The sequence below is a fragment of the Dermacentor variabilis genome, chromosome 8 (genome assembly GCF_050947875.1).
Source record: "Dermacentor variabilis isolate Ectoservices chromosome 8, ASM5094787v1, whole genome shotgun sequence".
Classification (NCBI taxonomy): Eukaryota; Metazoa; Arthropoda; class Arachnida; order Ixodida; family Ixodidae; genus Dermacentor; species Dermacentor variabilis.
In genome coordinates, this window is record NC_134575.1 from 116,114,334 (window position 1) to 116,258,512 (window position 144,179).

At 45.4% G+C, this 144,179-nt stretch overlaps 3 protein-coding genes and 1 pseudogene across 5 annotated transcripts; 3 read left to right on the forward strand and 1 right to left on the reverse strand.

Annotated features, from left to right (window-relative positions):
• Window positions 1-20,593: 20,593 nt before the first annotated feature.
• On the forward strand, window positions 20,594-39,165 carry LOC142590547 (monocarboxylate transporter 12-like). Of its 3 annotated transcripts, none has more exons than XM_075702747.1 (4): window positions 20,595-21,174; window positions 34,129-34,272; window positions 35,481-36,470; window positions 38,483-39,162. In XM_075702747.1, the coding sequence occupies exons 1-4, from the start codon at window positions 20,955-20,957 to the stop codon at window positions 38,635-38,637; spliced, it is 1,509 nt and encodes a 502-aa protein (XP_075558862.1). In that variant the 5' UTR covers window positions 20,595-20,954; the 3' UTR covers window positions 38,638-39,162. The 3 variants fall into 3 exon arrangements, with proteins under 3 accessions (XP_075558863.1, XP_075558862.1, XP_075558864.1); XM_075702749.1 differs by having other exon boundaries at window positions 21,040-21,174; window positions 34,129-34,196; window positions 38,483-39,165; XM_075702748.1 differs by lacking the exon at window positions 34,129-34,272 and having other exon boundaries at window positions 20,594-21,174; window positions 38,483-39,164.
• Window positions 39,166-71,779: 32,614 nt separating this feature from the next.
• On the forward strand, window positions 71,780-115,457 carry LOC142591240 (monocarboxylate transporter 12-like). The gene is made up of 4 exons (XM_075703585.1): window positions 71,780-72,170; window positions 86,272-86,415; window positions 92,084-93,064; window positions 114,222-115,457. Exons 1-4 carry the CDS (start codon window positions 71,951-71,953, stop codon window positions 114,437-114,439), a joined length of 1,563 nt encoding a protein of 520 aa, XP_075559700.1. The 5' UTR covers window positions 71,780-71,950; the 3' UTR covers window positions 114,440-115,457.
• Window positions 115,458-135,028: 19,571 nt separating this feature from the next.
• Window positions 135,029-137,244, forward strand: LOC142591241 (uncharacterized). Its single transcript, XM_075703586.1, has 3 exons — window positions 135,029-135,165; window positions 135,278-135,440; window positions 136,064-137,244. The coding sequence occupies exons 1-3, from the start codon at window positions 135,090-135,092 to the stop codon at window positions 136,242-136,244; spliced, it is 420 nt and encodes a 139-aa protein (XP_075559701.1). The 5' UTR covers window positions 135,029-135,089; the 3' UTR covers window positions 136,245-137,244.
• Window positions 137,245-138,532: 1,288 nt separating this feature from the next.
• LOC142591539 (uncharacterized) lies at window positions 138,533-140,778 on the reverse strand (annotated as a pseudogene).
• Between the last annotated feature and the right edge of the window lie 3,401 nt (window positions 140,779-144,179).

Here is a 144,179-nt window from a genome sequence, read left to right on the forward strand (position 1 = left end):
GCCTTTCGAAAGGGTCTGCGAAAACTAAACACATCGAAATATGATTCTGCGGCAAGAAATTTACCTCTGTATATCCACCTGCTTAAGAGTGAAATTTAAGGAAAGTATCGACCACCAGCAGTAGCACATGTTTTGGCGACAAAACTTGCAGGCTTAATCGGTCTCTCCTTAGCACACGTGGTGGTCGCATTTTCGCCATTGCAATTTGTTTTCCTTTCTTTAGACAGGGTCTTATTTTTTAACTCCATAGAATTGTATCTCGATGACACACATTACTACCAAACACCGGTCTTTGACCCTACATTTTCCCTTATCCGGTAGGTCAATAATATGTCCGACCTATTGCGTTCGCTCTACTTCTTAGAGAACTTTAAAATTTTATTTGTTATTGATTCGTATAATATGAAGAATAAAAAAGCATTACGAATTTTGGGTCGAGTGTATTTTTTTCAACTTGCCAGTTAAAGTTGTACTTCTGGCACGGATATCCATATTATACTTCCTTATATCAGCTGTCTTACGCTTGTTGATTAACTTCGAAAGTTCTGCCAGTTCTATTCCAGCTGTCGAGTTAGAAGCTTTCATACATTGGCGTTGTTTGATCAGATCTTTCGTCTCCTGCGATATCTTACTGGTATCTTGTCTAACGTAGTTACCACCGATTTCTATTGCACAATTTTAACTGACGATTGCGTCGCTCCTGAGTGAAAAATCCTCCCCCAAATTTTACCTTCATGGTTTATAAGGTTCCCGCATCCGTACATGAGCGTCTTATTGAATTCGACAGACTCTTCAGCTTCCCTTTAATGATGGCCACAAGATTGTCGTTCATTCCTTCAACACTAAGGTCTTCTTCCTGAGTTAAAGCCGAATACCTGTTCGGTAGCTTGATCTGGAATTCGTCTATTTTCGCTCTTACCGCTAACTCATTTATCGGCTTCTTATGTGCCAGTTTCTTCCGCTCCCTGCTCAAGTCTAGGATAATTCGAGTTCTTACCCTCCTATGGTCACTGCAGCGCACCTTGCCGAGCACGTCCAAATCTTTTATGATGCCACCGTTAGTGCAGACTATGAGCTCTATTTCATTTCTAGTTTCGCCGTTCGGGCTGTTCCACGTCCACTTTCGGCTATTGCGCTTGCGGAAGAAGGTATTCATTATCCGCATATTATTCTGTTCTGCAAAGTCTACTAATAACTATCCCCTGCTATTCCTAGTGCCTATGCCATATTCTCCGACTGACTTTTCTCTTGCCTGCTTCTTGCCTACCTTGGCATTGAAGCCGCCCATCAGTATAGTGTATTTTGTTTTGACTTTACCCATCGCCGATTCCACGTCTTCATAGAAGCTTTCGACTTCCTGGTCATCATGACTGGATGTAGGGGCGTAGGCCTGTAGAACCTTCATTTTGTACCTCTTATTGAGTTTCACAACAAGACCTGGCACCCTCTCGTTAATGCTATAGAATTCCTGTATGTTACCAGCTATATTCTTATTAATCAGGAATCCGACTCCTAGTTCTCGTCTCTCCGCTAAGCCCCGGTAGCACAGGACGTGCCCGCTTTTTAGCACTGTATATGCTTCTTTTGGCCTCCTAACTTCACTGAGCCCCATATAGGAGGTTGTGGCCAATTACGGCACCAGCGTGGCCAATCCTGCTCTGGTGAGGGAGTGTGTTACCGGTTCTGTCCACCTGGTTCAGGGCACACTGCAGGCCTGTTTATGCAATTTTATCCACACGCGGATTTTTTTTAATCCGGTGGAAAATTGCGCGGCACCGGGATTCGAACCACGGACCTCTTGCACGCGAGGCGGATGTTCTACCTCTACGCCACCGCTGCACCTTTACCTTTACGTACCCCGTTTCAACTGTTGCTGGAACTGTGCTGATGCTGAAAGCTGGTATCAGATGTTTGTTGGGTATTTCCTAGTCGTTGAATCGGATCTAATTCTCAACATCGATGACATTCTCTTGTCTCCATCCTTCCAAAACTTTGGGATCACCAAGATTCATTATGTCAACATCCAAGAATATACCTTTGGCTGTGTTCATGGTACGGTGTGCATTGACTGTTTTTGAATGTTCCCAAAACTTACAAGAATGCTTAGTTTGCTCTACAGAGCCTTTTGCAAACATGTAGAAGTATATCTCTGCTTGCCATCTTTGTAGCTTCGTAGACTACAGCAGTGGTCTCATTCTGCCATTTTGCCACAACGAATGTCAAAATTATCGGGCTTTGGTATCAGGTTTGTGTAACTCGAGGACATGGTACTTTATTACATTGTCTTGACTTTTACCTAAAAATTCCCATGTTACATCGGCGCGGCCTGTTTTCATACGCCGACATGTGGTAGGGGCATGTGCCATAGCCATAGCATTTGTTCATTATTCGGCAGAGGTGCCAACCACCGACCAACTAGCTGAACATGGGGACGCGGCAGAAGCTCCTGCAAGTGAAGTCCTGCCAACGTCAACTATACATCGCTGCTATAAGCTAATACACAATGACTAAACTTGTTATTCACACAAGGTTAACCCTTGCCGCCCGGAAATACGGAAATGAGGCGAAGTGAATATAAGACAAGAAAGAGTGAAACAGAACAAAGAGTGGGGAGGGGGGACAAGGCGACTGCTGATTTCCTCTAGGTAAGTCAGCCTGTAGGTGCATGTCTATGTGAAGCCGATGCCAAAGAAGTGTGTTGGTTCCGGCGGAGGCCCAAAGGTACGAACACCTGGCATCGACTCAACCCGCAGGATTCCCTTTTTCCCAGCCACAGTTAAGCCACGCACGGCTGAACGCGGGAGGGCCCAACCCCCATGTATGTTCGGGTCCATGGCGTCGGAACACACTAAACGCCGGCTTACGTCGACGCCCCTCCCAGGCACTCCATTATTGCATGCATCGAAAACATGGCATTGGCCACCTGTGAAAAGCATGTTAACGCGACAGCGTTAAGAGGAAGCATTAGCTCGGGTGCTCCTATGTAAATACAAGTAAAAGGAGAATTCGTATTTCTCAGTAACCACTGCACCAAATTTGACGAAGCTGGCTGCATTTATAAGAAAAACCTATTATCTAGGGACTGTTTGTTTCAAATTTTCGGTTTAGATTATCATTTCTTATTATTGGCAAAAATCGAAACTTTTCAGAAAGCGAAAATATCAAGTTCTATCAAGTTTACAACTCTGTTTTTCAGCAAGAAAACATGATATCACAATTTTATTAATTGCACGTGATACTACACCTAAATCGGACAAATGTAATGTGTTAAGCATAAATCTTAAAAAATTCGTGCATACGGAACTACAGCTTTTTCAGAACCCTCGTACACAACGTAACAACTTTTACGTAATATATAAATTGGCATATCAAATTTTTCCACTTTGAATAGTCTAATGGATGCCATTTACAGAAGCACGATATTTGTTCTTGATGCCGAGCTATTAATTTATAAAGTTGGTCCGTCTATTTTCTTCGTACTTCCAAAATTTTGACAATTCTAAGAAAATTCAGGCCCTATATCGAAATTTTGCTTCCAACAGTGACTAGAATTTAACTTTCCCTCTTAAAGCAACAAATTTGATTAAAATCGGTCCAGCGGTTATCTCAGAAAAGCGTTCTTGCGTCTTACATGGATTTGATTGGGCCGCATCGGAGTTGGGCCCCAGCTAAAGCTCGGGCCCAACTCGGGCCCAACAAAGCGATTGTGTGTCCGCCTGGTCCGCTCTTGTGTTCAGTTTTGGCGCTGCAGTTCGAAATACTTGAACTGCAGTTTACTTTACGGATCAAATAAGTGCAGTGAGAATGTTTCTGGCAATTATCTGGCTTGAGAAAAGAAAGTTGGCGGGTCATCACCTACCTCCCATAACCATGATTGTACCCGCCAGGGACACCATCCATGAAGCCTCCGCTCTGGTTACCCCGAATGTCTCGACGATTCCGTGGAAGATGTCACCTATGCGGGGCGTCGCCATGCTGAAAAGTGCACCCAAGCACAGAACAAGGCGGTAATCCATCTCCACGGAGAGTCGAATCCAAATAGGTGGTCATCCTTTAGCCGGCGCACACACCATGACACTTGGCACGGGCACGTTGGTGACGAGTATTTCCAACCCTGGGGTACTTCACCGTAGTCGCGCATTTGATGAACTTCCCAGTGAAAGAAGTATGGTCTATAAGCTCAGTGTTTGCCGTTGATTAGCAGGATTTGCATAATAATAAACGGTTATCCTCGAGCATTATCGTCGCACTATTTATGCAGGCTTACTCAACTTTGGAGGACAAAAATTTTGTTTCGTGCTCTGCGGCACAAATGCGGCCAGCATGTTGACTCCACTCACGCCTTGTGCAGATGTCCGTGGGGCACTGGTGCGTGGAGGACGTGCATATCAAGCAGTTTCCCAGCCGACAACTCGATGTCGAGCGATAAACTTGCTCAAGGGTAGATGCCACGTGCTGGCTCACCCTTATCGCTGCCGTTGGCACGCAAAACACTTTCCCAAAGGAAGAAAAGTAACCCAAGGAGTGCTACAATCAAGAGAACGACGCTGCTGCCACAAAAGAGAGTACATTCATGACGGTCCGTGCTGGGAGAAACAAAACTCACAAGGTGGTTAGGACTCTGTAACTCGAATGTATAAGAATTAGCTTTGGTGAGGGCCAGGCATTTTCGTTCCCAATCTGTAGATCGCCTAATCGCTTCGGAGTTTGAAGGTCCTGCTTCTTTCATGGTAATTCATTCTAGAGAATATTTTTGTATCATTCTCGTTCAATATACTAAGCTCCTCTCCAATGCTTGAGTGCTCAGCGGCTTTTTAAGCATGCATTCCCGCTGCTGAATACGGTATTGCGTCGACGGCATCGCGCCGGCGAGAAGACGATTCTGGAATGAGAATAGTATAATGAGGTCAGCGTGAACACGACACCATGAGGACGACAGGATGACGACGTGTGTGACAAGTGCATGACAACGATGGCTTGATGACGACTTTGTGGCAAAGTTGTGACGGCTGAATGTTCTCCTTGTTAGTTGAGAATTTGTTTTCTTGCCACCTAATGCAATACTCCAACTGGGGCCTATGAGCTATGTGCATAATAAATAAGTATATTCCTGAAGCATGTAACAAACAATGCAGCATAACATTTAAATGTTGCAAGTTTATAATGCTTCGCGAGTGCAGCGTAGCATGGAGCTTGAGGCTGATCTCTTCAGATGTAAAAAAATAGCAGGTTATGAAAATGTGGTCCTACAAACTGCCTGTTGCAACTACAAGCCTGTTGCAGTGGTCGAAAGCGAGAATGTAACCGAAAGCTGGGCGTGCTCGGCCCTTTTGCATATGACACAGGATAAAGCTTCAACTCTGCTATTGCTTCTCTTATAAGAGGAGCATCCCTCTCACCTTCCCCTCTTATTATTCTGTGAAATTGCCTATATGCATGACTAATAGAGACTTGGTTGTGAGGTTGACTGCTGAACTCGGCTTGTGTGTGCCTGAATAGATAGTGGTACCCTAGAAGCAATGCTGTACATTGTGCGCATGTTAATATGGTCAACCTAAAATGTGCAATTGTCTGTGACATTCTTAGGGAAACAACGTATTGTGCAGTGAATAATGTATAACCAGTTCCCTAAAGAAGGACCAGAAACAATATTTCCTCACCTAACAAAAGTGGTTGGGCACAGTATGCTCAAGACAAGCTTTCTTAAAAAATAATAGTATAGCGTGTTGTGTCAACCATGCTATTAAAAGTGGCAAAGGTCATAACATCCATTAATTTGACAATTAAAATGTGTATGACCACCTAACTTCTAGCCTTAGCCCCTTTTGTACTAGACACACCATTGTGGTACAAAGAGAGCTCTATGTCATTAGCTAGCTGCTGGGATAAGTACAGACTGAATAGGCACTTGTTAAGATTTGATGTAGTACCGTACTGCGCCCCATCCAAAGCTTTCTTTTCTTTTTCCGTTTAGGCCATAAAACCACTTTTCTGTTAAAGGGAAAGACAACCATTCAGAACGTAAATCGAGATAGCCTCGCTGATGGGAAAATTGCGTCTCATATTGTCAGAAACGAGCACTGTTTTCTCATTAGACAAGGGTCTGTATTTTTGATACTTGACAAGTAACGAAAAATGACCTTTGGCACCCTCATGTCGCAAAAGCATAACAAAAAATAGGACGCCCTGTCATGTGACCTTCTATAAGTGTAAGCGGCTACTCGGTTTCTTTAAAAATATTGAAATGTGGTACATTTCTTTCTAATAGAAGTTTTTTCTGTAATTTGCAAAACGCAGCTAAATCTTCAATTCCTCTGAGCAGAAAAATTCCGTCACAATTTCTGAAGCAGGGTGGTGCATGCTGTAGCCCATTCTCGGAGACCATATGGCACTGTGAGAACTTGCATGTTGCTTTTTAGCGCAAAAAACTTGAATAACAGAAGACAGATAAAACAAGCAAAGGACGTCAGTCAGCCGAAGGCTGAATGACGTCCTTTGCTTGTTTATGCATTTGCGCAGGTGCATTTTTGTGTATACTTGCATTTGTTTATGCATTTGTTTATGCGTTTGCGATCACTTGTGCCTTAGCAATTTTATGTGCTAAGCACATAAAAATTGTCATCAATTTTTATGTGCTTAGCAATGTGAATTCCGAATCATAAATCGTAACAGAAGTTTGACTCATGCAAGCTAGACTAGTGGTATGGATATGGAAGGGCTCTAACAGTTCACGTGGGGTTATGTTCTTGCTTCTGCCTAGGATCCTGACATAAAAACACCATGGTTCACAGTCGAGAGAAGACCTGCAACGTGCAGACAGGTGCACAGTCGTACCTTTCTTTAAAATACTTGCATGCTCTCTCATTAGGTCGTTGACGCAATGTAGCACTTGCCACAGCTGAGTGGAATGAAGTAAACCACTCCAGTGGAGCGTTGCACGTAACGTCCTACATGCTCTACTGCACACCCGTTCGTAGCACCACCCGTGATTTGGGGGCAGAGATGGGCCATCTTGTTCGAGCGAAGGAGAACCCAGGTACTCCATACCTGTTGGCCACTTTCTTGAGATCGTGGCTAACCCTGTGAAGGCACGGGATTACTTGTGCCTTTTTTTCGAGCGCTACACTCAGCTTCATTGCCCTCGTTAGGCTTTTTGTTGCCTTTCAGCTTCTGGAGCAACGTTCCCCCACTGACGTCAACACCTAGCGTGTGTAGCCGGCTTGTGAAAGCCAGTTGCCCTCGCAGTAGCCAGCTTTTAAGAGCTGCTCGGTCTGATTTTCAAAACTCGTCTTGATCCTATAAACACACATACTTTAAGCGCAGACCCCAGGCAGGCTGTTGCAATCCCTTGTTTTACAATTTTCGAGTGGGCGGAATCGTATGGTAACAGCTCTATTTTGAGCATGATGAGTAGTACCAACAAGCATGTTCTTTTAAAAACATCATATTTAAATCTAAAAACTGCAGCACGTTCTCCAACGGAATCTCATGGGTAAAACACAGGCCCTGGTCATGAAATTTAAAAAGCCTTAAAACTGCGCTCATTTCATCATTGTCAGTTGAAGAACACTGTTTCTGCTAAAGGACTACAAGATCGTCTACATATCTAAAGACCTTTATCACGTGCGAGTTCTTAAAACAGTTGTTGAGGGTTATATCCATTTCAAAAGAAATAGGTCATGTAGCAGAGGCGCTAGGTGAGTACAGCTGAGTGTAAGTACACTTGATTGTCAAAAAGAATAAAAGTGCTTTTGAGACAGCCTTTCAATAAGGCCAGAAAATTTTCTGGACTTATTCTGTGAAGGTATGGAATGTACTTTCACAGGGTTAGCCACAGTCTCAAGAAAGTGGCGTATAGGTATGGAGTACCTGTGGACTTCTCCATCCCGAACAAGCTGGCCCGTCTGGATGGATGGCCAACACAAGCTGGATGGCCCGTCTCTGCCCCCGAATCACAGGTGGCCCTATGAACGCGTGTACAGTACAGCTCGTGAAGCGTTACGTGCATTGCTCTATTGGAGTGGTTTACCTAATTCAGCTCAGCTGTGGCAAGTGCTAAATTGGGCAAACTGGGCTTTGCGTCAACAACAGAATGAGAGAGCACGCAAGTATTTTAAAGAAAGATACGACTGACCACCGTTTTTTTAACTTCAGGATCCTAGGCAGAAGCAAGAACAAAACTGCACGTAAACTGTTACAGGCCTTCCATATCCAAACCACTGGCTACCCGCGTGAGTCAAACTTCTGTTACGCTTTATGATTGGGAATTCAGATTGCTAAGCATATAAAAATTGGCAACAATACCTTCGGCTGACAGACGTTATTTGCTTGTTTTATGCGATTGCGCATGCGCATTTTTGTGTATATATGGTATGTTCTGTTTTTTGGAATGAACAGTTGTAAGTGTAGCGCTCGTTTTTACTTTTACCTCGCACTGTTTTCTTTTTTCGAGTTTTTAACGCTAGAAAGCAACATGTTAAGTAAGCACCAACTTATCCAAGAAGAATTTATCCTTGACAGCATGCATACATAGCCGAAATAGGGCACCACAGATGCATCAGCATATTATGGTAGCATTTTATTTTCTAAAGGGGTTTTTGCAAATGGTTAGTTAAAGTTGAACTCATTCCTGCGAAAGCCACCCATCATTCTGCTTTCACAATTAGTGAAGTAGGCTATAGGCATTGCTCTGACTGCTGTGTTGCTGGCATAGGGGCTCCTATATATGAGTGGGGCAATCCTGATCAAAAAATTCTGCTTACGAAATTTCTACGTGATATTGGGACCACTGCAAGTATAACTACTTCCGAGAATGAGAATTTAATTGTGCCACAAATGACCCGGCTCCTTAGAAATCCGTTGTCAGTCCCTTTAAAGCTCTGCTGTTGCGTCACACACGGAGCATCCCATTTGTTCCTCCCTTTACAGTGACTCCTGTTAGACTTTCATCTTGCTTAGAATACCAAGGTACGTTAAACGAGGCCAAGGATAAGTGCACGGTTTGAATGTGATAAGGATGACTAGGTCACATGACTGTAAACAAGCTTGCAAATTTCGCTTTAAAGGAATTCTAAACAGAAATACTAAATCGTTTTAGATGGATTAAGTATTCTCCGAAGATGCTTTCTCTACTAAATCTTCTAATAAGAGTTTAATTATAAAGAGAGAAAATGAAGGTCAAAATTCAATTTTTCAGATTTTGTTCCAGAATTTCACTGTTGGCATGTTAAGGGCACGCCATGCATTCCAGAGTATTTTCTTGTATTTTGGCTATTGCGGTTCAGTTCACTTGCTTAAAACTTGCCAAGTTCAGTTTCTGGCTCACTTATAATGCAATGTTATCAATATTTGCCAGAGACAAGTTAATTAGACCCCTGGCAGGCTGCGTCAAAATTCAAAGCATCACGGCAAGCTGGTGTGGGAACTTTATTGTGGTTCACCATAGATCTTTCATTCTGTCTTTTTTGGCATATGAAGCCTCCTCTCTTGGTAACTATAGTTTTTTGGTATTGTAGTAGAGTAATTTACTAACGCAGCTCAAATAATTATTTTTTGTGTAGTGCCCTTTAAAGTTTTGTATAAATCATTTGGCATGAAATGACACTGCCCGAAAGTTCAGTTGCATGTCAGCAGTTTGTAATCTATAATGAATATGAATATGAATATATCTTTATTTCCAATAGATTGGGGGAGACAGGGAAGAAAGCTGCAAGTGCAGCTTGAAAAAACACCCTGCCCCCTATGACCACAAGACATGGGCAGCGCGGAGCTGCCGCGTGTTTTTAACAAAAAAAAATATACACAGTTTTGCAAGAATGCATGAAAAGTGAGTAGTTGTGCGTAAAGAAGCTACAAAACGTTTCACATATGACAGACAAAAAAAAACATATATACACATATATATGTAATATAAATGTGAACAAAAAGCTGTAAAACTCATCTAAACTGCACTTCTGAAATAGCTGGCCATATAAACATTAATATTAGTCACACTGAATTAGTCGAGAAAATTCTGATGGGGTAAGGGCATATATATCAATGCCAGATTTGTTGTAAGCATTTAAAAGCCTTGGTAGGTTGTTTTTTAGCATTTGTGAGCTGTAATTAGTCCTAAAATGGTGCACAGTCCAGGGTTCTGTGTTCCTTGTGAAACGTGAGGGGACACGTTCTTCTAAGCATGATAATTTAACAAGGGATACATCGTTTTTCCTGTTCATGTAATAAAACTTCTGCAAAAGTTGACGCCTATAGATTTCGTGAGCTGTGATAATTTTAAACTTGTCAAATAAATGCTTGGTGTGTGAATCATACGGAACATTTGCTAGGACGCGTACTATCCTTCACCCGCACTGTCCACTAATCACCAGCACTGTCCTCAGGCACTAAGGATATAAGGGACAGGGAGGTGTGGTGTTCACAGTGCACACATATCGAGGAAATAACAATCAGACAGAGATTGAAAGAGCACAGCGCTCTTTCACTTTCATTGTGAGCATCGTCAGAATGAATTCTTGCCAATTTTCCCAAGCTTCAACTGTTGTGGTTGGTTTTCTGTCTACAAAATGCTCACATGCAATTCATAGCACTGGTGATTTTTGTATATATGGAAAAGACTCGTGCAATTGCAGAATAATTTCGCTTGTTAAAAACATGGTATGGAACTTGCCACTGTTTGTTTTAAAGGCCGAATTGGATAGGAAGCTACTGTGGTATTCTCTATGGTGCCCTGGTGCATTAAGCATGTGCAGATGCTTAAAGCTTGTACTATGTTGATGAAAATTAGGTTGAAGCGATAGAAGGATGATTATCGAAGGCTAATAATAGCCTCCGAGTACACACGCTGAGTTATGCTTCTGGGGACACTTATTAGTTAACCTTATCAGGTAATGCCATTAGCCTTATGGGTGCTATAATGTTGCAGTGCCTGCAGGATGGCCAGTATTACAATACACATTAAAATTATTGTACAAGTCATGCAATGGTATCGGGATTCGCCCACCAAGTGACAACCTTCAGTTACACTATACCTGCAATCAGCCCAGCTTGCTCAGTCAGGAAGACATCCATGCATAAGGGGAGGGGTATGGCAAAAAGAGGGCGTTAAATTAATCTTTCTCACATAGATAGCTCCCACATATTATCTTTCTTAACTTGGATGCTTTGTTGCTCAAAGTGAAGTTAGTTATGGGCATAATGTCAGCATTTCGGTCCTATTTATGCTTAACGAAATTTGCTTTGTTTAGTGTCACTTTTTATATTGTTTCGCTTGTGATTCTAAGCTCACTTGTTTTATAGCTGCTATAGGCACGACTGGACCTGGAGAAGAACTGCGAGCAGACCATGCTATGTTGCTGATCTGCGCCGATCTCCACATCCAAGTTGGTCCTGCGACAGTTGGGCACCACTGTGCCTTGCTTCATTGACAAGGTGATATAATATGGTGAGCTTGTACTTCAATATCGGTATTGAAAAATACGTTAAGGAAAAAAAAGCAAGTGTTGGCCTTTATGATATATGCACTCATGTTCTTTCTTTAAAGTGTTCTTTTGACACTGTTCTTCATGGACATATTTTTAGAGAATGCTAACAGTCCTTTACTGCAAAGTGCCATGGCGCTAGTTTATGCGTTAAACTAGCACTCTTTCACCAAAAAAAGCCTTATTTAGCACACAACTCACAAGGAAGGAAAGGAGGCAAAAGGACAGAGTGCTACTAACAGTTCAGTTTTATTACTCGCACTGTGGTATTGTACAAAAGGTGAAAGGGGGTGAATAGATCTCAATACATGGTGCTCGCACAGAAACGAAAAAGACACACTTGTTTTACAATAATATAGAAGAAGCAGTGTCACTGTCCAGTTATTCTCTGCATGGGGACCTAGTGCTAGGTTCCTCGTCATACATATAAGAAAAGCCTCAGATATCTCTCCAGCGCTTTTGTCTTTATATTTTGCCACGATCAAGCAGCTTTCAAACAAAGGTGCATGTGCGTCGCGAGCAGTGCACTACCACTGCTAACTGACCCACGCATCAAGTTTGCTTGGTCACACTGCCAGTCATTTATACATTGGCCGGTTTATCCGATGCAGCCTCTACTGCACGAAATGGTATGTGATAGACACTGCACCTGTGTACTCTACGTGCTTTGTTACATGCTTTTTTTACAGATAGTGATGCAGGCCTTTTCATTATTTAGATGCCTACACAACAAAGCAAGCATTATCTGTGCTTAGAAAGAATTGTAGGAAAATCCAGCATGAGGCAACTGTTCTCAGAGCGAAACAAACTTGATTTGCTGGTTTTCGTTCATTGGTGCGATCACACTAAGGCAGACAAGCTTGTAGGCTGTGCTTCTGCAATTTGTACAGCACACTGACAGCACTGGTGTGGGCCTCATGTGTGGGCTGACTGATGGCACCTTCTACAGCGCAGATCACTTGTGTTGGGCGAGGCACCAATGTTGACGTTTGTTCCCTTGTGCAAAACAGCAGTCCTAGGTTTAGAGTAGTAGGAAAACAAGGTAAACATAACTTCCAGGGCTTGAGTGGGCTCATTTCTCTTGGGGCATCTAGCTTTTTTACTTGCAACTGTGCAGAGGTGCTTCCCTACAGTCGGTGTGAAAATGGCACAGAATTGTGCATTCGGGAACTCCTGAACAATGATCTGCTGTAGTTAGGGCTTTGCGAAAATGTACTGTCTACCAAATGGTAGAAGGTGCATTCTTCAGCCACTGATTTCCTGTTGGCATGCTTGTACTCAGGCGGTCAGTAATTTCTTGGCTTGCCGAATTATCTTGAGGCCCCGCGCTGATGATGCTACCGATGTCTTCATGTGCAGACTTTTCAGGATGAGGTTTTTTGCTTTGCAAATGTTGTTGAAAGGTAGGTGGCGCTTACAGGTAGCTATTCTAGATATTAGTGAAATGAATTGGCCCATCTTGCTTCGTCAAAACATCGTCACGCCGACATCAGTCGCACAAACGAAAAACCTGGCCTACTCGCAGCGCCATGCACGAAGAAACAAACAAATCAGCTGCTGGATTGTCTTGACATGGCATACTATGCTGAGACCGGAACTGCTGTAGCTACAAACCACGCAGAAACGATGATGATGAGCAGGAATTTGCAGTAGCGCCACTTCGTGGGGCAACAAGGAGGCTCCGTTCAAAACAAAAATGGCGTTCAGCAAGTCGAACCATGCAACGATCAGAGTAGGTGCATGGCACTCTCAATCAAATTGGCCCATGGAGTGTCCGAAAAATCAGACGAGAGCTTGCAAGGCGTTCGAACTTTCTGAAGTTGTTATACATTGTGGTCTATGGGGAGAATGGGCGGTGCCACGAAGCACACCGATTAATCGAACATGTCCGAATTTTGGAGCCCGGAAAATCAGTCAGCGACTGTACCTATACCTATGTTCCATGTATGCCTATGTGCAACAGTGTTTGCTATGATGTGTGCAGGAATTGCTGTTGCCCGTAGATGCCCAACATGTCGGGTGTCAATTGTACAATACCTTGCTAAAGTGATCCACTGAAAAGTACTGCTTCTGCTATATTTCGCTTTTGCAAGAAATTTCGCGGCTGCTGGCACCTACATTGAAAGACTTTATATGGTCTTCGCATGGCCAGGGCCTTCTATTGTTGTGAGTTTGCTTATCTCGAAATTTACCCCAGTTTTTATAACTTCAAGTTGGCGGGATTCCTAGTCTCCTGTAACGTGTACCCAATAGATCTTACATAGGGGTTATTGCATTTCCTTGCCATCGAAATGCAGCCATTGTGGCCGGGATTCGATCCCATGCCCTCTGCCTGAGCAGCGCAATGTCAAATCCAGGACACTACGGTATTTTGCTGGCAGAAGGGTTTAGTTTCTGAATAATTTGTTATCTCAACCAGTCGGTGTTGTTTTTAAAGGTATTTCATGTTCGTATTCTGTTGCTTGAATACTAGTAATTATTGTTAATCAAACGATGTGTCCATCTTTTTCCTATAATACTTGTTTCAATAGCCTGCTAATTATGACAGCTTATTCTCCCATAGTAATACATGTTCCCTTGAAACATAGGCACATGAAACCACACATTTTTCAATAACATTTATTCATTATCTCCTATGACGGGAATGCTGAACGTTTCTTATCTGTGGGAACGTAAGCAAATTTGCCTATGTGCTAACTTGTTGCATGAGTGATGATAAATTATTGGCCTTACTTTTTCAGGTGCCCTGCTCGCTCTCACCCAACCAACACATTCCAGCGGTCTTCTCTCTGCAGGCTGGATGCATCGAAATACCATTAGAAGGTCCAATAAACAGTGCTTGTGACATTTATGACATGCTTTTACGTAAGCCGGAGGACTTCAGGCTTAATGAAAACTCAAGTGGGTGTACAGAAATGCCTACGGAAAGTATACTTGTCTTCTTCACTTACAAGTACATGCCAATACTCTGCCTGACATTTTTCACCCCAAAATTACGCTTTTCTGTGGATTTGCGAACAAACCATTACAGCAAAAAAGCACTGCAGTAAGACGAGTACAAGTAATCTAACATGTACTAAACTTGCAAGAATTACATTTGCATACTTGCAGTAAATATGAAAATGAGGCACAGCCTTCTTCAGGGTGCAATTTCTTGTAGATGATACATATCGAATGTACTCGTGGGTCATACAAAACTTGTTCATGACGTATCACATCAGTGTTGGTAGTGCTAATCAATTTATGCCGAAAATTGTGTTCATCTTCGTATCAATCCATGTACCAGGCAAACCTACTTATGAAAGTGGCATTTTTGTTGCAAACATAATGCAGACCAACTTCTCTTCAATGCTGATCGCAAATACACAAGTGTGCAAAATAGGTTTAAAGAGTAAATTATATTAAGCAACATTAATCCATTCTGAAAGGACCTGGTATGAATGTAGCAAAAGATAGGTCTGGACAGGGACAAACAGGTCTGGGTTAGATAGGACAGGGGATTAAACGGGTAAGGATTAAACAGGATTTAAACGGGTCAGGTTTAAACAGGATTAAACAGGATTTCAAAAGGTCAGGACTGAACAAGATCAAACGGGTCCCGTTCCGCAGCCCTATTTAATGAAACCTGTTTGAAAACAAATAGGATTTTCTAGTAGGGTGCTGTACCGCTTCCTTCATCGTTGCCTCCGTCAGTGCCGTTTACAGTCAGTGCAGCATCCTATTGTAGGGCCTCGGACAACGTTGTGTCCCGTAGTCCAACCACTAAACGGTCGAGGATCATCCGTACTTTCATCACGCCATAGTCACATTTATCTGCCAAAGTTTGTAGGGCCGTTCCATACTGGTCCACCGATTTGCCTGAAACTTGGTGGCGACGATGAAAGCACGCACTTTCGTAGACAAAATTGCGCGTGGCAGTGAAGTAGGCGTCGAAACGTTTTTTCACCACTTCATAGTCATTTGATTGTTCTTCCGACAGCTCAAAGGTCTTGAATACGTTGGTGCCTGCCGCCCCATTGTAAACAGCAGCGTGCGTACCTGAGCCTCTTGAGTTCGCTCATTAAGGCCGGAAGCAAATCTATAAGCATCGAATTCTTGAACCCACGCCAGCCACTGACGATTTGTCCCAGTTGAAGCACGTTGGTGGCTGCACCGGAAAGAGCTGGCACGAAATACTACTTTCCTTACGCGCCATGGCTCGAAGCTCTTGTCCCGTTATCGTGTCATAGCCGATGACGCCAAGGATGGAGGTGGGCCGTAACTGTAACTTCACACGTCTCCCGTGGTTCCAACAATTTGCGAAGACCACTTATGACACCATGTGTGACACCGTCTTCAACGCGAACGCGAATTAATCCTCCACCTTTATTGCTCCGTAGTGTATAAACATCTGTGTGCATGTCACGCATGCACAGGGCATCGCATCAGGGGTCGTGGTATGTCAAGAACTAGGGCCCTATAACGTGAAACTATTCCAACATGTTTTTATTCCAATCCACTGACGTCAAATTTCCGTAACCGGGAACGCAAGCATCGGGCGTTGACCAGCAGGGTTGTTTAAAGAGACCAATCAAGTGCTTTCCTCGTTTATAGGAGGTCCCTTCCGTTCGCTTTAAAAACGAATAACATTGCCTACATACACTGAGCGGCTTGTCTTATTTAATTGGCTGATAAGAGGCGAGGAGCACGGCTCAAGTTTAGAGGGATCCGATGGAGCCGAGCGAGTGCACTGAAAATCGAAAACACGATGAAGTAGGTGGTCCGGTGTCTGCGATTGGTGCGCTCTCCCTTACTTAGCTTGAGGTGGTTCGTCGAAAATCGAGGCGGAATTCAACGGAAGGTTAAGAAGGCCGCCACAAAGGATCATCAGCGAAGAAAAGTTGACTGAGCGAGGTCATAAACGTGCCGAAAGTGCTCTAAAACATTACACAGCCATGCAAAAAGTATTATTGTACGCAAATAAACCTATGCTCTCCGGCAGGTGCGAGTAGTCAGTGCCTGGGCGATCGGTGACCGCCACCTTTTATTCATTTCGGAACGGGAGAGCCCTGCGGCTATTCAGACGAAAATTCAGTCTCGTTCGCCATATTAAGGCATCTTTAAAATGTACACGTCACATTGACGCGATGAGTTTTCGCGGTTTTGTGATGTCGCGTGACAGGCACGTGAAGTGTCTGCAGCCTGAAAACTTTGGACCAATAGCCGAGGTCTAATGGCGAAAAGGCGTCGAATAAGAAATAACAATTTTTCTTTTGTTCTTTGCGGTCATGTGTACTCAGCGCGTTCACATCATATCATATGGGGAGTTACCGCGGTTTTATTGATGTCTGGTGAACGACAGGCGAAGTGGGAGTGGTCAAAAAACGTTGTTGGCCAATGGCGGAGGGAGGATTGCAGAATTGGAATAGAAAAGTTTGGAATAGCTTTACGTTATAGCGCCCCTGAACAGCATAACACAGGAACGATTACGTTGCACTTATCTAAATACATGTAAAAAGAGAATTCGTTTTTTGGGGGGCAACTACTGTGCCAAATTAGACGAGGTTTCTTGCATTTAAAAAATACTTAAAATCTAATGACTGTTGAGGCGCTATAACGTAAAACTATTCGAAAGATTTCTATTCCATTTCTGCAATAATCCCTCCGCCATTGGCCAACAACTTTTTTTAACCACCCCCACTTCGCCTGTCTGTCACGCGACGTCACGAAAACCGCGGTAACTCCCCATCTGATATGATGTGAACACAGTGATTATGCACGACTGCAAAGAACAAAAGAAAAATGGTTATTTCTGATTCGACGCTTTTTCGCCATTAGACCTCGGCTATTGGTCAAAAGTTTTCGGACTGCACCCACTTCACCTGCCTGTCACGTGACGTCACAAAACCGCGAAAACTTACTGCGTCAAAGTGACGTCAAAGATGCATTATGAATGACGTCAAAGATGCATTAATATGCCGAACAAAACCGAATTTTTTTTCTGAACAGCCGCAGGCTGTCCTGTTCCGAAAGGAATAAAAGATGGCTGCCGCCAATCGCTCAGGCACTGACTACTCGCGCCTGCCGGAGAGCATGGGTTTATTTGCGTGGCTGTGTAACGTATTCGAACACTTTGGGCACCTTTGCGACTTCACTCAGTCACCTTTTTTTTTGCTGATGATACTTTTCAGCGGCATTCTTAACCTTCTGTTGCATTGCGCCACGATTTTCGACCAGCCACCGCAAGCTAAGTAAGGGAAAGCGAACCAATGGTAGATGCCGCACCACCCTCTTCATCCGGTTATCGATTTTTAGTGCACTGGCTCGCCCCCCCCCCACCAATGAATCCCTCTCCACTTGAGCCGTGCTTATCGCCTCTTGTCAGCCAATTAGAAAAGACAAACCGCTCAGTGTAGGCAATGTCATTCGTTTTTAAAGCAATCAAAAGTGACCTCCTATGAACGAGCAAAGCATTTCATTGGTCTCTTTGAACAACCCGGCGGGTCACCACCAGATGCTTGCGTCGGCGGTTATGCAAGTTAGACGTCAGGAGATTGACTGACTGAATAAACTTTATTGAAACCAGCAAGAGATAGTGGCTGTGCCTTGGCCTCCCACGTGGGGACGTCGAGGTGTAGCCTCTCCGCAGCCTCGCAGGCCTGCTGGGTCGCCCAGAGTTGGTCGTCAAGGTTGGAGCTACGATTGGAGTAAAAACATATTGGAATAGTTTTACGTTATAGGGCCCTTGATTTCGAATCTCTGATGTAGGTCGTCAGTTTTTACTAAAAATTGGCAAGAATTGCAAATTTTCAGAAAACGAAACTATCAAGTTTACAACTCCGTCACTCAGCCAAGGAAACATTATATTACAATTCTGTGAATTGCTTATGATAGTACATCTAAAGCGGACAAATTTGATATGTTACACATGAATCTAAAAAATTAAGTAATATGTAAATACAGCTTTTGCAGAACCCTTGTACGCAACATAATAAATTCACGTAAAATATAAACTGACCTTTCGGATTTGTTCGCTTTGAATGATCTAATGAATACCATTTGCCAAATCACGATATCTGTTCTTGATCGAGAGCTATTAATTTGTTAACTTCGTGCTATTTGTTTAACTTACGTAATTTAAGTACTTTTATCAAAATTCAGGCCCTGAATCAAACTTCGGCTTCCAACAGTGACTAAATTTGATTTTCCATCTCGAATGCAACAAATTTCAATAAAATCGGTCCAGGGGTTATCTCGGAACAGCGTTCTTGCGTTTTATACAGATTTCAATAGGCCGGATCGGAGTTGCGGCCGAGCTAGCTCGTGCCCAACTCAAGGTGGTTCAAGGTCATTTCTCCAATGTCACCATGTGTCGCTATCTTGTAGACGCTGCTGCGTTTGTCCTTTCTTGGTAAAGCTTTTTTCTACAGCTGTCTCGAAATTTGAAACCTAATTCTCACTCCTGATTAAAGCAGCAAGGAGCTGCTTTTTGTTTCTAAATAAATGTTTCTTGATTACAGTGGTGCATCATTCGTCATGTTGACAGATATGTTATTAGAGAACTTTGTTCTTTTTAGCCTCCTTGAGTACAGCGTCAATCACTGGGTATGCTACGAATCTATTGTAAATGTTTTATCCACAGTTGCAACAAAGGCTGAATATCTTATTTTTGTGTGCCAACATCTATCGTGGGTCTCGAAAAGCAACAGCAAAGCCCTGACCTTTATCGGCCTTGGCTATTTGTCACACCTGAACACCGCAAACAATTCCTGTACAAAGAATATTCGGCACTGAAACGGTAACTTGGAAATAGAGAGATAAAGGGACCTGTATAGAACTTCGTGTAATTCTTCGTTCTAAGCCACTTTTATAGATTTCCAATATATAGATTATCATCCAGCAGCTGCATTAAGTGTTGCTCCTATAAAGACACGAACCTACGTTCCCATGTTTACGAGTGGAGCAATTGAAAGAATAAAGCATAATTAAACAACTTTATCAATGCAGACACACTGCAAGTAGGTCGTTACGTGGCAATAATTTGTTAATTTTGGCCGGTGTATTTTTCTTCGTACCTGATACATTAAACTGAGAGTTTTGACAGCGGTACACTTTATTAGCTCGTTTTTCAGTTTCGCGCTGTTGGCATCATTCGCAGGTGCAGATTTTGGCAGCGCGCCAGAATCTATGTTTCTACGGGTTGAAGAGCACGCGTTGACTCGCCAACGTTCAGGAATGAGGGAGGACAGTTTGGTCAGGACGACACAAAGCTCGGTTTTCGGGTTGCCTGTGGCCCGCCTCATTGTGTTGCCCTCTGGGTATCGCAGGTGGGATACCCGGTCATTGCACCTCTCGCCCTTCTATTTACCTGATTAGGTCTTCGTCATTCTTTTTGATCATGCTGCTGACACTTAATCGTAAGTATGGCGCTGTTGTTATACCATTGCCAACATTGCGTCGTCGTCGTACAGTCGTCGTCACTCATACTTTACGATATTGATGTCATAATCGTTCTATTGTGGTCACTCCAGCTCCGTCGTACTGTTATCGTTACGCCACCGGCGTCACAACTTTGTCACACAGTCGTCATCAAGCCATCGTTGTTATGAACTCGTTACACACGTCGTCATCCTGTTGTCCTCACGGTGTCGTGATCACACTGTCGTCATTATACTATTGTCATATCAGGATCGTCTTCTCGCCGATGCTATGCCGTCGAACCCATACCATGTTCGGCAGCGGGAGTGCATAATTAAAAAGCCGCTAAGCACTCGAGCGTCGGAGAGGAGCCTAGTAGTTTAAACGAGAATGATATAAAAACATTCTCTAGACTGAATTACCATAGATGAAGCAGGACCTTCGAACTGCCAAGCGATTAGGTGATCTAGAGATTGTAAACAGGAACGCCCCGCCCTCACCAAAGCTGACTCTCATACACTCGAGTTACAGAGTCGCAGCCACCTTGTGAGTTGTTTTTTATCCCCGAACGCAGCGTCGTAAATGTACTATCTTCTTTGGCAGCAACGTTGTTCTCTTGATTGCGGCACTCCTTGCATCATTTTTCTTCCTTTGGAAAAATGTTTTGCGTGCCAACGACAGCAATAAGGGTGAGCCAGCACGTGGCATCTAGCCTTGAGTAAGTTTATCACTCGACATAGAGTTGTCGGGTGGGAAGCTGCTTGACATGCGCGTCCTCCGCGCACCAGTGCCCCACGGACATCTGCAAATAGCGTGAGTGGAGTCAACATGCTGGCCGCATTTGTGCCGCAGAGCACGAAACAAAATTTATGTCCGCCAAAGTCGAGTAAGCCTGTATAAATAGTGCGACGATAATGCTCGAGGATAACCATTTATTTTTATGTAAATACTGCTAATCAACCAGAAACACTGAGCGTATAGGCCATTCTTCTTTTTCTGGGAAGTTCATCAAAGAGGCGACTACGCTGAAGTACCCCAAGGTTGGAAATACTCGCCATCACCGCACCCGTGCCAAGCGTGATGGTTTGTGTGCGCCGGCTGAAGGATGACCCTCTATTTGGAGTCGACTCTCGTTGGAGCTGGATTACCGCCTTGTTCTGTTCCTGGGTGCTTTTTTTCAGCATGGCGACGATCCGAATAGGTGGCATCTTCTTCTACGGAATCGTCGAGACATTCGGGGTAACCAGGGCGGAGGCTTCATGGCCGGTGTCCCTGGCGGGTACAATCATGGTTATGGGAGGTAGGTGATGACTAGCCAACTTTCTTTTCTCAAGCCAGATTATTGTCAGAAACGTTCTCGCGGCACTTATTTGATCCGTAAAGTAAACTGTAGTTTGACTATTTCGAACCGCAGCGCCAAAACTGAACACAAGAGCGAACGACGCCGACCCACAATCCCTTCCCTCATAGCTGAATTTTTATCAGCAAACCCACCCTTAAAAAAATACGAGAACTACTCACGCACTAGCCGAATATTTTTTTCTTGAAGAACTACAAAACTCAAAAGAACTGCCATTCTCACAAAATGTGGGATGTCATTAGAAGTGTAAACATCATTTGTGATTCAGATAGAAAATGTCAGCCGGCTATAGGCCTACAGAAGCCAACCGGTAATACACTCCTCTACTTGCTCCCTTGCACCAACATCGCGATATCGAAAAATCACGGCAATTTGTTGAAACGCAGTGAGCGTCAAATCTGTCTGCAATGCTGTACAAGGTTTGAACACGCCAGAGATTTTAGGTAGTAGCTGCACAATGAATCATCGGCTACTTTGTCCTAAGTAGTGCCGATCACAAGTAAATGTAGTGCCGATCACAAGTAATCGGGATGAACTAGACGGAACAAACATTTTGATGGGCTCGACTTGGCAACCACCTGTTTTGTGTCTTTCGACTTCTTTCCGCACCAGGGAACAAACCTGAATAAGCCTGTTTCTAGCTAAGAAAACCAATTCTACACAGGAATAACAGTGCAGGTGCAAGCCGCTGTTCTACGGAATCAGGCTGCTGCTTCGACATCGCGATGTTAGAAGCGAGAGAGGAAGGGCATATTTTATTGGCAACGCACTAGACGCATGTTTTAGTCTTCTGTTCACCTACAGCCGGCTGAGATTGCCTACATCGGTTGCAAATGATGCCGTTCGCACTTCTGATGATGTTCTGTTTTTTTTTTGTGTGTTTGTACGTGTGACAATTGCGATTGGTCAATGGCGTTTCGTTTTTCTTGAAAGAAAAGTTGCACGTGTAAATTCTAATATTTATTTAAGCTCTCGATTCCTAATAAAATTCAGTGGAGTGTAGAGATTGTATGTTTCCCTTGTCTTCTGTTATACTCTGTTCCCTTGCGCTACAGTTCAAGAACGTCTACTTATCCCAACTCGCCATATTTTCATTTTTGCTTTTGTTTTATAGCGATTACCATTGAAATGATTACCGTCCTATTAAGATTGGCATTTCAAGTATGAGTGAACCAGCCCAGCATCGCATTCCGGTGTGATTACCATTCTTACGAAACTTACACACTTTTCGAAGCTTTCGTCAATTAATTTGGTTACTATCGGGCCGTTGAATCGTTACAGATAACATTTAACATAAGTGATGAAGAACCACAGATTTGAAATATTCAGGCTCCGGAATAGAAACGATGCAGGCGGGCAGGTGGTTCCAGTCTGAGCTGGTATTGGGGAGGAAAGAATAAAAATACTTATTACTTCTGCAATTTGGAATGCCTGCTTTGAATCGATGAATAATGCATGATGATACGTAATTTGGAGTAGTGAAGAGACTTTGTTGCAGTGATTCATCTGCATAATATATTTTGTGGAAAGTGGAAAGCCTCAAAACATGACGCCGCATGGAAAGATCTGGAAGGCATAGGGTTCTTTTCATAATTGTGAGACTAGGTGCATGAGAGTATTTATTCAAAATGAAACTGGTAGGATGATTCTGAACAGATTCTAAATTATTCATCAATGACTTTATGCTATGGTCCCATACGGAACACGCATATTACATCTCAGTTCGAACGACAGTTTTATACAGACGTAATTTTAAAGCAACCGGAGATAGTGAAAAATTACGGGCAAGAAAATAAGCACGCAATTAGCATTCTTAGATATGTGTTCGATATGCGTTTTCCATGGGAGGTCACTACTGATGCGTTCGTCGAGGTACTAATATACAGAGACAAACATTTACGCAATATGTATAATTTTGTTCGGTACTTGCAGTGTATTAAATGTGTTGTGTGTTTTGGCTGTTCAGAATATCTGACTTTATAATGCATACGCGTACTGAACCCACGCACAAAACTTTGCGATTCATGTACTGTTGGACAGTATATTTTTTATTCATCCAGTCTTCTACTGAGTGTCATACTGTGAGTCGCTATGCTCCCTTTTTGCGCAAATTTGTTTCCTTTGTCAAGAGACAAGGAGCAGCCCTTGCCACGATAGAGGTGTCAAACCTATCCTAATATTCATTTCAATAAAAAAAACAACATACGGATGCGGGTGAGCTTTGGAAGGAACTCGAGTTACGTTCATTGCTCTGCAGTTGGATATATTTAGTTGCATGAACCAAGTGTCTCACCTTGGAGAAACGCTATTCTTGTAATTCTGAAAAACATTACTATCAGATGGGTTAGAAATTGTTTTGCATATAACACAGTCGTCAGCGAACAGCCTGATGGATGATCTTATGCAATCAGGGCCACTATCTTGTACGCGTTCAAAAAGCCGACGTTCGATTTCTCCTCACGCCATTGTCTTAGGCCACGCCTATATCGCGGCCTATGCCAATATAGGCGAATCTCGTGAAGCGAAACCGAACGTTGGCTTTTCGAACGCGTACAAGCGAGTGGCTCAAGAAGATTAATAATATAGCTTAGGAAGAGGAGAGTTCCCCGGACAGATTCGTGAGGAACGCCCGGTGTTCCTGATGAAAGATTAGAGTTATGGTCCTTAACTGTCTCGTACCAAGTGCGATCACGCACAAAAACATTCAATCCATTTTAATACAGCATCGTTTATGCTTAGTTTACGAAGTTTAAAAAGCAGCAGAGTATGAGACACAGTATGAAATGCTTTAGCGAGATCATTGAGTGTACAATCAACGGCGGAGAAACCATGCACAGCTGCAAAAATGTCATTAGTAAAAGCGATTAACTGCGTTTCACAAAAATGATTTCTTAAAAAAAAGCCATACTAAATGTCTCTAAAAAATTGCATTCAAAGTTACTCACGAGGGTAGAATAGATAACATGTTTAAGCAATTTGCGTGGAATAGATTGTAATTATATTGGACTGTACTTTAAAGGAATGCGAACATCACCAGTCTCGTGTGCTGAAACCTACTAGGCTACCTTCCAGTCATCGGGGAGCGTGCCTGTCTACAAATATTGGGTAAAACTAAGGATAGCATAAGGATAGCATTAGTATTGGTGTGTTTCAACGACTTGTTAATACCGTCGACACCTGCGTAGGATGATATTTTAGCGTTTTCGACGAGTTTAGAAGTTCCCTCCCAGTCAATGATGATATCACCCATCAATGGGAAGTCGAGGGAAGGTACGTCGGGAAGGATGACCGCAGTAGTTGTTGTGAAACATGGAGAAAATGTGTTATTTAATAGTGTGCAAGATTGGTTTGGTGGAACCAGGGCACTGGGGTTACATTTCAGTATGATGCTTTGTATAGATATAGAGATCTATCTATCTATCTATCTATCTATCTATCTATCTATCTATCTATCTATCTATCTATCTATCTATCTATCTATCTATCTATCTATCTATCTATCTATCTATCTATCTATCTATCTATATATCTATCTGTCTATCTATCTATCTATCTATTCTGCTACGCCAACCAGTCGCCCAAGTTGCCTACCAGCTTGGGCGACTGGGCTCCTATCCTAAAATACTTACGTGTGAACACGACGAGATAACTACAAACTGTATGGTTTACACCCGTGAGCAAAAGTATACGGACCACAGGGATCCCCCAAAAAACAACATTTCTTTGTAATTAAAATGCGTAAATTGAAATTGATGAGTACACTGGAAAGTTCGCAATGCCAAGCCTGGATTGCAGTCCTCAATTTCAAGTTGCATTCGCAGGCAAAGAAAAAAACGGCTTTATCGCGCATTCCCTGGTCCGTATACTTTTGCTCACGTGTGTACATAACGCCATGAATAAGCACACAGGCTCTACACGCTACGGTTGAGCAGTTGCAGTCAGAAGCGACAATCCAGAAACAGACATGGTGTCCTTAAGCAGTGATAGGCAAAATCTGGGGTCCATAACAGAAACAGTTGCGCCAGCTTGAACAACAGCGACTGCAGCGACACCTTCAACCTTACCTTAGCCGGTAAGAAACGAGGAGTTGGGTGTTTAGAAACATGCGAATTTCTTGCCACGGGAGCGGCATAGCCTAGTTTCTTTCATCGTTAGATACGGGCCGCCGACACATGAGTGAACGCCACCGGCGACGCAGGGATGGTGAGCCTCACTGGTCGAAGCGAGGACGATCAGTCCGAGTGCGAGTTGGCGGTGGGTCGAATGGAGTGTAATGTGGACTAGACTCGAACGGCTGAAGACGCACCCATAGATCACTGTCAGTTTATTGTGCCAGTGTGGTTCATTGTCGTAGATAATTGTGCACGCGGGGGCGGAACCTTGCGACGTGTCCGGCATACCTACATGAAAAGCATATGCCCCGATTGTCGTGCGTGCGCCACGGCTCGCAACTGGAAGGCCGACCCAGGCGACGGGAGGAGGAGAGCGACGCACGGGCTGCTGAAAAGATGGTATCGGCTCTTGGCTGGTCCTTGGAACGCCAAAAGCGGCTGCTGGCAAGCAACCCGCCATGCATCTGTGACTTCCCTACGAATGAGATTACATAGAGTGGATTACAAAGGACTGGCAGGTAACATGGTGAAGGGAACGAGGGCAGCTGTTGTGCGACTTTGTCGCGAAGAAAGGCATTGATCTGCATGATCAGGGACACTTGGCCGGAACCAATAGCCCGGCATGACATCGACACATCGCTTATAAAAGGAGGCCTCATGAAGGTTCGCTGCCTCCGTAGCTCGTCGTAGCTCTGACAAAGGGTAATAACGTCAACTCCGTTCGGGTTACTGGCCAGTAGCGTTGGGAAGGCGTCGTCATCAATTCCTTTCATGGAGCTCTATTCTCGACACGCACGGTGGATGCACGGCCGCCATTTTCTGCCACGTTGACTCTCTGACTAGGTGTCGAGAGGACTCGTGTATTGAAATTTGTGTCGGCAAGCGGAAGTTTGGCGAAATGCAATTTTGCGTTTTCTACAAGAAGACGAAACATGATGTGGAGCTGCAAACTGCAAATATGTGGTGGTGGTCGAAGATAGCCACCATGTCAGCTTGCTGGTTGGCTGAAGCAATATCTCTTGAGGAGCGTTACAGGAAGGGCCCTTTCATAAACGTCAACTTGACGTTGCGTGACGTTGCGCTGGTCCAGAATTGCAGAGATTTTCCGCCACAATTTCTGGTGATACAAGCATCGAACAAGGAAAAAGTTAGGAGAGAGCATTACGTCACGCAGCCAGCCTTGGCAAGCGAACGCTCCGTGAAACCTATACATTTGTTCAGTGGTGGCCCAACACGTGACATCTTGCGTCGCGATCACGGAGCAAGAATCGATATTTGCTGAAGCATTCGGTTCTCAGTGGCTATGCCCGTAGTTATTTTTCGCTGCGCGCTTCTTCTGCTGCCCCGCTGTGGCTCTGCCTTCAGAGCGGAAACACTAAAATCAACCGCACACTTTGACGTGCAATCATGTGTTGGGCCTCAAGGTTTGGCTTGAATCCCGTTGCGCAATGCCCCCTCCCAATGTTTTCCTTCCTTCATGGCCACGAACCTCGCGAATTGTGCTAATGAGCAGCTATATGCAATGATAGCTGAGAGGCATGCGTATCGGCGCGTTTTCCTTGTCATTTCGATCCATGAAAACATTTTGTTCATAAGGCGTGCTCATAGCATTTGCGTCCTGCCGGGTGGCCCTGGCATTTGTGATTGGGCCCATCATTTAAAAAAAACGGATTTACTAAAAATAATACAGGTTGAACAATGCAAACCTTCGGCGACATTTTCAACCATTCACTGCTGCGTCTTTATTGTAATCAAGGTTAATTACTCTTCGCATCATCACAAGTTATGACAATGGCCGATTTTTATTTTATAAGAAGAAATGTACGCAAGACGGTGCCTTGATGCTTCCTAACGCGGTGCGAGTAATGAGCAAAGTGAACAGGAGATGGAAGCGCAGGCATTCGCGTCGCGCAAGCGGATACCTCTGGTTCGCGCAACGCTATCAGCGATATTCGGCCGCTTGTCAGCCAGACGAGTCGGGCTAGGTCACTTGCACTTCACGAGATAGCGATAACGCGGCCAAGGACGAACGCACTTCATCCCCGGTAGGTCGCGTATGTTGTCTCATGGCAGGAAACAAGTGCGTTGGCGCCAATATACGACGGCCCATTCCGTCTCCCTGGGACACGCAACGTAGCTAATAGACGCTTTTAGTACTGCGTAGGTAGCGTACGCAGAACGCTACGTTTTGCAAAGTGCGCATGTGCAGAACGCAACACGATCGGTACGTGATGCGTGCGCGGCCGCTGCGAACGCACGCATCCGATTCTTACGTGCGTACGTAGGGAGCCTTGCGTGCTGCTCTTGTGGTTATCGTTTGTTCGGGAGAGCGCGAGACAAAAGAGTTTCCCAAAATGGCAGCGTCAAAGGCGACCAGCGGAAGGCTGTACTTTTCAATGGCCTGCGATATGGCTTTGCTCGGTGACGTGAACGCGCAGAAGCCATTCCCAGATCCTGCACGGTGGGAATGCATAGCAAAAACAGAAACTTTGTTTTTGAGAAAGTATTCAGTGTGTGCTGTTTGCGCGGAACGCTTGACCTGCTTTTGGCTCAGTTAATCGCAAACGACCGTCCCAGCCTCAGAAAGCAAGTACTCGGTTTTTATTTTGCTCGATGTCATTCGTGCATTTCATCCGCATGAAAAGTAGAGTTTGTTAAAGGCTTAAATAAAGTTCGACGAAGCGGGAACGCGCCCACTCGTTACATCACTTTAGCGAGATCAACAGCGTCTACTTCGACCGACGGTTCGACGTACTGGCAGACGCGGCCGATGCGCTCCGACGCGCCCGGCGTCTAACGGTCGCCCGTTTAAGTACTAAAAGCCATAACGTGATACGCGCTCCTACGTTCCGCAAAGTACTTGCGTACTGCGTGCGTAGCGTCATGACGCAGTACTAAAACTTTCTAATAACAGTGTTTTAGTTTAGCGTTTGTGACCAAACGTAACATCATTGCACACGTAAAGAAATAGCGTCGGCCTCACTGCGCATGCTGGAAACGTTATTGGGTTTCTGCGGTTTACGCGTGCTATGATAACGTGTGTTATTTGGCGTGTTTAACGTCTGTAATGTTTACGGACGCTAAGAAATAGCGTTGTCGAACATGGCGGCACCCACGGCTTCCGCGTGAATTCTCGTGATGGCTATAGGCTTGCACTTGCGTTGATCGCCAGCAATTATTTAATGAGCTTTCGCTTTCTCGAAACTCACCTGAAACATTAGTTAAGAGCGCATAGCGCGTCCATTTTCTGAGATCGTTCGGCGATTCTGGCGCCCGTACGCTTAACGAGACGCATCCACATAGCGACAGCACGATGGTTGCTAATCGATCGTCTTGGCTTGGATACGTTTGGCACGAGGCACCACGTGGCGCCTAGTTTTATAACGCTTTCTTTACGCTTATGTTTCCGTAAGGTAAACTAAACGTCTTGAAAGGACACGCACCGTAACGTCCCGCAAAGGTGCTTACGTTTAACGTACGTAAGGCGACAAACGCTATTCTAAAGCTGTCTAATGAAGCAGACGAGGGCTTGTACTCAGAAGACGACGGAAGCGAGGAGCGTTATCCATGGAAAAATGGTACGCTTTGAGCTAGCGGCCTTACTTTTACTGAGGAGAAGATTTTTTTTTCCTTTATCAGGAACCTTATGTTCATTGCCTAGATTACAGTTTCCTAGGCGTAACGTGAAAGTTTCATCATGTTACGAAAACAAAAGGGCGGCAACAGCGCCATATCATAGGCATCGCGCCTACTTCAAGCCTCGAAGAAAATGGCGGAGTGTCCTGAATATAGCCCATAATGTGAGCAATTCGGTAAGCTCCCGACATGGCGACGTTAACGTGCTTGCGCAGATCGACAGCGCCCTCTTTGTAACTGGTGAATGTTTCACCCGCTGCCTGTGCGGGCTTTGCGCAAACGCTGCTCAGCTCCTAGTTTGCGGACAGCGGGGCGGTTAGGTACTTCTGTGAACGCTGCCTTGAACGCGGACCACGTTCAGAAATCCGCCTCAAGGTTCTTGAACCAGATATTGGTCATACCCGCGATGTAGAAAACCACGTTCGTCAACTTTATCGAGTCGTCCCATTTGCTATGGCCGCTCACCCGCTCGTAGGACGCAAGCCAATCTTCAACGTCGTTGTCGCCTTAACCGTTTAGGATGGTAGGATCACACTGGCGAATTTAAATCCGGTGACAAGCACTCGCCCCGTAATTATTGACTCATTTTACTAACATGAGATTCTGCAAATTACTTGAACGCGTTATTGTTTCTCATACCTACGGTCACCTTGAATCGAATAACTTTTCTCGTTTAATCAGCATGGCTTCAGAAAAGGCTACTCATGTGAAACTCACTTATGTTACTTCACGACTGAGTTCCACTTTAACATGAGCACTAACCAGCAAACCGATTGCCTCTTTCTTGATTTCGCTAAGGCGTTTGACACTGTACCTCATTGCCGTTTGATTTTCAAATTGTCTGTCCTTTGTGTTGATTCCTTCACACTGTCTTGGCTACGTAACTTCTTATCTTTGCGTCAGCAATTTACAGTGCTCAACAACATTTCATCCAACGTTTGCGACGTCACGTCCCGGTGTACCCCAAGGCAGTTTCCTAGGTCCATTACTCTTTTTAATACACATCAATGGTTTGCCCACTAACCTTTTATCCTCAAGCTGTTCGCTGACAACTGCGCCATCTACCGCAATGTTAAAGGTTTCGATGATCATTAAACGCTTTATAATGACCTTTAAATAATCTAGAGATGGTGCGTAACTTGGCAGATGTCCCTTAAAGCCTCCAAATGCAAGTTAATTTCCTTTAGTCGAAAGCGCACTAACTCAGTGTTTCGCTATTCGATTAATAATAACATAGTTTCGACTGCCCCATCGCACAAATAGCTCGGCGTTTACCTTTCATCAGACTTATCCGGGACATCGCATGTGGCAGCTGTGTCATCCAAAGCTCACTCAATCGCTCGGCTACCTACGTACAAACTTGCGCAACGCGCCTTCTTATGTACGAAAATTACCATATCTTACTTATGTTCGCCCCCAGCTGAAATACACCTTATCCCCATGGTCAACATATCAATATTATCTAATCCGTATGATCGAAGCCGTTCAGAATAGGGCATCCAGATTCATCTCTGATAACAATGACTATTATCGAGCACTACCCGATCAAAACAACACCTTGCATTTCAGTCATTGGAAGATTACCGCGTCATTGGTATTTTATGTCTGTTTCACATGTACATTTATAGTAATACATTTCGCTCTTTGCCGCTTCATGCTCCTGTGCGCACATCTCGATGCATTCACAACGCACTTAGTTTCATGGGCATCCATGGTCAAAGACAGTCATTTAACTCATCACCACTACCTAGAGCAACTGCACACTGGAATGGTCTGTAATGGTGAACTATTCCGCGATAACCTGAATTCTTAGCATTGAGTTCAATGAGGCTGGTTGGTTCATCTCGAGAATAAAAACAGGAACAGCGCAACGCAGGACAAGCGAAAAAAGAGCGCAGGAAAGAGCGCTGACTAGGAACCAAATCTTTACTTGCAGGAGCAGCATATAAATACATGTGGTGTCTTTATATGCTGCTTATGCAAATGAAGCATTTGGTTGCTAGTCAGCGCTCTGTCCTGTGCTCTTTGTTCGCTTGTCCTGCGTTGCGCTGTTCCTCTTTCTATTCTCAACCTGAATTCGTTGCGTGTTAATATTGTATGACGATGTTTCCCTTTGCTATTTTTCCGTCATGTAATTACTATTTCCCCCCTTACTCAATGCCTTCAATGGGCCTTAAGGTATTGTGAATAGAAAATTAAATAACTATAGTGCCAGCGCAGTGAACTGGCGCTGGCTGGAGCGTGTGCTGGTCGGCGTCTGGCATGGTCGAAGGTAGCGCCCGATTGCAGAGTTTTGGTATGGTACAGTTTAAGAAGACCCAACACCTCCACCAATTATAAACGGTGTTTAATACGCAAAGGGCCGACGACGGGTAGAGCGCTTCACCGAGCACAGACTCTAAGCTCGAGCCTCTGCGGCACGCGATGCTGTTGGCAGTCCTGCTGCTTACTTCCAGGCGTTCTTCTTTACTACAATATACATATTTATTCGTAAATACTATGTCCTGTCTTGCACGTCAATGACAGAAGTCATTTCACAATATCCCCGGTCCGCTGCTGGCCTGACGATGTGCTGCTCGCGCTTTTCACCGTGTTGCAATTGGTTTACGTGGCCCAGTTGCAGGCTGTCTTGGGGCCATTCGCTGGATAATTGCCGAAAGGTCACACATAACGCCAAACGCGGACAAAACTGCACTTCCTGCGATTAGTGCTCATGACGGGGCCTGATTCAATTGATATCAGTTTTTTCTGCGTCATGCTGCGCCACGGTTAGCGACAGTGACCTCGTGTTTCTGCCCGAAAATCATTCAAGAGCTTCTCCCCTCGTACCGTTCTGTTGACCGCAACACTTACTGCCTACCAGCGCCAGGCCAACGGCCCAACTGAACGCTTCAACTGAACGCTGGGAGACATGCTCGGTTGCACGTACGTTGATTCTGACCGTACCGATTGGGGTGTCGCTCTTCCCTTTGTGACGCGCGCATATAACATGGCGATCCAGTCTACTATTATTTGAGTTTTTTTCCTCTATTTACTTTTTTTTTCATTTTTTATAGCGAATTGGTATATGGCTAGGGCCTTTCCGTCGTCCGTAATTCGCGAACTAGGTCGTTCGGGTCTCTCCGCGCTACGGCGCGAACGCGCTCGCGCCACAGCTTACGCTTTCGTTTTTGCCTTCTTGTTCAGCTGGCTCCGTTAGCGCTCATTATGTAAGGCGGTATGAGTCAGTCATTGGGAAGAGGAAATGTCGTCGTCATCATCATCAATAACAATTATCATTATCAACAATGGCTCGAGTATCGTCTTCTTCCACAGCTGGATCCGTTGCCACTCGTATTACAGTGTAGAATTTCATTTCTCTTCTGTCGTCGTAGTGGGGAGTCAACGGTAATTTTTTTTCATTCGCTTTCGTTTGAACCATTGTTTGACGGGCTATGAGCCATTCATTGTCGAACGTGATGGACGCATTTAATAGCAGAGGTAATACGAGAATGTGTGTGCATACCTATCGTCACGATGACCATTGATCAGGACAATACATATGTTCCCACCTTTCTTCAAAATTCTATGTCGCCTCTGCGTTGTGTGCTAAACAGTCTCTCTGTTCATCCACCATTGCAGAGTGAAATCGTTCATGATTTTTTGTACAGCCGCGAAACGTACTCCACATTTGACTTCATTTGCCCGTACCGTCCGAATGCCTTCGAGTTCAGCCCAGTTTCTGAAGTCGCACAGCATGCGGAAGAGTATCACCAGCTGGCCCCCTCATCCACGTCCACAAAGTAAGGCATCCAGAAAGATTGCCGCGACAACTGTCAGCCTGCGCAGACTCACCGCTGGCTCTCTCACCTGGAGCCGACTAATTTTCCACTCCCCTGGCCTCACTTCGAAGTTTATGGGCCCGTATCACGGCCCTTACTGCGTTGCCAAGTGCCGGTCTCCCATCACATATGTCATTGACCACACCAGACGTCCTTGGAAAAAGCGCACGCATGGCCTCGAGATGGTCGACGTCCGCCGCCTAAAGCTAGATCACGATTGTCTAATTATCTCTTCGTCTTCAGTGCTCCCTTTCGTCGCCAAGGTTATTGTAGTGAAGCAGAACCCGCCGTGGTTGTTTAGTGGCTATAGTGCCGAGCTGCTAAGCACGAGGTCACGAGATGGACTCCCGGCCAGCGCGGCGGCATTTCGATGGGGGCGAAATGCCAAAACGCCCGTCTGCTTAGATTTTGTGCATGTTAAAGAACCCCAGGTGATAGACTTTTCGGAGTCCCCCACTACGCCGTGCCTCATAATCAGAAAGTGGTTTAGGCGCGTAAAACCCCATAATATATATATAGTGAAGCAGAGACAGACGAAAGCAGCACTGGGGCCCACGAGCTGCCGGCGCTGAGACTGGTTGTTCTTCTGTAGATGCTGTGCTGGATTTTCACCTTCCGCTTCCCGTCAATAAATCCACTTATGAAAGTAAATCAGATCTAATACATTTTCCAATGTAACGAGGGAAAATGCCAACACAGGTACATCAAGAGTAGCCTCACGCGCCATGCTCCGCGATGAGTTCAACGTCTTTAAAGGCGTAGCTCAGTGGGCGGCTGCAATATTTTGACAACATCATCTTCTTAGGCAGACGCTTACTATGAATTCCAAATAATATTGTCCATTTCTACGAGACACTTGGAATCCTGACACTCATTCAGCAGCTCTTAGTAAGTCTATCACTTGCCTTTAAGTTCGTATGTGAGCATAACTGTGGGCATCGCTTTGTTGCACACTCGAATAAGCTACGGCCACATCTTGTTTCTTAGAGGCATGAAGTCGTGCCACATCAAATTATGGTGTTTTACGCTTGAAAACCTCGATTTGATTATGATTCACGCCGTAGAGGGGGACTCAGGAAGGACTTTGACCACCAGGGGTTCGTTAACGTGCACCTAAGTCTAAGTACATAAGTGTTTTCGCATTTCTCCCTCATTGAACTGGGGCCGTAGGGGCCCGTATTCGACTCAGCTACCTCATGCTTAGCAGCCCAACACCATAGGCATTAAGCAACCGCAGCAGGTATGAAATCGTGCCATAAAGTGTCTATGCGATCTTTCCATCAGCCATGCGCGCATACAGTGTTGCGTTTTCTTTTTGAATGCAGGTCCAATAGCTGGTTACCTCTGCAGGCGTTTCACTTGCCGGACCGTCTTGTTGGTGTGCTCGTCTCTGGTAGGAACTGGGGCCAGCCTGTGCTACCTGGCGAAGAGCCTGCTATTTATCACAATTTCATTTGGATTTGTTCATGGTAATAAATATTTGCATTATAAGTATGTATACCATGCAATATAACCCTTAATATTTAGAACATTGGTACCATCGTATTTCAGAACGTATTTGGTTGTTTCTTCATTCGGGTGGTTAGCGAGTAAAATAGTTCTGACTGGCAATTGCGCAGGAACTGAAGAATCTGCGATTTAAATCATTCTTCGCTTGCGGTTCAGTAGCTATCACACAGCGACCAAGCTCAGATGGTAATTTACGCTTCGCCGTGGCATGATTGCTTCGTAACAAGTCGTATAGGTCACAATATGCCGACCACGAGATGCAAGGCCAATTTTTTCCTACTTGTGGTTACCATAGCTGGGTATGGTGAAAATTAGTGTAGTTTATGAATATAACTCCTTACTTCTTAATATTTTTCTCGCGAGAGCTCTTTTTGTGCTCTCTGTTGCTATAGAACTTGTCACTTTGGACGTCCAAAAAGTAATATTCTTAAGCATATGAGTATTGCCACACCCCTACCGATAAAATCTTATATGCAGTCCATCACTATAAAGTTCGACGTACATCTCCATGATCTTCATATTGACCAGGGCTAGCGCACAAAACCCGTAACATTTGCGAGTCAAGAAAACAGAACGACTTCTTCGCATACAGACCATTGCGGTATGGCGAGATTAACGCATTTTCTATATCAACTGCGTTGTTTTGAATTTTCTAAGTCTAAAAAATATCCTCCACAAAAATAGAGTTACCACTGGTACGCAGAAACGTAGTGATACAAATGCTGTGTATCCTCTGATTTCACTAATATTACGAGAAGCTTGTCTGTCAAAGCGCGTGCCAAAGCGCGAAAAACGCATGTAAGCACTGCTATGCCTCACGCCAGATCCCCCCTTAGGGAGGACCCGGTTGGACTCCAAAAGGTCAGGTTTCTTTCTTTTTTACCACTAAATACTGGGTGGTGTTCTCGTTCTCTTTAATTAAATTGTCCCCAGCCAGCTAGATATCTGCCTAATCTTTACATTTAATATAACGGCCACAATTTTAATACAGTTTCGTTGAGTTGTTCTTCATATCGTCAGAGTAAATAGATGAGCACGTTACAATGTTTGGTGGTGCTTTATTTCGCTGCTTTAAATTAGTATTCCCTAGTAAATGCTCAGCCTGTGCTATACCTCAGCACTGAATGTTCAGCTCCAATAAGAACTGTCTCTTCTTTTTTTCACGCAGGTGGTGCGATGTGCGGCTTGTTCGTTGCTTGCAATGTTTTGGTGGCCCAACACTTTGAGAAACGAAGAGCAACAGCAACCAGCCTAATGTTTACAGTTTTCGGCCTCAACTCCGTCGCTATTTCGCCATTGCTCGAGTTCTTCCGAAAAACTTACGGTGTCCGCGGTGCTTTCCTTCTCTATGGAGCGCTTCTCCTCAATGCGATTCCAGCCATTATTGTTCTCAGAAGCCCTCCATGGTTGACGAAGCAGAAATTTAGAAGGAGAGCGGCGAAATGTGAAGTGCAGCACGAAGGAAACGCAGCTGCCGTTTCGATTGAATCAGCCAACTCGGTCGAAGATGGCAACAGGGCAACGGAAGAAGAAAATGACCACCATTGCACAAGACAACCTTCAAACTGTGATCGATCGTCACCATGTACTGCTAAACAGAAGGAAAGCGTATCACATGCTGGTCTACTTCCACACAAAAGCTGCGTTAGGCTCATGGAAGCAAAGGAGCCTGTTCGACATTTTAGCATTCCCACAACGGCAAGGCAAATCTTGACGTTATGTTTTCTTGTCCACGCACTGTCTTACGCCGCCGTATTGTTAACAGCAGGAGTCTTCGTCCTGATTCCAGCAGACCTAGCCAGCGACCGGGGCCTGAATCCTTCAGATGCAGTATATTTGCTCCAAGCTTTCTCCGCAGCGGACGTCGCCTTCAGATCGGTAGTGGGCATCGCCATTGATTCGCGTATCTTTTCATATGAATCTCTCATGCTACTTGGATTCGCATTGCAAGGACTCGCTTATGAGTGGCTCGTCTGGGCGGATACACTACCGCAAATGATTGTAGCTTCCGCATTCGTGGGCGCCACGTATGGCTCACGATCGTGCCTGCTGCCACCGGCCTTGGTCAAGGACTTTGGCATCGGCACGTTACCGGTGATTATGGGTGGTGCATTTTTTTGCGCTGGCGTATCTCTTCTTCTCCGTCCGCTACTGATCGGTGAGTATATTTGTGCTCTAAGTGTTTACAAGTTCCTGATATCATAATTCATGAAAATAACTACGGTTTACTTCTGTGGTTCGGCATGCCGAAACGGCCCCGTTGGGTAACTATGAGTGACGGCACAACAGGAGATTCCGGATTGTGACCCCACAGGGATTACCTGACCAGGGCACGAAACACGGTGCTGGAGAGTTTTCTAGTCTTGCCCTTATGGGGATCTGGCCGGCATGCGAGAGGCATTTAACCTAACACACACACACACACACACACACACACATATATATATATATATATATATATATATATATATATATATATATATATATAAGTCATATCATGAGAAGCCAACAAACACTGACACCAAGGACAACACAGAGGAAATTACTTGTGCTTAATAAATGAAATAAAGTAACGATAAATTGATGGAAATTAAGGTGGATGCAAAAACAACTTGCCGCAGGTGGGAACCGAACCCACAACCTTCGCATTTCGCGTGCGATGCTCTACCAATTGAGCTACCGCTGCCCCGTTTTCCCATCCACTTTCTTGGGTATTTATGTGTCCTAGTAGAACCCTGGGAGTGTTAGCCAGCGCTACCACTCACAGACCCTGGCGGTGGACGTGGAACGTCCTTTTTGCCGCAGGTGTCACGAGAACGTGATCTTTTTGGGTGAAGGCAACAGATCAATAAACCCACATATGCTACCCTGCAGGCATCAATGTTGCAGGAATTCGAGACCCTCGTTATGTGATAAACGAGAAGAAAGGGGTTAACCGAGGGGCCCGATTTTTGTTAGTCATATCATAAGAAGCCAACAAACGCTGACACCAAGGACAACATAGGGGAAATTACGTGTGCTTAATAAATGAAATAAAGAACGCCAAATTAATGGAAATTAAAGTGGATGACAAAACAACTTTTGTTGGCTCCTTATGACATACATATATATATATATATATATATATATATATATATATATATATATATATATATATATATATATATATATATATATATATATATATATATATATACCACCATGTTAACAGCGTATGGGTACATGGGCACATGGCCCTTTCAATTTCACTGTACTTCGACCTCACAGAGCAATTGATAACGCGATTACCGTTTCAAACCGCACTTTCTTTTTTACCGCACTTTCTGGAGGCTGACGGGCCGCCGTCTATCGCTCTAAACATGCGCCCTCCAACTTTGGCCGCAGCGCAGTTCATTATATAGTGCGCAGAACGACAGGTGGCTGTGCTGAGGGAACAGGGTATAAAATCAACGATTGGACTAACTCGTGTCACTAGTTGTCAGCCGCCTTTTAACGAACCTATCTGACGCTTACTTAGGTGAGTGTGCATGTGGCACTGGTTATGTACGGCTCTTCAAAGAAACTCTTTCGACACCGACTTGGAGCACTGGGTATGTGCAACTCAATTTGTGCTGCACTTCGACAAACCCAATACGTTATCAAGATGGGTCACTGGGCATGCGTTGATCTTCAGTGAACATCTTGGACGCAAACTTTGGCAGCTGGCTATGCGCAGCTTGATATGTTCCGCTGTACAATGAGGAAAGAAATCCTTTATATATGATATCGTATCGTCTACTTCATTTGTCTTTGCTCCGCGTTGCGCTGCCCGCCACCAGGCATATTTTCTGTTACCAACTGGCTCAGCTTGCTCTGTTAATTCAATTTAAATTTGACCTATGCTGGTGTGAATCGAAACCACGCCAACCGTGGACATTACGGTGGCCGCGCTAGGTGGCGCAGTATGTGCGGTAGGAAGTGCGAGAGAAGAGCGCGGCTTCTCACACATTCCAGCATTGGCAGTACGGTGTGTCGCCGCATTAGTTCAATGCTAATAGCATTAACGTTGACATTAATCGGGAAAGAGGTTCTGTTTGAATTCTTTTTTTATTCTGGAGAGCGATAATATTAACGTGACTTATCTGATGATCTTGGAAATGGCGATTTCCTCATTTTCTTTTTAATTCGCAGGATACTTCAGGGACACCTATGGCGGCTACACTGGACTACTACATTTGATGGCTGTTCTCAATGCATCCTTCGTGTGCACTTGGACGTTCAAGTCGGTCACCAAGAGGAGAGCAAGGACAAATGTGTCATCTCCACCTACACCGAGACAGGCTTAAAACAGAATTCTACAAGCAAAAGAGGTAGCGGATAATGATGAGTTCCTCTAGTTCATCGAAAAGCACTCGAACATGACAGCCTAAATATTGGCGCATAGAAAAGCGAGGTGGGGCAAAGAAATTTTATAGCCTTTTAGCAGGTTTATTTCTGACAGAGAAGAACATATAAGAGTAAGACAGGAGGGAGGGGGACTTGGATTTCAGCCAGGCGCAGAAGGTGCGTGTGTATGCAAGCAGGGCTGGCGTGGCTTCGGATAAGGTGTCCGTTAACGACCTTGACTCGCAGGTCTACAGATGCGTGAAAGGGGGGATAGACGGGAAACCGAAGTTTGTCTGCAATACTGCTTAGGTCTGCGTAATCGCTTTCTAGGTCCGACAGTGCAAGCAAGAACATCGAGGCAAGAAGGAACAAGAGCAAGCGCTTCGCTTATCTACTGCAATGTGAATGCGCTGTAGGAGCAGTAAAAATACCTCAGCCCAAGCGAGCTGATAACTTTTCAGCTTTTGTTCGCGTTCTCTTTTACAGCGAAGCTGTATATGCCTAGGTGAAACACTTGTGGCCCGACCACAAAAATCCAATTGCGGGGGTATGAGCCATTGTCGCGGGGGTATGACCTATTGCATTAGTCTTGACAGACGGAGGAAGTTCTCGTTAGGTAGGCATAGAAATGCTGACGCACTTAAAATGCATACATTTATCCACGTATAATTGTAGGGAAGGGACACCGAGGCTGACGGGGTTAAGACAGTTTCATGATGACATAATTACCTCGCAGCAAAGATCTGGCGCACCATTTGCTACGACGCTAGCGACGTCGTTTCTCTCTCGCAGCAAAGCGCGCACGCAGCAGTCTCTCTCCGACTTCGTAATAGGTTCAAAAATGTGTCCCTGTGTTTATTAAAAGAAAATTTCTGGCCCCGGTGTTAATGTTAACTACAGTGCACAACAGGGTCATAAACATTATGATTAATGCATTACAGAACAGAAATGCGTAACATAATACAGAAAGACTGTGATGAACCCGCTGGACTAAGATGATGAACCGCTCATTGCACCCCTCCATGATGGGGATTATGCGAAGCGCAGTGTGTGGCATTTCAAATAAACATTGTAATAGACCCAAACCAAACATGTGCGTGACCTCAGTAAGAAGCACAAAGACGTAACAAATAATTGAGAAAGAATTTATTAAAGTATCGGAATTAACCCAGCGATAAACATCGGGGCCGACCATTTCAGCTTCGCTGGTTTTCCCGCCTGTACAGGGTGCATGGGCGGTAACTTTTGGTTTTGCTTTTGCTCTGGTTGTGAGGTAAGCTGCCTTGGCACTTTATATGCCACTTAAGGGCACATTGCCTACCAAATTCTGCATGATGGTTTATGATTCAGTAATACTGCAATATCATAAAAAATCACGGTAATAACAAACATGCGTGAATTGCGACAGGCAGCGTTGCATTTCAAGCAATACTACTCATTGAAATATGCATAGAAGGCTCCAAACTTCTCACCCAGGAAGCATTACCCAATTGTTTGCGTCATGTTCGAACGGTACGATTGTTGATAATTGTAAAACGTATTACGCTATCATACACAGATGCCGTAAATACACCCGTACAACTCAATCTAATCTTGCCTAATGATGGCTTCACCTTTGAGTGCTAATACGCTTGCGCCTTATTTGCTTATAACTATCTTCCAAGCATAGACATCTAGCGGTACGCTTCGGATCTGTTTTCTACCACAAATGTTAATCTTGATTGTGAATAAGCAGATTGATTTCGCTACAATTTAGTGCAAATAAAACGTTTTAATTTCAAGGTCTAGTTTGTCATGAACCTCGGATGTAAGACGGCTTGTCCAAGAAATGAAAAATAATATAAAAATGTGCGTCTATGCTTGGTTATCTATGTTAAATGTATTAGAAATGCGAGTAAAGTACAGCCTCCCATATTAAAATGGCGTGAAACACGCTGAGAGTGGATGTCGGCAATACGGCAGTAAAAAATGAAGTCCGCGGATATATTTGCAATTGGTTTTAAAAACTTTTTACCACCCAGACATACATATTGGCTTTCAGTACAATCCTGACACGATGTTTCAGATTGGCATTCACAAGAAGCTTACGTGTGAGATGTAGTTGCTCTATGTAAATCTTTTTTTTTTGTTGGGCAGGCTTACGATATCAGACGTTACGTAATTTCTGTGAATGTTAAACAGTCAATAAGCACTCAGTGGGACGACGGCGGCACTATTATGAAGATTCAATACATACATGCATACATACATACATACATACATACATACATACATACATACATACATACATACATACATACATACATACATACATACATACATACATACAACAGAGACAAACAAACGAGGTTGTTAGGGTTGGCGTGTGACACCACGTGGCGACAGGTCATTCACCCGACCTTCCCGGAACCGGAGCCCACGTGCACCGGAGGAGTCATTCACCCGTCCTTCTCTGAACAAGAGCCCACGTGCACCGGAGTGGTCATTCGCCCGACCTTCCCTGCACCGGAGCCCACGTGTACCGGAGGGGTCGTTCACTCGACCGGATTCGTAGCTGAGAAGATCGACCTCTCCTCCCCGTGATTGGTATTGCAGGAGGAGGGGCCCTCTCACCGTGCCTGTCACGTGTCATCGATGGACGCAAGATCCCGCCCACACTTGTAGAGAGCTATTTAAGGGGCTCCGAAATGTACTTTGATAGACTTCAGACTTCATACTTCATGTTTTTCTTATTTTCTTTCAACTACCTTTGAATAAACCGTGCAAGTTTCGCACTAGCAAATCGTCTCGCCCCTGCTTGGTCGCCATGATCTACCGGACGCCTGCAGCCCGCCGACAACGCCACGCTACCCAATAAGTAATGTCGGTCGAGCTTCTTTAGGCAGGCGCCGCTACTTCTCGGCAGCAGTACGGTACGCTACCCTGGAGTACGCAACAAACTGGCTGGCAGCGATTGGGATACGGAATCCTGGAGACCCCAACTTGGACGACAACTACGAGATCGTAGCCTCTTCGTCCTGGCAACAACGTTCGGAAGGAAGGTGTCTGGATCATGACTGCATATGGTGAGTGCACGGCTTTTCTTCACTGAGATATCACTTGGCTTTTACGTATTTTTTGGAAAGTACATAGCAGTGATTTTTCATTAAACCGTTGACGGAAGTTTGAGTACGTCAAGGTTGTATTGAGTGAAGGTTTAGCAGCACTAAGGGCAGCCATGAACTTGAAGGCACTAAAGAAGCCGGAATTGTTGAGCTTGGCCAAAGAGTTGGGCCTCCAAATTGCCGAATCAAAGAGAAAGCCGGTGATCATTGAGGCGATCGAAGCGATCGGGGCAGACGACGAGGAACTGACGGAATGCCTCGAGAGTATTAAAGAAAAAGAAGAAGAGCGTAAGCGCCTAGAGGAAAAAGAAGAGCGCGAGCGCGCCGCACGTGAGGCCAAAGACGAGCGCGACCGTGTTGCACGCGACGCACTCGAAATGAAGCGCCTAGAGATTGAGCTTCTGAAAGCACAAAATAGCGAAAGACCTAGCACAGAGGCACGTGAAAGCGAGCGCAGAATGACAGACTTGATGGCACCCTACGCAGTAGGAGGGGACATAGGTCTTTTTCTGGTGCAGTTTGAGCGCACGTGTGAGAAGGCAAAATTCGCGAGAAACACGTGGCCGCAACGCTTGCTTACGTTACTGCCATGTGAGGTAGCTGATATTATCGCCCGCATGGGGAAAGAAGAAGCAGAGGACTTCGATGAAGTCAAAGCGACCCAGCTCAAGAAGTATAGATTATCAGCGGAAGCATTCAGGCGAAAGTTCAGGGAAGTCGAAAAGACCAAGAGTGAGTCATATTCAGATTTTGCATACACCTCGGAGGTAAACCTGAAGGAATGGCTGAGAGAAGAGGGTGCACTCGGCGATGCCGAAAAGACAATGCAGTGCGTTGCCTTAGAACAGTGCTACCGCCGGCTGCCAGTAAACATCAAGCATTGGGTTCAAGATAGGCCAGGCGTAGACACTGTTTCGAGAGCGGCCGATCTCGCTGAGGAGTACGTAACTCGCCGTGCGGACGAAGGCAGCGAAGCTCCTAAGGATGAGATGAATAAATGCAGACCCGACAAGCCAAAACGATGGTCAAAGTTGAGTCGGTATAAAACAAAGGAAAGATCAGATTCAGGGAAAAGTAGTGACGAGGACAGCGAAGGAGAAAAGGAGTCACCCGAACAGAGGGCAGAAAAGCAAATAGAAAAGGCTTTCGAGGCCAAGAAACCAGTAGTTTGCTACAACTGCCGGCAAACGGGGCATATCTCCGTGGGATGCAGAAATCCCAAACTAGTGTTGATGTCACTAAGTAGTAACGCAGAGAATCTGAACTTGCTCGAACCGTACATTCGAGACCTCGTGGTAAACGGCAAACCGTGTAGAGTGCTTCGCGACTCGGCAGCCACAATGGACGTAGTGCATCCGTCGTACTTAGAGGCAGGCCAGTTCACGGGGGAATGTGCTTCGATAAGGCAAGCCGTAGAGGCCTCCAGTGTTTGTCTCCCGGTGGCCAAAATTCGTATTGAAGGCCCTTTCGGAGTACTGGACACTGAAGCCGCCGTCTCGGCACATCTCCCGCCTCAGTATTCATATTTGTTTTCTAACAAATCTGAGGATTTGCTACGACGCAGGGGAATCGGGTTTAGTGAAGGGATAGTGCACGCCTTAACTCGTTCCAAGGCACGGGAGCTCGCGGCCAAGGCAGCGTACAAGTGTCCAGTAATGGAGGAAACAGGTTTGAAGGAGGATTCGTCCACCAGTACCGAACCGGACGGCCCTATAGGGGATGATGCGGAAGGTACGCCAGCTAATGAAGGAGTCAGGAAAGCAGCAGAGCCTGAAATGTCTCGCGAGGCAGAATGCAGGCAAAGGTTCTTGAATATAAGCCCTGCCACATTGATTGCTGAGCAGGAAAAAGATTCCACCCTGCGTAACCTAAGGCCTGACGTTAAAGAAGGTGTAGCCAAACAGAACGTGAGGTTCCTAAAGAGGGCAGGCGTCCTCTATAGAAAGTACACCAGTCGAAAGGGTGTGCAATTCGACCAACTCGTGGTGCCGCGTCCCTATCGTGAGCAGCTCCTGCACCTGATTCACGGGGGCTTTTGGACAGGGCATCTGGGCATTCGTAAAACAAAGGACCGCTTATTGTAGGAATTTTACTGGCCCGGCTGCTTTCGAGAAATAGAAGCATTTGTAAGAAGCTGCGACACATGTCAACGCATAGGCAAGCCCGGAGATAAGGCTAAAGCGCCAATGAAACTTGTTCCCATTATCACGGAGCCATTTCGCACGCTCATAATAGACACAGTGGGACCACTTCCTGCGACGCAGTCTGGCTATCGACATATTCTTACTGCACTATGCCCCGCAACGAAATTTCCCGAGGCAGTGCCTCTCAAGGAACTAAGCTCGGCGGAGATCGTCAACGCGCTTTTATCTATCTTCGCGCAAGTAGGGTTTCCCGCAGAAATCCAGTCAGATCAAGGATCCATCTTTACGAGCGCACTGACCTCGACGTTTCTGGAAAGGTGCGGTATTAAAATTATCCATAGCTCAGTGTACCACCCGCAGTCAAACGCGGTAGAGAAAGTCCACTCAGTCATGAAACGGCTTTTGCGAGCCCTTTGTTATGAGCACAAAGCCGATTGGGAAAGTTGCTTGACTGCAGCAATGTTCGCGCTTCGAACTGCACCGCACGAATCAACAGGTTCTTCACCTTCAGAGTTCGTTTACGGACGCTGCCTTCACTCCCCTCTCAGCATTGTTCGAGAAGCCTGGGAAGGCCGGATAGACGATCCTTCGGTTGTGGCATACGTGCTAGAGCTGTTGGACCGTCTGCACGCTTCTCAGGAATTAGCAGGGCAGGAAATGCGTAAGGCACAAAGCAAGGCTGAACGTTACTATGACAGGACGGCTCGCACGCGACGCTTTGAAGTGGGGGAAAAGGTAATGATCCTGAAACCCTCGTTGAAAAACAAACTAGAGGTTCAATGGGAAGGACCGGTTGACATAATTCAGAAATTATCTGAAACAAACTACGTAATCATGGTACCCGGAAAACGAAGGACACCACAAGTGTACCATAGCAATCTACTTAAACCCTACAGGCAGAGGGAAGCCATTGTGAACATGTCCCTTAACCAACCTGAGGAAATGCCTGTCGACGTTCCAGATTTAACAGCAGTGACGGAGACGAAAGGCATTCACGAGACCATTGATAAGTTAGTGGAACAGGCGGAGTTGAATCCCATTCAGAGGGCCGAACTGAGGAAACTCGTGTTTGAATTTAAAGACGTATTTTCAGACACACCGGGCAGGACGACTGCGATCGTTCAAGATATCGAGTTAACCTCGTCGGACCCTGTTCGTTCGAAAGCTTATCGCGTTTCGCCTCGTCAACGTGAAGTCATGACCGCTGAAATAAACAAGATGTTAGAGCTAGGTGTAATCGAACCAGGAGAGAGTGATTATACCTCGCCTCTTATCTTGGTTGAGGTCCCAGGGAAAGAGCCGCGGCCATGTATCGACTACCGCAGGCTCAATTTAATCACGAAGGACCAGACTTATCCAATACCGCATATCGAGGAAAGGCTTGAGAAAGTGAGGAGTGCTAATTTCATTTCTACGCTCGATATAGTCAGAGGGTATTGGCAGGTTCCACTGACCGAGAGGGCAAGCAGGCTTGCAGCGTTTATTTCCCCGATGGGAACCTTTCGTCCGAAAGTCCTGAGTTTTGGACTGAAGAATGCGCCATATTGCTTCTCTAGCCTTATGGACCAGGTGCTACGAGGAATGGAGGACTTTGCACTTCCCTATCTCGATGACATAACTATCTTTTCTTCATCATGGGCGGACCATATGCAACACCTGCGAACCGTGTTGTGTCGGCTACGAGAGGCCAACTTAACTGTTAAGGCTCCCAAATGCCAATTAGGGCGCGCGGAGGTAGCTTATCTAGGTCATGTAATAGGGCAAGGCCATCGTCGGCCTTCCGAGGTTAAACTGACCGCGATAGACAACTTCCCGCAACCACGCACCAAGCGGGACATCAGATCATTCCTTGGCTTGGCTGGTTATTACCAAAGATATATTCCGCGGTATTCCGAGATTGCGAGTCCTTTAACGGATGCTCTCAGAAAAACAGAACCAGAAACGGTAAATTGGGATGAGTAATACTTGTTGGGGGGCTAGTTGGTGCATGTTTCCAGAAGAGGGTTATAGCGCCGAAAAAACACAACACACAGCAAGCGAGACGGGACAGGCGCAACCGAGACGGGATGCGCCTGTCCCGTCTCGCTTGCTGTGTGTTGTGTTTTTTCGGCGCTATAACCCTCTTCTGCAAATTGGGATGACGCGGAAAAAAAGTATGCTGAAGAACGCACTAACGAGTCAGCCAGTGTTGAACGTGCCCGACTACTCTAAGCCATTCATTCTTCAGTGTGATGCCAGTGACAGGGGTATGGAGGTGGTGCTCTGTCAAAAGAAAGATGACGAGAACGAACATCCTGTACTGTACGCCAGTAGAAAGCTTTCCGTTCGTGAGGAAGCATACAGTGCATCAGAAAAGGAACGCGCCTGCGTAGTTTGGGCGGTACAGAAGCTAGCTTGCTATATCGCTGGCTCAAGATTCACCATAGAGACTGACCACTGTCCCCTCACACGGCTGCAGTCCATGTCTACGAAAAACGGTCGTATCTTGCGCTGGAGCTTGGCTCTTCAACAGTACACCTTCTATATTCGCTACAAGAAGGGTAAGCTTAACGGCAATGCCGACGGTTTAAGTCGTTGCCCCTAGAGTATCGAAAGCCTCATGCTCATCCGGGTTTCCGTGGCATATTTTTCGTGCATTCATATGTTTTTCCGAAGTGAAGCCGATTGTTAGCTGATTTTAATAACCACGTCTTAACGCTTTCAAGAAATGGCTGTTTTTAGTGTTAAGGGGGGAAGGACGCGCGTAGGAAATGGGAAAGGTGTAGCGGGTTTTCTTTTTTTTTAAAGCCGGGTGTGTCTTGGGGGAGAGTGGCCGTGTGCTCGCTGCTTTGTGGTTGTGGGTCCGGCACTGTTCTGGGGTGATTGCTTGCCCTCGCAGGAGACGCAAAGTTACGAGACCTGCTGGCAAAGACCAATTTCACCGGACCGGACCAAGGAGAAAAGTCAAGAGCGCCACCAAGGACGGAAGACCACTCCCCGGAATCTACCTGCTACGAACGAAGGGTTCGTGACCTCCACGGGGAATCCTGATACCGAAACGCCGATCCCTCGTACAGCGGCTGCTGGCCCCTACACGTCGGGATCTTCCTCCCCCGCCGGAGATGCTGTTAGGGTTGGCGTCTGACACCACGTGGCGACAGGTCATTCACCCGACCTTCCCGGAACCGGAGCCCACGTGCACCGGAGGAGTCATTCACCCGTCCTTTTCTGAACAAGAGCCCACGTGCACCGGAGGGGTCATTCACCCGACCTTACCTGCACCGGAGCCCACGTGTACCGGAGGGGTCGTTCACCCGACCGGATTCGTCGCTGAGAGGATCGACCTCTCCTGCCCGTGATTGGTATTGCAGGAGGAGGGGCCCTCTCTCCGTGCCTGTCACGTGTCATCGATGGACGCAAGATCCCGCCCACACTTGTAGAGAGCTATTTAAGGGGCTCCGAAATGTACTTTGATAGACTTCATACTTCAGACTTCATACTTCATGTTTTTCTTATTTTCTTTCAACTACCTTTGAATAAACCGTGCAAGTTTCGCACTAGCAAATCGTCTCGCCCCTGCTTGGTCGCCATGATCTACCGGACGCCTGCAGCCCGCCGACAACGCCACGCTACCCAATAAGTAATGTCGGTCGAGCTTCGTTAGGCAGGCGCCGCTACTTCTCGGCAGCAGTACGGTACGCTACCCTGGAGTACGCAACAAGGTTTAAAATATTCAAGGTTCCTTGACATTTTGCAGAAGAAGAGGTCGCAGTTTACCGGGTTTCCAAATGGGAAAACTGCGACGTTCATTTTACGGCTGCAGTGGATTGTTAGCCTCATCCCTGAATATCGAAAACAGAAACTCGTAGGATATGCCGGAAATGCAATATTTTTTATTGCGACACATTCTTTGCCTCATTCCTGGTCCTTCGCGCTAGGTAGTTAGGTATTTTCTGTCTCCCCTCGTTTTCGAACTCTGTTATAAAGAAATTCCTGACCGACAGTTTACCCGAATCTGCATTCCAGCACAGAAGCCCGACACTCAAGTCATTAGTTCAATTTCACACGGATCTCCAGTTGTGTCAAGGCCGACTATAGGTCTTTTAGATATTTGGCGTGTGCATCCCGTGCAGTTTCTTGTGTTTACCACGCCATGTATAATGATGTCACATGACCACTATATAGTTTAGCCAGACGTTCTATGCGGGTCGTATGTATGCTAATACGTCACAAAATAAATTAAATTCATTCACCTATGCCCGTCCTGTCCCCGCAACATCATATAACCTTAGAAGGACAGAAAGCTGAGCTAGTTGGTAAGGATTCATTATGCAAAATAGAAGTGAGGCGTGCAGACCGGGCACAAGAGTAGAGAAGTGGACAACACGAACGCCGTGTTCGTGTTGTCCACTTGTCTACTCTTGCGTCCTGTCTGCACGCCTCACTTCTATTTTGCATAATGAATCATATAACCTTCTTCAATTGTAAATACTTGTTTGTTTTCTTCTCCATGTGCAGCGAGTTTTGATAGGTAGGGGCACATTTTCACCTCTGTTACTCTTAAACAGCACTACTTGAATCGCAATCACTTTGCATAATATGCTTCTGAACAATATTTAACAAACTGAGGCAGGAATACATTTCAGCTACAAATTGAAGCAGGTGAACACTGTGTGCACGTCAACTTTACCTTAGTACTGGTCATGGCTTTTCTAATGTGCACATGCTTATAAACTCCTGAACCAATTTACTTTCTCAACATATGCTGTACTGGAATAAATAAATGGTAAGGCTGAAGCTTTGTTCATGAGTTCATTCAGCTTTCTGACTTACCATGAATCTAATGTCCGCAGAGGGAAAATTCCCCTACTGACCGCAAGTTGTCCTTCCTTTTCCTTTGGAGCTAGTAATGAACACCTACTGCTTGGGAAAAAGTATTGTTGAGCATCGCAGATGTATCATGAAAAGTGTACGCTGTGCTGAAAAAAAACGTCCTTTGCAAGACAAGTTGATTACTAAATACTAATTGCGTCTAATACAGCAAAATTTTTTGTAGCAGAATTATACTCACACACACGCAAACAAACACGCACTCACACACACACACACACACACACACACACACACACACACACACATACATACATATATATATATATATATATATATATATATATATATATATATATATATATATATATATATATATATATATATATATATATATGCTGAATCCTGTATATCAATCCATATATCTATATATCCTATATCGCTATATCAGCTATAGCTATATCATATCGCTATATATCAATCCTGAATATATATACATATATATATATATATATAGGCGCTCTGTTGTGTCTGGCTGCTCTTTTGAAATGTCCATATGGTACGCATGTTTATTTCTGAAGATCACCAACTGGCCTAGCTACGTCAACTATGAATAGTTAAACAGGTATATTCTGTGTTGTTTTCCAAAGTCGTGAAGCCGGTTTACGCTAAACCACCCAAATTACACGAAATACTATTTGAAGTTTAAGGCGCTGAGGTAGCTCAATTGGTAGAGCATCGCACGCGTAATGCGAATACGTGGGATCGTTCCCCACTTGCAGCAAGTTGCTTTTTAATCCACTTTCATTTCCACTAATTGAACATTTCTGTAATTCACTTAGTAACTAAACGCAATTTCCCCTATGTTTTCCTTGGTGTCATCGTTAGTTGTCTTCTACTGACATTATATATATATATATACCATTGCTAATTAATTTAACGCGTTTTTTTCAATCTGTGTTTACTATTAACGCATCGCACGCGCACTTGGAACCTTACAAGCTTCGTAATCCGATGCCCCAAGTAGATTTAAGCAAAAACGGCATTCTTAGTCTTTTGCGTAATCTAGACATAAAAAAGTCATCAGGTCCGGACAAAATATCTAATGTTTTCCTCAACACATACGCAGTCTGGGTAGCAGAGTACTTATACGTAATATACAAAACAAACGTCGTTAGAATCCTGTGTGATACCGCATGACTGGCACTTTGCAAGGATAGTTCCGATTCACAAATCTGGATCCCCTTTAGAACTAAATAATTACAAACCAGTTTCCTCTGCATCCACAACTTGTAAACTGCTAGAACACATTTTATTTAAAGCGATTATAACACATATAGAGAATAATCATTTACTTCATGCAAATTAACATGGATTTAGGGCTGGTTTATCTACAATAACACACTTAGCTGAGATAACGGGTGATTTTATGAATGCACTGAATAAGAGGGGTCAAATCGACGCACTGTTTTTGTACTTTTCCAAAGCGTTCGATGTAGTTCCGCATGTCGATTTAGTAACTAAACTGCTCTCTGTGGGCATTGAACGCAATATCATCCGTTGGATAGAATCTTATTTGTCCTCAAGAAAACAATACGTTGCTGTTAAAGACTGCGTTTCTGGTACATTGGAAGTGCACTCAGGGGTGCCACAGGGGTCAGCTCTTGGTGCTTTGTTGTTCTTAGTTTTTATCAATGACATCTATTTATCTGTTCAATCACCTGTGAAGGTCCGGTTGTTTGCGGACGATTGTGTTGTTTATACTAATGGAAATCATCACTCCGACCAAGTGAGACTTAATGAGGCGTTGCACTCAATTAGCGTATGGTGTGAAACATGGGGATTGAAGCTAAATAATTTGAAGACGGCAGCTATTACGTTTACCAACAAGAAAGAACCCTTAGATTTTGCTTATATTATTATTAATTCTTATAAACATAAAACCCTGCGAGTGAAGTATTTAGGTGTTACACTCACAAGCAATTTAAGTTGGGAACCCCATACAGAAAACGTTTGCAGCCACGCGCTAAAAAAGCTGGCATTTTTTAAACGGAAATTACGCCGTACCTCATCGACCGTTAAGTTAGCATACAAAGCGCTTGTCAGGCCAAAATTAGAATATGCGGATTTGATCTGGAGCCCCCATCAAAAATATTTAATCAAGAAAATAGAAAGAGTGCAAAATTTAGCTTTGCGGTTTATATACTCCACATACTCGCGTTTTTCTAGCGTGTCCGTTCTTCGCGACAGGGCGAAATTGAAAAAAACTAGCTCATCGCAGAATTGTATCTCGCATTAAATTTTTATATCAGCTGTACCATGGCCACTACAAAATAGCGCGTGAATGTTATTTACCTGAGCCCCCCATGCGGTCTGCTCGTACAAACCACAACAAAACAATTAAGCAATGATTTAGTAATCTTAACATCCATCAATATTCTCTTTTTCCCCATGCAATTTCACTATGGAATAAATTACCCGAAGAAGTAGTTAACGCTAATACAACAGAATCGTTCGTTCCGCTTTCAAATAACCTTTTCTTTGACCTCTAAATTGCCGCAATGAAAGCAGTTGCTTTTGCGTTACGCTTTTTCATTGTTATTTTGTTTATGTATTGCACTGTTGTATGTGCATGTTTATTTCTGTTACGTATAGTTTTACAATGATGTATGTACATGTTTTGTTGTGTTCTCAATTGCTCATTGACAGTTGTAATTTACGTTGCTGTGTGTACCCACTCCTGCCTGGGCCCGAATAGGGCCTGCAGTATATGTAAATAATATATATATATATATATATATATATATATATATATATATATATATATATATATATATATATATATATATATATATATATACCTGAAGCAGTTCTTGCTTTTCTGCGTGCCCCTGGATTTCAATCAAATTATTAATCACTTGACGGATCCAAAGAATATTATATAAATATATTGTCAAGTAGTCGTGACAATGAAGAACACAACGCCAAAACTACGGATGCGGAAACTAAGTTCTCAGTGGGCCAACCAGGGCCCACAAAAACACGCTACACTCAGAGCAGAGCGCCAGCGGCAAAGACAGTCGGCGATCGTCGAAATCTGATGTACGGGTCAAGCGCATCGGCTTTTATACATGACTCGTCGAATGTTCCACGGTAGTTCTGGGCTGCCCGCGTGCCTTCCAGAAACTACTACGCATTGGTGTCACGCATTCAATCTCATTATACAAGTATATATATAAGCACTCCGTACATGGTCAGGGAGCGAAGCTCCCTGACCATGTACGGAGTGCTTGGGTGGTGTTCCAAAGCACGGGCAATTTATATATATATATATATATATTGCCCGTGCTTTGGAACACCACCCAAGCACTCCGTACAGATGGTCAGGGAGCGAAGCTGAAACGGGCGGCCCCAGTGTGTGTATCACTGTCTTAATGCGGTCGGCTCATTAAACGACCGCTTAGTAGGCTGTCAGATCCTCAGTACGCAGTTGCTGATTGCGCTCGGCTGCAGGAACGTGTTCTTGTGCCCGGGCTGCAGCATCGGCACGGCGTAGTCACGCTCGTTCCCGATTCTGCTCGCGGTGTTGCTAATCGAAAACTGCCTGCTCCTCGAAAGTACCGATGACGCTTGGGAGCTGGGGAGAACTGCTGCACGCACGTTCGGCTGCGACGGAGAGCAATGACGTTGCTACTGGCGCAGCAATCGTGTGTCTCTTGCTTTCTTTTTCACGAATGTGCATGGGGTTGCCGCGTAGGAGTCTTCGACGTAAAGACGACAGACGAGCGGACTGGCGGACGAATTGGCTAGTCATATACACCATCGCTGTAATAAAGGTATGACGTCTAAGCCATGGCATATGTCTTGCTTCTGATGGTACACAAGTCGACAGGATAAACCACATTCACCGGCCATGACTACCTCGAAGCCTTCGCTCAACATTTTATAGCACGAAGGAACGTCGGCAGACGGCCGCGTCTACAAGTGGCTCCCCCTTTTCCAGATGAAGGCGGCTGAAGCATAGTAGACGCAGCGTGATCGGGTCAGCCGCTTCAACAAATACATCGCAGGGGAAGCGTTCAAGGGGTACATGGCACAGATATTCGGCGACAGCGAGTCATAGGACGACATAAAGCATGGCCCGCACGACCGCTTCGCTACCACCAATGGAGAAGCCTTCCGGCTTTTGATTCCCTACCAACTGAAAGGAGTGCCGACCATGAAGCATTCTAACGACGAGAAACGACCGACTCGGTTTCTTCGCCAACCTTAAACAGTGCCACATGATCTCTGGCTTGACTGTCGGTGTTCCTCCTGACGTGCGACTAGCGCTATCCAGACAATCCTAGGCAAATATAGCTGGTAGCGAAGCTTCCATTGAAGTCCATACGTTGAAAACATGGCGGATCATTGATGGTTCATGGATGTTAGCGCCAAGTGTGAGAGGATGGAATACTTCTTGTGTAAGAAAAAATAATCTGACGCCCTCTCGGGTAAAAAAACAAAAGTGACATCTTACTCTCAAAGGCGCGAAATTTGTTTCGGTGGCCTGCCATTACAACCGTATGTTCAAGTTCCCCGCCATTCGACTTTATGGGCGTCCCGATATTCCAGCGGGGAAAGCGATGCGGTAAATAGTCCGCTGTACAGGTGTAGAAGTCGTAGCCCTGAACAGAACATACTTTCTTTAAAGGGGCACGAAAGCTTTCGGTACAGATTGCTGGTCCCATCATCATACGCCAAGCCGGTCGGCCGGCGCAGTCGCTCGAAAACAGCTAAAGTCAACGATTATGTTGCGGCTCTAACTCACTGCTTTTCACTGGACAACCTAAAATACGATGAAACCACCCGTTCCATCAAATTTGGGCAAACGTCCACAAGCGAAGCAACACGTCGTGTGAGAGGGTGTATTGTAACTAATGAGCTTCAAAAGATGCATTGCATTGCAAGTGATAACGGCGTCAACGCTGCCTCTCATGCATGGTGGGCGCTGAAAATGGGTATTTATTGTTCATGATAACGTAAAATAAAGCTTTCTTGTCTCCTCATTCGCTTTGAAAACTGAATAAGAATTTTTTCGTTGTTGAGTTAATCAAACAGTGCCTCGTTTTAATTAAGAAGACGCCTTTTTTCACACTTTCGTTCCCTCCTCACATAGCCGCGCTTCAATTGTTTCTCGGATTACCACCTTCGCTGATGTCGGTGACAATTTGTGCTAGGTTTATTTGTACCTAGGTTTACACAACTTGTGCTGCTCTGACAAATTTATTGTGTGTTCTTTGCAGTTAGTATTTAAAAGCGTTGAATTACCGTCAGCTGGCTCGCAGCAGTTCTCGCAACGGACAGCGCATGTGCGCTTGACAGATCGCGGGAACGCATCCACACATGGCATGATTACATTCCCGGCACACGCGGCACTGACTTTCACTCCACTGACTTCTACTTACGTTGCTCCTCGATAGCTGCAGCAGGCGCATGATGCAGGACCACGTTCTTGAGGTTGCCGCTAAGACGGGAGACCATCTCATGTGCGGACTGAATGGAGGCTCCGCTTCCAGATCTCAGGTTGTGCGGTGAAGCTTGGTGTTTAAGGAGTCCACCCACAACGTCACAGGCATTCTTTCCATGCCTCGTAGCGGAAAATATCCACCTCACGGACGTATACTTAAAATGGCACAACTTATACAGTTGTTACCTATTGGTACCTATTTTTAAAGTTGCTCGCTGCACCATCTCTGGCGTATGTTACTTGGCAGTAGACGGGTGCTTTTCATCCAGCACTTCGTGCACTCTACCAAAGGCGTGGTGGGCGGGCAATGCGTCGTGATGCATGTCGTCGCTTTTGGGAGCAAAGCTGTCGGTGGCCTCCCTTGTTGTGGCGACACAGGTGAAAATGGATATTTGTTTCTTCTGCTAATGGCACGATTGTATTTGATTTGAGAGAAGGACCTCCCAGTTTTCCGCAATATCATAATGCAGAACAATGCTTACGCGCGGCTCGCACTGCTTTGCCTCGTGAATAGCCGCTGCTTGAATGCGGCGTATGTATTGGTGAGCAGTCTGTTTGGTCACCCATTTGCTGAGCTCTTTCGCAAAAAACGTTTGAGACGACGTCTTCTTGATGAAGTCACCGTTTTCCGAAACAGGAAATATGACCTCGTACGCATCGGCCATTCCCAGATTGGCCAAAGTAAGTATTTCACGCCATGGGCATCGCTCGCATTCACCTAACATACAATCTATGGTGGGGGAGCCGCAAAGGCAGAATGGTTTCATGCCTTCCGATGACATTTCCATGCCGGTTAGGTTCTCAAGTTCGGAGACACAAAGGTTAGCATTAGTGCAATAAATTCAAACGCAAACTTCTTGCTGTGGTGCGAGCAGGACGCATTTTGGACGCATGCTGTGAAGCTTCGACAAGGCTGTAGCACTTTCCGGGTGAGCTGCTTTGAACATCTGGAACGTCTCGCGTATAGAACCTGTCATAAATCGTTTTGAGACGTACTCTCTCTGGGCGTTCGTGATGACTGGCACATCATCATTCTTGTTCGGGCTCTGCCGCGAGCGCCAAAGTTCATCCTTGGTGAAGTTGTCGAGCGCAGCTTGTACATCCGATTGGCTTAAACTTGGTTTTGTGTATACGCATGAAAATCTGACCATATTCTATGCTTCGCGCGCCAATTTCTGGCCTTTCTGAGCATGTACGCTTTGACAGCTGGGACTGCCTCTTGAACGCGTTTGTTTTCGACTTGCGGTGGCACGATGGCTAAGAGACGGAGACACTCTCGATAGGACTTTGAAGCCTCGTACACTTGCTTCAAGTTATTTAAGTAGCCAGCGCATGCACGACATTCTGCCGCAGGCGGTTCAGGTGTACTGACGCTACCGTATGCAGCGCTACAAGTTGAGCGTATCTTTGTCACCACGACGCTCGCAATCTCGGCCTGTTTTCTCTTTCCGTAATATCACTGCTGCATTTGTGAATGAAAGATGGTGGCTTCAATAGAGAAAAACATCTGAAGGAAGGCGGACGTACCTGTTCTAGTCGTCAATCGCTTCTTCTTCCTGAAGGAATGCCTCGTATGCTCCATCGCGCATGTCACTAGATGAAGACAGGATTTCCTAAGGCACGCAAATCACTGCTGGCAGACCTTGTCGGTGACGCGAGCATCCTCAGCATGTTGCAGTAGCTTCCGCAGGGAGGCAATATCCTAAGCCTTTAAGCAACGAAATGTTTTTTTTTTCTGATTAAGCTTCCTTTCGTGAACGCGTAAATAATCGGCAGAGAATACTCGGAGCGAGCTATCAGCTGTATGCCTCGCGTGTATACTGGACAGCTATACCAAGTCGAAAGACTTGTACTGAACAGCACAGCACTCTTCCTGTCAATTTTTCTGCGCCGCTGTCGTGACTGAGCCTGCAGAATGTCTCAGGGTTTCATGTTTTATGAACAAGGCCGTCTAAAGCTTTTCACCGTGAAAACATGTCGGCCGTGCTAAAGTTATAAAAAGACAATGTCCGTCTGGCGCCCCAGTACACTCAACACTTACACTTACACTTACTCTACACAGTACACTGACCCCTGCAGTCCTCGGCGTGGGAAAGCTCGTGAACAAGGTGATTACAAAACATAAATTATCCAACTTCGGCAGCTTTTGGCTCAGTCGTGCCGCACTGCATTTTTCGGACACCTGAAACGCAGAGGTGAAGGTCGAGGTAAGACATGAAGACGTTATCTGTGAGCGACGCAGAAAACATGTGATAACGGGAAACGAAATAAATGGCTCGTGAAATGACTCAGATAAGTTATTAGAAGGGCACAGCATGTCGCTCGCGGTGCAACTGACGAAGGTTCCAGCATTCATTGCATGTGGGAGATGGTGTGCAGTCGGTGAAGTAGCACCTCCAGAATGGCGCTCCTGCTGATTATGGAAGTGCTCCCTCGCTTACGCTTTAGCCTGCCATCGCACCGTATACAGGCAATTTACTAGCACCAGATGCGTTTTCAAAAAGTCTGACTGCGTTTCAAAAAGTCTGCGTTTCAAAAAGTGACTGACTTCAAGAAGTCAGACACAACATGCACTCGCGGTGTGTCGCATGCTGTTGACAGGGGAATAACGGAGGCGTAAGTGCGATGTCCACAGAGGTTGTTAGCTGCAAACTCAGCACGCGTTAGCACTTTAGAAGGCGGCAGCACACCCCTCCCCCCTCCCACCGCACACGCTAAACACAAATAAAATCTGACAGTACGCTTTTGTTGAAAACAAGCTGCCAGAGCGAATTTTTGAAACAGCAAAGCAAGTGGAACTGGATATGCGAGAATGCAAACTGATAGAAAACCAGCAAAGTTACTGAAGCCAGTACGCTATACGTGAGCCACTTTAGCCCGTTATATCTTGCGTATAAAGCAAAGGAGGAAACATATTATCGAACCCATGTTTTGCACGATATAAGTGGAGTTCCACTGAAATTTTTGTTTAACAAATTGTAAGTGGAGCTTTTTTGTTGTATTTTTTCATAAAAGTGGTTTCTTTAACTATTTTTTTACTATTTTGTGTTTCTGTAGGAAGATAATATTTTCCATAAATGTTGCAAAAAGACACGTTTTAAGTTTGACAATTCTAGTATCTGTGTGAAATTGAAAACGCGCCAAAACGCATGAAACTACAAAAATTCTTGTATGGATCTTTTTTTACGTTTTTTAGTTGTGGACAGCATAAAGAAACTCCTGAAACTAATTTACAGTGAAGTGTTTTAAAATGAGCAGAAACATTTTTCGACACAACGTTTTGAGTTTGAATTCAATTCGGCCGTGAATCCGGAAGATATTATGGTAAGTAATAGGACGACGCTTGCGCCGCCACCTTCAAATATTTGTTTGGCTTACTGGGAACGCTTTTCTGTAATAAAAGTTTAAGTTTCGTGCAGTTTTATATTCCTACATGACATATAAAAAAGCTAGACAAAACACAAAATCGAGCGGACATGCATGTTCGATCTCTCATGAAATTACCCTCCAGCGTTTTCTCGACACCGAAGACATTTACCGTGAATGCATCCCCTGTTTCCTCGAGATCGCTCGTTCTTCCACAAAACGGCTCCACAAAGACAATAAAATGACGTGTACAGAACCATGCAAACGAGTCTTTTTTGGAACTGAAGAAACGCCTAAATGAAGAACCAGTGCTTCGCATGTACGACGCTTCAGGACCGTCTACTGCGATGCATCATGCTGCGAGAACATCATACTACGATGCATCAGGTAAGATGGTTGGTGCGGTGAAAAAGCAGCCAGATGACAAAGCCAATGAACATCTGGCTGCCTATTATCCCCGTAAATTATTCAAGCAGAAATTTAACTACATCATCACAGGTAGGATGGCTTGCTTTAGTGTATTCGCATGCTTCTTTCAAGCTTGAAAAAACTTTTATATAGCACGTATTGTGCAAGATAAAGCTGTATCGGAAGTATTTCATGTCGCTATACAATTTTCTCATTCACGCCTGTCATTTAACTATAATATTTCGGAAGTTGAAAAATTGATCGAGACTAATTGTGTAATTAGCCCGAATGCAAAAAATAGTCTGAGTATCTTCAAGCTACGCCAAGCAACATTGCCTTGGTTTTGTCCAGCTACGTGGTACTTGGATATTTTTAAATCTTGGTGCATAATAAATGGGACACCCTCTCTTCTGTCGTATCTCTATACCTCTCCCTCTCTCTATATAATATATATATATATATATATATATATATTCTGCTTTCATTTCGCGCATATCTTTCTTTTGCTGCCATCTCGTTCTGTCAATATGATTTTTGTTAGCATACCAAGTTGCCAACTTGCACTGCAGCATTTCAGCTTGAGTCCAGTGACTTCATTGTTACAGTAATTTAACAAGCAATGTCCCAACTAAGTACAAACTAGTAAATTTGCAGTTTAGATGCATAAAACAAGCAATAATTCATCAAACTAGAGTTTAAATTGACAAATTTAGGAAACGCTAGGAAATGTTTTGTATCCGAGTTACCGGAAAACTGATTTGGGACATTGACAGCACAGCTAGTCCTTAACATGCAATTTCTTACGTATTCTAGCAATGAGTTACATACAGGCAGCTATTACCACTCTTCGCCTCTATCAATAACCAAAGTCAAATTTCAGTGCTATGTGTCAACCACTATAATCACCAACATGTTCAAAGGAGGAAGCAAAACACAATACTCTTAATTCTATGTCCTCCAGAGGTAACGTAGTCAATCCAAAGGCACAATTCACTTATCAACGGCACATGGCCTGAAAACAATTATGCTCACATTTGCTGCTAAATCCAGTCCATCAACCTTTCATTGTTTAGTTTCACACCTTGCATAGAGCCTGCACCGCAATAGCAATGCATATTCGCATTGCGTAATCAGGTTATTTATACTGCTGTGCTCAGTTGCCGTCCTGCAAGTCTTTTCAGTTGTCACGCATTGTTATTTTTCTAATGTACTTCAAACAAATGAGTGTGTGTTAGTTTCAGCAGTGTAGCAGTATCGTAAATTTGATATCTAAGCCGATATTTTTTTCATAATGAAGTAAAGCGCTGTGTAAGTCAGAGGTCATTTGTAGAGCTATGATTCGTGCAAAAGCTTCTACCCCACGTTCAAGAAAAAACTGGAGGTACGACAGATATGAGATCTCAGATCTATTGATATATGTGGGGCAAATATACGTTTATGAATTGTTTCATAAATTCATTTCTGGAGCACCAATAAACAAAGGGGCGTGTTTGATCGGGTTAATAAAGTATCAACACAATAGCTGCTTGCACTTATTCACGCATAAGAGAACTAGATATGTACACAAATTGTCCATTAAACTTTTGAAAATTTACAGTAGAGATGAAGGCGACGCATTGGGGGCACAGGCTTTGTTTACCAAAAATAAAACATGTTCATCTAAGTGCTGTGACCTTACATTGGGGCAAGTCATCGTTTTGCAATATATATTTCAGAAATACATATGCAGTATAGCACATACTATTTTCACAGAGCCGAGTATGCCTACCAATAAATTTAGCTGTTTAAGAATGTATCTGTACTCATAGCACTGGAACATGGGAAGTGCGCACTGAGATCTGCATGTCTTCTTCTTTGTCGGCATACATGGATTATTTAGCCATCTGAATTTGGTCCGAGTTCCCTTTTCTGCGATGCGCTGCCGAAAATAAGTTTTTGCGCGATAGGGGATTGCGCGTGTTCTCCCTCGCTCGCCTTCGGTTTACGCCCTAATTCGTGCACTGGCCTTGTGCTTTAGGCGTTCATAAAGGTGAAGGAGTTCGCTGCTTGTAGACGACCCTATTTGAAGCACAGCGCAATAGTTTCAAGAACCCGGCAAATTCACGAATGATAACAAACGCGCACACAAACTGTCAATGGGAAATAAGGAAAATGCGCTATATACAAAACTGCGGTGCTATCACATAACAATCACAATACTGTTGCCCTCATGCAGGCACAATATGATTTTGCGTTCCCGAAGAATGTTCGTATGTAAGCAAGCACTGGCCTTCAACGCTATTTTACACGATGTGGACGTGGCGGATAATTTTTTTTCCTATTTTTAAAGAGGAGTTTTATGGGCGTTCCAGTAAACAAACACAATAGAACGACGTGGTAGATGCCGTTCAGGTTTTTCATGTTTAGCATGCAAATTTTACTTTATTTGCTTATTTTCTTGCCTTTTCTTTGGGGAACAAAACATGCCTAGCCTGTTGCCAGTGTTTCCGTGAATCCCTTGATTCCCATAATCTAGCGAAAACCAGTGGAATGATGACGCAGCACGACGATGAGAACATGCCGATGGCTATGCTGTCGAGCCAGCTGTTTTGTTTTGGCAAGCAATCAGTAAAATGGCGAATGCTACTTCGGTGAAAGTCGATACATGGCGAAGACGTACTACAAGCATCATGTACGAAAAATATCAAATTGTTTCAAATTGTTTCGGTTGATGTTTTAAGCAAGCCTAATTTAAAATCAAATAACTCATTGCCCGTCTTGCCAAATGATTTACTAAAGCAGTCGGTGCCAACTGGTTTAGCTAAGAAGCGATACAACTGGTGAGTGAAAGATGAAAGTTTGATTTCGCAGAAATCATTTTTATAACCAGGCTGTGCTCTAATAAAACCTTAGTTTGACTTTAAAAATCTGCACCATTTCTGAGTGTGGCATGTTGTAATCGTTTGCAACAAGTACTTGTAAAGGAAGAAGGATAGTAATTTGCAGACGAAGCAGTGGCGGTGTAGCAGTGTGTACATGCTTTACTCTTTCGTCTCGGCTTCACAGGTTTGCGCTACCGGCCCGCCTACACAACTCTTCAGCACCTACTCGTGACCTTGCGCGTGCAAGAAACCGGCCCCATCTCCAACAACGTGTATCGACGGGCTCCCGGCGCGATTCTGACAGCTCACTTCTGCCCTCGGATCTCCGCCTGTGCCTGGTCACCAGCAGCTTGGCTATATAAACGTCTTACTGGCCATTCAACTTTATTCAGCAGCAGCAGTGGCGGTGTAGCAGCGTCCCACATGGAATACACGGCGGAACCGCTGCAAGACATGCCCAGGGGGGCACACGTATGTCTCTTCTTCGAAGTGTCAGGTGATGCTATGCTTGAACAAGGATCGCAACAGTTTTGTAAGTTACCACCAGTAGGTTGCCAACAGGCCTACTTATGCTTTGTATTGTTTTGGATATATATGCGCCAAAAGGGACAGTGCTAATAAAAATTTTTTTTCATTTGGCTTCGCCTCAGTCTTCTACATTTCTGCCCAGCGTTGCATATATTCAACACGCCATAATTAATTCACAGACTTTCGAATTTTTTCTTGAATATTGGTCCTCCCAGTAACCCTAAAAACACGAGGAAGAAATATTTTAAACTTTGGAATAGTGTTTCATATACTGGTATATAATGGCTTAAATTCAAGAGGCTTTCTCTTTTCTTTCTTTGTTTTTCGGTTCCTGGAAATCTGACCTGGTCTGATGGCGTACGTTTGCGCTAACGACATCCAATCCTACTTTTCTTATAACTATCATTCAGCGATTCATTTCAATTCACGTATTCGTTCCAAGCATTTTTACGATTATCATACACTACTGTCTTCTTGTCTTCATTCATTCGCAATTATATGTGTTTCTGATACATGGCTGAGCGATTCGGATAAAAATATGTATGGTTTCCCATCATAGAATTCTGTGTAGTACAATCGCAGTTCATCACAACATGGTTGCTCAGCCATGTTTATTCGGTCCGACATCATATAAAAGCGGAGACTTGATCTTCACTTAATTAGCGAGTCGGTGCGGATTGAAGTTGGCCACTCTGTAATAGACATTGATAATAATATTGTCTTTGGTACCATTTATCGATCACCGCATTCACCAATTCCTACTTTTTGTGAAGCACCTGAGATTATTCTTGACATTCCTTCAAAGGAAAAAAGCCCGTTGTCATCTTGGGTGACATTAATGTTAATTTACTTGATGCTTCCTCTTAGTATCCAACCCAGTCAGTATATCAACTGTTTCCTAGGTTGTGGTCTAGAATCTCTACTCTCCCTTCTCCCCGCTGCGCTAATGATGTTTTGGGAACACTTATTGACCATGCGCTTTCGAACCTTCTTCATACTCCCTCCGCATTGATTCTTCAAAGCAATATTACAGATAATTTCCCAGTTGCACTTTGTTTTGAGAACAGTCCTCGCATTTAAAGCGTAAACTTAGTTAAGAATCAGTTTGATCGCTACCAATTTATAGAAATGTTATCTAATTCTGATTGGTCTTGTGCAACTCCAAAAAATTCTGAATCAGCATTGCATCGCTTTCATCTCTATAATATCCAATTGCGTATGTTATTCGACCAACTTGTGTACAGTGCTATAAACGTAATCCTTCGCTTAGAAGCCCATGGTTGACAAGTGGCTTACTTGCTAGACTGCGTAAGAAAGATAAATAATATAAAAGCAAAATGACAACCATTGAAAGTACGTCTTCTTGATCGTTATACAGAGCATTGTAACACACCGAATGCTCAAATGAAGAATGCCAAAAGCGCTATTATTAAAACGAAATTAATTGTTCTGGCTCTGATATAAAAAAGCAATGGCGCCTTATCAATTCCTTTCTCAAGAAAACCATCAATCCGCCGATAGGCTACATTCATCATGAACGATCAGTAATATCTGACTCATTAGATATCACTGACGTATTTAGTGACTACTTCCCATCTCCCATAGCTGTTCCATCCTGTACACATGACGAACTTGATAATTTTGGTAACTCATCATATCTTGCTTTTTCCTGCTACCCCAGTGGTCGTAAGAACAATTCCTAGTATAAAGTCTTCCAGCCCAGGTATTGACAATATTTCTGCTAACCATGTGAAAGTGATTGCAGATGACATTGCGGATGTGCTCACCTACACAATCATTCTAATTCTTGAACAGGTGTATTTCCCCGAGGGTTAAAGATGAGTAAGCTCATTCCGGTATTTAAAAAAGGTGAAAAATCCTCAATTTCCAATTGTAAGTTTCCCCATTTTTGGCAGAGTAATTCAAAATCTAATCTATGTTCGCCTGTATATCTACTTAACGCAACTGAGCCCATTTCATCCGAACCAATTTGGGTTTGGACAAGAATATTTGACTAACCTACCCCTCATTTAATTTACCGGAAAGTGTAAACTAGAAGCGATTAAGAAACGCCAATTTATGAAAACATGTAACCCTACAGCTAAATAGAAGTGGCAGAACTTTTGAAGTTAATCAACAAGCGTAAGATAGCTGACATAAGGAAGTAGGATATGGATAGAATTGAGCATGCTCTCAGGAACGGAGTAAGCCTAAAAGCGGTGAAAAAGAAACTAGGAATAGGCGAGAATCAGATGTATGCTTTAAGAGACAAAGCCGGCAATGTAATTATTATTATGGCTAAGATAGTTCAAGTCGCTGAGGCGCTCTATAGAGATTTATACAGTACGAGTGGCACCCATGACGATAATGGAAGAGGTAATAGTCTAGAGAAATTTGACATCCCACAAGTAACGCCGGAAGAAGTAAAGAAAGCCTTGGGAGCTATGCAAAGGGGAAGACAGCTAGAGAGGATCCGGTAACAGCAGATTTGTTGAAGGATGGAGGGCAGATTGTTCTATAGAAACTGGCCACCCTGTATGCGCAATGCCTCATGACCTCGAGCGTACCGGAGTCTCGGAAGAACGCCAAAATAATCTTAATTCATAAGAATGAAGACGCCAAGGACTTGAATAATTATAGACCGATCAGCTTACTGTCCGCTGCCTACAAAGTATTTACTAAGGTAATCGGAAATAGAATCAGGAACACCTCAGACTTCCGTCAACCAAAGGACCAGTTAGGATTTCGTAATGGCTACTCAACAATAGACCATATTCAAACTATCAATCAGGTGATAGAGAAATGGGCGGTATATAACCAACCCTTATATATAGCTTTCATTGATTACCAGAAAGCGTTTGACTCAGTCGAAAGCTCAGCAGCCATGCAGGCCTTACAACATCAGGGTGTGTACAAGCCGCATGTAAAAATACTGAAAGATATCAATAGTGGCTCCACAGCCGCCGTAGTCCTCCATGAAGAAAGCAACAAAATCCCAATTAAGAAGGCCGTCAGGCAGGGACATACGATCTCTCCAATGCTATTCACAGCGTGTTTACAGGAGGTATTCAGAGACCTGGATTGGGAAGAATTGTGGATAAGGGTTAATGGAGAATACCTTACTAACTTGCCATTCCCTGATGATATTGCCTTGCTTAGTAACTCAGGGGACCAATTGCAATGCGTGCTCACTGACCTAGACAGGCAAAGCAGAAGGGTGGGTATAAAAATTATTCTGCAGAAAACTAAACTTATGTTTAACAGTCTCGAAAGAGAACAGCAGTTTACGATAGGCAGCTAGGCACTGGAAGTGGTAAGAGAATACATCTACTTAGGGCAGGTCGTGACTGCGGATCCGGACCATGAGACTGAAATAATCAGAAGAATAAGAATGGGCTGGGTTGCGTTTGGCAGGCATTTTCAGATCACGAAAAGCAGGTTGCCATTATCCCTCAAAATAAAAGTGTATAACAGCTGTGTCTTACCAGTACTCACGTATGGGGCAGAAACCTGGAGGCTTACGAAAAGGGTTCTTCTTAAATTGAGGACGACGCAACGAGCTATGGAAAGAAGAATGGTGGGTGTAACGTTAAGGGATCAGAAGAGAGCAGATTGGGGGTGGGAACAAACGCGAGGTAATGGCATCTTAGTTGAAATCAAGAAAAAGAAATGTAGGGCATGGGCATGTAATGAGGAGGAAAGATCATCGATTGTCATTAAGGGTTAGGGAATGGATTCCAAGAGAAGCGAAACGTAGCAGGGAGTGGCAGAAAGTTAGATAAACGGATGAGATTAAGAAGTTTGCAGGGACAACATGGCCACAATTAGCACGTGACCAGGGTAGTTGGAGAAGTATGTGAAAGGTCTTTGCCTTGCAGTGGGCGTAGCCAGACTGATGGTGATGATGATTCGACTAACCTAGCCTTCATTTGCTATACCGAAAAGTATAAACTAGAAATTTACAACCGTAACCTCGTTGGTTTGGTTTTTCAGATTTTACTAGGGCGTTTGATCTTGCATCCTATGGCATTTGTGGCAACTCTCTTAATCTCTTCCGTAGTTAACTATCTTATCGTGAGCAATTAATATCCATTTCCGGGATCCATTCCACTAAAAAAAAATATTAACATCGGCGTTCCGCAAGACTCAATTCTGGGCTCGCTCTTACTTTACTGCACATTAGTGACCTTCCACATTGTCTAACCACATCATCACAGTGCATCTTATATGCCGACAACGCGGCTCTCTTATGTTCGAGTAATTCTGCAAGCAAGCTTTCAACAACCTTTAATGCAGAACATATTAATGTTAGTACATGGTGTGCTAAAAATGAGCGTTTGATAAATTCCTCCAAAAGTAAGTTCTTCATTTTTAATTGCAGGTCAATAAATAACGCGCAAGTTATGCCCCTCTTGATAAACATACATTCTATTCATCAATGAGATCATTTTTCATTCCTTGGTGTCAAGCTTCATTCCCGTTTAAAATGCCATTTGCATATTAATGAACTCCAGCGGAAAACTTCTTATGGTGTTAAGGCACTACTAAAAGCTAGATGTTAATTTGACTTTGCTACTTTGATCACCTTATATTATGCATTCATTCACACTCATCTAAATTATTGTAATGCTTCCTTGGAGTAAACTTATCATTGCGACCTTTCTTCCCTCCAACATGTACAGAATCAAGCCATTCGCAGTCTCACCTGGAGCAAGCGACGTAGACCTGTTACTGATCAGTACCGGGCACTGCACATACTGAATATTCACATTAGTAAGATTTGGATGAGGGCTGGAATTTATTTGAAATTCTCCAGCCATCTTGTACTTTTTCAGCATATATGCGTGCGCACACCAGTCGCAAACACATCTGCAAATTAGCAACATCATAATCTTTCACGCAAAAAAAGCTATTTGTTTTTCCGACAAGGCAAGAAAGGGAGCGCTTACACATCTATCTCCTTCCTTTCTAATGTAATAAGCCTCTATTATTTCCCTTTCCCTCTTTGCTTTTGCTTTTTTTATGAATTTTGTTTTTTTTTTCAAATATGGGAGTGCAGGGACACTTGTTACGATGTCGTGCTAAATGACTCCCATAGCCATTTATTAGGGCACTGCTGTGCTGACGAGCTCTTTCATTGATATACTGTGCCCGTTTGACCTATATAAGTTTTTCCACTGCTCAGTGGTATCGCATAGATAACGTTGCGCCTGCAGACGGTGAAACAAGACTGATGATTTGTAGTGCACAGCGGCCTTTGGCGCGTTTTCATACGATTACATATCGAGGAAAGCTTGTACGGGGCACTGAAAAGCAAATTAACATTATGTCTATTGGGAACTTTCTTTAGATTGTGTGACAACTTGTGCAAGTATGGCACCGCGTGCGCTGGTCTGTTTTCTTTGTTTTTTTCTTTGTGGGATGGTTTGGAACTCATTCTTTCTTCTTTCTGCAAGATGGCTTCGCATGCTGAAGTGATGACAGAATCGGGAAGCCTGCGTTCTGTAATCGTGCAATCTGATATAAAAAACTTCGCTCACACTCATGCTCACACCACTTACTTAGTGCTGCCTTAATGCTCAGGGTTGCTATGCCTCTCTTAATCAACTTAGAGTGCGCACTGTGGTAGCACATTAAGGTTTTCTTAGATCTGGGATGATATCCCCAGCATACACGCTCGTCCAAAGAAAAATAGAGATTAATATCGAGAAGCTGAATGCGGTTGTTAATTGGCAATTCATACGTCAACTTAGGTCATCCCGATGAGTTAATGAACAAGCGCGAAATTTCTTCGACCGCGTCATGAAAATGCGTACAGGTATCTTTCTCCATACCAATTAAGTAGTCGTCTACGTACCTAAATCCCTCGTGTTACAGGCGTGTCTACAAGTTTAGCAGAAATTACATTGTCAACCGAGGACAAAAAAAATTTCGCACATAATGGCTCATCCTATACAGATGCGAGTCCGTTGGATGTAGAACTAGTCATCATAATTAATAGCAGTTGAATGAAAATAAAAATCTAAAGGCATTCAGAAATTGTGGCTCTTGACACCGACAGAATTCTGGAAATTGACTTCTCTAAAATTTTCTATGCTATCGCACACATCGCACATCAAACCATCTCGCGGCACAGAATAATATAAATCCTCTACATCTACTGAATATGTGGTTAGTACAGTCCCCTGGTCTTCATTTATCGCCAAGATAACTTTTTCGCAGCTTCTTACAAGAAAAGGGTGATTTATCTGTAACTTCTTCAGATGGCTCTGTAGAACTTTTCCTACATGACATTGCCACGACGTCTTCTGGGACACAAAAACCCTAAAAGGGTATTAAGGCTTGTGGGATTTGCAAGTGAAGAAAACATCAAGGAACTCTGTGTCCGCTTTCGTCACAAGCTGCCGTAGCAAGTACAGGTGCAAGTCTTTGAGTAGCTTCATGCCGTTCCTTGTGCTTTCGTGGTTCGAAAGAAAGAGCTTTGAATTTCTTCATAATAGCTTGCTACCATTTTTGGTTCATAAGGTCTTTGGGCAGAACATCACAACCACCTTCTTTACCTGCCTGATGCCTGCAAGCGCATCATTCTTTAGGTTCGTTACAATTTTCTTTATGGGTGGCATACCTGATTTTCCACATGGTGCGTGCTTTAGAACACAGTCCGCAGCTTCACCAACAACTCGTTCACAGTCTCGATCCTCAGGTCTGTCTCCTATGCTTCTACCCATGGCTAAGAGCTGTGGAGCAGGAAGCTTAGGCTCAAGGCTGTATTTTGGGCCTTTTTCCAAGGTCCTCCAAAGTTGGTCTGGAATTGCAGCCTCCCCAAGCATGGTGACGACATTGGCGCTGGTGATCCTAGCAAACGGCTTTGGTAAAAAGATCCTGGTGCGTTGCCACAGAACTCTGTACATTGTCGGGCAAGTCTCTTGTACTCGCGCAGCCTTCGGTCCTTTTTGCGGGGGTCTTTTTTTTTCCTCCAAGAAGTACTTTCAGCCAATGCTTGTATAGTCGTATTTGGTGGCATTTTTGAGACTTCAGTAGTTTGCACATCATTTTTGCGTGTCCCGAAGAAGGTTCTACAAAACCAAAAAGGTCTATAATTTCGTTCGGCATGATGCGTCTTTTGAGGTAGTAGCCCAAGGAACGTGTCTGGCAATTAGTTATGGCGATGAGGTTTACACATACGTATGCCGGGCCTTGCAAGGCTGGTGATGAGAGGAAGGAGTCAATTGTAGAAGACATTTGCATTAGTAAGAACTTGATGAGGGCTAGTTGGTTCATATTTAGAACTGAGGTGGAGCAGCGTGAATAAAACAAGGACACTAGGAAACAAATACCACAGACAACCGCTGACTGCGAACTGGAACTTTATTTGAAATTCTCCAGCCATTCTACACCTTTTAACATAGGCATGCGTACATCAGGTGTACCACGACAGTAACAGTGGGGGAAAAACTTAATCGTTCATGATCAGATGCAGACAGAGTGTTGACTTAACAGAAGAAGGGAAGAATGACATTCCTGCACCACATGTTGCTCACAAGTGAGTTATTCATAAGGAATCACTGAAGATAATTGAGATGCAGTTATCCACCCAGGTCGCTCGTGAACTGTAGTGCCTGGCCAGCAACCGCAGCTCTGCTACATGAAAACCATTGAAAACAGTCCTCGCTTTCTCTGTTTTATTCCCTATGAGTGTCCCAACACGGGTTCTTATCTCTGACAAAAGTGACAATTTTACAATAGTAAATTTTCTAATATAACACGAACAAAATAGCAAGTTGGAAGGTCGTTGCGGAGTTTGTTATCCCATACACATACACTTTGGACACTTTCTGTGATTCCAATATATTGTTAAAGGGTCTGGAAGAAATGTAGAAGCATGAAAGAAAAAAAAGACGAAACGGCGAATATGCGAATTGATTATATTTTTGACAGATTTTCATAAAATGTAACTATGGACATGCATGAAAAGGCTACTCGATTCCTATAATAAATTTTGAATATTTGCAGACAATAAGCAATGCCAAGTGAGGCAAATAATTTCAGCTACTTTATCCAGAAAAGACAAAAAACTCAACACACCCACAGCTCTACAGACATTTTCTTTGGGTTTTCGCATGCGGTAGTCGAATACACTTTTGTGAAAAGCAGCAGAAGCGATTCGTTCGCGGGGAGGAGGAAGCGGTAGGTTAGGAGGTCGAAGCCCGAACTGTGTCTTTGTTTTATGGCAGGGACATTTACGTTGAACGTTTACAGCGGCACGGCGCCATTCTTTGCACTCCTTGATGAAGAACCGCTGGAAAGCTGATTGCCACATCCATAAAGCTTACCTTTTCAAATATAGCATCAAAAGCTGCAGAGATAGCTGGAAAATTGCCAAAGTGGCAAACCAATACTGGAGCCATAACACGGGCCACGTTGGCAGGAAAATTCCGGGGCCACCTCTAGCACGGCCCGCGATTCTTCAAGTGTGCGCCTAAATGTGACAGTACATTTCACTGGTCATTTTATAACGCTTCAGATCACTGTGGTGACGCGCGTAACTCAATCGGCCAGTCGAAAGTGTGTCCGCTCAGAACACATTTCTTGCAATTTTCAACAGTGTTTTGTAAAATAATTCACGGGCAAACTGAAAGTTGTGTTGCTTACACTAGATACATTAAAAATATTTATTCTGTACATGACCAATTTAATAACATTCAGTGCAGCGCGCGCAGAGCAGGCAAATTTCACAGTCTTCATGTATTTGTATGAGTTATATTTGTATTCGTGCAAACAATACGGGTTCTTAAAAAGGAGTCTGGGTGTTACGGTTGTAGCGCTTTGCAGAAGAGCCGTTAAGCAAGGCGGACAAACCCGGTTAGCAAGAAATAGCTTTCAAAATATTATTGCCTAAAAATGTGGCAAATTTCCTTTTTGATTAAAACCTTCGGGCAGTTTTAGTTGTATGGCAAACTTGTAAGCAGTCGCTGTTTAAGGAGCTATATTTATTTAAAACCTCACAAAGCCTGTGATTGTACAAACTTTCAAATCTCAACGCGCGTTTTAGGCCGTGTAGAATGCGAGTGCACAGAGAGCGCAGAGCAGTCACCCGTCTATTACGTGAAATTTCTTCTACGTCTAAGACAACCATTAATTGGATATGTGTTCTCATAAAAGCATAGAAAATAATTTATTAGTTGAACTACTGCCTAATATTATTGCATTTCATATTTATTTCGTTTCAACAAAGGCCAATGGAAAAAAGTCAGTTTCGCCCGAAAGGCGAAGCATCGATTGTGACAGCAGACTATAAAACAGCTACGCGAAGTAAGGATAGTACTATTATCAGCCTTAGAAACTTGGCAACATGCAGTTATAAACTAAATTAAAAAGCTTGGTGTCAGCGCGCACAGGCAAACATGAAACTGCACACTCGATGAATCCGGACAGTCGCCGCTAAAACGCTGGCGAAAGGAAGCGCGCCATCAGCAGTGAGCGAAGTGGCCTTCGTGCTGTCTGTCGCTTCAACGCAGTGTGGACGGCGAGAACACAGCAAGCACAAAGGTATGCAGATCGCTTTCAAGATAAGGAGCGCGCGAACGCGCAACATAATGAAGTCTGTGCCGGAGTAGAACGCCGCTTCCCCTTCCTCCAGCTCTGCCTCCACCGTTTCCTCCTTTGCCCGCGCGAGATTGAGCCGCGAGGGTCGGTTCGCCTTGCGCGCGGTCGCGAAGTACGCACTTGGTGCCGGAGAACAACGCCACCCTACCCCACACAGCCGTTCGCGTGACAGAAGACGGCGCGCTTCCGCTCAGCTTTGACCCTTGCGTGCCACAGATTGAGCCGCGATCACGAGCTCGCGATCTTTCGCTCGCACGTGCACCATATGGCGTGCTGTGACGATGGTATACCGAACATCACGACGATGGCAACAGCAAAAATATGTCGGGAGTGTCTGTTATTTGCTATCGGCATAAAAGTAAAAATTGGCACTCGTTAAGTGCAAACGAATCATCCTCCACGGTGCCTTAGTGCCTATTTCGTTGCTCTGCTTAGTTCTTGGGTCGGATTCCATGCCGCGGCGGCCGCGTTTCGCCGGCGCCAACCTGCAAAGGCATCGGTGCATACCGTGAACGGGATGCGCGTTAAAGAACACTTGGGGTTCAAAATTATTCTGCAGTCCCCCCTAGAACGTGCGTCAAAATCAGATCTCGTTCTTTCCTCGCTGCAGCGAGGAAGAAAATTTTTTAGCAAACGGACTGCTCCAAATGCGCATAAGACTACGCTCAAATCTTCGCGCCTTCAACCTGTCTGAGGCGACACTCTTTTATCTCTCAAGAACGTTATCACTACCACGCCGCAGGGTATTCGGAGCACCGTGGCGGACGCACAACCGACAGGCACTTTCTCGATTGACACAAAAGCTCCGCTGCTCGGTCGCCGTTGAACAAATGTTAGCAAGTGCGTATTGCGAGCGGATGCAGCTGCGGCTTTCCACGGTCACCGCGTGAAACGGCGTCGCAGAGCGTCGGTGCGCTGCAGTCAACTCAGTGCCGAGCATGTCGACGGAAGAGCGGCTCAAGAAAGACCCCGTGTTCGGAGTGGACTCGCGACGCAGCTGGGTGACGGCCGCCTTCTGCAGTGCCTTGCTCTTCCTCACTCTCTCAACCATAAGCGTGAGCGGCGTGTTCTTCTACGGCATCGTGGAAGCCTTTGGCGTGAGCAGGGAGCAGGCGTCGTGGCCCGTCACTCTTAGCGGGAGCATGCTGCCACTGGCAGGTGAGTCGCATACATCGCCCATTTTTGTGAGCTACTTGAGAACCCATTGTCATTCGATCGAATCCGGAGATCGCTTTCGTATGACGTCCCGTCCGGCGTCAATCGTCATTTCCTTCACGGTTATCCGGGCATTGAGCTCCGGAAGAGGCGTGTGGGATAGTTCAGTCATTACTCTCACTTCCGTTAGGTTGTAACTCCACCTTCCAAGAGCATTTGGAAATCGATGCCTCCACACTGCCCTAGAGGTGGCCGACCAAGCACAGCTAAATTTCACATGTAATTACTATCTCGGATGCCGTACGAAGACCTTCGCTATTGACCTGAAATAGAAAAAAATTAGGACAAGCTTTTTTATGAACATCTTCTTCAGACATTTGGTCACGGTTATTGAACGGGCCTATCATCACAAAAATAAAGTGCTTACAACAGGTCCACCTGTCAAAGCAAGTGTCAGTGAACCGTGATGACGGATATACGGACATTTAATTAGAGCAAACTGTCAGCTTAGAGGTCGGAAACATGTAAAAGAAAGCTTTGGATAATCGACCTGAATTTATTTTCTTTTTTTGTGTGTGCGATAGAATATGCTTTAGAAGGAAAGGAGGGACGACTGCCACATCGAGCAGATTAAGTTTAAAAGCAATGCTTTAAAAAGCGTCATGCGTGTAAGTAAGCAAGAAAAGCAGAAACCGGTTTGCCCTGCTGCGATTCAGTGACTGGGCTAAGCAGTTCAAATGAAATGCACCGCTACGAATTTCCTATGAAAGCGTGCGATGTAGTTTGATGGACTCGTCTACAACAGGTTTCTCAGACCTTCACATTCGCCCGAGTTTGATTCGAATGTATTGAGGCTATTCCGTCAGACGTCCGGACTCAAGCTCCACACCAACAGCAGAAAAAATAAACGAAACGGATAACCCGGGAGCCTCAGCTGAAGCCAAGTCGACATTGCTCCTCTAAATGTCAGAATGTCTATGCTCTGTTCAAGGTACAAAAAACAAATCGACGAAGTAACCAACACCTCTTTGTTATTCCCATGGGCTAAGGTGAAGAGCGGGGGTTACTTCTGTTAATGAGAAATGTGCACATTAGTATAAATATTTCTCTGTGTAAAATATATTGTCAAAATATTGGTATCCGCAGTCATAGAGGATTGAGTGAATTAAAAGGCAATTGGTTCTCAAGGCACACCATTTAGAATGAATGTTGAAGTAGAGGTGGGAGAATATCAAGTTTTTTAATGCGAATGAAATATGAATAGCAGCTGATGAATGTACGAATCAAGAACCCAAACGCAGACTCACATATATACAGGAGGACTATTTATTTCAGCCTCCGCCTCATGAAGCTTGAGCATGTTTACACGCAGACGCAACCAACGCACTAATGCGAGAGAGCGAATACTTCAGTTAAGGGGCCCCTGAAACGGTTCGGAAAAATTTTGTAGGCGGGTAGTGTACAGTTAAAATTAATCATTCGCACCACAGTTTGTGTGAAGCGTCTCATATTAAGAGAGCCACGAACGAGTGCAAATAACCCTCCTCCATAGCCATGCATTTTCTCCTCTACCCGTTCGCCGAGTGATCGGGGCTCAGCTCCACCTTCGCTGGCTCTGCGTCATCACGACATATCGTATCGTCTACTTCAGGTTGTCTAGGAGCAAGCGCACGAAGCTTCTCCAACCTCTCGACCAGCTGCTTAGCAGTCTACCCCAAGCGACAGCTATCGAAGCAGCATGGGTTGCGAGCATTCTGTCGTAGCGCCGAACGGGTCTGATATTCCGGTAACCACAGGCAAACTCGGCATTTCGAAGGATGGGTGGATGCATGAACTCAAGCTGATGAAGGAACTTTAGCGTAGACGTACATGAGCGACCTGATCGGTCGACATAGTCCCGCCGCAGGTGGCGCAGAGCTTAACCAGCCAAACAAAAATAAAATATTGCTCTAACCAAGTGCAAAACATTTTAAACATTTACAAAAACAACGTGTTGACAATTACGTTCCTGCGAAAAATTTACGCCAGCAGCAAGGAAGAGTGCACTTCGTTACTGCTAATATGTTTGGTTGAGCTCTGTCCCACCAGGTGGCTGCACCGTGCAGACCATTCACGTTTGCCCTTCTGCTCATCCCGTGAAACGGCATGGTCAAACAGCCAGGTCTAGTCCCTTTGCGCTTGCGTTTACCCGCACACCGGACTCGCGAAACGCTATTGTGTTAATCCTCCGGTGTACTGTGACGGCCGCGAATGCGCAAATCCTGCCGCCGATCGGATAGCGAGAGTTCGATGCGCTGCAGTCACTCCGCTCGTCTGCTGCCTTGCAGAGGGACACGATGTCGCAGCTTGACAGTCACTACTTTTGCAGCCCACAACACAACAAATGCGAATTGTGGTGCTTGAGAAGGGACTGATACCGACATTGACCACAGAGCTCTCGTCACCATGGAGCACGTTGTAACACGAGCAGACGACGTTTCCTGTGGGCCGCAAGTGCTTAAGTGTAGTGAAAAATTGTTCTTGTGCATTATCTTTCGGTCACTTTCTCTTTAAAGAAACAAACTACCGAACATTGCAACTACTGCGAACAACATTTGTTCACCATAATGTTGGAAAAATTAGCGATGACGCGCCCTGGGCAGCCAATGGGATACCTCACCCTACTCGCGTCATTAGAGCAGTTTACATCAAATGGTTAGGGGCGGCTAAAAATACTGGACAAGTAGCAGTAAGTCTGGTTCGTCAGAGCTGATGCTGCGTCGATAAAGAATTTCGCCATGGAGCACAAACATTATGATTGAGCGATCGGATCGGTCATAAGTCAAGCACTCAATTATCGACCGTAGAGAGCCATCCTTTCGCTGCTCAATAACTATTTCGCGAAGGTCAGAAATGTCCAGAAGGGAAGTGTTGGGATCCAGTTTATCGTGGTGAGGAGGTTAGACGGGGCGACAAGACAAGCAGTCAGGGTCCAGATGTAAGCGGCCGGACTTATAGATCACAATGAAGGAATATTCCTGGAATCTGAGTGCCCAGCGACCAAGGCGGTCATTCGGGTCTTTCAGTGACGAATGCCAGCACAGAGCATTGTGGTCCGTGATGACAGAAAGTGGCCAACCAAACAAGCAAGGGCGAAATTTAGCCACTGTCCACATCAGAGCGAGGTACTCGCGCTCGGTGATAAATTGAGGTATGAAGGAGACAAAGACGAGTGGCGTAGACAATGACACGCTCGTCTCCATTTTGCTGTTGGGCGAAGACAGCACCTATGCCATGGCCACTGGCGTCTGTGCGAACTTGAGCTTGTGCATATGGACCAAAATGGTCTAATATCCGAGGCGTTCTCAACAAGCGGATGAGGGTGTTGAAGGCGTCAGCTTGCCCGCGGTCCTAAAAAAAACGCAATGTCCTTCTTGGGAAGGTCCGTCAGTGGTAGTGCGATTTCCGCAAAATATTCAACAAACTGACCAAAATAGGAGTATAAGCTCACGAAGCGGCGCACGTCTTTTGCTGATCAATGTACAGCAAAGTTCTTGACTGCATGAATCTTATCAGGATTAGGATGTATACCGGCAGCACTGACAAGGTGGCCAATAACTTTGACTTCGTGATGTCCAAACTGACACTTAGACAGTTAAGTGTAAGCCCAGCCTTCTTAAAGACTTCAAGAGTAGCGGCCAAGCGATTGAGGTGGCTGTCAAACGTAGGAGAAAACACGATGACATGATAACATAGGCAGATGGACCACTTATAGTCCCGAAGGAGAGAGTCCACCATCCTTTCGAAAGTTGCTGGGGCATTACAAAGTCCGAAATGAATAACCTTAAAATTTTAACGGCCGTTCGGTGTAACGGTCTTCTCATGGTCTAGTGAATCAACCGCAATCTATGAATAACCGGAGTGGAGGTCGATTGAAGAGAAGTATTTGAATCCTCGAAGGCAGTCGAGATGCGTCATCAATCCGCGGAAGAGGGTACACATCCTTTTTCGTGATCTTGTTCTGTTGATGATAGTCGACACAAAAACGCCAGCTGCCATCCTTTTTCTTCACCAAGAAAACCGGCGATGCCTAACGGCTGGAAGAGGGCACAATTACACATCTTGCCTACTTCAGCTTGGATAACGTGGCTTTCTGCGTGAGACACGCGAGATGGATGTCAGCGCATAGGAGTAGCATCACCGTTGTTAATCGTATGGGTCTCAACGGCAGTCTGTCCGAGCGGGCGATCCTCAATGTCAGAGACGTCGCGATAAGACACGAGGGCGCGTCAGAGATTCGCAGCCTGTTCAGGAAGCAGGTCCTGAGCAATCATCCTTGAAGATATGCCGGAATCCGACAGCAGGTGGCGTCAGACGAGGACGGAATATCCGATACAGAGATGGCGGTATCGCCGATCGGAGAAGCGTTGCTGAGCGACATGCGTTCCGGGGATAACTTAAGTACATGAACCAAACTTTAAATTAGGAAGGAATACGCGGTTGTCAGCAAAAGTCAAAATGGTATGAGGAGCAGTAACTGTGCGTAGCAGGGGAACTTTGATATTAGGTGTCAGCACATAGTCACTGTCAGGAACAGATGGGGAACATGTCGAAGGTATATACATGGAGACTTGAGGCTGCCACCATACGAAGTCTGCGGAACATAAACGAGGCTCAGCCAATTTTGGAGGACCGCAGTGATTTGCTGGCTCGAGTTCGAGGAGGCCAGCACTGCCATCAATCAATGCTAAATAGTCTGATAACAAGTCGAGGCCGAAGATCAAGTCATGGGAACACCACTCAAGAACAGCAAATAAAACGGACACGTTGAAACCACCGACAGCTTTTTTTTTGGCAGTACATATATACCAAGAATAATGGGCGTTGCTCCATCGGCGACACCGATAACACGGGATGCGGCAGGTTGGAAGACCTTCTTCAGGCAGCAACGAAGATTGTTGCTCGTTAACGAGATATGGGCTACAGTCTCAAAAGGCGCTGAGACATGTACACCGTCAACTTTTTCGTCGACTATATTGTGTCTGCTCGCTAGGGTGAGAGGCTTTGGCGAAGACGTCGACACTGCAGCTCACCTCCGGGAGCTGCATCGGTTAGTTTTCCACAGGTACGCAGCCAAGTTGGAAAGACGGCAATAAGCGACAGGACTGGGGTAACCTGGACGACGGGCAACGACTTTGCGGCGAAGGCGACTGGTGACTGTTCGGCGACGGTGAACGACGGCGCCATGCGGTAGTACCGTCACTGACATGATGATTCGGCCGGCCTTGCGGTTCGAAATGACGAAAACTACCGGCTAGACGAGGACTACCCCCGTGGTTGTTCAGTGGCTATGCTGTTGGGCTGCTGAGCATGAGGTCGTGGAATCGAATTCCGGCCTCGGCGGCCGCATTTCGATGGGGGCGAAATGGAAAAACACTCGTGTACTTAGATTTAGGTGCACATTAAAGAACACCAGGTGGTCGAAATTTCCGGATTCCTCCACTACGGCGTGCCTCGTAATCAAAAAGTGGTTTAGCACGCAAAACCCCATAATTTAATTTCTTTAGACGAGGGCTGTTCGAGAACGACATCGTCGACCAGCGGTTGCAACAGTATCGGGCGACATGATCAACGCGGTTACAACTGAAGCGAACAGGTCGATCATCCGGTGTTCGCCACTCTTCCATTTTGCGAGAACACCGAGGCACCCATGGATTTCGGGTATGCAGGAGCGAAGGAAGTTCGGTCAGCCGGGAACTGGCCATGGTCTAAACTGATGGAAAGTCGACATTGGTGTGTTCTTGGCGCGCAATAGCCTGAACAAGGGGAACCATAGGAGCGCATTCACTGTTGACAAGTGGTTATAGAGCCGCAGGACACATGCCTTCCAGCTCACGGCACACAACCTTCGTGACCTGCTCTGAAGGCTGCTACTGCTGCCTAGCAGAAGAGTCCTGACGGTCTTCACAAGATGATGTTGCAGTCGTATTGGGAAGCCATGAAAATGACTGATAAATACGACGGCTTTTCACCTACTCGAAACGCTTGCACTCCGTGATAACGTCATTATTTGCAGCACAGTTCTTACAATCATTAGATAGAAGGCGTCATCGACGGTTCCTTTTAAGATATGCCCAATTTTTTTAGACTCGGGCATTTGACTGTAGGGCTTGCGGCAGAGTGACAGCACGTGTTGTATATAGGCGACGTAACCCTCGGTGGATGTTTGAAGTCATGGGGCCAACTCCTCCTTGGCGATGACCTTCCGACCAAACGGTTTTCCAAACAGATCTCGCAGCTTCTGTTTGCAGGTCTTTCACTCACAGAGTTCTGCTTCGTAATTTTAAAACCACATTTGCGCTGTTCCCGCAAAGTAAAATATTAGCTTCGCCAGAATCATTGTGGGATCCCATTTGTTGTGGCTGCTCACCTGATCATACATCTCCAGCCAGCCGCTGGCGTCGGCGCCATCGGTGCGACAGACCGTTCCCTGATCAGGCGGATGCGTGAGTACGAAAGTCAATGCAAGCGTTGCCGACCCAGGCACCAACGGAGGAAGATTGGTAGAGGAAGGATTCGTTGAGATTTGAAATGATTGGCTGCTTTTAGATGTCCTCTGCTTTGCCTGAAAAGGAAGAAACACAAGTCAATTAGGGCGCTTGAATTGTTGCCGCCATCAGCACCTTTGTTACTCAGTTAAACAATAAATGTCTCCTGCGACATCGGTGACGAATCGAAGCGGCGGCCACTGCAAAGCTCCGTTATGAGTCGTTATTCCGCGATTCCCCCAAATGTTGCGAAGAGGAAGCCTGAGCACGAACGTATGTATGACTAGTTACTTAGCAAAAACTTAGTGCTAAACTCGGAGACGGGTACAAAGGTAACAGCTACTGTTCCTGTTCACCACTTCCTGTTCGTCTCCCTCTTGCGTGCGGGGTCATGTGCAAATGCACTGTAACAATATTTTCTATTGTTGGTGCCGTTGATGAGGTTACTGTTGCCTGGGTGATCTGAGCGCTTTTCGCCGCGGTTTCCAACGCGCACTGGACAGCGTCATTCCGTGATCGATGTCTTCGACTGAGCGTTTAGCCATGCAGCCGCGGGATTACGAGTGTTGATGAGATGGCACATAGACCGTAGGAGACAGCGAAATGACCCCACCCCATACGCCTGCGCTACAGTTACACATGTCGCCTCAACCTTTACCGCGCGCGTCCACTTGTGGCCACTGTGCTGCGGCCAGTTCTGGGCAGTATCGAAGACACACGTATTAGTACTGTCTTCGATGCTCTTTGGTTATCCTGAATCTGTGTCATGATATACCTTGCAAGACGTGTATCACTAACTGCATTTCCGATACATAAAAGAATGTATCGTGTATCGTAAGGTACACGATACTGGCTATCGCAACATCACCGTGGGAAGCTATAAACTTTGGCTGAACTCTGCTTCTCAAGCTTATACTGCTGCCACTGAGCCGCCTTAACGAAGCTAACGGAAGCGACACACCTTTATTTTACTGCCAGAACCCTCCAGCGAGGGAAGGCGATGCGGTCTGCGCGTCTCTATCGGAGGTGCAGATTCACGTGGTGGTGGTCGCGTAGTCTCGGCAAAAACAGGCTCGTTAGCCTCTGTGAGCAGCCGGGCTTCTGTTTTCTTCATTTCTTGTTTTCAGTTGCGTCGTTGCCATGACACTTTCGCGTATCCACTATAATGTGCTGCTTGCGCCAATGTATGTGGCAGCGTGCGTGCAAATTCTAATACCGCTATAGTGTTGTTATCAAAGTCTCTCTTGAATGGCGCTTTGTTACGAAGTCTGAAGAATGCAAGAATGGAGTTCCCTTACGTTTGGTGGCTTTCACACATTGTTTTGTAATGAATATATTATACCTTGAGCAAGAAAGAACAATTTCGAGATACCAACAGATATTTAATTCCAAACTCCGACCAAATAAGGTCGGTCGGAGTTAAGAAATTTCAAAGGAAACATTCTTGTGCATACGCTTGCTGCTATATTATATAGATTTATAACAAGAAACTTGCGAATGTATCGAAGTATCTAAAGATGCAAATGGAAAGTATCGTATGGGATACAATAGATGCTGTAGTATCTTGTATCTGTATCACAAATACTTGTTGCAAGAGTATCGTGTATCGTGGGATGATGCAATTGCCAAATATATTTGCCCAGCCCTGGCTGCGGCAAGTGTCACGTTGCGCTTGTTTCGAAGACTTCAGGCAAAGTGCGCGCTGCATATGCGTGTCCGGCCTCGCACAAGTTACCACGACTCTCTCTCGGGCATAAAAAAAGCAGGGCATGCGATCATGTCGCGTAATCCATCAGGAGAAACAAAAGAAGGAAGCTATTTGTAGCGATGCCTTCCGCTAGATTCTTATTCGCCTCACGGCCAGCTGATCCAGTTATATTTTTCGCGGGCACAGCGTAGCCCTGACCACTGATGTAGCGTGAAATGTCATTTGCATTGCAAAACACATCGCTACAAAACAGCTCCTTAGTGCTCACGAATAAGGAGTACTGTTGTTTACCTTGTACGTCGTACAGCCCGGACACAATTTTCCCTCCCGTCGTTTTCGTACAGTTTTCACGGAAATTTCGCGACGTAATCACGTGCCTTTCCAGACACGCATATGCAGCGCGCACTTTGTCTAAGGTCTTCGAAACAACGGTAACATCACACTTGCAGCAGCGCAGTGGCCACATGTTGACATGCGCGCCGAAGGTTGAGGTGACATGTTTATTTGTAGCACAGCCGTGTGGGCTGGGTTATTTCCGTGTCTCCCATGGTGTGCTGCAATCTCCTCAACTCACATAATCCAGGTGCTGCGTCGCCAGATGTTGAGTCGAAGACATCCATCACGGAACGACGCTGTCTGGTGCGAGGCCATCTTGTCTTCCCTTCGTTTCATGCGCATTGAGAGCCGCGGTGGTAAAGCGCTCACGACACCCAGGCAACTGATACTTCGTCAAGGGCACCAACATGAGAAAATATTAAAGAATGTAAGAGTAATGGCCTTACATGGGCTGGGTGTGTAAACCTAAAGTAATTGCCAGAACTTCCTAGCCTCCGAGGTAATCTAACGAAGCCACGCACGGTTTAGACCGACTGCCGCCGATTGTGCCGTTAATGCCCGAGGTAGCCGAAGAAAATCCAAAAGCGTAGCGAGAGAAAGTCTAAGAAGGCAGCCAGTTCGTCAAGAGCGTTGCGGGAGAGGGGAGTTGTGGTGGCGCATAGTTTAAAGATGACGGCGGTTGTTTTATTTGCTGCGGAAGCGCCAGAGTTAATTGAAATGCTCTGTGTTTCGTGTTAGCACCGTTGGCACACTGTGAAAAAAATTATTCAGTTCACAGTGAAAGTAGAACATAAAAAGTTGCTGCACACTTTTCTGTAAATGAAAAATGCGATTTCCGTGGAACGCAGACTGCAAAAACAATTTCCGTTAAATGGAAAGCGCTGAGCCCCATAGTTGAGATCGCGGAATTGCCCGTATTTTGCAAATAAAACTAAACGGTGACCTCTGTAGAACGGAAACTGTAAATTGAGCCCCGTGTTTGTGATTACGGTACATGCCCATATTTTAGTAATGAAGAAACGGGGACCTGAAAATCGGACAGAACGTGGTAATGAAAGCTATGGACATAAAAGACACAAAAAACCAAAAGGGAAACTGAAAGACTATTGTTTTCGTTCTTATCGCGTCCAAGTTCTCTATGGTTCAATTTCCGTGCCATGAATCTATACGAACTTGCTCAACTTTATGTTGCTTCGCATCAATAGGTGCGAATGCGGTTTGCAAATTTTCAATATTTTGTGAGTGATAATGCTTGCATAAATCTCCCGCCAAATTGCTTGGTTTATTGAAATGTGTTATTTTGTGCAATTAACCAACCCAGTTGTGCATTACAGGATGGATAACTCACAAATTCCAGATTTACCTGGAAACGGGGCAGCAATCAAACCACATAGGACATACACCACACTGAATATGCTGTGTTTGCACATTTTTTTTCTTTTGTTATTGTATTCTACACCAGTTTTTCTTCGTGTCAGTGTTGTTATGTTCCACGTTGGTTCTGTACGCGACATGTACAAAGCATACATAAATATTCGTGTCCAAGAAACAACAAGCCACTTGAATCTGAACAAAATGGTGCTTTCTGTGCTTTACTGAAAAAAACAACCGCTTGCATGACTAGACACCGCAAATGGACTGACTAGAGGAAGGATTCGTTGAGAATTGGAATGATTGTCTGCTTTTAGATGTCCTCTGGTTTGCCTGGAAAAGAAGAAACACAAGTCGATTATGGCTCTTGAATTATTGCCACCATCAGCACCATTGTTACTCAGTAAAACAATAAATTATTTCTAATGGACAACTGTCATTACTAGGGCTCTTGGCAAAACAAATGGGTCAGACTCAGGCATGTTCCTATATGTTCATAGCCTTACAGCATAAAAAAGCTTCAGATGGAAAGGACCTAGGTCAGTTGATGGTTTACTTGGAACAGGCATAGGCGTCACGCGCATATTATGACATTCAGAGATTACATTTTCTGCACTTAGGTAGAGCTTCCATGGACACATACCGTGGACCATAGCTTTCTACTTTCACTGCTCCAATAAACAACCTTGCAGGTTTGACTGTTTCCCAAAACAATGAAGCACTCTTGAAACAAGCTCAAACCAGACATGTTGTATGATTCTGACGCAGAACAACCAAGCACGATGTACTGTGCAGATGACAAGCGGGTAGAATAGCAACAACACAACAAACCAAGCCTTGCGCCACAACGTATGGCTGTCAGCTCCTTTCAGATAGGGTTTCTTGTGTCACGAAAGAGGTATCAATGTGTAGTATTCCTTTTACTCAAGCAGTGAAAATCCCAAATTATGGTTGTCAATGCATCAACATACCCTCCCCATCTTCTTAAAAAGTTATAATATTGCACTGTTTTTACCCCAAAATTTCCCCTTATGTCCGTCTGTCCTTTTCGAAGCAACCTGCAGCATTTTCGTGACGCAAAAGAACCTGTAAGTATGCACGGGCCCCATACGTGGCTGCTACAGGCAGTACTGCTTATTCTGTCGGTTCCTTGACTTGCAATTCCACAACCAAACAAATAATGCAACATGTTTTTCTAAATTGCGTCACTTCGTGTGAATGCGCTTAATCATGGAAATTTTTAAAACAATCAAGACTATGCTTAAATAATTTTAGGTAATTTATTAACATGCCCACACATGACCACTTCCCACGAACTTTGAGAGCCAATAAGCACAGAGCTATTCGCCCCAAATTTCCACGACTTTCATTGTAACAGTATGGCGAAATTTAGTGCTGGTAATAAATGCGTAGAAAAAAACTTTCGCCAATGTGTGCATCGTTGCGTTTTCAATTTTTTTTCTTTTGCACAGCATAGCGGGGATACTCTGTGGTAATTACTAGAAATGAATTCTATTGGCCTGCAGTTGGGAAAAAATTATTTTTAGAGCCGCAACCACAAAACATTTTCTTTCGGATTGAACCAAAATGCACATTTGGTAAAATCGAGGGAATATGCTTTTAATTGAACTGGTGATTCCATACTTTCTTTGCGAAACTCAGGATGATTTTATTGTCGTCAGACTCAGGCAGGAAAATAATTTTTTTTCTCAAAATTAAAAATGGTTTATAGACATGCCCAATCGTATTAATGCGAGCATGCCCTACTGTCTGCAGTGCACATGTTGCCACTTCAGAGGCTACAAGAAGCAAAAGTTATGCTTCCAGGACAACAAAGCAATAGAATATGTTACCTAATGCAAATAATCACAGGAGTCTCGGATCAGTAGAAGAAAACAAAGGTTAAAAATTGGTCAGGGCACTCATAGCACGCACTACTGAGTCAGGATCTACAACTTAGCGCTATTCTCGAAGCTGAAGCTGAAACTGAAACCTGCCACGCTAAAAATGAATCTTGAGAAGTGAAGGACTGCTCAACAGGCAATAAAACAACAAAAATGATAGGCATGATAAGTAAGGAGGAATTCTGTTGAGGATGGTAAAGAACTAGGCATCATAAAGAAATTTGTAAATCTGCAGGCACACGATGGGGTTAGGTGACACAAGCCAGATGTGTTCGCAGATTCCTAGCAAAGTCCTTCGTTCTGCAGTGGACACAATGCATGTGAAAGAGCACTGCACCTCTTCGATTATGCATCCCGGAATGTCTGCAAAACGTTTGGGGCTTCCGGTCTGACTAGCTCTGACAGAAGAGCGCGTAACAGCCCGGTAATCCAGCTGTCGAGGACTGTCCGAGGTTTCCTTTGAAAGCACCGTGACCGGAAGTCATTCTCCTGGCTGCCTTCGTTTGCCCTTTGCTACTCGTACATAGCGCTCTACCCTGCAAATTCAGTAGCCTGACCTCCTAAACGGTGCAGTCTCAGGAGCCACTTCGCCGACACAACCATAAAGCATGCATAATGCAATCGCAACCTGAGCTCATCGAACAGGATCTCACATAATCATTTAGAAAGCTTATAAGAAATATTATCTTACTTATTCAATTATTCAGCTCTAATTCTTGCGGATGTAATGCCTGTCTCACATGATTGTGCACTCACATAATCCTTTAGAAAGCTCATTAAACATATTGCCTTAATTACTCGTTTATTCAGCTGTAATTCTCGTGGATGTAATATCTGTCTCTTTGTACGCCAGTTGTGCAATGAGAGAGAAATAACTTTATTTTGTGTCCAACAGTTTTGGACTCACTTTTCACGCATTTTGATGATTTTCCCGTTATACTCGTTTGTCGGTACGCGAAGTCCTAAGGCTCTTATGTTATCGACCACGGATTTTGGGTTTTCATCTGTGTTAAGTGTAATGTTTCGTTTGTCCGTGGACCTATTGCAGTAGTGAGAATTATATTTTCATTCGGTTTCCCTGCATGGGAGCTGTGACATAGAAAAAGAAAATTCAGTGATTCCTCCTCTAATGTACCTACGCTAAAAAAAGCGCCACCCCATCAGCCCAATTCTAAATTTCGTTTCTGCAGTGGAAGTTATGCAGGGACTCTGTGACCGTTGGAGTATTCGAAATGGGTTGATTACTGGAGGATAAAAGGGGAATAGAAATGTCGCGTTTACATGCTTCCAGGAGGTGAGCTTTATTGCCAACGCAACATTTCGCACCTCTGCCTCCTGCAGCGTCGCCAAGTGGCACTTCTTCCATGTGTCTTCGCGTATCGCATCCAAGGAATGTCTCAAGCACTGCTTCATTGTTTTTTTTCTTTAACTTTCTACTGTATACATCTACGACAAATTTCTGCTGCTTGCCGAGCGACCCGAACGGTTAAGTACAGTCGACATCAGCTGGTTAGACAAGCAAGTGTTGCTAACATTGAATAACCACTTGGTTTTAGAAATATTCAGATTCCATATATTTCTCATGTCGAGCAACCGCTATCAACTGTAGATGTCGAGCTACAGTTACAGTGTTGATCTTTTTCGCTAAACAAGGCTGTGGGCCCTCGGCCATGTCCCTTTCAAAATACATAGCCCTATATGGTTCGGCTGATTTCAGTAAACTAATGAATCATATTCTATTTGCGCATTCTTGCGGACTATATTACACTGAGTGCCTGTTGCAAGAAAAATTTCAATCATACGACATTTATTTTCATGCGCACGCTCGTATTTTTATTGCACAGTAGGCACAAGATAGGATTTACTTTACCCAGTGTGCATACATTTTTTAGACTTGAATGTTTGTGTGCCTGTGTATATGTGTTAGGGTTACATGGGTAAAGTGAGGACTTAATTTCATAACTGTGCATTGGGATAGCCGGCTCTTAGGTAGCGTGCCTTCCAATTTGTCAACAGAATATCAATAGAACCAACACGACAATCATGAGCCAGTCGCAAAACTTATCTTTTTGGGTGTAATTGAGAGTCTTTATTATACTTAAAATCTACGCTCATTATCGACTGTGAGAGTGAAATACAGAAAAGTGATGTATTTTGCTTATAGTTCGCTATGATGTCGTGTGATGTGAAATTTCTCAACAAACCTCACACATGAAGTATCTCTCTAATCAGCAGTGACGCGTATTTGTGTCTTGCAGGTCCCCTTACTGGCCTGCTATGCTCACGTTTCTCCTGCAGAAAAGTCCTTCTCGTCTGCTCTTTCCTCACGGGCATCGCTGTGAGCCTGTGCTACTTCGCAGAAAGCACCCTCTTCATTGTTGTCTTCTTTGGAATCATTAACGGTAAGCAACCGGTCGCCACTAGAACAATATACGAGCGTAAGTCAACACCTATTGTTGAGTAATTTGTGTTCTAGCTTGTAAACGGCGCCAGGGACAACTAAGGACAACTAAGGAGACATGAAGACGGTCACACTGCGCGTGAGCGTGAGCAAGCGTGGGAGCAGCGAGCAAATGAACCTTCGTGATTCCTCTCGCTTAAAGGTAAACTAAATGGTAAAAACGCTGCGCACACGAAGCTATCAGCTCTCTGCCCACCTAGACTGTGTCCTCATCGCAGACCGCTTTCAAAATAGGGTCCGCGCGACCGTGCTCCGCTGCGCCAAACACAGCTGGCACCGTAATAGAACGTCCCCTCTCCCCTCTGCCTGGGGCTTTGCGCACGATGAAAGACCGCACGCTTCCTCCTTGCCTTCCTCCGTTCAGTTCGCGGGATCGCACCACCACCCACAGCTCACTCCCTTGCACGCTCTCACTCGAACAAACAACATACAGCGTGTAGTCAAGATGGCATGCACGTGGGCTCTATACGAAACATCACGATAGTGGTGGTGGCAACGTAAATGCGCCCGGAGGGTCCGCATAATTGCTATCGCAGCAAAAATAAAAACGTCAGAGCAACACCAAATGCACGTACTCCTTTCATGACCAATGTTAAAAAGTATTTGAAGGAAAACTGTAGAAGGCTGAATGGCCCAGTTGACTCCATTTTGTGATTGTAAGAATGAAATAAGAGCACCTAAAATAATTTGAGTTGCAAGTGTATTAGACAATTGTTTTAATGTCCTTATGTAATTGGTCTTGTACGTCCTCTACGCTTCTATGGTCTTATACGTCCAATGGAGATAACAATGGAAGTCTGAATGTTTATTTTGCCATAAACTAATTGGAAGAACCTCTGTCATGCTGATTAAGCTTGATTTTGTAAACTCAGCAAAATAGATTTTTCTAGCAAGTTAGATGGCGAACAGGCGAGATGTTACGGTGTATATGAAGATAACATTTTACCATGCAAATCTTCCTCCCTCACTCAGGCGATATGTTCCTTCAGGAAAAGAACTTATTCTGAACTGGCAACATTTAGCACAGAGTAAACAATCAAGTGATAAATAATCAACTTTGTGCCTGGTGGTAGAAGTGTCGAAGGTCGTGTCGGTGATGTCTTACAAATATTAAGCTTTACAGCGAATTTCGCATCTCTTTCCCATTGAAGGGCCCGTTTCAGGTCGAATGAAGCACATGGAACCAAACCTCTCAGACAATACTCGCGTGCACCTGAAAAGCAAAATGGTCCGAGGAATAGACTTCCGGATGCGTTATTGAAGATGACTTGTTCACATATAATTATGCCCCGTTTTATTTCAATTCTATACTGAAGTGTTTGAAATCTGTCTCAAAATGAATGTTGTCTAATGTTTTGCGATCTGCTTCTGGCACAGCAGGCTGTCAACTACAAATAGACTTGCCTGAGCTTGACTAATCCTTTACTTGCACGTGTACTTCACTTGTGAGACTCAGTTGAAGCCTTTAGCTAGGTGTACCACGTGAATGACTTCTTTCAAGGTTGGCCCTTCAGTGAATGCTCGTTAGGGCAGACGTACGTGGCGTAAAGTTTTTATGACGTCTCTATAAATTCCTGGAGCACGACTACTAAATCTTGGATCCCGAAGCGACCTTACATTGGTTCCCAAGTTTATGGACATATAGGGGCACTTTGCGCAGGATGTTCAAGTTTGTACATAGAAGAAAAACTATTCCAGGAATATATTTTGTTGCTCGCTCAGCAATGTAGAATTCTAAGCAAGGCTTCGTAAATCTTTTAGAAAATTCTGTTGGAATCGTTTTACGAATATTTAGAGAAAGTATCAGGAGACTTCGCCGATTATTGCGCTGATGGGCTCATTGACTGCTACATCTGCAGGCTCTCGCACCGGACGAAAGTATCTTACCAATAAGAAGTAATTTACAAAGCATAATGCCTCCTGTAGCTCCTTGAACAGTTCCCAAGCTCCACTGCTGTGAAGAGTTGATGTGGACCACAGTGCTCTGCAACGACAATCAAACGCTTATGCTGAGCGATAGCTGAAATGTTAGCTCGTCGGCCTCTGAACTGGATATTGCCACAGAAGCACGAGTGCGATACTCATGGGTGGTTTTGAACAAAATTTCGCTTTTATTCGCCATATTTCAAGGATGAAGCACCGCATCAGGAGTTAGTGTGATAAAAATGCTGGCAGCCTAATGGATGTGACAAAGAGAATTACGAAACCCAGCTACGAGCACTTAATTGCCATGGATGCCTCAAAGGCTCAAGGAATCGCCGTGCGCGAATTAATCAATCGCGCATTATTTGCTTAGAAGCGTCGAAATATTTTACCTCTAATTAATGCCACCTTATGCCACTTGCATTCAGAATCATGCTTGACGTTTTGGTTGCGTGTGCACCAAGATCGTGTTTTCTATGTAAGTTGAAAATCGCTCTCATCCTTCTTGAACTTGAAGTAGGAACCTTGGCTTCGATGTTCTGAAGTGAGACCTTTCTTCGAGTATAGCAGTTATTCGCAGCAGCCCTTCCTTGTCGCATTACACATTCGCTCTTGAGCATGTTTCGTTCAGGGGTAGGTGTACTGTGTCTCGCACCATCAAAATAATATGGGTATAAGCAATGGTACGGCACTTGCCTTTTCTTCGTAGGTTTTGTAATGTCGTTGTCTGATATGTTGAACATAAAAAGGACGAGCGCGTGCGATTTTTTTTTTGTATTGCGAAACATCAACAGTTACAGAGGAAACGGATGACACGTGTTTTGTACATTGGAAGTGCTACCATTAGCTGGTCTTTAGGGTGCACGTTCTCTAGGAGAACATTTATATTTCCATTCATATGTATTGAGCTTGAGGATCGGAAACGCATTGGTTTTTGTTTGGATACCAAGACATCAAACGAAATTCTTAAGCTGGAACACTGGCTTTTCAGTCTCGTTTGCCTCTTTCTACTTTCCTCAATGTAACCGGCACATTTTTACCTAACGTAACGCGACTACACCTATGAAGTTTTGATTCACAAGGTGATATCTGCAAGGTGCAGTCACTTTCGCCGGTATTAACGAAGTGGGCCTAAGCAGCAATTTCCTTGAAGAAATGTGTCAACATTAACTAGCCTGCTCCTGAAACAGCTGCTTAAGACTGATCTGCCGATAAGAAAATTGCTGCTCGCTTGTGCTCTTAAACGATTGTAGTCTTGTTGCACTGAATGGGCATTCTGCTGTTGCTGCTTCTAAGCAGCCGTGACTGACCTCGCATCAAAACAAGTGCCTACCATAGACTTATGTTCGAAAGCCTTCACCCGTATAAAGGACTCAAGTAGAGATATAGCTGGGAGCTGTTGTAAAGATGATGGGCGCTGGCCCTGAAAGAGCAAGGAGGATACAATGGGCACTTGCGCGATGAGACACGCGATAAGGTTTATTGCTCTCCAAAGGAAATCTTGAATTCCAGATAGCCACCACATGATGCTCCTAAATAGTGTCGCTTCCATTTTGAAGGCGCCAAAGTAGTAATACTTGTAAGATTATCAAGGCGCAACAGCCGCTACTTTTCATGCGAGTTTCCTGCCTATAAATAGGAAAATTTGTGGCCAAATTCATAAAGCTTTTTTTCATTACTGCTTTTTGCCATTGTCTGGCCGCCTCCACTGCTATGGGTAGCCTCAAGATTCGCTGCCATTTACAGTTAAGAATAAGCGTAGTGCAAGAGCTTTTTGTTGTGAATAATGGCCCGGTTGTCTTCCCGAGTTGCGAAAGAGTGACAGTGATAAGAAGCATGGCGCATGGCTAAATGAAGTCAACTGGGACCAGTCTGGTGATTATCATTACACTGCCGCCAACATTTTGTAAGTGGCCGGCTTTCTCCGAAAAAAGTTTAGGTCGGCCTCAGCCTACACCAAACATAACAATGAGCAAGCCAGGCGATGGGCCCTGCCACCAGTTGCACTCTTTGCGTAACTCTTCTACGACGTCAAGACGAACTTGTTGGCAATTCATACTGTTTTCCAAACACACAGCTGAAATATGCAGGAGGTGAACAAAACACTGATATTGAAACACTGTTTCCGAAATGGCACACATTTTTTTAGAAACTGCAACCAGTTACTATAATTAGGAATTATTATTATTATTATTATTATTATTATTATTATTATTATTATTATTATTATTATTATTATTATTATTATTATTATCTGCTGACAAGTCAAACAGCGGTACGCGACAATCCCAAGCCGTGGAAGCCTTCAATCAATCTAGCACTGAAATCTGCACTAAGGCAAAGGGGCAAGTAGCAGAATAAGACTTTTTACGGTAGAATTGGTGCATCAATATAATGTGTTGATTGAACGCTAACCTTTCAAATTATATTCAGAGGCGATTCGCTTGTAAAGGTCTAGCGTTCTTTGAAGCTTTCAGATTCCGTCCTTGTCTTGAACGTAACCTGATGGCTCCTCCTACGAAACACCTTTGCTTACGCACAATAACAGTGTGCGTATCTTCTGCCGAACAAGTCGGGAGCTCTCACAAGTGAAATAAATATAGGAAAATCAGTTAGCCCACAGAAAGCATTGTCATACACATTGTTCTGAATACAAACGGATGTTGACTAATATATCGATAGCTCAGCTCCTATCAACACCACACGATAGAGTGTCGTCAGACATGAAAATATTGTTAGAGCAGAATGTCAACCGTAAGCGTTGCTGCATCATGTCCAATCACTTGTTTTGAATCGATGCACTCTCTTGCCAACCTATTCGTGGTTTGGCGTGTCGTCATTTTCTCTTTCGTGGGTAACGTGAGTCTATCCCAGTAACAATTGTTTAGTAAACTTGATGGATCCAGAAGTAGTGTAATCGAATTTGGGCTTATCAAGGAGGTTTTTAATCAAAGTGAATGAGTTTACCGTCTGTCCGGACACCGATTCCGGGCGACTTCAATGTGGTTCGTAATGTGAGCCCTTTTCGAAGGCAGTGTGACGGCGCAGATGAATCAAGTCTATGATCATTCTTTCAGGGACGACCAATCAAAGCCTAAAAAAGAACGGGTAGATTATAGTCACATTTATTGTACAACAAGCAGTATTTTTTACGTGGAACGTCCAGCTCTCGTTAAGAAAATAGCAATAATATTTCAGGGCTAAGTGCTACTTGCTATAAAAAAGTGTTCAGCAAGAAAATTGCCTAGGCCCGAATTCACTGGTACAATAATTCTATAGAATCACACGAGCACAAATGTACTGCTCCAGCAAGAAACACATATGCATAAGCCATGTTCCGTCAAACACAAGTTGATCTGCACTTGCAGCTTTCTTGGACAACCTGAAGGCCAGGACTCTCACGATCTGAATTTGCAACTCATGCAGCGATAAAATCATATTTTGTTTCATTTTTTTTGCTAAATGGTTCAGGCTTGCGCATAGTCCTTGAAGAGGATTTGCTGTTGCTAGCTCTGAATACTGGCTTAACTCGAAGTTGATTTCAGAGCAGCCCACAAATTCTCTTGTCTTATAAGAAAAACGAATCGTGCACGCACAGATATGCTTCCTACATACGAATGCTTTATGCTTCCGATGCCGTCTTGAGGTTTTAAAAATAAAACAGCTTCTTTCGTTCACAATTTCAGGAACCACGCTTTCGGGGCTCTACATCGCTGCAAACCTCCTCGTGGCACAGTACTTCTTGAAGCGAAGGGCCACCGCCTGCGGCTTGATGTTCACCGCCGGTGGGCTCAACACAATCGTCTTTCCTCCGCTTATAGAACTGTTCTACTCCCGCTATGGCATCCACGTAGCGCTTTTACTCTACGGAGCCATCCTGATGAACGCATTTCCGTGTTGCATCGCTCTAAGAGACCCACCATGGTTAGATAAGCACAAATTGTTGAGCAAGAGAAGACGCAGAACGTTGGACACTGTTTGCACTACAAGCAGTCCTGTATGCGGGGATACTAGTTCTCAAGGCAAAAATATTGCGAAATGTGTTGAAAGTAACGATGAACTGCATCTTTTCTTGGATAAAAGGAGTGTAGAGGAAAATGTTCAACATATCAGCTTAACTAATACAAATGGCACACCCACCTTCTCCCGCTTTTCGGCGAGTAACAGGTTGGAGAGAAAGCACGTCGTTGACTGTTTCAAGCATAAACTGGCACCATTCGCCACACTATCATTTTTGGTGAGTGCTGTGTCGTTCACGGTTGTGAACTTCGGGATGGCATTATACATCATGCTGTCAACAGACCTAGCAAGTGACCATGGCGTTGAACCTTCAATCTCAGTTTATCTTCTTCACGCTTTCTCCGCGAGTGACATCGTCTCCAGAGCTCTCAGTGGTGTCATCATTGACTTCAAGATTCTGTCCCTGGAGTCCGTGATGCTCCTGGGGTATCTTGTGCAAGGTGCCGCTTTCGAGATGCTCGCGTGGTTCGGTATGTTCCACATGATGATGACCGCTTCGGCGCTGATGGGCCTCACATGTGGTGCGAGGATCGCCCTTCAAGCCCCCATGATTGCCAAAGACTTTGGTCTCAAGAAGCTTCCCGTCGTTATGGGAGCAATCTACTTCTGCATTGGCGTGGCGTTGCTTCTGCGCCCACCAATCGTCGGTGAGTCTGTACTTGTCAACAACGAAGTGTTACTTAGATAGCGCTTCGCACATGTTAGAAATGTCATCTTTAAGCAGTAGTGTAACGTGTTAGAGCTATTAAGTTAACAGCACAAACTAGAGAAAAATTATTCCGCCTCCATTCCACCCTGTGAAAGTGGATGCACTGCGAAGCTGTTGCAGGCATTACACAAGCGCCACCACCACAAGTCGAAGCACCGTCAAGATAATGTAGCATCCGTGACCACGTTCGGGTCTTTTCCGTTTGTGCTTCGACATTTCCGTGCATGTTCGCGGCGGCCGTACGCTAATGCGTAACCCACTTTCGCGGATTGAAACGTCACTGTGATTTTTACGCGCAAGCGTAGGCTCGCCATGGAAATTGGCAATGCCATGGATGAATCTGCGAAGGAAGCGAGTGCCTGATGAGGGATTCGCGTACAGGTGGGGAAGAGAACCGCGCGCCAGGGGAAGAACGAAGGGGTGCGCTGGGGCTTTAGAGCACGCTGAAACTCAAGGCCACTTAGAGTATTTATTCATTTATTTACACTACCTCAAAGACCCCAGTGAAGCAGTTTTACATGAAAGGTGGGCTGTTTACAAATGTGTTAAATGTTATACAATTTTTGATCGCTATCTAGAGGTCCGTACTACTGGAGAGGAGCGCAACATCAGAGGGAAGGTCATTCCAACCTTGTGATGTTTCGACAAAAAATGAAGAAACATGCGCAGTGGTTCGAGCAGATGGCGGGTATACAGCTATTTCGTGATTGCTGCGATCTGAATGACGATGGTCTGGCTTGATGGCAGGAGTACAGGGTGGCGCGGGATAACACTTGAAGAATAGGCACAGACGTGCTATTCTGCAGCGTGCAGAAAGACTTCCAAGGTTTGCAAGAGATTTTAGTTTGGTGACACCAGAATGAAACGAGCATTCTGAGAAAATGAATCGAGCTGCATGGTTCTGTACAGATTCTGGTATTTTATTAAGGTTACATTGGTGAGTGTCCCAAACAAAAAAGTCTATAAGTGGTGTTCAGCGATGCGGAGAAGGATACGAGAGGCGATGCGCTGCGGAAGAGGAGGGTAGGCGGAGGCGCGCTAGGTTGACCTTCTCTGGCAAATGCGGTTGACCTTCTCTGCCAAATGAGCTTGAGTATGCGCTATGGAGGTAACTATCGCTTCAACGCAAACAGAGCAGCCAGAACGCACCGTGCACAAAGATATGAGCGTCTACAGTGTTCTCAACACAGATCACTCTCAACATGGTGTGCGCGCGGCCGCCGAATACGCAGTTGCTGTCGGAATACGACGGCGTCTTCCATCCCGCTCCTCCCTCCCTCTCCAGAGGCTGGCGCGTGATGAAAGACGGCGTGCTTCCTTCCCGATTTCTTCCCTTGCGCGCATGAGATTGAGCTGCCATCGTCACGAGACGTTCAGTTGAGGGATCGCCAGCCGTTTGTGCGCAGGCGCGAGTAAGAGCGGGCGCGAGAGAGAAAATCTGGAGGCATTTGCTCGTTGAATATATGACTACCTAGGCCCTACAGAGGAGGTTTTTTAGCGCGTGTTGTACGCTTTTGTCCCTAGGCGTGCCGGCATTGCGGAGTGGTGTCGAGTCCCTTACCGTGCCGGCAGCCAGCGTACGCTCAGACGCTGGCTAACGGCACGGTAAAATAGGTAAAGCAGCTGACACTGGACGTCCGATATGCGACTGCTGGGCCTCTACTACAACTACTACTCCCCCGGAAAAATCTGTGTTTATTATTTTATTTTTGAAGATAGAGTGCCGTAAGAAGCAAGAAAGGTTTAATCCGGCATAACTGACTCAGCACTAGCGCCACAGGCACGAGAAATTCTGTCCGACGTATCTTCAGAGGGCAAAGTTCTGACTGGTATTGACGAAGTAACGTGGTGCAGTAGTGCTGAACTTAGCGTCACAAGATGGTGGCTGGACGTACTTATATTTATTCAATCGCGCTTTTTGCTAATTGTAACAACGTGCCATTATTTCGCATTATTCGCGACACCTCCACGATACCAAAGCGGCAACAGGGACACCAAAGCTAGAACCCGGACTGGTCCGTGGGTTGGGGATCGCCGAGGCCCGCGCGTGCCAGAGTGTATTCGCATAAAAAATTGGCTGTCCGGGATAGCGAACAGCGAATTTTCTATGCGAACAACTCCCGGCACGCTTCGGCCTCCGCGGCACCAACCCACGGGCAGCCCTGCTTCCAGCTTTGATCCCCCCGGTACCCCTTGGGTGCTCTGGGTATCCTGCGCCACCTGCTTTATTATAACCTCAAGTGCTCTCCTACAGCCTTCGTTTGCCGGTTACATGTGGCTTCCTGAACCAGTGCTTGCAAGGAATCCAATCTGTCGTCGCGACGAAAGAAGCGACCCTCAACCTATACAACGCCATTCAAAACATTGCCCTTTCAGATACAGGGATCACCAAATGGGACGTCCGGGCCCACTGCCCCACCGCGCGGGCAGGCAGCGTCGGAGCGTTAACAAACTTGACCCCACTCCGCAACGCCGGCATGTCTAGGGAACAAACGCACACAACACGCTCTAAGAAGCCTCCTCCGTAGTGCCTAGGCCGAGTCAATCTTCAAGGAGCAAAAGCCCCCAGCATTTCTCACTTACGCCAGCTCTTAATCGCGCCTGCGCACAAACGACTGGCGATCCCTCAACTGAATGTCTCGTGCCATCGTCGGCTCAAGGACACACGCTTTTACTCGCGCATACAGCATATAGTGTGCAGGGAGAATGCTATCGCCCTTGCACTTTATATGGAACATTGCGGCGAGGACGACGACAGAAATGCGCCTGGATCGTCCGTATAATTGCTATCGCAATACCATGGGAATGCACCCATACGTTTGCACGTAACCCTTGTTCAGGAAGGGAAATTTCAATTATTTCAAATTTTTATTACTACTGCAGCACAGACTATGCGACAGGTGCAATGGGCAGAGCACCCTTGCAACAAGGACAGAAACATCGTGTGCACACGCTCGTCACGCGTGCATTGAAGCACCCGAGAGATCAGCATACATCCTCATTCTACTGTGCGCAACCACCGCGCGCGGCTACATTTTTGAACCACAGTTAAAACTCGATATAACGAAACCCGATATAACGAAACCCGAATATTTGCATTCCCCAGCAGGTACCCATAGGATTCAACGTTATCTTCGACCTGAATTAACGAAACAAATTTCGCCGAACTCGATTTAACGTATATTTTGCTGAAATAAATGAGTAAAAAAGCGGTGATTTCTTTTTCATTATGATACAGACGGGTTGTTCTTCGAGCGTGTGCTCTAAAGCTATCGCGTTAGAACATCTAGGCACCATGGTCACATTCGTAGCTTTATTTTGGCGAGGCTACACGCCACGCCCATGCGCGGAACAGCCGACTCAGATTACCTCGGTACCCAGGTGGTCGAAATTTCCGGAGTCCCCCACTACGGCAGGCCTCATAATCAGAAAGTGGCTTCGGCACGTAAAACCCCATAATTAACACCGCCTCAGAGAAGGAACAATATTCAGCGGAGACACTTATGACTGCTTACGTGTGGGGATGCGAAAATATTAGTCCAAGACCCTTCCGTGAAATGACTTTTCTCTTTTGCCCGCACGTTCCTTGCCCGCGCAAACCCTCGCCTGCGTTCTGACTGTGCCTGGGTCAGGGTGTACTATGTATACTATTTAGGTGAGGACGCTCGCGAGGCGCGATTGACCAGATAAAGTAGAAACGGCGCGCATCCAGATGACGGCAGCAGATTAGATCGCCGGGACGATGCAACTTCAGCTAGAATGGAGGTGAGAGTTTGCGCGGACAAGGATCGCGCGGATAACACAGGCCACCAAAGAGCGTCTGCACGCGGCGTCGCATCGCCGTATCTGGTCCGTTCAAGCCACCCCCTCTCTTTCTCTCTCTCTCTCTTACTCTCTCCAAGGTGACCTACTTTCGCGCGTGACACAAATATTTGGTATTTACCGCGAAGCGCTGGTTGTTATGCCAGGTCCGCTGGATAACAAGAAAAAAAAGGTGCGGCCTGCCGCGTGTATCGAAAGCGCTGTCATCCCATGCGGCTCCACCAGTCCATGACTGTTGTCTAGGATTGGCATATAAATTTTGGAGGAAGCCTAAGCTTAAGCCTCTAAGAGTGGAACGCTATAGCATTCAAAGATGCCTGACTGCTTCTCACGCTTCCCAGTAACTGCAGCGTATGTAACCGTAACATTTGCCGGGAAACGCTCGCGGCGAACGCTGTGCATGACGGCGGGCTTTATGCAGTGACGTACTATTTCTCGAGTGAGGGCGAGCAAACGATTGGACTCTCTCTCTCTCTCTCTCTATATATATATATATATATATATATATATATATATATATATATATATACATACATACATACATACATACATACATACATACATACATACATACATACATACATACATACATACATACATACAGTAGCAGGCCAGAGCAAGTTATAGCTCAGGCCGACCTCTCTGCCTTTCTGTAAATAAATTTCTCTCTCTCTACATACATACATACATACATACATACATACATACATACATACATACATACATACAGGGTGCCTGAACTATGATGCACCAAAATATTAAGATGTGCAAATGCCACGTAGCTGGACCGAACCAAGGTATAATGTTTAATGTTATTAGCCGTCACTTGGAGATACTCAGATTATCTCTTGCATTTCGCCTAAATACAGAATTTCTCTTAATAATCATCTTCTAAGATATATTTACACGAAAATTGTAGAGAAACATGAAAGACTCTCGATACAGCATTGATTGTTACTGAATACGGGTTACATAAAACTGTTTTTGCGAGCGTGAAAGAAGCCCGCCAATACATGCAAGGTGCCTCGAACGGCCAGTCGCCTCTATTTTGCGTGTGTTCGCGGTCTTCTTTCACGCAAAATTTTACGTACTGGGTAACAGAAGACTGTATGGAGAGTTTTTCATGTTGCTCTACAATTTTCTCATTGACACTTTTCATCTATTATAATATTAGAGAATTTGATCAAATATCTAATTCGGAAGAATTATTTTTTATATTTGACAGACACAGACTATTCCACAATCGCACATGGGGAACCATGGGAGGTCCGCAAATTATTTGAATTTGCGTTAAATCCTTGAAAATAATATGAAATCTCGATATGATGCAGGGGCAAAACGCAATCAGTTCCTCACATAGGTCTCTGATCCCGCCCAGTAGACTGCTACTGGGCGGCATCAGAGCGCACATAACAATGACAGCGCACATAAAGAATGAACACGTGCTACAAACAATTTTACCAATTGAACAAGTAATTATCACCATCATCATCAGCCTGGTTACGCCCACTGCAGGGCAAAGGCATCTCCCATACTTATCCAACTACCCCGGTCATGTACTAATTGTGGCCATGTTGTCCCTCCAAACTTCTTAATCTCATCGGCCCATCTATCTTTCTGCCGCCCCCTGCTACGCTTCCCTTCCCTTGGAACCCAGTCAGTAAACCTTAATGACTATCGGTTATCTTCCCTCCGTATTACATGTCCTGTCCATGCTCATTTCTTTTTCTTGATTTCAATTAAGATGTCTATATCTCACGGTTGTTAGCGACAGGCAGCGAGATACGATCTCTCCAATGCTATTCACAGCGTGTTCACAGGAGATATTATGAGACCTAGATGGGAAAGAATTGGGGATAGGAGGTAATAGAGCATGCCTTAGTAACTTGCGATTCGCGGATCATGCTTGCGTACCTTGCCTAGTAACTCAGGGAACTAATTGCAATGCATGCTCACTGACCTGGAGATACAAAGCAGAAGGTTGTTCTAAAAATTAATCTGCAGAAAATAAATTAATGTTTAACAGTGTTGCGTTCTAGCGGCCAAAGGGCGGCAGGTACGCGATGAAATCCAGGCCGACTCGCAGAGCAACAAGACGACGCTTTATTTCCAGCTCGGAAATATATATAGAAGAGAAAAGAGAAAGAAGGAAAGAGGGACCATGAACGCATGCGCGGAGAGGCGCACGTGGCTCCGAATAGGTTATCTGCAGCATTCCTTTCCCCTAGTAGCCGTAGCGCTGCACTGGCTTTCTGGTTCTTGTGGACCGACGTAGGTCAAGAACAGGCCCTTCGGGAAGGTCTTGAGCCTCGTATTTCGGTGCCCCTAAGGTCGTCGGAGGCGATTCCTCCGGACTTGATATTTCTATGCTTCCGTCTGTGTGATGAACGTTTCCGCATCTGGTCGACATGGCGTCGAACGACACCGTCCTTAGTAGCCACAGTGACTAAACGAGCACCACTCGTCAACTTTACCTTGCCTGGTGTCCACTTTTCTCCTATGCCGTAGTTGCGCACATAGACGGCATCTCCAGGGGCGAAGTACCAACTGGCGGAATCAGCTGCTGGATTCTTGGTCTTTTCGTGGCTCCTGGGAGGAAGACACATCTAGCCTTGTACGCAAACGGCACCCAAGAAGAAGTTCAAACGGTGAAAACCTTGAAGCCTGTTGCGAATTTCTGTAGTTACAAAGAATCCTAGCCAAAGCAATTTCCAACTCCACACCAGGCATTCTCGTCAAGCCCTCCTTGATAGTTCTCAAGGCCCGTTCGGCGAGACCATTGCTTTGAGGGTGATGAGGCGGGGTGTGAATATGCTCGATTCCATTTTTCCGCACAAATACAGCAAACTCTGAACCGGAAAAGGGCGTACCGTTATCCGTAACTATAGTGCGGGGGAACCCAAACCTGCTAAACAAGGTTCGCATGCAATCGGCAGCTGCATTAGCAGTCGCTCGAGATACTGGAATGGCTTCTATCCAATGGCTGTGTGCGTCGGCGATTACCAACAACATCTTGCTTGCCATGGGCCCTGCGTAGTCGACATGCAGCCGTGACCACCTCTCACGAAATCGGCCAGCTAACGGGGTTCCATGCAGGTGGCATGGGCAAAGCCTGCACGCAGCTTCGACAGTGAGACCATTCTACAAATGTCTCGATCTAGACCTGGCCACCAAAATCTAGCCATCGCCCTTGTCTTCATGGTAGACGCCCCCTGATGAGACTCGTGCAGTATGTTCAACAGTTTCTCACGTGCCTCACTTGGTATCACCACACAATGGCCCCAGTACAACAGCCCCTCCTCTACAGACAACTCGTGTCGCCTTTTCCAGAATTCCGCCATTTCTCTGCACTCATCTTCTACGACGGACGGCCACCTTTGAGTCACGTACCTGCATATCGTCTGCAAAAAACCGCCGGCTGCTGCAAGTGCTTGAATCTGTTGGTCGGAAACCACTGGCTGGCCCCATTCGTCTATGATAAGCACCATTTCCATCAGATCTTCGGTTTCCGCTAGCGGCTCCTGCAGCGATTGAGGCAAACGGCTTAGAGCGTCAGAAATTAGCATCTGTTTGCCAGGTTTACAGATCAGCTTGTACTGGTATGCCCCGAGCAAAAGCGCCCAGCGCTGAATTCCGGCGGCAGCCATGACAGAAGTTTGACGATCCTGTCCTAGAAGGCCCAACAAGGGGCGGTGGTTGTTACAAGCGTGAACTCCCGTCCCAACAGGTAATCGCGGAACCGTGTCACGCCAAATACCAGGTCTAAAGCCTCGCGCTCAGTTTGGGAGTATTTTCTCTCTGCTGAGGTGGGCGTTCGTGATCGAAAACCAATTGGCCTGTCTTCACCATTTGTTCGATGGAAAAGGGCAGCACCGACACCGTAAGGCGACGCGTAGCATTCCAACATCAACTCCAGCTGCAGATTAAAGTACGTCAGCACTGGGGCTGAACACAAAGCATCCTTGGCGTTCTGAAATGCCACGGCTTCTTTTTCGTGCCAAAGCCATTTTGCACCTTTTTTTAAGAAGGCTGTACAAGGGTGCAAGTATAGTGGAAAGATTTGGCAAACACTTATTGTAAAATGTAACCATTCCCACAAATGATCGCAACTCAACAACCTTTCGCGGTAAAGGGGCTAGCCTAATTGCATCCACGTGCTTCTCGAGTGGGTGTAGCCCTTCAGCATCGATACGATGGCTAACATATGTCACTGATTGTTCACCAAACTTTCACTTGTCGGAACGAAGCTTGATACCGTTCTCCCGGAAACGCTGTAGCACAGCTTCCAGTTGCAGGTTAACGTTTTCAGCATCGCTGCTCTCGGCTATCAGGACGTCATCTGGATAAGCCTGGGTCCCTTTTGGTCCTTGCAGCACAGATTCAATTTTCCGTTGGAATATCGCTGGAGCTGATGCGATGCCAAACAGGTAACCTGTTGTAGCAAAAGAGCAGTTTTCGTGTGTTTATCAGTGCTAATTTCCGCGAGTCTTCATCTAGCTTGACCTGATTGTAAGCATCGCGAAGGTCTAAAATACTGAATTTTTTTCCCGCACACAGGTTTACAAAAATATAGTCTATGACAGGCAAGGGGTACTGCTCAACGTCGCTCACAGGGTTTAGTGCAACCTTGAAGCCGCCACAAATGCGCACTGTTCCGTCCTTCTGCAAAACTAGCACGATGGGCGTTGCCCATTCGGAATGAGGGACTGGAAATGTTATACCACCTGAGACTAATCTGTTAAGCTCCTTAGACACTTGATCACGAAGTGCAAAAGGAATTTTCCTTGCCTTGAAGAACTTGGGGTTTGCTCCGGCCTTGATGTGCAATCGGGCGGGCGGGCCTGTCAAGAGACCAGCGCCTTCAGTGAAAAGGTTGGAGCGTTGCTGGAGCAGTGTCGGTACGTCCTCCAAAACTTGTTTTGGCACAGGAGCCGTCGATTACACGCTCAGCACCTGAATGCTTTCGTCTGTTAATTTTTTCAGCAGTTCCCGACGGCGTAGACAGGGGCCATTGCAGTCTAAAACTGTCAGACTGCATTGCACTGCTGTACCTCCATAAGAAACTGGCATTGTCAGTGCACCCAGAAGCGGCAACTTTCCGAGATAGCACGAAAGCTGCGCTTCCGCCTTTTCCAGCTGCGGCCATCGGTGAGAGTGCAATTTGGAAATGTTCTTGGGGATGACACAAACAGGGGAGCCGGTATCGATATGAATCGTTATTTCGATGCCATTCCACGCAAAAGATTTCCTGATGGGCAGTATGAGAGAGCGCGTGGTGGTCAAGGACCAGATTTGTGACGTGCTGCTATCACTCTTCGGTTTCCGTCGCCTGAGCAGTTACTGCTACCATTTTGCTTGTTTCATTTGCCGCACACATTCTCGCTAAATACTCTGGCCGTGCACACTTGTAACATTTGCGCTTTATTAGTAGACAAGCATTGGCCTTGTGACCAGGCTTAACGCAACATTTGCATTGTTCCACGCCTTGCGACTTCGCGCGCGATTCGTATTGACAAGAGAGCTTTAGCAATCTTGCTTGTTCTTGATCCGTAACAATACCTTGCGAATCGCGTTCAGCGCTCTCTGCGGCAAGCGCCTCGGCTTCTTCAAGATTCAGATCTTTCTTCGCTAGCAGCTGCTTCTGCACATTGTTGGATCTGACGCCGCACAGAATACGGTCCCTTATCATTCTGTCCAGCATAGTTCCAAAATTGCAGTTGTGTGCCATCTGTCGTATTGCCACTATGAATGCATGTACAGATTCCCCTTCTTGCTGGCAGCGATGGAAGAACTTGAAACTTTCAGAAATTTCATTCGGTACCGGGTCGTAGTAGCTGTTTAACGTCTGCACAACTTCTTTTTAGGTCACGGAGTTCGGCTTCCGCGGGGCTACCTTTCCGTTCAAAATTTCTATTGTCCTTGTTCCAAGCGCAGCTACCAGCAGGGTTCTTTGCTTGGCATCGTCCTTCACATCATTCCCTTCAAAATAGGCTTCAACCTTGACTAAGTACGCCTGCCACTTATCTTTATCGTCTTCAAATTCCGGTAGCCTGTGTGCCGAAGTCGGTGGTGGGCTCCTTCTGCTTGGCTTCCTTGCTGCAGAAGAATCCTCGTCGCCACTGTTACGTTCTACCGGCCAAAGGCCGGCAGCTACGCGATGAAATCCAGGCCGATCCGCCGAGCAAAAAGACGACGCTTCATTTCCAGCTCGGAAATACATATAGAACAGAAAAGAGAGAAAGAAGAAAAGAGGGACCATCGACGCATGCGCGGAGAGGCGCACGTGGCTCCGAATAGGTTATCTGCAGCAAACAGCTGTTCAGCTGTTTGCGATGGGTAGCGAGGCACTGGAAGTGGTAAGGGAATACATCTACTTCGGGCAGGCAGTGACCGCGGATCCGGGTCATGAGACTGAAATAATCAGAAGAATAAGAATGGGCTGGAGTGCGTTTGGCAGGCATTCTCGGATCATGAACAGCAGGTTGCCATTATCCCTCAAGAGAAAAGTATATAATAGCTGTGTCTTACCAGTACTCACCTACGGGGCAGAAACCTGGAGGCTTACGAAAAGGGTTCTACTCAAATTGAGGACGACGCAACGAGCTATGGAAAGAAGAATGATACGTGTAACGTTAAGGGATAAGAAAAGAGCAGATTGGGTGAGGGAACAAACGCGAGTTAATGACATCTTAGTTGAAATCAAGAAAAAGAAATGGGCATGGGCAGGACATTTAATGAGGAGGGAAGATAACCGATGGTCATTAAGGGTTACGGACTGGATCCCAAGGAAAGGGAAGCGTAGCAGGGGGCGGCAGAAAGTTAGGTGGGCGGAGGAAATTAAGAAGTTTGCAGGCATGGCATGGCCACAATTAGTACATGACGGGGGTTGTTGGAGAAGTATGGGAGAGGCCTTTGCCCTGCAGTGGGCGTAACCAGGCTGATGATGATGATGATGAAACGTGTCGCCTGATAAAGACAAACAAGTACACGTGTCAATACCACTATTGTTTGCAGCATCCATCTACCGGATGCTGCAAACAAAGGAAAGTAGCAAAGAAAAGCACTCGTAGTAAAGAAATAACAAAATAAGGAAAGTTCGTCAGCGTACGTAAATTGGTTTAAGATACACCACGTGGACCACTTTAGATCGTGCGCGGCGCCACTGTGAAAGCGAAATGCCGTCTGGCACGACGTCATAGTCCAGTGCGCCAATACGTCGGATGACCTTGTAGAGTCCGAAATAGCATCTCAATAGTTTCTCACTCGGTCCTCGTCGGCGTATCAGGGTCCATACCCAGCACCTCCACCAGATGTCACGTGGTGGTGACGTTGAAGAACACAGTGGCAATACTGTGAAAGACAAAACCAACTTTTATTGGGCGAACCTGTGCCGACAAAAATAGGCTACACTTATAGCACAACGATAGCGGTGAACACGGTCGGCGATCATCGAAAATCTGATCAGCGGGTCAAGCGCGTCCGCTTTCATACATCAGTCGTCGAATGTTCCAGAGTAATCGCTGGGCCCGCGTGCCTTCTACAAAGTTCTACACTATTCGCGTTGCGCACACATGCGATCAGATTACACAAGGCTCGGTAACAGACAGCGGATGGAAGCATCGATAACATTCCAGAAACTTCCGATACATGCAGGCGCGTCCTGCGCTATACGATAACATTTGTTAGGCGGTGAAACGTGTCGCCCGATAAAGACAAACAAGGACACGTGTCAATATTGCCAATACTACCGGTTTATTTGCGCCATTTATAAACAGAATATTTTTGTTTAGTTCACCGAGGATATCTCTGAAACCAACTAGGAAGGTATTTTTACGAATGAAAATGGGGGGAAAATGATAGCTCAGTAATTATGTGTAACACTTCTAACTGTACGACGAATGGAAAAATTTTGTCGCGCACTTGACTTGCCATGACCCCTTTTCCCTTTTCACGAACTATAACCCTGTTGTAACCAACAGCTATGTCGGAACAATTGGAAGCATAGCTGAAAGCGGCCATATCGCACCCTCCAACATTTCAATAAGAATTCTTTCTACAAGGGCTGTGTTTCATCCAATCGTATTTAAATTTCCACAGATAGTTTCCTTGCGTGCCACCAATTTTCGCTAAATCCTGCCTTGGTGGCGTTTGTGCTTCTGCCTCGGCAGCGGGCTCAATTCTACCCCGCTCGTTAGGCAGGCTCATAACATTCTAGGCTGCTTACACACGTAATTTATCGGGAAAACCCCAATTATCCATCCATTTCGAACTCTGACTATATACACATCACCCATTACCTTGTCCTTACAGTCACCAAACATAAAGAATCTGCCTCGCTTAGTGCAGTGAGCCCACCAGGCGAATCTTATATATCACGCATGAAAAAGTAAAAAGAAAACAAATTAAGCTTCAATAATTATACGTAACTATTCTAAATAAGCCAGAAACGATAAAATTTCATGACACATTGCTCTTAAAGTGCTGCCTATTCCTTCTAAGTATAAAATACCTGAAAGGCAGATTTCTCTTCAGACATAGTGAAGCCTATCTACTAACAGCAACGTGGTGATTTAGAATGCATGCTTACAGTTTTTTTAGGCTTTATTTGATCAACACTCATTTAGCATTGCACATAAGGTTTGCGTATTGTTCCGCCTATGTTCACAAAATTTGCTCTCATTTGTAGTTGTAATTATGCCAGCGCAGCTGTCCTATATTACACCTCTCGTAGAACAGACTAACAACGCTGTGAACCACTTACATAAGCATTCTTTTGAAAAAAGGACATTTCACACACTCACTTGGAAGATTGCCTACATTTTGCCGATACCTTGGTCCAGTCTTCCCCAGATATAAATATGATACTTTGTTTAACTCACCGAGGACACCGCAGAAACAAACTAGGGATCTCGTATGATGCACGAAAACACGTGGAAAAACCGTCTTGTCCTAGTCAGTGCGCTGCTTCACCAACATAGTATGAGAAAACACCAGAATGAAAGAATTTTGCAGCCTTTCGTTTTATTCGGGTGGCTTAGTGGCAGCAGTATCAGCTTGAGACGCGGAGTGTTCCAGTCTGGATATTTCTCTTTGTCCGAGGGCAGAATATCAAATAAGAGGTGCAAAACAGATGTTAAATGTAGAAGTCCATTATGAATTCCTTACTGAGGTTGCATCTAACATAGGCATCACCCTGCAGAGCATTGAACCAGTAACCATTGGTATGTCTGACTCCTTAAATTATCTCGCACTGACAGTTCTGAGTTCTAAACGGGAAATGGGCGCCGTTTTCAGCTGCAAACATTGCATGTTATATATATATACATATTGAGTAGCGGTAGCTCAATTAGTAGAGCATCGCACGCTTAATGCGAAGACGTGGAATTGTTCCCACCTGCGACAAGTTGTTTTTTCATCCACGTTCATTTCCAGTAATTAATAATGTCTTTAATACATTTAGTCAATCTTTGTTAGCTTCTTAGATATGCTTAATAAACATCGAGCCTCTCGCGCTTCATTCTCTCTCTCTCCCAATATATATATGTATATATATATATATAACCTGCGCCACAAAGACCTGATAGGCAGTGGCGTAGCAACAGGGGGGGCCGGGGGGCCGTGGGCCCCGGGTGCATGGGGCCAGTAGGGGGGGGGGGGTGTCATACATGTCTCAAGACACCTAAACATTGTTGATAGCCTCGCCTTCCTCGACTACAACGGGGGGGGGGGGGGGGGGGGGGGGTTGACAGAAGAGCTAAGGGCCCCGGGTGCCATACGACCTAGCTACGCCACTGCTGATAGGCCATAAAAATGCGTAAATTTGAGTGTTATGTGGCTTTCCGTAGTGTCCCCGTTTAATACAGTAGTTTCGGATTTGAAGATTTTCCAACATATTTATAGTTACTAACCAAACAAAATTGTCTCCGTTGAGAATAGGAGGTCACAACACAAGTATCTGGGTCGTGCCTTTCATGTCCATGGATGTGGTCTTGCAGCATGAATGTGAAATGTCCCATCAGCAAAGCAGACCATAAGCCCTTACATTTCAAAGGCTTTCTTGAATGCGACACAGTTATGCTTATAAGCGTATACTGACATCAAATGTGCATCACATCCTTTTCAGAGTCATGGCAAGGGATGTTTGTGCATAGCCAAGCTATTCTAGCCTGCCTGCAGGAATGCAGCTGTGCCTAGTGGTTTCGTATTGTGCAGGCGTAACAGTGAACAACTAATAAAGAAAGCGGCTGATACTAAGGCTAGCCATATGTAGGAGGATTACATTACCATGCCACATGTACTGTTGAATTCAGTGTACTGAATTCCCTTAACTTTGATTTGTCAGGTTGATTTGCTCCACACAGACAGCACTGCGATGAAGTTTGTGCAATGGTGAGAAATGCGGGAAGGAATGAAAGATTATTTGTTGTGTGAGGATTTTAATATTGCATATGGATGTGTACCCAATTTGCCACTATGCATGTTTCCTTGCAGAATAATTTTATGCTTCGCACAAAGGCTGAGCCACTGTGGCCTCCTGACTGCAAATTTCTCAACTATGCCTAACAGTGTCCATGAGGTACTATTTATTACGCTACTAGAGTAGTGACAACATAATAGAACGCACCAGTGTTGCGGTTTTACAGAAAACACATTGCTCATTATTCACAAAGCTGAACCGAAGGAACTATTCCTTTGTTCGTTGTGAAATGAAATATCGGCAACAAATGCTTCCTCACTTTCTTGTGCTGCCCTCTGTTGCACCAAGTGAGCGTCACTTCGATTGTCATGTGCCTCTTAAAGCAGCTACTAATTAAGGGCGGTAAACACAAAACCACTTACTACATCAATATCTTTGACACAATGTGAAATCATTAAACACTGCCAAACTTAGTCACTTGATAACCATGGTTTCCTTTCAGATGAAACACAGGTACTGGCCAGCTGTTCCTAACGCCATGAATTTTTTACATTTTCTTAAAATGTGGGCGCATATTAGTGGGCAACGTTACTACAACCTAAACTACACGCAGCCCATGCCCAACCCACACAACTAATCTGAGTAGAGCTTACAAATAGAACCCGCACGTTTGATCGTGACAACATCGAACGGTCTCAGTAGGTCATCCTTGTTTGTTGCCATGGCGGATAGAGACAACATAGCTGTCATGGGTACTGCTTAATTTTTGTGCGCTTTGGTAATGTATCGAACATTCTTTAACTGATCATTTAGAGAGAGAGAGAGAGAGAGAGAGAGAGAGAGAGAGAGAGAAGTGAAGAAGGAAAGGCAGGGAGGTTAACCAGACTGAGTCCAGTTTGCTACCCTACACGGGGGAGGCGAACGGCGAGTGAAAGAGAGAAAACATGAGTCTATACCACACTTTCACATGCACTAAGTTAGGTGTAGGTTATCTATAGTTGGGAACTCAAGTCTGTTGCCTTCAGGTAGTGAAGAAGCGCTCGAACTGCTTTCTGGGCTAATGAATTGTGAGGCTAGGCCCCCAAGATCTGTGCTTCTGTAAATGGCCTGTCATCCAGTTCATTCAAGACACACTGGAGAGTCTGACGTTGGTTGTAAAAGCGAGAACAGTGGCACAGAAGATTACTGATGGTCTCTTCACACTTGCACTTAGCGCACACTGGCGATTCCGCCATTCCAATACGTAGCTGTAAGAGTTGTTGAATGCTACTCCTACCCACAGCCGACACAGCAGTGTTGCTTCACGTCGTGAAAGGTTTGCTGGCAATTTAAGCTTCAGTGATGGGTCGAGGCTGTATAAACTACACTTGAGTTCTGTGGTGTATGCCAGTAACTTATCGTGGTATTGCCCATTTGCTGGGCGGTTCTTTTTCAATGTATTCGACAGCAGCGCTAACAGCGGCCAGTTCGGAACCTCTAGATGTCGTTACGTGAGCAGTCTGAAACTTGGTAACGACCGATTGAGATGGTGTAACAATGGCGCCCGTCGAATTTTCCGAGACGGAACCGTCGGTGTAAACATGGATTCGGTTAGCGCATGAACAATGCAAAAGTTCCAATGTGATCTGCTTGAGAGCCGCGGCGGTCAAGCTAGCTTTCTTCACTATTTCTGGAACAGCAAGGTACACAGGGGGCTTTCTGAAGCACCACAAAGGGGATGGCGTTCTTGTTGCGGGTGAGTGCCTCAATGACAAAGAGTGCAGGTTAGACGCAACTGATCAGGAGAACGCTGCCTTGGGTCTTTTCTCAGGCAAGCGAGCGAGATGGTGGTCAAAGACTCTGCATATATAGCGAACATGTGCCCGGAGGGCATCGATAGCTATATAGGTCACCAGTGGGTGGTCTCTCGTGGTGGCAATTGTTGCTACGGTTGGAGCACTTCGAGGAAGCCCCAGACATTTATTTATTTCAAAGTACTTTACAGGCCCCAAGGGGAGCATTGAGTAAGGGGGGCGTCATTGAACAAATGACAAGAGAAAACAGATATATGAGCGCTAAAAAATGTGAGTCAAAAATGTTTGTAATGATCACATGCTTCCAAAACAGTGTTAAAAAACGCTAAATCAATACAAAGAGTTATCGGGAAAGGAATGAAAAGTACATTTCACCCTAACATAAAAGGCGATGTAACACTTGCGCGAAATAACGTACATAGCGCGAGTACATAAAGCAAACAAAATTGAAACCACAATAACAAGAAAAAGAAAGTCACGTATTATATGACATGACATATGTACAGATGAAGATATTTGTTATGATGAAGACTGTAGGTACGTGTTCGAAGGGCTTGACTTTGAATGCTCTGTAGTACATAGATGTTAGTTTTGTTAGCATTGGGCAGCACGGGTGTGGTGTATCGCAAGTATCCTAGGAAGAACGTCCTGTATAGTTGAAGCATAGATGCCATGGATGTTTCTCTCATGGATTCTCCACGTTTCACCAGAAAGAAACCTTAGTAGGTGGGCGATAGAAGTGAGCCTCTTCTTCAAGTATGAGATGTGCGGGCTCCATGAAAGGTCTCTGTCGATAATAACGTCTAGGAATCGGTGAGGTTTTGCGCATGAAATTGTTTGGTGGTCAATAGAAATGAGGTACCAGGTCACGGGCTTGGCGTAAAAGCGACTAAGGCGCACTTCTCGGTCGAAATGCTGAGACCTTGAGCACTCAGGTACGATGATGTTAGGGCCACTGCTTTTTGGAGCCATGCACGAACCTGGAGACGTGTAACAGCCGAGGCCAATATGCATATGTCGTCAGCATATATGGAAAGACTCACTGTGTGTGGTAGAACGTCGGCAAGTCCAAGGATTGCAAGGTTGAACAAAGTGGGGCTAACAACCCCACCCTGCGGAACGCCACGGTAAGTGTAATGGTCAGCGCTCCCGCCATCTGGACTCTGCACAAAGAAGGATCTTTTGAATAGATAGCTCCAAATCCACTGAAGCATGCGTCCACCAATTCTTTTATTTTCCAGGGCATCAAGGAGGGCTTCATGTGTTACGTTATCATAGGCGCTTTTCACATCAAGGAAAAGTGCAACCGATATACGCTTGCAGTGGTTTTCTTGTTGTGCAGACGTCACCAGGTGGATGACTGTTGTCAATAGAGGAACGGCCTCTTCTAAACCCAGCCATGGCCTCGGGGTATACATTGTGTCGCTCAAGATACCGCTCTAGGTGTGTGAGAACCATTCTTTCCATTACCTTCACAGCACAGCTGGACAGCGCAGTGGGTCGGTATGACGCTAGGTCAAGTGGCGACTTTCCAGGCTTCAGGAGTGGTATCAAGCGGCTGGACTTCAACCGCTCAGGAAGGACGCTATCATTCCATGACTGGTTTTAACATTCCAGAAGTCTACCTCGGCTGTCTTTACCTAGGTGGCATAAAGCAGCGTAGGTGAAGCCGTCTGGTCCTGGCGACGATGAGAGCCTGCATATGGCCAGAACAGATCATTTAGGAACGACTAAGCAGTACAAGGGCAACAGATTGGCCACCCAGGCCAGCAAGAAAGAATGTAAATATTTGGTTTAATTCGAAATAATTTGATTTGTGAGCGACATAAGGTTATATCTGCTTTCATATAAATATTCACCTTGAAAACATCTGATCACTACCTCTGCATAAGGTGACCATTATACCTACATATTGCTTTTACGCTAGTCATAGCACGTTAAAGAACCCCAGGTGGTCGAAATTTCCGGAGTCCCCCACTACGGCGTGCCTCGTGATCAGAGAGTGGGTTTGGCACGTAAAACCCCACAATTTATTTTTTTACGCTAGTCATAATGAATTGTACACTCACACTGCTTAACCTTCACTTCGTTGCTGCATGAGGTTAACCATTATGCGCACCATTTTTACACATGCTAATCACTTCATGCATGGCTGAAGGCATCTTTCATTTTTCTACTTCAGTCAAGGCTGTATTTTGCTTAGAAAATTCACAAGAAGGAAGCATTAAATTTTTAAAACGCATGCTTTATGCCGTCTTTCGTATTTGGTGGATTTATATGAGTAAAAAAGGAAAACGCATTTCATGCATCAAAGCGTTTTAAGTACATTTTCTATATTGGCAGAGTGAAAAAAAATAATCAACAAACAAATACAAGCAAATCAGCAAGCTGTACTCGCAACCTCACATGCGTGTTCAGTGGTAAACAAGGGTGACCTGACCTTGGCAGCTGTATTCCGCGACATTTTTGTGCGTCATTCGCGTTCTTGCAAGCTTTCACTGGCGCGATAGGGCCTAGATATATGCTAGACTCTATACTAGCATTAAGACATGTTGTTGGGCTAGTCGGTTCATAGATTCAGAAAAATGTTAAACCGTGCAGGGAATTAAGGCAAGACATGCATTGAAACATAGAGGCACACGAAGAGAAGACTTCCAAATGGCTTTATTTCATGAAAGTAGGACATGTATGAGACTCGACAAAACAGAAAAACAAGGAACGATCACGATGAAATTGTGCAGGAGGCAATTGCGAAAAATAGGAAGGCCACGCGCGCATTAAGAGCGCGGGAGAGTCCTAATGTGTCCATCCTATTTCCTTCCTCGATAGTGATAGAGAAGGTGGATATACTAGCATACAATATACAGCACCACTACAGGAACTGCGCCATCGCGCCTAACACAGTCGAGTATACATAGCGATATAAGGGGATATTCAGAACTATCACTTTCGGCGATACTCTCACTTTCGCGTCGCCTGGAACGCGGCAGGTTGCATAATTCGAGAGCTTTTGCTCAACCAGACAAAGCAAAGCGCACTGAAAGTGATCGTCCAAGAATGCGTCGCACGTTGCGACATAATATTGCTATGCATTTTTTAAAGGTAAGGCGTATAAGACTACTGTGCAGTGTTTCGAACAAGGATGACCGCGCCAATGCAACACATGTGGCTGCATAAACAAAATGTGAACGCTTTTCACCATGACGCGCAAACTTGAACTCACATCTACAGAAATATGCCAGTGTCATTTGCTGTTAGAAATAGTTGGCCGACCTTCGGCACCTTTTCTCCGCCGATCGGTTGTCGGCTGTCAGCAGACCGCGCGGTCCGGACGGAGTGCGAGCGCGATCCGCTCGTGCAGGTCCAGCGTACACCAAACTTTGCGACACGATCTGTCTTGCGGGCGTCCGCACCGGTCCGCACGCAGCCAGTCGCGGGTGCAACGGGAGACCGGATTGAGCTAGTTTGGACCTTAACCTCACGCTGCATGTGGTTTACCACGCGGCGCGCTGTGGAATCGCCGCGTGCATTTGTGTTTCGTACTTACGCTTTGCAGATAGTTTCCGCGCGTTTCTTCATTTTGGGCTCTCGTTATGAGACGTCGCACTATACAGGGTGATCAATTTAAAATTTTATGGAGTTTTCAAGAAGCTGTGGCCGATAGCACAGTCTTTGAGCAGTATTATTCGAAGAGGCGGGCTTCCCTAGCACAAAAAATCCAACCGCATATTCATTTGATTTACGGAAATTCATGAAGTAACTTCATAATAAAAACGAATATTTCCAAAGTGGTCTGATTCTGGAAATTCATTGTAAATACATACGCCTTGCAAACTCACCGGTTACAAGTTCTAAATTGCGATAAGTACCGTAAGGTAATTAGTTGAGAAGTAGATTAGTGACTTTTTAATAAATACTTGAATGTGTGTTTCGATTTCTCGTGCTAGTAATGTCTCCCTCTCTCAATAGTCAATCTAAAGGACTAGAATTATGTACTATGCAATAGGCGAGTTTGAAAATTTCCCTAAAACCCTGGAAATGATCGCCCCGTATAGTCTACCTGACCACGCGTTTGCAAAAACTTGCAAACGCGTGGTCAGGCGGGATATTGCTCCATGCTTGGTATTGCACTGTCCACTGAGTAGGGGCGTCGGTAAGCAGAGAATTGAATTGTGAGCTTTTACGTGCAAGAACCATGATCTGATTATGAGGTACGCCGTAATGGGGAATTAAGAAAATTTGGGGCACTTGGGGTTCTTTAACGAGCGCCTATATCTTAGTACACGGGTGTTTTCGTATTTCGCCCCTATCCAAACGCGGACACCGTGGCTGGGAATATATCCCGCGATCTTGTGCTTAGCAGCCCAACACCATAGCCACTAAGCAACCTCGGCGGGTTGTAAGCACTGAAGTTCTCAATATTTGAGAACACCACAAAATACCGGGGAACAACTTTGTCAAAAATGTTAAACAAGGTATGAGCAACTGTAGGGACAGAATGGTGTGGCATGTGATGTAGCAAGACGTGGCATATAGATATACTTAAATATATAGGGACATTTTCGCTCGCCGACACCAGATTTTCTGCGACACGGCGCCCTTAACGCTATCGCATTAAAATCCAGCGAGAGTTGCTACGTTCATCCGCGAAGCCACAGGGACGTTTGCTGATGATGAAGGCGGCTACCGCATTTTGAAGTCATGAATAGCCACACGGTGGCGATAGCCGAGCAGCACAGGACGTAGAACATACAGGTGCTGCACAACTGTTACTCAGGCGAGAGAGCGGGCGCGCTGAATTTTGCCACGTCACTAGGCATATTGAATATTCTCTCCTTGTAAAGGTAAAGGTAAATAAAAAAAGCTATAAAATTTCTTGGATGGCGATAAATTTAGGAATGTGGTGATCGTTTCCGCGCGCACTATTTTGTCTCACCTTTAATTTCGTTCATATTTCGCTTAATGTAAATCAAGCATTCATAAAATATAAAAGAAAAAAAAACACATGGTTCGTTCTTTTGCACAGATGTTAACGCAACTTTACGTGATTCTCCTATTTGCAGGCTACTTCCGAGACAGGCATGGATCCTACAGCGGTCTCCTTCACTCCACAGCCATCGTCAACGGTTTGATGGTGGTTGTCTGGCTCATAAAACTACTCAACGGCAGGAAGCAAGTATCGCCGACAAAGGCGGACCATTACTCGGAGGAAATTCGAAAGGAAATAGGGACGGAGCTCCTGGAGCCGGGCAGAACAGCAGCAAGTGATGCTGGCCAGTGACACCTTGTTACGTCCCAACGCCACCAAGGGTGTTAATTGAACGTTTGCCACGTGTCAAACAACCGCACCTCCTAACCAGGTGTGCCAGCGCAGCGTGGACAACGGCTACAAGCGCTCACCACACCATTACCTGGAACCCGGAGAAAAGGATGAACGGGAGGGAACCACGACAACGGGAATGGATAGGCGCCGTTAATTAGACGAGTCAAGTCCCCACCCATCAATCGGCACTTATCCAGCCGTCAAGACAGCGTGTAAACCGTCTGTTGCAGGATTCTACGAAAGGCGCTCACCTTGCAGGCTGATCAAAGAATGCGCTGGGCAACGACGAATGAACCAAGCGTCGCCGCATGATTTCTTTCTTCGACAAATTCCAAAACAGTTTCTACGAAGGGGAGTTACTGCGGGTTATGGATAGCATAGGCGTAGTATCGCAACGAAGTCGACGATGGTGATATGCTGCTGGACAATCTTTAGATTCCCTATTTGACTCGCCTAGGGAAGACGACAGGATTAAAAGCAGATACTTCTCGTGCGTGAGGACATAGGGTCCTGATGTGAACTGAGACGTTAACTTGCATCCAGCACGGTGTGGGCTTCCGCACTGGAGCCGTGTAAATAAGCTAAATAAACCCTTGCTCCTTCATTTTCTACAACATGATGTCGTAGCCGATGGGCTTGATGGATTCCATGCCTCGAACGCGACCCTAGCCACAATAACCTTTACAGCGGACGTGCGTAACGAAGCGCCGACGTCGAAACTGTGTGGTTTCACTCTCGCAAACTTCTGCTCTTTCCTTAGTGACATCACTTCTGCTGAGGACTTCACTCGCGACGGCAGCACTGCGTTTTCGTTGAGCTGTCTCCATGCGATAGTGCGCGCACAGTTGTTCTTGCGCATCTATGTGCATTTCACTATTCGGGCTACTATGAGCGAGTCTTTTTGCGTGACTCTGCGGGCACCACAGGGGTGAGAACATTGGCGAGCCCTCTACGAACATATGTTCCCCCATAACGGATATGTGCGTGGGTATAAACGAGAGTAGCAACAATGTTGCACAGTGGTTACACAGCAATAAAAAAAATCTTGCCAGGATAAAAAGATAAGCATTCTATGTGTGCCAGTATTCTTAAATCATAGACGTTGTTCACCTTGAGCAATTCCTCGTGAGCCGCTGACTTACTTTGTTATTTTCTTTTTTTATCTGCGTGCACTGTTTTTCTTATTTTTATATTTTGTACGCCAGTATTCTCGTCGCGCGCGCAATTTCATTACATGGGTCTTTTTCGCTGTAGAACCGGCATATATATTACTCCGCACATGTAAAACTTGGGCAAGGGGAGAGATGGACACTCATGACGGTGAGCAAAACGAGAACAAGGTGAAAGCGGGAGCAAGCGGGAGACAAGTGGACTTGTATTTTTCAAGGCGACTTTTCAAGGCGACATAAGCATATGTCGCCTTGAAAAAGACAAGTTCACTTGTCGAAACGTTGGCTCTCCTCTTTCACCTCGTTCTCGTTTCACGCCACACATGTGACGTTTGACAGAAGCCTTTTTCTGTATCCGTCAGAGCTCCTGCTGAAAGTGTTTTTATGTGTTTGTTATATGTGCGGCGTACGAGGAAAATCCTGCGGCGAAACTTTCGAGCGCTTCGAGTGCTCGTGGACAGAGGCACTTCAACATTCCCTGTGTAGCGATTCGCCCTTGCTACCTCAATTGGCATGCTACGCATGTTCATAGCCTATTCGGTAGGGTGCCTAGCTGAGGTGCCGGAAGAGCGCAGCTCGAACGATACCATTGGACACCGACCGATTTACAAGACGATTACAAGCGACCCCCACAGCCTTCTTGAAAAATGTAACGAAGGTTCCTTTCACCTACGTTTAATGACTTCCGGGAAGTTCACAGTATCTGCCAAAGATACTGTTTCTAAATCAGAGCGAGCATGTAGAGCTTTGGACTGAATAGACATGATGTGTTTGTGATGTAATCCAATTAAACGTTTCATTAGCTGTGTGCTTCGCTTTCCTTTATTTTTATTCTCGCAGTATCGCTTATAGTCTTGCTCTACTAGACGGGTTTATTATTTGTTGCTCAGCTATCTACTTTTACAGCGAACCTGTCAGCCTCAACTTGGTCTGAATTTTGCGCGGGCTCGCGCTCATGCAGAAACAGTGCCCCCAGCTATCGGCCGCAGTTACTCGGACAGCCCTCAAACGGCAGCTGGAAAAAGGCTTTGTCTTTGAGTTTTCGCGTAACATAATTATGTTTTCACGTATATTCTAATTACAAACCGAAGCTATCATGTATGCAGCTTGTGTGTAAGTCGTACTTTACAAATTTCTTGATGCCATTTACGTTCAGAAGTTCAATTATTTCAATAAGTCACTTGCGCTAGAGGGAAGAACTCGAAGAATAAGGATGTATGCTGTACTACCCCACACGTACGCATGCATGGCGGACGTATGCGCACACAATGTAACTGTCCTTGATGCATGGGCGCTCTGCCGGTTGCGTTTACCCCAAGCAGCTCTACGGGGCTTCAAAACCGGTCAATCACTAACCATTGTGACTCCCAAGACATCTGCCGGCATTTCCTTAGCATAAGAATAAGAATAAGCAACCACGCACTCCGTGTAGTCCTCGAGACGACGGGTGGTGTAAACTACACAACACAACTACAGCCCAACCAAGACAATATCCTGCGGGTGCCGGTACATGCATAAATAGCGTAGAATGAAGAGTCGGACAGGGGATCCGAACAATTCACACTCAGAAGTCCGCCTTCGGTTCCAAATGAATACACGGCTTTATTGACACACTGCAGGGAAACCAGGATACGATATACTCCTTCACATTATTCACTCACGAGAGCGGAGGCCAATGATGGATACAGTTATCGCTGACCTCAAATGGAAAAGCTACCTCGTCTATCTCGTTGATGTCGTTATCTTTTCGGAAACTTTTGACGAGCACCTTCGACGCCTTCGAAATGTACTCGAAGCCATTCGATCGGCTGACCTTACACTCAAGCCAGAGAAATGTCATTTCGGTTACGAGGAACTGAAGTTCCTTGGTCACGTCGTGAGCGCGGCAGGTGTTCGGCCCGATCCCGAGAAGACTGCTGCCGTAGCTGCTTTTCCCACTCTAACCGACAAGAAGTGTGTCAGACGGTTTTTGGGCTTGTGTGCATATTATCGACGCTTCATTGAATTTTTTTCAAAGATTGCAGAGCCGCTATTTAGCCTTATACATGACGACGTGCCATTCCTCTAGACTGATGAAGAACAGACTGCTTTTGCGGAGCTACAACGTCGATTGTCTTCTCCTCCCATTCTCGGTCATATTGATGAGGATGCTGACACAGAAGTACGCACTGACGCCAGCAATATCGGTCTCGGAGCTATCCTGGTGCAACTGCGAGACGGGACTGAACGAGTTATCGGCTACGCGAGCCGCACTCTGTCTAGCACACAGACCAATTATTCCACCACAGAGAAGGAGTGCCTCGCTGTTATTTGGGCTACTACAAAGTTTAGGCCGTATCTCTACGGGCGGCCATTTAACGTTGTGACCGATCATCACGCTTTGTTCTGGTTGACCAACCTCCGAGAACCTTCTGCACGATTGGCACGTTGGAGTGTGCGACTCCAGGAATTTAACATCACCATCGTATACAAGTCAGGCAGGAAACATGAAGATGCTGAGGCGCTATCACGGGCACCTGTTGAATCTCAGAATCCTGACGAGGAAGATGACAGCGCCTTCCTGGGAGCCCGCAGCAGGCCGAACCTGCTCGCTAAACAACGATCGGACGCTGAGTTAAGGCCCATCATCGATCACTTAGAAGGCGGCATCGCGTCCATTCCTCGCCCACTTTCGCGACGGTTGTCGTCATTTTTCCTTCGAGAGGGCATCTTATACAAAAGAAGCACAGGTGCCGGCGACAAACCACATCTTCTAATAGTGCCTCAAGCCCTTCGCGACGACATCCTATTAGCCTGCCACGACGAGCCGACATCTGGTCAGTTGGGCTACTCAAGGACTCTGGACAGGGTACGGCAACTGTACTATTGGCCTAGACTGACTGCTTGCGTCAAACGCTGCGTGAAAGGATGCCGTGAATGCCAGCGCCGAAAGTCACCACCCTTTAAGCTTGCAGGCCTTTTACAACCCATCGACCCTCCGCGTACGCCGTTTGATCAAGTTGGAATGGACCTTCTTGGACCATTTCCCTTGTCTTCCTCCGCCAATAAGTGGATAATTTTTGCACTTGATTACTTGGCGCATTACGCTGAGACGAAGGCACTAGCACGCGGGACAGCACCTGAAGTTGCCCAGTTTTTTATGCATCACATTGTGCTTCGGCATGGCGCGCCATCATTCATCATCACTGACCGAGGGACGGCATTTACGGCGAATTTTCTGCACGACATCTTCAAGCTGAGTTACACGAGTCATCGGAAGACCACTGCATACCACCCTCAGGCTAACGGCTTGACAGAAAGACTAAACAAAACACTGGCAGACATGTTCTCTATGTACGTGCATGTGCAGCACAAAACGTGGGACGAAATCCTGCCGTACGTAACGTTTGCGTACAACACTGCTACGCAGGAAACTACACGATTATGGTCGAGATGTTCAAGCTATGCTAGACGCCATGATTCCGAATGAAGACATCGATCAGCTCGACCAGTTAGCTCCTGACGCCGAGGAGTATATCCAGAGTGCCGAGGATGCAATAAGGTACAATCTTCACCATCGACAAGTTACCTATAAGCCTGGTGACCAAGTTTGGATTTCGACCCCCATTAGACGGCGAGGCCTCAGTGAGAAACTCCTGAGCAAATACTTCGGACCATACACAGTACTAAGGCTTGTAAGCGACGTGAACTATGAAGTGATTCCAGACGGAGACCTACCATTGCCCAAGCGCCGTTTACCACGAGCAAAGACTGTACATGTCGTCCTCCTCAAGCCGTATTTTACAAGGTGATCTTAAGTGTACTGGTGAAACAAATTTTTTTTTATTTGCTATCGTCGCGCCGTCCTCCAAAGAACTTTTTGTTCCTGACGACAGAACCCATTTTTTGTCTCGTGTGCATGCCCGTATGTGTTGCTAGCCCGTTTCCCTTTTTTTGTCTTACCTAATTTGCGTACTTTCCGTGTACGTCTTGTGTTTGAGCATCGAGTCAATGCTTCATTGGGAAGAGGAATAATGCCACCTGGTGTTTTGAGCCAGCGAACAGTCAACATTGCGTGCCCAGCAAAACGGCGAAGAAGACGGCCAAGTCAAAGATCTCGCGCCAGCTGGGGAACCGTCACTTAGTGTCTGGCATTTTTCGTGTCTGGCTGCCCGTACTGTTACTTACTCTTGCCTTAGCGCGTGACAATATTTAAAAGGTAGAATTTTACAGAATTTCGGTTAATTCAATTTTTCCCTTGGCTTGCAGGAGAAATAAAATGTTTTTTAGCTTGCGAACTCATTGGCACATCAATATGAGCCTTTCTCATGTAAATGTTTCTATTACGAAAGGCATGCACTCTGCATAAACGCGTCCTGCACCGCGTATGGAGGCGCCACTGATGGCAACCTAGCGGGCGCCGTCAACTGTACGCACGGCAGACCGTAGCAGCCGACAACGCTTTGCAGTTAGGGGATGGCTTAAGTTCGGGGCATCGATTTCCCTTTCCTGCGAGTGTCAGAAAGCTACTTCTGCGGTGACAGTTGCAGGAAAAGCGCTGGCCTCCATGAAAGTAGACATATGCATGACGTTAACAGAATTTGGGACAACTCAGTCCGCATACGTGAGGCGCGTCCCGCAAACTAGTCTAACAAAGCCCACTTACGAAGTGGACCTCGTGGTAACTAGCCGCTTTGTTTTGTTGAATAGTGAGATGTCCAGATCGCTTTCTTTTTGTTTTTAAAATTCTACCTTTGCCGCATTGCGGTTTCTGTACATTATTAATAAATACACGTCGCTTGGGCGGACTGGTATTGCAAACAACTTCACACGGCGCGATGCCTGCACATAGTGTAGCTATCTAGCTACCGCTGGACATTGCCGAATAAGTGGCATCGAGTCGCTTCAAGAAGAGAAATTGTGGAATTACTAATGAAGAAGCATAACCTCTTCAAGGAAAGCGCCAAGCGTTCAGGTGAATAAAAGGGCTAGTTAGCGCAGGGGAGGGGGGGGGGGAGGCACCGCAGATGCAATTCCGCTGAGTTCGGCAAACTGCTCTACGCGCTGCAGTTTCCGCAAATTTAAATTCTCGTAGTGACCTGCTTGAGTACGACTAAGCTGTAGCAACAGTATTTTGGCTTTTAGTGTTACGGAGGAGACAATTCACACCATATATTTGATGGCGGAGCAGCTCCGGCCAAGTTAGATGGCCATAGCATCAAAGCCGGGATTTGTTCCGTCGTCAAGATGCCCATAGCAATAATTAAGATACTCTACATAGGTATACAATTTATTCGTCTAGTATTTACGCAGAATTTTGTCACAGACACAGTCTACGTGTGCCTGCAATATCTCATATTGCTCTAGACCTCCATTTGCCTGTGTACGTTTTCCTGCGTTGTATCAAGTGCACGGTAGCAGTTTTGTTGCGGGGCTAGCATTTTCTCAGCCACACGTATTAAGTATTTTATTGTATTACTCTCAACGTGCACCAGATCTACTTTGTCTTGCAGTGGTCACAATTCGGCTACAAGCTCTTAATATTTCTTTTTATTTATTTTATAAATGGGGCGCGCGCGCACGCCCACCATATTACATAACCCGACCACATATCGAGTTTCGTTTATCGTTATTCTAACTATAGTAATTCGTAAAAAAGAGACGGGGGGAGGGCGAAGAAGCATTGTGTCAACTGTTAGAGAGAAAATATAAAGGGGGAGGTCAAAGAAGCACATGTGTAATACTTTTACCAGAAGACTAAATATCTGATACCAGTAGAACTTAAATTGTGCTTAAACTGTGTTCGGGCTAAGTGCGATATTAGCCGTACTAATCAGCTAGCATCGAGAGAAAATAATATAAATGCTTTAGTTACCTCTAAATTTGTTCGCTTTCTTGCCAGGCCTCTGTCCTGTGTTCTTGCTGCAAGATGTACCCTGCACCTGCAAGGTAAAGGCGGACGGTGCTAGTACATTGCCGCAGTCGTCCATTAACAGTGAAGAAAACAGGTCGTGCACAAATTGCCCAAGACTCTGGGGCAAGTCTTGTGTGCGCGCACTTCTAACTTACAAGAAGGGATCGTGTTTCGACGGCTTCATCGTCAAGGCAGTGGAAGATGTGAAACTGCCATCAGATGTTCCACCTGATCGGGATGCACACGTAGGAGCTTAAATATTTGATGGTTTGTAGGGCCACCACTGCTCGCTTGTAACAGCCATGAAACAGGGGCTATCAGTGACAATTCCTAAAGATGCTGAACAAGAAGTTCTGGTGGATGAGTAAAAGATTGTAAAGGGGCATTTCCGCTTTCTGAACTGCACCGTGGAAATAGCATGTAACATAACACAGTCGAAGAGATCTGTTCATCGTCGTCATCATCATCATCATCAGCGTCGTCATCATCATCATCAGCCTGGTTACGCCCACTGCTGGGCAAAGGCCTCTCCCATACTTCTCCAACAACCCCGGTCATGTACTAATTGTGGCCATGTCGTCCCTGCAAACTTCTTAATCTCATCCGCCCACCTAACTTTCTGCCGCCCTCTGCTACGCTTCCCTTCCCTTGGAATTCAGTCCGTAACCCTTAATGACCATCGGTTATCTTCCCTCCTCATAACATGTCCTGCCCATGCCCCCCATTTCTTTTTCTTGATTTCAACTAAGATGTCATTAACTCGCGTTTGCTCCCTCACCCAATCTGCTCTTTTCTTATCACTTAACGTTACACCTATCATTCTTCTTTCCATAGCTCGTTGCGTCGTCCTCAATTTGAGTAGAACCCTTTTCGTAAGCCTCCAGGTTTCTGCCCAGGTGAGTACTGGTAAGACACAGCTTGAGGGATAATGGCAGCCTGCTGTTCATGATCTGAGAATGCCTGCCCAACGCACCCCAGCCCATTCTTATTCTTCTGATTATTTCCGGCTCATGATCCAGATCTGCCGCCACTACCTGCCCTAAGTAGATGTATTCACTTACCACATCCAGTGCCTCGCTACCTATTGTAAATTGCTGTTCTCTTCCAAGACTGTTAAACATTACTTTAGTTTTCTGCAGATTATTTTTAGACCCACTCCTCTGCTTTGCCTCTCCAGGTCAGTGAGCATGCATTGCAATTGGTTCTCTGAGTTACTAAGCAAGGCAATATCATCAGCGAATCGCAAGTTACTAAGGTATTCTCCATTAACTTTTATCCCCAATTCTTCCCAATCCAGGTCTCTGAATACCTCCTGTAAACATGCTGTGAATGGCATTGGAGATATCGTATCTCCCTGCCTGACGCCTTTCTTTATTGGGATTTTGTTGCTTTCTTTATGGAGGACTACGGTGGCTGTGGAGCCGCTATAGATATCTTTCAGTATTTTTACATACGGCTCGTCTACACCCTGGTTCCGTAATGCCTCCATGACTGCTGAGGTTTCGACGGAATCAAACGCTTTCTCGTAATCAATGAAAGCTATATATAAGGGCTTGTTACTGCATGGAAAATGTCGTGATGGCTTCCGAGGAAATAGCAGATGCAAAATAGAGAACACGGGACCCAAGTCAGGACATGGTGCACTGGCAAAAATTAGTCACATTTTGCTTTCTAGGAAAGAATATAATGTAGTGGCCGAAGGCTTCCTTTCGGTCAAATCATCGGAATGCATCATGTAACCGCGCAGACAACAAAGGACAGAGAAGGAGACACACAGGACAGGCGCGGATCACAAAACAGGCGCTTACAAGCGCGGATCCGCGCCTATCCTGTATGTTTCTTTCTTTGACCTTTGTTGTCTGCGCGGTTATATGATGCATTCCAATATCGACTGCCAACTAGCCCGCGTCTCTCTGTTAAATAGGCCAAATCATATTACTCACATGCGACAGATTATGGAATAGCCATTGAAGACGAAGCCATTTCTGGTTTTTCAAAGAACACGGCGACTGAAATAGGAAATGCAAGCCTCATATAATGCCGGAGCAGCCCATTCCTTTGTTGCACACCAGACGCAGTAGTGTTGCAAGGCTCTACATTGTCACTACTGGAAGTGAAGTGTCCCTAATCGTGTAACGTGTGGCAGCATGGCATCGAGCGTCGTCGTCGGGTTCCTGCCTCTAAACGAGCTTAAACAGCCTGATCTGTGTTGTTTCTTGCACCGCTGTGTTGTAAGCGAATGTTACGTACGGCAGGATGGCGTCCCAGGTCTTGTGTTCGACGTCGATGTACACTGATAGCATGTCGGCGAGGGTCTTATTCAGGCGCTCCGTAAGACCACTCGTCTGTGGGTGGTAGGCAGTTGTCCTGCGGTGCCTTGTCTGACTGTACTGCAGAATGGCTTGGGTGAGCTCCGCTGTAAAGGCAGTTCCTCTGTCGGTGATGAGGACTTTTGGGGCGCCATGTCGCAGCGGGATGTTCTCAACAAAGAATTTCGCCACTTCGGCTGCGCTACCTTTCGGCAGTCCTTTCGTTTCAAGTGAAGCTGGTGAGGTAGTGCGTCGCCACGACGATCCATTTATTTCCGGTTGTTGGCGTCGGAAAGGGTCCCAATTTATTAGTCCATCCCGATCTGCTGAAATGGTCGCCGAGGAGACTCGATTGGCTTTAGTAATCCCGCTGGCCTTGTCGGTAGCTTCGGCATGTCTTCACGTAACGGGAAACGTCGGTGGTCAGGCATGGCCAATAATACCTTTCCTGTATCCTCGATAGTGTCCGATAGAATCTGAGGTGTCCAGCGGTCAGATCGTCATGTTTGGCGTGCAATACTTCTGGACGCAGCCCTGAGGGAACAACAAGAAGGTAGTTGGCTCGGAATGGGGAGAAGTTCTTCTTTACGAGTAGGTTGTTTTGAAGCGAGAACGAAGGCAATCCTCACTTAAATGACCTATGGACAACGTTGGTGTGCCCTTCCAAATACTCGAGGTTCTTCAGCTCTGGGTCCGCTCGTTGCTGTTCAGCGAAGTCTTCCGCGCTTAAAATTCCAAGGAAGGCGTCGTCATCCTCGTCATCTTGCGGCGGCGAGTCAATGGCGGCGCGCGATAGGCAATCGGCATCAGAGTGTTTTCGTCCAGACTTGTTGGTTACAGTGATATCATATTCTTGCAGTCCTGGCTCCACCGTGCCAGCCGTCCTGAAGGGTGAACAGTAGCAATGCTGTTAAAGACGAAACTAACCTTTATTGGGCGAACCTTTTCCCACAAAAACAGGCTACACCTAAAGAACGGCGACAACAGCCTAATACAGATGGCGATCGTCAAAATCTGATCAGCAGGTCAAGCGCATCGGCTTTTATACATCAGTCGTCGAATGTTCCAGAGTAATCGCTGGGACCCCCGTGCCTCCCACAGAGTTCTACGTTATTCGCAATGCGCACACATGCAACCAGATTACACAAGGTTCGGTCATAGACAGCGGATGGAAGCATCGATAACATTCCAGAAACTTCCGATACATGCAGGCGCGTCCTGCGCTGTGCGCGATAACATTTGCTAGGGGTGAAACGTCTCACCCGATAAAGACAAAAAAAAATTACCGACGATTACGTTACTTCCTAATGCGAAATTTGAGCGCAGCAAATAAGCTGTTTCACCTTTTGGATAGATTGAGGCAAAGAAATCGAGCAACACATGTATGCGCTATCACAGAATTTTTTTTTTATTTTTCACACGTATTCCTTTAACAAAGACTCCACTAACAGTTCTTGACAGTCATGAAGGAAGCTTTGTGGTCGGAGAAATAGACTGATATATGTTCGACTTGGTACACCAATGCTTGATTCTCAAAGACGAGATCTATACAAGTGGCTCGCGAGGTTGTCACAGCCGTGGGGGAAGCAGAGGCTAAGCGCCGCCGCCGAGAAGACCCTGCCGTTCGCGCCGCCGAAGCGGAGGCTCATCGCCGCCGTCGAGAGCAACCAGCAGTAAGCGAGGCTGAAGCAGAAGCTCATCGCCGCCGCCGAGAAGACCCTGCAGTTCGCGCCGCCGAAGCGGAGGCTCATCGCCGCCGTCGAGAGCAACCAGCAGTAAGCGGAAGCGGAGGGGGGCGGCGTGTACACCCAGCGGCAAACGATGGGGGCAGAAGCGCGCGCAGCAAGCGGACAACACGATAAAGGGAGGAGGGAAGAGATAGCAGCGACCCTTTCCTCCTCTTTCTGCATGGCGGCGACGGTGTTCTATGCAGTCACGTTATCTTGACTCTCTAGCGGCGTCAGCGGCATCCAGCGGTATCAGTCGGTCGCTGCTAGCGCTGGGGGGATGAAAGGGGGGCGGAGCTGGTTACGAGGCCGACGACAACGCCGACGACGACGCCGACGACGACGCGAAACCCAGGAACGGACGCCAAAGAGCTGCGCTCTAAAAAGTACACGTGTCAATACTTACTAATGCTAGTTTTGAGCCCAGCTGTTTAGGTGTTTTTAATTCGCCATATATTGCGGCAAAGAATTTGATTTCGAACGACAGGTTTCTCTCGGATGCGGCGGTGAGCCTCTGTTCAGGCAGCTGGTTTAGTAGCTTCGGCAGACGAAGCACTTCCAGCGGTTGCGTCACTCATTCTACCGAATGAACTGGCAGACGCTATTTTGTGTTTGTGTGCAGTGCAAAAGACACGGTGTCGAAACTGTGAGTTACAATTTTAACTCTTTATTGCGCGAACATGTGCCCAACAAAACAAGTAACACTCAAGCGCAACGATGGCGGCGATAAGAGTCGGCGATCGCCGGAAATCTGATCTGCAGGTGAGGCGCATCTGCTTTGATACGGGACTCGTCGAAGGTTCCAGTGTAATTGCTGGTTCCCGCGCGGCTTCAAGAAAGTACTAAACAATTCGCGCCGCGCGTACAATCATATTACAGAAATCGCAAACAGTGCCGTAGCTAGGTCGTCTGGCACCCGGGGCCCATAGGTCTTCTGTCAACACCCCCCCCTCCAGGTCTAGCCCGCGGAAAGAGGGGTGTCTTCAGACGTATATGACACCCCTCCCCCCCCCCCACTGGCCCCTTGCACCCGGGGCCCACGGCCCCCCGGCCCCCCTGGTTGCTACGCCACTGATCGCAAACCATGACAATCGAAACCAGTGCGAACGATACCATACCAACTATACCAAAAAGCACCAGCAGACCATAGGGCGAAACGAGTGGTCCGGCTGGTTCGCATGACACCACTTTCCCGCGCGCAAGTGAGTGAATGGGCCGCAAAAGAAATGAGGCCGCTCTCAATGGGGTCCGCGGTCAGCGGCTCGCCCCTTCCCTCTCCCGCTCCGCGTTCGTTCTTTCATCTGTCGCTGTGCTCGTTCGCTCGGTTTCGCCGCCGATGACAACGCCGCCGACGCTCGCCGCGGGTGCGGCGCTTTAAAATTTCGAGGACGTTTAAGCTACAAGAGCGTAATGGTAGAGCAGTTAGAGAAGCCCGACTGCCTCTCACGCTTCCCGGCAACTGTAGCTTCATCATAAGCCTAGTTACGCCCACTGCAGGGCAAAGGCCTCTCCCATACTTCTCCAACTACCCCGGTCATGTACTAATTGTGGCCATGTTGTCCCTGCAAACGTCTTAATGTCATCCGCCCACCTAACTTTCTGCCGCCCCCTGCTACGCTTCCCTTCCCTTGGAATCCAGTCCGTAACCCTTAATGACCATCGGTTATCTTCCCTCCTCATTACATCTGCGGCCCATGCCCATTTCTTTTTCTTGATTTCAACTAAGATGTCATTTACCCGCGTTTGTTGCCTCACCCAATCCGCTCTTTTCTTATCCCTTAACGTTACACCCATCATTCTTCTTTCCATAGCTCGTTGCGTCGTCCTCAATTTCAGCAGAACGCTTTTCGTAAGCCTCCAGGTTTCTGCCCTATGTGTGAGTACTGGTAACACACAGCTATTATATACTTTTCTCTCGAGGGATAACGGCAACCTGCTGTTCATGTTATGGGAATGCCTGCCAAACGCACTCCAGCCCATTCTTATTCTTCTGATTATTTCCGTCTCATGATCCGGATCCGCCGTCACTACCTGCCCTAAGTAGATGTATTCCCTTACGACTTCCAGTGCCTCGCCGCCTATAGTAAATTGCTGTTCTCTCCCGAGACTGTTAAGCATTACTTTAGTTTTCTGCAGATTAACTTTCAGACCCACCCTTCTGCTTTCTCTCTGCAGGTCAGTGAGCATGCATTGCAATTGGTCTCGTGAGTTACTAAGCAAGGCAATATCATCAGCGAATCGCAAGTTGCTAAGGTATTCTCCATCAACTTTTATCCCCAATTCTTCCCACTCCTGGTCTCTGAATACCTCCTGTAAACATGCTGTGAATAGCATTGGAGAGATCGTATCTCCCTGTCTGGCGCCTTTCTTTATTGGGATTTTGTTGCTTTTTTGTGGAGGACTACGGTGGCTGTGGAGCCGCTATAGATATCTTCCAGTATTTTTACGTATGGCTCATCTACACCCTGATTCCGTAATGCCTCCATGACTGCTGAGGTTTCGACTAAATCAAACGCTTTCTCGTAATCAATGAAAGCTATATATAAGGGTTGGTTATATTCAGCACATTTCTCTATCACTCGATTGATAGTGTGAATATGGTCTATTGTTGAGTACCCTTTGCGGAATCCTGCCTGGTCCTTTGGTTGACAGAAGTCTAAGGTGTTCCTGATTCTATTTGCGATTACCTTAGTAAATACTTTGTAGGCAACGGACAGTAAGCTGATCGGTCTATAATTTTTCAAGTCTTTGGCGTCCCCTTTCTTATGGATTAGGATTATGTTAGCGTTCTTCCAAGATTCCGGTACGCTCGAGGTTATGAGGCATTGCGTATACAGGGTGGCCAGTTTCTCTAGAACAATCTGACCACCATCCTTCAACAAATCTGCTGTTACCTGATCATCCCCAGCTGCCTTCCCCCTTTGCATAGCTCCTAAGGCTTTCTTTACTTCTTCTGGCGTTACCTGTGGGATTTCGAATTCCTCTAGGCTATTCTCTCTTCCACTATCGTCTAGGTACCACTGGTACTGTATAAATCTCTATAGAACTCCTCAGCCACTTGAACTATCTCATCCATATTAGTAACGATATTGCCGGCTTTGTCTCTTAACGCACACGTCTGATTCTTGCCTATTCCTAGTTTCTTCTTCACTGTTTTTAGGCTTCCTCCGTTCCTGAGAGCCTGTTCAATTCTATCCATATTATAGTTTCTGATGTCCGCTGTCTTACGCTTGTTGATCAACTTAGAAAGTTCTGCCAGTTCTATTCTAGCTGTAGGGTTAGAGGCTTTCATACATTGGCGTTTCTTGATCAGATCTTTCGACTCCTGCGATAGCTTACTGGTTTCCTGTCTAACGGCGTTACCACCGACTTCTATTGCGCACTCCTTAATGATGCCCATGAGATTGTCGTTCATTGCTTCAACACTAAGGTCCTCTTCCTGAGTTAAAGCCGAATACCTGTTCTGTAGCTTGATCCGGAATTCCTCTAGTTTCCCTCTTACCGCTAACTCATTGATTGGCTTCTTGTGTACCAGTTTCTTCCGTTCCCTCCTCAAGTCTAGGCTAATTCGAGTTCTTACCATCCTATGGTCACTGCAGCGTACCTTGCCGACCACGTCTACATCTTGTATGATGCCAGGGTTCGCGCAGAGTATGAAGTCGATTTCATTTCTAGTCTCGCCATTTGGGCTCCTCCACGTCCACTTTCGGCTAACCCGCATGCGGAAAAAGGTATTCATTATCCGCATATTATTCTGTTCTGCAAACTCTACTAATAACTCTCCTCTGCTATTCCTAGAGCCTATGCCATATTCCCCCACTGACTTGTCTCCAGCCTGCTGCTTGCCTACCCTGGCATTGAAGTCGCCCATCAGTATAGTGTATTTTGTTTTGACTTTACCCATCGCCGATTCCACGTCTTCATAAAAGCTTTCGACTTCCTGGTCATCATGACTGCATGTAGGGGCATAGACTTGTACCACCTCCAATTTGTACCTCTTATTAAGTTTCACAACAAGACCTGCCACCCTCTCGTTAATGCTATAGAATTCCTGTATGTTACCAGCTATTTCCTTATTAATCAGGAATCCGACTCCTAGTTCTCGTCTCTCTGCTAAGCCCCGGTAACACAGTACATGCCCGCTTTTTAGCACTGTATATGCTTCTTTTGTCCTCCTAACCTCACTGAGCCCTATTATATCCCATTTACTACCCTCTAATTCCTCCAATAACACTGCTAGACTCGCCTCGCTAGATAGCGTTCTAACGTTAAACGTTGCCAGGTTCAGATTCCAATGGCGGCCTGTCCGGAGCCAGGTATTCTTAGCACCCTCTGCAGCGTCACAGATCTGACCGCCGCCGTGGTCAGTTGCTTCGCGGCTGCTGGGGACTGAGGGCCGGGGTTTGATTGTTGTATTCATATAGGAGGTTGTGGCCAAGTACTGCACCAGGGTGGCCAATCCTGCTCTGGTGAGAGAGTGCGTTACCGGTTCTGGTCACCGGGATCAGGCCGCACTCCAGGCCTGTTTGTGCAATTTTCTCAACACACGTTTTTTTGTTTTTTCTTGTATTTTCCGATGGAGAGTTGCGCTGCACCGGGATTTGAATCACGGTCCTTTTGCACTGGAGACGGATACTCTACCGTCCCCGCAGGAGTTAAATTAAAAATTGGAGAATGGGGATTTGCGTGACAAAACCACTTTCTGATTATGCACGCCTTAGTGGAGGACTCCGAAAATTTCGACCACCTGGGGTTCTTTAACGTGCACCAAATTCTAAGTACACGGGTGTTTTCGCATTTCGCCCCCATCGAAATGCGGCCGCCGTGGCCGGGGTCCGATCCCGCGACCTCGTGCTCAGCAGTCTAACACCATGACCACTGAGCAACCACGGCGGGTCCCGCAGGAGTTGTACGCCTCATTTAACCTACAGTGGTGCCCAATTTGATCAGTCAAGGTGGGCCAATCTGAGCTCGGTTATACCGCATGGATGGCACTCGGCTAGAGAACCTGGTATTTATGACCTGCACATGTGTGGCCACACATAATTGAGGATATATAATTTTTTTCTTTTAGGAGGGTTTCCGTACAGTGATAAGATGAAGTAAAAGACATTAAAAAAAAGAAAAAAAAGAAAGGGGGAAAAAAGGAACATAACTTGTGATTCGAACTCGTGATCCTTCAATGTTGCCCGGAAAGGTAGCTCAATCGGTTGGTTCGTCAAGCCAGCGGTTACTTTCAAGCGCTATAGCTCCTGCTCCGAGCCTCATACTTATGTGGAAAGGGGCTGGTGTTGTCCGCGACAGTCGATTCTGAGTGGTTGGAAGGCATAATTTCTTGGAAAAATGGCCGCCAGAGGAGCAGCGTGAACTCGAGCGGCTTTAGAGACTAGGAAAACTGCCTTAAAGTATTTAGACTTGAGGGGAAGCTTCGTTAACAAACTATAACACGGCAATCAGCACTCGAATATAATTATAACCCTAATAATAATTGTAAATATTCATCTCATCTATAGGGTCTAAAGCGCGCGCTGTTTCTTGCCTCTGCGTGTAGTAGTTAAGAGAGCCAGTTTAAGGGCGGAGAAGAGGGAAGGAAAAGAAAGCAAACTTGCAGCGCCGTGGTTTTAAGGCGCAACCGTGGTAGAGAAACGGAAAGGCGATATAAGCATGCGTGGCCATGATACGCACACGACAAACTGCCTTACAATATTTAGACTTGAGGGGAAGCTTCGTTAACAAACTATAACACGGCAATGAGCACTCGAATACGACGAGAGAAATAATTGAGACGTGGAAAATTCCCTTGAAATAAATCTGGTTTGCGAGACAAATGCTTGTATGTATTGAATCTCTTAAAAGATGAGGGGGGAAATTATGCGCTCACCGAGAGGACATCGTCAGCGCGAGGCCACCACCAGGCTCCTTACGGGGATGTGGAGAGCTTCGCGGCCGGAACGAAGCCTCCCCTCTCCGCCGGCCAGGCGTGGAAAACGCGCTTTCCGATCGCTCGAGGTTGCGTAGGAATAGTATAGTTCTAGCGTCTAGGAAAAGCTTTAACAGGTGCGAGGACGGCACGCATAGCGTGGGAAGCTAGCCGCCGGAATAGCTATCTTCGAGAGCTATTCTATATTATATTATATTATACTTCGAGAGCTATGACTGATGCTTTTCTATATATATGTATTCATCTCATCTATGCGATCGCATGCGCGTGCTGTTTCTTTGTCTCTGCGTGTAGTAGTTAAGACAGCCAGTTTAAGGGCGGAGAAGAGGAAAGGAAAGGAAAGCAAACTTGCAGCGCCGTGGTTTTAAAGCGCAACCGTGGTAGAGAAACGGAAAGGCGATATAAGCATGCGTGGCCATGATACGCACACGACAAACTGCCTTACAATATTTAGAATTGAGGGGTAGTTTCGTTAACAAACTATAACACGGCAATCAGCACTCGAATATAATTATAACCCTAATAATAATTGTAAACATTCATCTCATCTATAGGGTCTAAAGCGCGCGCTGTTTCTTGCCTCTGCGTGTAGTAGTTAAGAGAGCCAGTTTAAGGGCGGAGAAGAGGGAAGGAAAAGAAAGCAAACTTGCAGCGCCGTGGTTTTAAGGCGCAACCGTGGTAGAGAAACGGAAAGGCGATATAAGCATGCGTGGCCATGATACGCACACGACAAACTGCCTTACAATGTTTAGACTTGAGGGGAAGCTTCGTTAACAAACTATAACACGGCAATGTGCACTCGAATACGACGAGAGAAATAATTGAGACGTGGAAAATTCCCTTGAAATAAATCTGGTTTGCGAGACAAATGCTTGTATGTATTGAATCTCTTAAAAGATGAGGGGGGAAATTATGCGCTCACCGAGAGGGCATCGTCAGCGCGAGACCACCACCAGGCTCCTTACGGGGATGTGGAGAGCTTCGCGGCCGGAACGAAGCCTCCCCTATCCGCCCGCCAGGCGTGGAAAACGCGCTTTTCGATCGCTCGAGGTTGCGTAGGAATAGTATAGTTCTAGCGTCTAGGAAAAGCTTTAACAGGTGCGAGGACGGCACGCATAGCGTGGGAAGCTAGCCGCCGGAATAGCTATCTTCGAGAGCTATTCTATATTATATTATATTATACTTCGAGAGCTATGACTGATGCTTTTCTATATATATGTATTCATCTCATCTATGCGATCGCATGCGCGTGCTGTTTCTTTGTCTCTGCGTGTAGTAGTTAAGAGAGCCAGTTTAAGGGCGCAGAAGAGGAAAGGAAAGGAAAGCAAACTTGCAGCGCCGTGGTTTTAAAGCGCAACCGTGGTAGAGAAACGGAAAGGCGATATAAGCATGCGTGGCCATGATACGCACACGACAAACTGCCTTACAATATTTAGAATTGAGGGGTAGTTTCGTTAACAAACTATAACACGGCAATCAGCACTCGAATATAATTATAACCCTAATAATAATTGTAAATATTCACCTCATCTATAGGGTCTAAAGCGCGCGCTGTTTCTTGCCTCTGCGTGTAGTAGTTAAGAGAGCCAGTGTAAGGGCGGAGAAGAGGGAAGGAAAAGAAAGCAAACTTGCAGCGCCGTGGTTTTAAGGCGCAACCGTGGTAGAGAAACGGAAAGGCGATATAAGCATGCGTGGCCATGATACGCACACGACAAACTGCCTTACAATATTTAGACTTGAGGGGAAGCTTCGTTAACAAACTATAACACGGCAATGAGCACTCGAATACGACGAGAGAAATAATTGAGACGTGGAAAATTCCCTTGAAATAAATCTGGTTTGCGAGACAAATGCTTGTATGTATTGAATCTCTTAAAAGATGAGGGGGGAAATTATGCGCTCACCGAGAGGGCATCGTCAGCGCGAGACCACCACCAGGCTCCTTACGGGGATGTGGAGAGCTTCGCGGCCGGAACGAAGCCTCCCCTCTCCGCCGGCCAGGCGTGGAAAACGCGCTTTCCGATCGCTCAAGGTTGCGTAGGAATAGTATAGTTATAGCGTCTAGGAAAAGCTTTAACAGGTGCGAGGACGGCACGCATAGCGTGGGAAGCTAGCCGCCGGAATAGCTATCTTCGAGAGCTATTCTATATTATATTATATTATACTTCGAGAGCTATGACTGATGCTTTTCTATATATATGTATTCATCTCATCTATGCGATCGCATGCGCGTGCTGTTTCTTTGTCTCTGCGTGTAGTAGTTAAGAGAGCCAGTTTAAGGGCGGAGAAGAGGAAAGGAAAGGAAAGCAAACTTGGAGCGCCGTGGTTTTAAAGCGCAACCGTGGTAGAGAAACGGAAAGGCGATATAAGCATGCGTGGCCATGATACGCACACGACAAACTGCCTTACAATATTTAGAATTGAGGGGTAGTTTCGTTAACAAACTATAACACGGCAATCAGCACTCGAATATAATTATAACCCTAATAATAATTGTAAATATTCATCTCATCTATAGGGTCTAAAGCGCGCGCTGTTTCTTGCCTCTGCGTGTAGTAGTTAAGAGAGCCAGTTTAAGGGCGGAGAAGAGGGAAGGAAAAGAAAGCAAACTTGCAGCGCCGTGGTTTTAAGGCGCAACCGTGGTAGAGAAACGGAAAGGCGATATAAGCATGCGTGGCCATGATACGCACACGACAAACTGCCTTACAATATTTAGACTTGAGGGGAAGCTTCGTTAACAAACTATAACACGGCAATGAGCACTCGAATATATATATATATATATATATATATATATATATATATATATATATATAACGCTATGCCCGAAGGCTAGCATTCAAGGACGCGCCGCTCTTACTCAGACAAACCTCAATCAGCCAGCTGGAAAAGGGCTCGGTATTTCAGTTTCCCCGTAACGGAATTACGTTTTCTCGTATATTCAAATTGCAATTCGACGCTGTCATGCCTCAAGGTTTACGGATTTTCGGACGCATTTTACTTTGATAAACTCGATTGGTTCAGTAAAGCTGGAACTGCCTGGCGCGATTTTTTGGCGCGATTGACGCGCGTGGCGAAGAGGCACGGGCGTCGTTTCGACGAACGCGCCCCCGGAAATCTCGTAGCCGCGTGGTAATGGAAGTACAAAAGAACGCGCCGCATCGCATTGCCGAGCCTGCGTCCCCCAATGAGGGTGCAGCACGAGTGGCGCGTAACGCTACACGCCGCACATTTAAGGGGCAGATATATTCCGACGTAGCCTGTGCGCGCGGCACGGCGACGTTACGTCGGCTGAAGCGCCACCCTCTACAGTCCGACGGCTCCCGACCGCCGACGTGACCGGCGGCGCCTGACGCCCTTGAACGTCGTCCGGCTGCGAATAGAGCCGCCTGCATTTCGCTCCGACCGCGCCGAACACGTCAGCACCGAGCGCCCTCTCTCGTCGCTGTAGCTACTCACCGCCAGTACAAAATGGCCGCTTCACACGAAAACGTGGTGCACCTCTCTGGTTCAGTGATCGAGAGATTTTCGCTCGCCGTACAACAGCATCCCTGCGTCTGTGACACGAAATGGGTAGATTATCGCGATGTGGATCGCAAGAACAACGCCTGGGAGCTGATCCGCTCGTTCGCCGCCTCTCGACAGGTGCGTCGATGTTTACGTACTCATACTTTGTCTACATACTCAAAAGTGGATACTTCACCGAACCTGGTATGCAATCACCGTTTGTTGTTATGCCTCCCTTTTCCTGCTTTAGTTGAAGACTGTCTCAAACTCTGGAAGCGGCTGCGAGACCGCTACACACAGGAATTGAAGGCGATTGAACAGGCAAAGAGGAGCGGCAGCGGCAATGTTTCTCGGCGAACGTGGGAGTTCGCCGAGTCGATGGCCTTTTACAGAGATTGCGGCCGTCCGAGAAAGTGAGTTATTATGCATTTTCAGAGTTCTGCTATAACATTCATTGCTGCTTAGTGTTTTGCCTACTTTGATGACTGTATTCCGTAATCATACGTTTCTTCTTTTCCTAAAAAATTCCCCGCATGACACTGCTGTTATTCATTGAAGCAACCCCTACCTTGCTCTTTACGCGATTGTGATCCACTTTGCGCTTTGCATTTTTCAAATACACATCATTAATATTTTTTTTTGTTCATTTAAGACACATGAGTTTGCTGGAGCTGGCCGCATCTCGCTTTTTCTTTCTTTTTAGTACGAAATGTTCAGGGTGCTATTTTTCTCATATCGCCTTAGTCCTTGCACGAAACTACAAATTGACCACTGAATACGTCGACAGAACTGCCTGTCTCATTGGGGTTAACTACGATTGTGCACGCGACTTTAAAAACTTTTTAAAAACTTTTTTTTTCTGAAGTGTCTACAGCGATATTATTCTCCTTATATAAGGAATATTATTCCTCCGAAGCAGCCTTCAGTATTCTCAGATAGCGACGCAGCCAAGTGAAATGGCTGCAAAACCAATTTTGTTTGGCCTTACAATTGCGCGCCTGTTTTTCCTCGAATAATGTCAGCCTTTTCTCTGCAGAACTACATGCAGCATGGAAGCCCCTTCCTACTCGGGCAGTGATGATGTTGGCGAGACCGCTGAAAACATTTTGACAGGAATGTGCACCACACCACCGTTACCATCAGCAGTTGAAAGTTTTCTAGATGCTCCACCCGAGCTACCACCACCAGCAACGCCTGCATCATCGGTAACCGAGTGACACAGTGAGGCTCCATCCAAGCAAAAGAAAAAAAAAAAACAGGGAAGACAGACAGTTTTGATGATTAACTCTTGGACCAACTTTAAAAAAAATGTCTGAGAAGAAGGCGTTTGGTTTGTCTATAGGTCTAAGTTTGGATAAGGTGCCATGTGAAATGGCATCAAAATGTAAAGCAAAAATTATGCAACTCATTGCAGAACTGGAAGAAGAAATGGATTAACCAGCAAGTCAACTAATGCAGTGTTTATCCATTTTTCAATTTAGGTGCCAAGGGACTATATAAGAGGTGTGCATGTAGCTTTTGTTTATGTTAACGATTTAATATATTTGTTTGTTTTTATTAGTGCTACGCTTCAATACCTGGCTTATTCATGCAAAGAATACGAAGTTCTCAATTTTATCGTTTTCATTTCTTCTCCAGAACTGCATAATTTCTCGAGACATAAGTCTGTGATATGCTATGATGTGATATGCGTAGACTGTGATATTCTGCGATGTAGGCTCTGATATGCTGTTAACCAATGGTGTGATGAAATAGTACACATATTAACGCTGCAATATTGAACCTAATTCCACGAATTACAAAACTGCATCCTCCTAGCTCACTTCCTTTGCATGCTCAGTGACACTTAAAAAAATTAAATTATGGGGTTTTATGTGCCAAAACCACTTTCTGATTATGAGGCACGCCGCAGTGGGGCACTGCGGAAATTTTGACCACCTGAGGTTTTTTAACGTGCACATAAATCTAAGTACACGAGTGTTTCCGCCCCCATCGAATTGTGGCCGCCGTGGCCGAGATTCGATCCCGCGACCTCGTGCTTAGCAGCCTAACACCATAGCCACTGAGCAACCACGGCGGGTAGAGTGACACTTCGTTTAACCGTTTATGGCTTCTGGGGTCATAATTATCCCACTACTTTCAAGTGCCGATAAATGGACAAGGGTGCACCTACGTATCATATTTTAGCACGCTCAATACTCCCCAACAATCAAATGCACTGTGTTTTCATCTTCCACTAATATGCCTCGTTGGTGTTCTGAGTGTTTTTATATGCGCGGGTGTGCTGTTCGACAAGGCTCATATTGGCAGCAAAATGTTTATTTGAAAACCTGTTGAGCTTTTCAGCCTTTTTTTATTAGCTGGCTCAATACTTCTTGAAGCAATCTTCAAGTTCAATGCAAGTTTCCTTATACAGCAAAAATACTTAGGTTTGGATACGTACCACATTTGATGTCTTTTTACAAATGATTGGTACAAGTGCGTACTCCTTTTATTCTACAAAAGGAGCAGTCGGAATGGCCTGAAAGCTTTCATTCCATTTCTAGTCATTCTGAGTGCAGTTTTACTATTTGTGCATGCATGTGATACATGTACCGAGCTCGCACCTTATAAAGGGGTAAACCAGAGCAACATCTAACTCGGTAACTGCCTTAATCAGATCGATTATTTAATCACTGTACGGCGTGATCCGAGGTAGCACTTGATATTGAGCGCCACATAGTGTGTAACTACGGGTACTTGTTTCTTGATAGTCATGTGTATTCTATTACTATACCAGATTTCATTATTGAATTAAATCAAGAGTTGTATTTGTCTTTTGTATGACATTTTCAGCATGACATGATTCAAAAAGTGCAATATTTGTTTCATGCGCTTCTTTTGCATTACTATTTTGTTTTTCGAATATGGGCATTTTTCGTAATATGTTATACATATTTCATACTTATTTCTCATGTTCATGTGCACTAAATGAAGCGCTCTATTTCTGTTGCATTCAATGTATTTTGAGCATCACATAGTACCAAAAGTACAGCATTTCTCTATTGCACAGCTGCATTTGTTCAGACAGTAGCGCACAGCACAAGACTGCAACGTTCAATTCCACTGTGACGATGAATGTCTCATTCCCAAGTGGCACATATTTCAGGGCTTTTACTGCCATTAAATAATATTTATTCAGATTATTCCAACGCAATATCCACAAGTAACCGAGAACGGACGAGGGAAATGCCAACTGGTAGTTGTAAAGAACACACACATACATCCGAAAGAAATTTTCTCAGTGTTCTTGCATTCTTGCTTGAACTTGTAGCATATTGTATCTCTGTACTAGAGAAATAAGTCTTGTTACGAATAGTTCGTTAAATGTAACTGATCTTGCTTTTTTGTATGTTTAATTCTAAACGTTTCATTAAATTTCATTTCTTTCTATGGGATGTTTTCTATTTATGTACATGCTGTAACTATTTAAGCAACTTGCTCACGGAACACAGTAATGTACACTTCATGTTAAAATGACAAGCACAGAAGGAGGGTCCGAAGTTAACCTGTCAGGCAGACCTGCTAAAAAAAGCACATAGGGTTAGCTTTAGTGAAAATGCAGAAAAAAAGACCACATACACATGATTAACAAAATCGAGCCCCTCGGTTCCCTTTCCCTCATTATTGCAGGGAAAAAAATACATGTTTACATGTAAAATGCAGTTCATATGCCAATTTTAGTGAGACAAATCACTGGCATATGATTGCTATAAAACCTGTAGTTCTTCACCATAAATAGAGGGAAAAAAAAGCTCAAGAAAGGAAATAGTAGTAAAGGCAAAATCGTACACAATTACAGGAGCCAAAGTACTTGTTACGACGCTGGAAGAGGAAAAAGTTATACAATACGCCTGAGAAATGAAAAGCAAATACGCGTATATATACATATATAGAAAGTGGTGCAGTTTAACCATAAGAAGCTGTAGGGGCACAAAAGATGAAAGGAAAGAACTGGGATTTCAGCGCCGCCTGACAACGTTTAACTGCCACGGCAATGAAGCTTCTGCAGACATGAAATAATCTGCTATTTCGTCCCTCATTGCCATGGCCGCTGAAGTGGGGCGGTTGTTTGATGGCAGTGCCTGGGTTCCAATTTGGGTGAGTGGGGATTTGTAAACTCCGGAAGGGAGCCCCAACGCTCCCTCTTCAAAGAAAGTCTCGATGGGACTCTTCTTGAAAAAATAACTATCGGAAAATCGACCTTGTGCTTCGATATCCACCATAATAAACCTATAACTAGCATCTGCTACAGCCAACATAAGTAATGAGTAGAACCTCTTGTAGTTGTAGCAGTCGGACCCACTGTCGGGGCATTTGATTAGAAAGTGCTTTTCATCAATGCTGCCTATATTATTCGGAAAATTCCATTTATCATTTTACTCTGCTGTTATCTTCCGCCACTTCTGTTCACTTGGACGTGCAAGCACAAGGGGTTTCAAGCAGGCCCAGATTGCTGGCAGTGTCTCTTTCAGGATGTCTGACACCGTCGATCCATGCATTCGGTAACTCATGGCAATATCTTGCACGGACCCTCCTGTAGCCAGGAATCTGGAAAAGTGTTAATGGAAGTTCTTTTTAACTATTGTTGAAATATTTTCATATCTATGTTTACAATGAAATTAATTGATACCAACATCATTATAAGGTTCGTTTGAAAATAAATACATCGCATTTCACGAACACTACAAGGGCCACACATAGTCACAGAAATGGTTTGTCGGTGTGTCGGCCTACCTAGCATGTATAGGCAGACAAACAGGCAGCCAGAATTTGTGAAAAATAGGCAATCAACTGAGCAAAAGAAACAATAACGTAAAGCTGCATTTGCCTAAATATAACGCATGGGGAAGTTCAGGAAAGCAAATATATGGATGTTTAAGAACTTTGCGAAATTCTGAAAAACTGGGAACTTCAAATAGGAAAAATATTTTCGGGAAAGAACTGTTAACTGCGACGGACATTAGTTGTGCCATAAATAGAACAAATTAGTCAGTAATTGAAATGCACTTTTAGATTTTTAAACCAGCACAGTCTGAGGAGCAGTGTCAACGAAGAGTTCAGCTTGTCACAGGTATGTTGAAGATCAGCGAATAAAAATAAAAATGTGCAATATGTTTAAAATTATACGATGGGCCCTCTCAAGCAGATCTCAAGAAAAAATAGTAATTCTTGTAACTGCACTATGCCCATACGCTGGTTCGTCACCGCACTGTCTCCGTAAATAGGTGAAATAAATGTTTACCACCACCACCAGCACCCCATTGTCTAATTTCTAGGAAATTATGAAAAGCATATATTTTATCTCAGTGTCACCGCAAGCCTTTCTGGCGGAGAGATAGGCCTCCTGTGCGTTGGAGGGTGTATAAGCCTGTCGTAGACAAGGCTCAGCAACTTGTCAAAAGATGCCTTTGTCATCCTGCTTTCAAGAAATGCAGGAAAATTAGGCACAACATATTTCAGCATGCTCGAGCTACGCAATCACGAAAGCAATACAGCTGTAATGTAACTCGCTTTCATTTACGTGAAATACTTGAAATGATATTCAGGATCGCTCTGCCGCAGCTCCTGTACTAGGTGGCGGTACTCGCCGTACTCCGGACGCTTGTCGAAGATCTCTCTTATGTAGAGAGACCTCTTCCTCTTGCGGCGGAGAAGATGTACCAACAAACCGAGGATAATGTTTCTTCGTACGGGGTATGTCCACGCCATCGCTGAGAATAAACACGAAGCAGATCACAAAGAGCGAGGAAAACGCGCGCGAAATCCGTACGAAAGGAGGGAGACACTTCACAGGCACAGGTGCGAGTGGCGAATGGAATTGTTTCGCGGGTTCACGACAGGTGGCGCGACGTCCTGCGCATTAACTGCGCATGCGCTTCTCCAGCTGCGGCCGCTGCGCCGCGTCGGAAGTGGTTGCACTTTAGAGCGCCGGACTTGCGCCTGGCGCGGCGTCGCCGACGTGACGTATCCGACCGCAACCGCTGCTCGCCTGCGCGCCGAGTACGTCGGAGTATAACAGAGCCTTGGATGGATGGGTGGATGGATGGATGGATGTGATGAGCGTCCCCTTTAGAACGGGGCGGTGGGTTGCGCCACCAAGCTCTTGCTATTATACTGCCTAATGTCGTACCTAAGTTAAACAATAAAAAATACAAAATGAGCCATATAAACTCCCACATCCAAATTTTCTGATCCCCTATTGCTAACTGTGCTTTTGTACGTCTCCGTCTTTTGTCGTTTCCCTACTTTTCTTCCACCAATCCTCCAATCGCCTCTTACTAATGCCTATTGCGGACATGTTTCCTTTACCACTGCTCCCACTGAATCCAAGGGCTTCAAGGAGGCCAGTGGTGCCTAAATCGACCGCTGGGTAGACGTCTTCACATTCTAATAAAACATGCTCCGTCGTTTCCCTAGCTTTACCGCAGCGAGCGCATGCTTCTTCTTCCTTCTTATATCTCGCTTTGTAGGTGCCTGTTCTAAGGTATCTTGATCTCGCTTCGAAAAGTAATGAGCTTCCTTTGAGTTATCATAAATGATATCTTTCCTGATTTCATTTTTTCCTCTTAGGTATTTACTCATGGCAGGTTTCCTTACCATTGCCGCCACCCATGAGATTATTTCAGCCTATCTGACTTTCCGCTTGACGTTCTTTGTTGCTGTGTTGCCCACCATACAGGCCGCATACTTGCCGGTAAGCTTCTTAGTTCTTCTCCTCCACTGTGAATCAGTGTTTTTCCTGTACAGATACCTGAACACCTTCCGAGCCCATTTACTTTCTTCCAAATTCCTCAGGCGTTCTTCATACTCAATTTTACTGCGAGCTTCCCTCACTTCAAAAGTAGTCCAGGCCATATCACCCTGCACAGCTTCATTTGTAGTCTTCCCGCGAGCGCCCAATGCGAGGCGACCAACTGACCTTTGGTTCCCGTCGAGTCCTTATTGTACCCCTGATTTAAAGCAAACTGCATTTCCAAAAGTAAGTCCTGGAGCCATTACACCTTTCCACATACCTCGGAAGACTTCGTACCTATGTTATCCCCACAGCGCTATGTGCTTCATTATGGCTGCATTTCTCTTCCCCTTTACTGTTAAGCTTTTTCGCTGTGTTTCGATATATCTATTACCTTCGTTTATCCATATACCAAGGTATTTATATTCTGTTACCCGAGGTATTTCTTGGCCCTGTATCTCCACTGTCTGTTCACTGTTTTCATTGAATACCATAGCACCTGATTTTCGAACACTAAATTTAAAACCTAAATCGTTGCCTTCCTGTCCATAGATATTAGCCAGACGTTTCAAATCACATTGCTTATTAGCTAGCAACACAATGTCGTCCGCAAAAAATAAACCTGGGAGTTGCTGCTCTACTACTCTACCCGCATGTTTGTATGAGAGATTAAACCCGATAGTACTTCCTTCTGGCGCCCTCTCCGTCCTCACCATGTACACCATAAACAGCAGCGCGGATAAAGGGCACCCCTGCCTCAGTCACTTGTTGATATGATCTTTCTCCTCGCTCCTCATCCCTTCCCATTCAACGCAAACGGCATTTTCTAGGTAAATCTCTCTCAAAAGCCTTAATTACTTCATCCAACGCCACCAGGTGGTGTTGCCCTCCGTGCATCTTGGCGGAGCAGCTCAGCGGAACACCCGGTAAACGCGGCGCGCACCCTCGCCGCGCGTCGTGTTTTTGCGAGTGAAAACGCGTCGCTCAGCGAACGCCCGCGCCACCGCTGACGCGTCGGCGCTTAAGCACGGTACGTGCGCGCTAGCCGCGCCAGGCCGCGCCGCGTTCGCCGGGTGTTCCGCTGAGCTGCTCCGCTAGAAGGAATGGTGGATTTTGTAAGCGTCCCCTTGGGAACGGAGCGGTGGGTTGCGCTACCAAGCTCTTGTTATTTTATGGCCTGATGTCCTTCCTACTTACGTTTAAAAAAAAAAAGATGAAAGAAAGGAGAAAGAAAGCGCGATGAATTCCCATAACCAAAGTTTCTGAACCCCTGTTGGGAACTTTGTTTTTGTACGCCTCCTCCGTTGTTTCTCGTTTCCCTACTTTTCTTCCGCCAATCTTCCAATCGCCTTTTACTGTCTATTGCGGACGTGTTTACTTTCTCCCTGAGCCGAAAGGCTTCAAGTAGGCCAGTGATTCCTAAGTCGACCGCTGGGCAGATATCTTCGTATTTTAATACATGCTCCATCGTTTCCCTAGCTTTACCGCAGCAAGCACATGCTTCTGCTTCCTTCCTATATCTTGCTTCCTAGGTGCGTGATTTAAGGCATCCTGATCTCGCCTCGAAAAGCAATGAGCTTTCCTTTGAGTTATCATAAATTGTTCCTTTGCTGATTTCGTTTTTTCCTGTTAAGTAGTTACTCATGGCAGGTTCATTTTCCATTGCCGCCACCCATGAGATTATCTCAGCCTCTCTGACAGAGAGGCGTCAGGGAGAGATGCACGGAGGGCAACAGCATCTGGTGGAGTTCGGAGAACTAATGCGTGACGTATAGCGTGACATGGACTCGAGCTGCCCTATCATTGGTGGACGCGTGCGCGACAACTCGACGCGACGCGTTCTTTTCAACTTCCAACAGCATCGTGCGGCCGAATTTCGTGGGCGCGTCTGTCGAAACGACGCCCGGGCTCCTCCGCCGCGCATTAATCGAGCCAGCAATTGCACCATGCGGTTCTAGCTTAACGCCTCTGCGTTACGCGGATGGCCTGCATGGATCGGGATGCGTGGTGCGGAAGGATTGTTCCCACAGGGGTTGCACACTCTAGAGTTCAGAAAATGACCACAGAGGGCGAAAAAATCTTGCGCCCGGTGCTGCTACTAAAACAGGCATAGTACGAATACAGTTGGAAGTCTTCCTGCGGGGACCCAATATCTCCTGCTAGAGGCGCCATAGTAAGCGCAATTTTAACCTGCAAGCTTTCTCCCACACTTATGAAAGCGTTCTTATACGTGGCAGAGGGTACAAAATTATTACTGCTAATTATGCATTGTACTCTTTAGTAGCAGCTATGTTGTTTTTGGCATTATAAACGCAAAATAACGTGCAGCATCATTGACCTCTCACTTGGGTAGGAACCTCTGGCCTGGATTTAAATT

Coding starts and splice junctions, on each gene's coding strand:
- LOC142590547 (XM_075702747.1), top strand. CDS start 20,955: ATGGTTTGTGTGCGCCGGCTGAAGGATGACCCTCTATTTGGAGTCGAC. Junction 21,175..34,128: donor TACAATCATGGTTATGGGAG/GTAGGTGATGAC, acceptor TTTTGAATGCAG/GTCCAATAGCTGGTTACCTC. Junction 36,471..38,482: donor TCTCCGTCCGCTACTGATCG/GTGAGTATATTT, acceptor TTTAATTCGCAG/GATACTTCAGGGACACCTAT.
- LOC142591240 (XM_075703585.1), top strand. CDS start 71,951: ATGTCGACGGAAGAGCGGCTCAAGAAAGACCCCGTGTTCGGAGTGGAC. Junction 72,171..86,271: donor GAGCATGCTGCCACTGGCAG/GTGAGTCGCATA, acceptor TGTGTCTTGCAG/GTCCCCTTACTGGCCTGCTA. Junction 93,065..114,221: donor TCTGCGCCCACCAATCGTCG/GTGAGTCTGTAC, acceptor TCCTATTTGCAG/GCTACTTCCGAGACAGGCAT.
- LOC142591241 (XM_075703586.1), top strand. CDS start 135,090: ATGGGTAGATTATCGCGATGTGGATCGCAAGAACAACGCCTGGGAGCT. Junction 135,166..135,277: donor CGTTCGCCGCCTCTCGACAG/GTGCGTCGATGT, acceptor TTCCTGCTTTAG/TTGAAGACTGTCTCAAACTC. Junction 135,441..136,063: donor GATTGCGGCCGTCCGAGAAA/GTGAGTTATTAT, acceptor TTTTCTCTGCAG/AACTACATGCAGCATGGAAG.